The sequence below is a fragment of the Jaculus jaculus genome, chromosome 9 (assembly GCF_020740685.1).
Source record: "Jaculus jaculus isolate mJacJac1 chromosome 9, mJacJac1.mat.Y.cur, whole genome shotgun sequence".
NCBI classification, from domain to species: domain Eukaryota; kingdom Metazoa; phylum Chordata; class Mammalia; order Rodentia; family Dipodidae; genus Jaculus; species Jaculus jaculus.
Genome location: NC_059110.1, coordinates 93,604,671 through 93,748,849, shown reverse-complemented (window position 1 = coordinate 93,748,849; position 144,179 = coordinate 93,604,671). Strand labels below are relative to the sequence as shown.

At 44.2% G+C, this 144,179-nt stretch overlaps 2 protein-coding genes and 2 pseudogenes across 3 annotated transcripts; all 4 read right to left on the bottom strand.

The window, feature by feature from the left end:
• Positions 1-33,505: 33,505 nt before the first annotated feature.
• Positions 33,506-34,340, bottom strand: LOC101596546 (annotated as a pseudogene).
• Positions 34,341-62,838: 28,498 nt separating this feature from the next.
• Heatr6 (HEAT repeat containing 6) lies at positions 62,839-107,395 on the bottom strand. The gene is made up of 20 exons (XM_004664472.2): positions 107,174-107,395; positions 104,029-104,136; positions 102,347-102,487; positions 101,604-101,719; positions 101,159-101,273; positions 99,657-99,758; positions 97,158-97,292; positions 95,030-95,319; positions 92,647-92,824; positions 86,813-87,019; positions 79,635-79,734; positions 74,980-75,335; positions 74,196-74,318; positions 73,065-73,151; positions 70,627-70,761; positions 69,444-69,566; positions 68,591-68,715; positions 66,387-66,483; positions 65,350-65,554; positions 62,839-63,790 (listed from the first exon to the last, which is right to left on the bottom strand). Exons 1-20 carry the CDS (start codon positions 107,378-107,380, stop codon positions 63,219-63,221), a joined length of 3,522 nt encoding a protein of 1,173 aa, XP_004664529.2. The 5' UTR covers positions 107,381-107,395; the 3' UTR covers positions 62,839-63,218.
• A 3,355-nt stretch (positions 107,396-110,750) lies between these two features.
• Positions 110,751-120,049, bottom strand: LOC101596838 (protein Wfdc21). 2 transcript variants are annotated; one of them, XM_004664550.2, is made up of 3 exons: positions 116,664-116,760; positions 112,596-112,696; positions 110,751-110,843 (listed from the first exon to the last, which is right to left on the bottom strand). In XM_004664550.2, the coding sequence occupies exons 1-2, from the start codon at positions 116,758-116,760 to the stop codon at positions 112,602-112,604; spliced, it is 192 nt and encodes a 63-aa protein (XP_004664607.1). In that variant the 3' UTR covers positions 110,751-110,843; positions 112,596-112,601. The 2 variants fall into 2 exon arrangements, 1 of the variants encoding a protein (XP_004664607.1); XR_006638966.1 differs by lacking the exon at positions 116,664-116,760 and adding an exon at positions 120,024-120,049 and having other exon boundaries at positions 110,813-110,843.
• A 6,818-nt stretch (positions 120,050-126,867) lies between these two features.
• LOC101595362 lies at positions 126,868-136,084 on the bottom strand (annotated as a pseudogene).
• Positions 136,085-144,179: the final 8,095 nt, after the last annotated feature.

Genomic DNA, 144,179 nt, shown 5'->3' with positions numbered 1-144,179 from the left:
AACATGTAGGTGTCATTCCTCACCTGCCACCCGGTTTGAGACCAGGTCTCTTGCTGTTTTGTCACTGTGAATTCCACTGAGCCATCTCCCCAGCCCCTCTCAGTATGCAGTCTCAGTATTTTAAACATAGTCCCTTTCCAATTCTGATCATTATTTTTCCCCCTAAAATAACTGAGTTTCTACTGTTGTGACTTGGCATTCCTTATACATTCAAAAACCGTTGTATTATGGGTCAGCCATCATTCTAGGTCCTGGAGCCATAGCACTGGAGGTGAAGCAAGGCCCCGGCTGTCAAGGAGCAAGCCTCTCCTTGGGGTCACAGACAGCAGACAGTAAGACAAATTAGGGTGCTGCGGCATGACGCTGTGGAGAAAAAATCTGGGTAAGCAGGTAGGGGGTAAGGATGGAGGCTGCTTATGGATGAGCTCAGAGAGGGACTCCCTGGAAGAACCTTTCCAATCTGCTCGGTCTTTCTCACCTTCCAAACTGGTATTGCAACAAACAAACTACCCCCCCCCACACAAACTTTTAAATGAAATTGAAAAAGGAAAAAAAAAACTTATAATGAAAGTGGACATAAGGTGCTGGAGAGATGGCTTAGCAGTTAAGACACTTGCCTGCCAAGCCAAATAACCCAGGTTCAATTCCCCAGAACCCATGTAAACCAGATGGACAAGGTGGCACATACATCTGGAATTTGTTTGCAGCATCCAAAGGCCCTGGCACATCATTTATCTCTCTCTCCCCCCTTCTCTCTCTCTCTCTCAAATAAATTAGAAAAAAGTGGGCATAGGCAGTCAGGCCAAATGAGCCAACGGGTGCAATAGTAGCATGTCTGTTAAGGGGGAAACCAACCACCCTCTAATTGGACTGGAGGCCTGCTCCATGGGAGGGAATATATCCCTGATACTGAAAACTTAAAACAAAGTAAGTCATGAGTCCTAGGGGTGTAATGTCTGCTGCTGTCTGGCTAAATGTGTATACTATGCTTATCAAATTGCGCAATAAGCATTTTTCTTAATGTCCATATCCTTATATTAATGCTATTCTCACTTTTGGTAGAGAATCTTTTCTTTTCAGATGACAGTGACCTTGAGCTGACTCAGAAGGCATCATGGTGCTGGAAAGAAGAGACAGGAATGCTTAGTACTGCAATATCTCTATCACACCTTCCAAGACACAGGGTCTATTGCAGAAGAGGTTGCAGAAAGAATGTAAGAGCCAAAGGAAGGGTAGGACTCCTTACAATGTGTTCCCTCCAGACACAAAATGGCCTGGATATCCATGACCTCACAGTACCTGACACTACCTATGACCAGCATAATAGGAGGAAAAGATCATGACATCAAAATAAGAGAGAGATTGATTGAGATAGGGAGGGGATGTGATGGAGAATGAAGTTTCAAAGGGGAAAGTGGGGGGGAGGGAGGTATTACCATTGGATATTTTTTTCATAATCATGGAAGTTGTTAATAAAATTTTTTTTTGAAAAAAATATGTAACAATTATTTTAATAGAATTAAACCACATCATCCCACCCCCTCAAAAAATAGTAGGCATAGGGAGTGAAGAGATTGCTCAGTGGTTAAAGGTACTTGTCTGCAAAGCTTGGTGGCCTGGGATCAATTCCCCAGAAGCCAAATAGAGCCAGATACACAAAATGGCACATGCATCTGGAGTTCGTTTGCAGTGGCAAAAGACCCCCGTGTACCCATGCTCTCATGCACTCCCCCCACTTTCTCTCCTTGCATATACATACATACACACACGCGCACGCACACACACACACACACACACACACACACGTTGGGCATAGTGGCATGCCTTTAATCTGAGCACTCAGAGGGCTAAGGTAGGAGGAACACCATGAGTTGGAGGCCAGGCAGGACTATATAGTGAGTTCCAGGCCAGCTTGGGCAAGAGTGAGACTCTGCCTCAAAAATTGAAAACAAACAAAAAAAGCATCCCTCCAAAAAACTTTAAAAGGAAAAAAAATCTTTAAAAATAAATTTATAAGAGAAATTCAAAAAATCATAGGGACATAATATAAAAACATATACTCCACTAAGTATGAAAATCTGAAAGAAATGGATGATTTCCTTGATTTATATGACCTACCTAAATTAAATCAAGATGAGATTAATAACTTAAACAGACCTATAACAAGTATGGAGATCTGAGCAGTTATCAAAAATCTCCCAAATAAAAAAAGTCCAGGCCCAAATGGATTCACTGCTGAATTTTACCAGACCTTCAGAGAAGAACTAACACCATTGCTTCTTAAGCTTTTCCATAAAATAGAAAAAGAAGGAATCCTACCAAACTCCTATGAAGCCAGCATCACCCTGAAACCAAAACCAGGCAAAGATAGAACAAAAAAAGAAAATTACAGGCCAATCTCCCTCATGAACATAGATGCAAAAATCCTCAACAAAATATTGGCAAACAGAATACAACAGTATATCAGAAAGATCATTTACCCGGACCAAGTAGGCTTTATACCAGAGATGCAGGGACGGTTCAACATATGCAAATCAATAAATGTAATACATTATTATGTAAATGGACTGAAGGACAAAAATCATATGATCATGTCATTAGACGCAGAAAAAGCATTTGACAAAGGCCAACATCTCTTCATGATAAAAGTCCTACAGAGACTAAGAATAGAAGGATCATATCTGAATATAATAAAAGCTATTTATGACATGCCTACAGCCAACATATTACTAAATGGGGAAAAACTGGAAGCTTTTCCACTAAAATCAGGAACAAGACAAGGGTGTCCACTGTCCGCACTTTTATTTAATATAATTTTGGAAGTCTTAGCCATAGCAATAAAGCAAGAGTGCACATAAAAGGGGTACAAATTGGAAAGGAAGAGATCAAGTTATCATTATTTGCAGATGACATGATTCTATATATAAAGGACCCTAAAGACTACCAGCAAACTGTTAGAGCTGCTAAACATCTATAGCCATGTAGCAGGATACAAAATAAATACACAAAAATCAGTAGCATTCCTATATGCTAACAACAAACATACAGAGAATGAAATCAGAGAATCACTCCCATTCACAATTGCGTCAAAAAAATAATAAAGTACCTTGGAATAAACCTAACTAAGGAAGTAAAGGATCTCTACAAGGAAAACTATAAAGCACTCAAGTGAGAAATTGCAGAGGACACTAGGAAATGTAAAAACATCCCTTGTTCCTGGATCAGAAGAATCAATATTGTGAAAATAGCAATCTTACCAAAAGCAATCTACACATTTAATGCAATCCCCATCAAAATTCCAATGGCATTCTTCACAGAAATAGAAAAAACAATCCAAAAATTCATTTGGAATCACAAAAAAACTTGAATATCTAAAATAATACTGAGCAACAAAAACTAGGCTGGTGGTATCACTATACCTGATTTTAACTATACTACAGAGCCATAGTAACAAAAACAGCATGGTACTGGCACAAAAGCAGACATGTAGATCAATGGAACAGAATAGAGGACCCAGATGCAAGTCCAGGTAGCTATAGCCACCTGATATTCGATAAAAATGGCAAAAATACTCATTGGAGAAAAGACAGCCTCTTCAGCAAATGGTGCTGGGAAAACTGGATATTTATCTGTAGAAAGATGAAAATAGAGTCTTCTCTCTCTCCATGCACAAGAATTAAGACCAAATAGATTAAAGACCTTAACATCAGACCTGAAACTCTGAAACTGCTAGAGGAAAAAGTAGGGGAAACCCTTTAACATATTGGTCTTTGCAAAGACTTTCTGAATATAACTTCAATTGCTCAGGCAATAAAGCCACAGATTGACTGCTGGGACCTCATGAGATTACAAAGATTTTGTACAGCAAAGGACACTGTGAATAAAGCAAAGAGGCAACCTACAGAATGGGAAAAAAATCTTTGCCAGCTATACATCTGATAGAAGATTAATATCTAGGATATACAAAGAACTCAAAAAATTAAATAATAAGAAATCAAACAAGCCAATTAAAAATGGGCTATGGAACTAAATAGAGAGTTCTCAAAAGAAGAAATACAAATGGGGTGTAAACATCTAAAGAAAGTTCTAGCCAAGTGTGGTGGCGCACGCCTTTATTCCCAGCACTCGGGAGGCAGAGGTAGGAGGATTGCTGTGAGTTCGAGGCCACCCTGAGACTCCATAGTGAATTCCAGGTCAGCCTAGGCTAGAGTGAGACCCTACCTCAAAAAACCAAAAAAAAAAAAAAAGAAAGAAAGTTCTACATCCCTAGTCATCAGGGAAATACAGATTAAAACTATGTTGAGATTCCATCTCACTCCTATCAGATTGGCTACCATCGTGAAAACAAATGACCATAAATGCTGGCAAGGATGTAGAAAAAGAGGAACCCTTCTACACTATTGGTGGGAATGCAATCTGGTCCAGCCATTGTGGAAATCAGTGTGGAGGTTCCTAAGACAGCTAAAGATTGATCTACCATATGGCCCAGCTATAGCACTCCTAGGCATATATCCTAAGGACTCATCTCATTTCCTTAGAAGTACATGCTCTACCATGTCTATCACCACTCAATTGACAATAGCTGGGAAATGGAACCAGCCTAGATGTCCCTCAACTGATGAGTGGATAATGAAGATGTGGCACATTTATACAATGGAGTTCTACTCAGAGGTAAAGAAAAATGAAGTTATGAAATTTTCAGGAAAATGGATGGATCTGGAAAGTATTATACTAAGTCAGGTAACCCAGGCCCAGAAAGCCAAGCGCCACATGTTCTCTCTCATATGTGGATCCTAGCTACAGATGACTGGGCTTCTGCGTGAGAAGGAAAAAAACTCAGTAGCAGAGGCCAGTAAGCCAGAAAAGAGATAGAAAGGGAAGAGAAAGGAAGGGAGGGGGGTACTTAATAGGATGGTATTGTATATATGTAAGTAGAAGAATAGATTAATGGGGGTGAAAAGGCCCAAAATGAGGTCTGGGGAAGAGATTGAGTAAAGGAAAAGTGGAGGGACAGCTAATCAAAATCTAAGAGGATATAAATAAAACATATGCAATCCTACATTGTTGGACAATGGAACACTCAGGAGCTATAGATTGTTGCTAGAAATTTTTCAGTGCCAGGGATGGGATATCTTCCGGTGAGTTGTTGGCTAGGAGATTCCTGATGCCCCCAAAACATTATAGGGCATTGCCGAGGCCCTTGGTTTCCCACCAGGAATAGATGGTAAGACCCTATTGCTGAATATTCCATATACTTGGGCTGTAAGGCCACTGAGAAATCCTGCTGGATCTGAGCTGATAACCTCCCCCATGTAGACCAGCTGACAAAGCTGGAAGAAGCTATTCTACATGCAGTTCAATGGAAGAAAGAGAAATCACCAGTGAAGATACTCATCAATGGACACTGCAAGCCTTATAATTGGCCAGCCAGGCCAAATGAGCCAACGGGTGCAATAGTGGCATGTCTGTTATGGGGGAAACCAGCTGCCCTTAAATTGGACTGGAGGCCTGCTCTATGGGAAAAGAATACATTCCTGATACTGAAAAGTTAAAACAGGGGTAGTCATGAGCCCTAAGAGTGTAACGTCTGCTGTTGTCTGGCCAAATGTATATAGTATGCTTATCAAACTGCCCAGTAAGCACTTCTGTTAATGTTCACACCCTTATGTTAATGCTACTCTCACTTTTGGTAGAGAATCTTCTCTTTTCAGATGGCAGTGACTTGACCTTGAGACAACTCAGAAGATATCATGGTGATGGAAACAAATGACTGCAGCACTCAGTACTGCATTATCTGTATCACACCTTCCAAGGCTCAGGGTCTAATGCAGAAGAGGCGGCAGAAAGAATGTAAGAGCCAAAGGAAGGGCAGGACTCCATACAACATGCTCCCTCCAGACACAAAATGGCCTGGATATCCATGGCCTCCCAGTGCCTGACACTACCTACATAAGACCATCATAAGAGGAGGAAAAGATTATGATGTCAAAATTAAAAGAGAGACTGATTGAGATGGGGAGGGGGTATGATAGAGAGTGGAGTTTTAAAGGGGTAAGTGAGGGGAGGGAGGGTATTACCATGGGGTATTTTTTACAATCATGGAAGTTGTTAATAAAAAATAAAAATAAATTTACAAAGAAATAAAGTACACCTGCGATTGTATATTTGAAAGATTCCCAGTTGCCTTTCCTCCATCTCTAACTTCTCTTAGGTCATCTGTACCTATGCTCCAACTTGTGAAGATTCACAACCAAGGCTTCAGTCATGATCTCCTTGAGCATAAGGGTCCTGTCTTCCCATCTTTGCCTAGCTAAGGAAGCAGGGAAGGGAAGAAGTGTGTCTCCCGAGCTAAAACTACGAACAATGCAGCTCATGGAATCACAAAACTGCAGACTCTGCGTGAAGAAAGTCAGGCTTTTGTTTGGTCCAGAACCACACAATGCCAAGTGGTGGGATGGGGATTTGAACCTTGGCTGATGCAGCGCTGTGGCCTGTACTCTTCCCATAGAGTGAAAGTACGTTAAGGTGGTCAGTGAGTAGAGCAGAAGGAAGGGACGAGCCCCGTGTTTTGGGGGACATCCACACAGAGGGAGGGGTTATACACTCTCTCCTGGATCCCACAGGCGATCGCACACTCTTTAGGGATCCCACAGATTATACTCTCTACTGGACCCCACATTCTTTTTTGCTGTGAACTGGGTGATTGCTGGCACCTCGCCTTCCTTTTCTGGGACTCATTCGGTCTCTGAAGTGAGGGCTTCTTGCAGGTCAGATGGCCTCTCAGGTGGTTTCATCTCTTGCTAGAGCTAAGGGTGGTTGGTGAAGTGACTTCACAGAACCAAAGGTAAGTGTATCTGTCCTCTCTGCAATACCTCTGGGCTTTCCCAAGCAAGCTCAGTTCAAAGAGTTTTTTTTTTTTTAATATTTTTATTTATTTGAGAGTGACAGACACAGAGAGAAAGACAGGTAGAGGGAGAGAGAGAGAATGGGCGCGCCAGGGCTTCCAGCCTCTGCAAACGAACTCCAGACGCATGCGCCCCCTTGTGCATCTGGCTAACGTGGGACCTGGGGAACCGAGCCTCGAACCGGGGTCCTTCAGCTTCACAGGCAAGCGCTTAACCGCTAAGCCATCTCTCCAGCCCCAGTTCAAAGAGTTTTATTTTTGTTAAGATAGACTCTCTTCAAGGTAAGTGATAATATTTATATTTTCCATTCTTCTTCTTTTTTTTTTTAGAGACAGAGAGAAAGAATATGGAAGCACCAAGGCCTTTAGCTATTGCAAATGAACTCCAGACACATGTGCCACCTTGTGCATCTGGCTTACATGGGGCCTGGGGAGTCAAACCTGGGTCTTTAGGCTTCCCAAGCAAGTGCCTTAACCACTAAGCAATCTCTCCAGCCCTTTCATTCATTTTTTTATTTTTAAAAAATCTGTCAATCAATGGTCCCATTTGAGTGGGACTGGCCCCATTTTAGCACTGAGAAGCCCACATCCTGGAAACCTGTCAATCATAGACAAACTGAATGGTTAGCATCCTGAACAAACCTAGCACGGCAACTGGGTATACATGTCAGCCCCCAGAAGTGCTGCAGTGGGTACCCACGAAAGGACGTCTCCTCCCCGGAAATCAGAAAGCTTGCTGTCTGGGGTGGGGAGACAAACTGTATTTGTCTCACAGTGCTGCCTCTTTGCCAGGATCAGCCAGCCTGGCTCTAAGTACCCCTGAGGCGAGGTGTACGTGCTGGGAAGTGCCTTATTTCCTCAGTGAGGAAACAGAACAGCAGCAGGGAGAAGACTGTGCTCAGAGAGCCACCCGGCAAGCCTGCCCCGTTCTTGCTTTGGATCAGGCTCTTCAACTAACCCCAGCCGGCTGCATAGGGCAGGCTAGATCCTGATTCATCTGGTCTGCCTGCCTTCATAGAAATCTGACCTTTGTCCTTTGCAAAGACACAGCCCCTTACACAGAATGTCCCCTCTGGACACACATAGTGGCCTGCAAGCTCAGGCACTCACTTCCCACAGGGCAAGGGTCCTGCACTTTTTTTTAATTGTTCTTATTTATTTATTTACCAGCATAGAGAGATAGAAAAGAGACAGAAAGAATGGATGCACCAGGGCCTCCAGTCATAGCAAAAGATCTCCAGATATACGCACCACTTTGTGCATCTGGCTTTACATGGGTACTGGGTAATCGAACTCGAGTTGTTAGCCTTTGCACACAAGTTCCTTAACTGCGCGTTAACTGCTAAGCCATCTCTCCAGCCCAGGGTCCTATGCTTTTTTAAAAAAATATTTTAATATATTTATTTGCAAGGAGAGAGAGAGGGGGAGAGGGGGATAGAGAGAGAGAGAGAGAACAAATGGGCAACCTAGGAGCAACTCCAGACGCATGCTCTACTTTGTGCATCTGGCTTTCAATAGGTAGTAGGGAATTGAACCCAGGCTGTCAGACTTTGCAAGCAAGCACCTTTAACAGCGGAGCCATCTCTCCAGCCTGTCTTATGCTTTTGTGGAATCATCAGACTCCCAGCACTTGTGCTGCGTGCAGAAGTCTCTGGTCACAGAGAACGTGGCACAACCTGTTCTGTCTCGTGGCCACATGGGAGGCACCAGCAGGCTGTGGACAGTGAAATTTGAACCTTGCTTCCTAAGGCTGCAGGATTACCTCCCCAGGTTGGGCCTGGGCAGCCAGATGCTCTGCCTGGCTGGGATAGAGTCTCTCCAGCAACGTTTTCACCCCATCCCTGAGCCTCAACCAGTAGTGGAGAAGAAAATCCCATTTCTCCTTTCCCCAAGAAACACAACAGGATTTGTTTTTAGACCCACAGGCCAGACAAGTTTCTCTAATCCTTGAGAATTGCTTTGTTCTTTTCTTTTTTGTTTGTTTATTTTTATTTATTTATTTGAGAGTGACAGACAGAGAAAGAGGGAGAGAGAGAGAGAGAGAGAGAGAGAGAGAGAGAGAGAGAGAGAGATTGGGTGCATCAGGGCCTCCAGCCACTGCAATGAACTCCAGATGCCTGCGCCCCCTTGTGCATCTGCCTTACGTGGGTACTGGGGAATCGAGCCTTGAACCAGGGTCCTTAAGGCATCACAAGCAAGCGCTTAACTGCTAAGCCATCTCTCCAGCCCTGCTTTGTTCTTTTCATATATGCCATGGACAAGGCAAGGAATATCACTGATGAATCTGAGTATAAAATCATAAAAATTCAGGGTCCTGGTCAGTGAAGGAAGTCACTGCCACTTCCATGGTCTCACAGCAACAACCCCTGGCTGGCAGGCTTTCCTTGGGGATGGCAAGCTTTTCTTGGTATCTTGATCAGGGGTGGATGCAAGGCCCCTGCTAAGTCTAAAGCCAAAGGTGCCTTGGTACTGCCAGCCAGGGGTAGGGAAAGCTACCATCTTACCCTGCCCTAACACATTATGGGGCGCATGTCTGACCTTTTCCCTGCCTGAGGTCCCCACAGAATGAAAGAATAGCAATTTCTCCCTGCTAGTGCGATCTAATCACTCCCCTACGACAAGGGTGGTCATGGTTGGGTTGGGGAAACGGAAGCTGGGCAGGAGCCACCCGAGGTCAAGTGAGCAGGCAACTGAAAACCTGTCCTGCAGAGGTAAGGAGGCTTCAGGAGGCAGAAGTTCTGGTGAGGAGAGGTGCCAAGCCCCCACCACAAGCCCAGCTCATCTGTCCAATGCCAGGTTTCACTTACGAAACGCAAATCCAAGGAGAAAATTATTAAGCATTCAAAATGGTTACCTCTCCGCATTCAGTCTCTCAAGTGTGGGGCCCTTCTGCATTAGGGCCTTGCCCGGCTGCGCTGCCAAGACCCGGGAAGCTGGTGAGACAGTGAGAACGGAGGAATGCTCCTGTGCATGAACCTCGGAGCCAAAAGCAATGGCCTGCTTTTCCTCGCAGCAGAGGACTTGCTGTGCATAGCACGTTCCAGCTTTGCTCTAGTCTTGATCGTTGGGTCTCTCCTTATTCTGTTGCTCGTGACTGTTTCTATTCTCTCTCTCCTCTGTACATCTGTGTGTGTAAGTATGTGTGTATGTGGGTGTGTCATAGCGCCTCTGGACATTCCCTTTTACTCTGGGGCTCTTACAATCGTTCTGCTCCCTCTTTTGCAAACCTGAGCCATGGTGAGTGTGTTTTAAATCTGCTTTACTGTTGTGTCCTCAGCAGGCTCGGGATTTCTGCTTTGGCGCATTTTGAGTATCCCCAGTGTGTGTCTCCATGGCCCTGGCTGATGTGCAAGGGGCAGCTTATCTCCTCATTCTAGCTGCCTTCTGGAAAGGAAAAACAGACTCTCCAAAGGAGACTGAGGTCAGCACAGGTTCGGTGGGATAAGAATTATTGACTAAGAGAGAGTTTGGTGGGTATAGCCTCTCTTTTGGCTAAAGACTACTGGAAGCTTCTTGTTGGAGTCTATGATCTTGGTTTCCATAGGATTTTGACTCGGTTCTCAGTTCCTGCTACAGGTTCCTTTCCACTGAGCAGACCTCTTAGCCAATCAGATGAGCCATTGGTTACACACCTAGGTTGGACGCCATTATTGCACAGGTGTGTCCATCTTGTCAAGCTGGTTGCTTTTGTATAGCAGTGTCCCCTGTTGCTACACAAGGCTTTTGGCCATTTTTCCTCAGCCGCTCATGTAGTGCTTCCCAGCACTACATGGACAGACCATTTGGGAACTGGCCACCTTCCAGATTCCAGCTGGTCTCTCAGTGTTCTGTGTTGGCAGTATTTGGTGACTTCAGCAATAGAGTCTTACCTTTTACTTCAGGACGGTAGTCAAGTGCTTGGCAGAGCCTGCCTTGTTTTGGGACCTTGTAGGTCTTTTCAATCAACAGCTCAGTGTGGATTGTAACAGATTTCTGGTATAGGGAGTTATAAGCCAGAGCCAAATGTTTTAGGGTTAGGCTTCATCCCACCTTCTCCAAGACTCTTTTTGCCCAACAATCCATGCATACTCCTGTTGAGGGTTGTACCATTTAGTCTGCTACTCAGGAGAAAGGTTTTCAGTGTGCACACCTTCTGGTGCAGGGGAACAGGACCTGAGCATCTCTATGACATGCTAGCTAGCTTCCCCAGAATGAGGAATCCTAGAGAGCAAGACAGAAGCCCCAACAGGCCATGGTGCTCTTGTTTCCCTCATATTCTGTTTGTTGAAAGCAGTTAAGTCCAATCTCATGCAAGGAGAGAGGTTCAGTCTACCTTCTTGAAGAAGACTATTAAAGGGATTGTGGATACATTTTACAGTTACGGATTCCCAGCTGTGTGTAGTGGTACATGCCTGTCAGCTCAGCACTTTGGTAGAGGCAGGAGGATCAAGGTGTTCAAGGACAGTTTCAGCTACACTCTGAGCTCAAGGCCAACATGGGCTACATGAGACACTGTTTCAAAAAACAAAACCAAGGGCTGGAGAGATGCCTTAGTGGTTAAGGCGCTTGACTGAAAAGCCTAAGGACCCATGTTCAACTCTACAGATCCCATGTAAGCCAGTCACACAAAGGTGAGGCAAGCCCAAGGTTGCACATGCCCACTAGGTGGCACAAATTTCTGGAGCTCAATTGTAGTGGCTGAGGCCCTAGTGAGCCCCCTCTATCTCTATCTCCCCCCTCTCTAAAATAAAAAAATAAACAAAAAGCAAAACCAAAAAATAAATAAACAACCACAACAAACCCTATAGTTTCCCAACACATGAAAGGTCTAAACCATAGATGAATTCCAATACCGGTTTATAGTAGTGATGGCATTATAGGGTAAGCCTAGGCTTTGGGTGCGATCTGAGTTTGAAATCAGGCTTTGCTCCTCACCAGTTTATGGAGGAGGAAGGGAGATGCTCACCTCTGAACCCTATTTTCTTCATCTATAAAAGGAAGGCAATAACAGTAGTAGTTTCATAGTTATAATAATTAAATGTCATGATCTATGCAGGCATGGATGCAAATTGTATGGGGCCTGATACTTTTCTAATTTGACAACTCTTTCTTGAACAGTAAAGGGTGCTAAATCACAGTGAGTTGGTTAAAAAAACAAACATTTGCTTATGTTTAGACTTGATGGCTGGGCATGTGGTGCACACCTGTTACTCCAGCACTGAGGAGGCTGAGGTAGGAGAGCCGTTAGTTCCAGGCCAGGTGCTGGGGAGATGGCTCAGTGAATAAAGTACTTGACAGGCATGCATGAGTATCTGAGTATGAATCTTCAGATTCCATGTAAGAAGTTGAAAGCCAGGCTTCTGTAATCTCAGCACAGTGATAGTAAGATGGGAGACAGAGACAGACAGGGGAATGTTCCAGAAACTCATGGCCTAGCTAGCCTGGTGTGCACAGAAGTAAATAAAGACAAGAACCACAGAGCCTGCTTCAAATGAGATAGAAGGTGAAGACTGATGCTGGAAAGTTGTCATCTGACCTCCATGGTCACAGCCTGCATGCACTACACACCCCCCCCCAAAATAAGTTCAATAAAAGAACAAAGTAATATATTTTTATTTGTTTATTTTATTTTGTTTATTTATTTAATTGAGAGCAACACAGAGAGAGAGAGAGAGAGAGAGGGAATGGGCACGCCAGGGCCTCCAGCCACTGCAAACGAACTCCAGACACGTGTGCCCCCTTGTGCATCTGGCTAACGTGGGTCTTGGGGAACCGAGCCTCGAACCAGGGTCCTTAGGCTTCACAGGCAAGTGCTTAACTGCTAAGACATCTCTCCAGCCCCAAAGTAATATATTTTAAAAGCCAACAAATGCCACAAATATGACAAAGTCCAAAGAAATAGTAATTTGAAAAAATTGTGCTGGAAAGATGGCTCAGTAGCAAAGGCACTTGCCTGCAAAGCCTAATGACTCGGGTTCAGTTCCTCAGGACCCACACAAAGTCAGATGCACGATGGTGCCTGCATCTAGAGTTCATTTGTAGTGGCTGGAGGCCATGGCATGCCGATTCACTCTGTCTCTCCTCTCTCTATTTTATCTGCTTGCAAATAAAGAAGAATATATTTTAAAAAGCATCTCTAAAAATATTAACTACTTGGGCTGAAGAGATGGCTCAGTGGTTAAAGGGTGTTTGCTTGAAAAGCCTGGGTACCCGTGTAAAGCCAGATGCTTAAAGTGATGCGTGCATCCGGAGTTAGTTTGCAGTGATAGGCTGCTCTGGTATGCCCATTCTCTTTCATTGCAAATAAATAACTAAAATATTTTTAAAAATTAACAACTTGAACATATCACAGCTTTAAAGTTCTTTCCTATATTTTGATAGCATATTTTTTTTTTGAGTCAGTGTCTTTTATAGCCCAGGCTGGCCTCAAATTCCTATGTAGTCAAGGCTGGGTCTCAAACCCTTGGTCCTCTTGCTTCTACCTCTCAAATGCTGGAATTATAGGGATATACCACTGTTCCAAGCTTTGATGATGTGATTTTTTGATCCCTTTCAAAATAACAATGATTTAGAGAATGCTAATTTGATTGCTGTTAAAACGGTTGGGCAATATTTGATTCTTACTATTGAAAGGGCATTACTCATCACCTTGACTCGTTGTCATGCACAATTTTAGGGCTGTTGTCCACCAGGCGATGACACCCATGAACTCGACCCAAAGGAGGGGGTCTGAGTAGGCGAGGAGCTTGAAGCCCGGGTCTCCTTGGCAGTGGACACTGCAGCAGAGACAGTTGGTGATAACCCTCACCATCACCCTCATTTCCTGCTCCACTTCTCAGGAGTCAGGGATTTCCCATGGCAGCATCATCTTTCTTCTCCTCTTATAGTCCCTTGGGGTCCCTGAAAAGGCAGGAATAAAGATACATCCCTGTTACCAAGCAGCAGGAACAACCCTGAATTTATTTAGAAAAAAACAAAAAAAACCAAAAAACACCTGGGTTTGAGTCCTGTCATTGCCACTTACGAGCTGTGTGACTTTGGGCCAACCACCTCACCCCTCTGTGTTTCAGTACCCTCATCTCTGAGGTGGGCCTAGCTGTGCCAGGCTTGTGGTTTCAGAGATGAATGGCTGGGTATCAACCCAAGGGCTTTGTAGATCATCATGCGAGTGTGCTAATGTAAAGTATTTTATTTTGGTACCTGGAAGAGTTACTGGGGAATCAGATTGGACACTATCCAATGTCTGTGAGCATCTCATGCCCTTTGTTCTCTCTCTGTGGCCTGAAGGAATTGCAAGTTCAAATGTTGGACTTGAATCCAATTTGCCCTAAAGACCCAGACAGTAAAACAGTCCATAAAAATGTATCAAGTCCTAGCTGTTGGCCATGATTTGTACTTGAGATGAGGATTCAGAGATAGATAAGACACAGTCATGGTCCTTTGGAGAAGGTGGTCTTGGATAATGCCCCAGCCTGCTAAGTTTACAAGCGGGATGTGGCTGGGCTTCAGCAACTCCTGCAAAAAAGACATGGGTAACTGTGAGAAGGGTGTGGGAAAAATGGGCTACAGTCTGCAAATCTTGGACACTGCATGGACAAGACCACAAGAGGGTTGGAAGCCCCTCAACACCTGCTGAGACCAGCCCTTCTGCTTGCCGCCAGGGTAGAGTGGCTGCCCCATCTTGTAGGCGCATTTGCTTGTAATTTACTCCCCCACATGGGCTTTGGAGGCCAGGTCCATCCATACAGCCCCCACTCCTCCCTGCCCCATGTAAGGGCAAACTGACAGAGGAGGGGCCAGAGGGAAGGACTTGCTGAATTAAGAAGGTCCCTGGGAGTGGGTGACCTAATGACATGTCTCCACCTCCTGAGTTTCTCTCCTTAAAGCATAAATAGTTCCAACTAAGATCACAGACTCCCTCCCCATAAAACCAAATGAAACCACAAGGAACATGATCTACCTGCATGATTGCCCCGCAGACATCTCAAACAGAGTTCTCCACCCTCCTGCAGGAGCAACAGGGTCGGGGGCTTAGGAGGTCAAACCCAGGCACTGCTGGGGAGATTGCGAGGCTGGAGTGATATCACGTGGGCTGGTCTGTGTCTACTACTTTCTCTCACAGAGCTGATGTTCTGTGATGGATGGGTTCCCGCAGCCTCTGCTGCAATATGAGACTTTAAAAAAAAAACGTTTTATTTATTACTTTAATTAATTAATTTATTTATGAGAGAAAGATTGAATGGTGTACCAGGGCCTCCAGCCAGTGCAAATCAACTCCAGACTCAGGTGCTATCATGTGCATCTGGCTTATGTGCATTTTGGGGAATCAAACCTGGGTCCTTAGGCTTCACAGGCAAGCGCCTTAACCGCTAAGCCATCTCTCCAGCTCCAGTAACAATATTTTTTTCTGCCACCTCCTCTGCAATGTCCCTGAGTACTATGATTGTTGCATGTGTGGATGTAGTATACATGCTCGTGTGTACATGTGTTTATATGTGTGTGGGCAGGCACACCTCTGTGTGTGTGTGTGTGTGTGTGTGTGTGTGTGTGTGTGTGTGTGCGTGCGTGCGCACGTGCTCAGGTGGACACCAGAGGACAACCTTGGGTGTTGTCCTCAGGAACACCACCGACCTGTTTTTGAGACTGGATGTCTCACTGATCTGGAGCTCGTCAATTCAACTAGACTAGTTGGCCAGCAACCCTCTTGGGTCCTCCTGTGAATGCCTCCATGACACTACAGGCTTGTGCCACTGTGCCCCTGACATTGGATGTGGGTACTGAGGATTTAACTTGGGTCCTCATGCTTAGAGAGCAAGAACTTTACCCACTGAGATATCTTCCCAGTTCCCTTTTTAGTCTTTATTAAAAGATTTGAAAAAAAGGGGGGCTGGAGAAAAGGCTTAGTTAAGGTGCTTGCCTATGAAGCCTAAGGACCTATGTTCAACTCTCCAGGTCCCATGTAAGCCAGATGCACAAGATGACACAAGTGTGCAAGTTCACACATGCGCACAAGGTGGTGCACGCATCTGGAGTTTGATTGCAGTGACTGGCTCACCAATTTTCCCTCTCTCTCTCTCTTTCTCTCTTGTAGTGACATATGCCTTTAATCCTAGCACTTGGGAAGCAGAGGTGGGGGGATTGCTGTGAGTTTGAGGCCAGCCTGAGACTACATAGCGAATTCCAGGTCAGCCTGGGCTAGAGTGAGACCCTACCTCAAAAAAAAAAAAAAAAAAAAAAGGATAGATTAAAAAGTACTCATCATGCTGAAGTGTGGGTTAGAGCCCCGTATGCTATGGCAGGGATTTGAAGCCAGCTCAGCCTTCAATAACAAGGGGATATACCTGAGGAGACGAGAGGTGGGACCAACTTAGAGGAAGACGAGACTCAAGCAACGTCACCCAGGCCTTCTCCCCATCTGCCATCTGTGCTTTTAGATTTGGCTTCATTCTCGGCCTTCAGTGGGTTGTTGTGACCACAAACGCCCGCAGTGCCTGTAAGTCTCGCGTCTTCACACGATGCCACCCAGGGAAAGAGAGATGGAACACCCAGCCATTTCCTTTGAGGAGGGATGGGGAGAGAAACGAGGAAACTTTTCTTTCTCCATACTGGTTTCACACATCATTAGTTCTGTTGACATAGCTGGAAATAGGATATGCTGATTTGCTTACGAGAGTCCAAGCCCATGCCTAGAGAGCCAGATAGGGCTGGGCTGCCAGCCTGTGTGCGTGTGGAGCGGGCTGCTCCGTCAGAGGAGTGAGCTGAATGGAGGAGGACAATTACCAAAACAGCCAATGCCCAGTACAACTCCCCTCTCAGGACCCACACTCACCTACATCCTTGTACGCATCCCTGTAAAAACATTCCCCTCCTCTTTCCCCCAGAATGAAGACATGATTTCATCCATCTGAGTGTGACATGCTGTCCCCAGTAAGAGCAGTGGAGAGGACACAAGGTACTGTAGTAGAGACTCTCATTCGGGAAGTGAAGCAACCCTTAAGGCTCGCTGCTTCATAGCCTATATCACACTCTGCCAGAAATCACATAGATTTCATGTCCTGGTGGTAAGTGTATGGCTTCTTCCTCCAGTCCTGTTCTCCAGAAGGTTCCCTGGCCCCTTGTCCTCTGTGGCCCCAGCTCTTCTCTCTGGCGAATCCCCCACGTGGTTTGTCTGATGCAGCTGTACCACATGCACTCCTAGGAGAATGCCCCTTTGCCAGCTTTCTGCCTGTGAATGTGACTTTGGGCAGTTGAAATTCCTATGGCAAACCACTGTGAGCCAGTCTTGAGGATTCTCCTACAAAATGACATCCTGCGAAGTTAATGAGATTCTGGCTTTATTAGCTTCAGGACAACACCCTGGCTCATCAGAGATCTTGTCCTAACCTGGTCTTGGAAAGAACATGTTTGAGACCTGCTTTACTCTGTAGTGTTTCTGACTTTGCATCTGCTCAAAAGCATCCAAACGGGGTTGGGGAGATGACTCAGTGGTTAAGGTGCTTGCAGAGCCTAACAACTGGGATTTGACTCCTTGGCACCCATGTACAGCCAGATGCACAAAGTGGCGCATGCATCTAGAGTTTATTTGCAGTGGCTGGAGGCCCTAGTGCACCCATTCTTTCTGTCTATCTCTGTCTCTCATCATCTCTCCATCTGCAAATAAATAAAATATGTTTTAAAGAGAGAGAAAATTGTGTCTTGGAAGCAAGGGACATCTTAGTTAATGCCTTGGAGATTTAGCAGGTACTTGAGACGTTGACAGGAAGCTCGGGCTCATGGCTAGCGGCGCCTCAGCAGTGACCCCCAGGAGGCTGCACGGTCAGTGCTGGCTGGGGTGCTTCATCCGGTCTCTGCTTAATTTGCTCTTTGCTCGAGATTTCAGCCCCAGGAAAGAAGCTATAGACTGACCAGTCCCTACCCACCTGGCAGTCAGAGGTGGGTGGACCATGCCAGGTGCAGAGGAGAAAAGTCCAGCCAAGGAAGAAGGTGAGGATGTTGTCAGAGGGCAAGGGACACAGGGCAGGCTACATCCAGCGAGGTTCCTTTACACCCAGTGACACTGGTCAGCTGCTGCGGTGACTGTTTCTCCCTGTCAGTCAGGGCAGAGGATGAGTTAGATAGAGGGCATCCAATAAGGTTTGGGGTCTCATGTAGCCAGATGCACAAGGGGGCGCACGCATCTGGAGCTCATTTGCAGAGGCTGGAGGCCCTGGGTTTAAATGTAATAAAACCAAATTTTTCTTAATGTTGGTTTTATTCAAGAATTTGTATCTAAGGGAATATGAATGCAGTTAGCTTTCAGTACACCATTGTGTTTTGGGCAACTAGTGACTCACTCCCTCACTCACCAATTTAACAAGTTGTTTGAGTCTTGAGCATTTTCTAGCCCTGGCTGGGAGCTAGTTGCTAAGGAGATGAAAGTGTGCACGATACAATGTCTTCGGGAGGCAGTGGGTGGCTGGAGCACAGAAACACTTCAGTCTTCCTAGTGTGCAGGCTTTGAAGGCAGACAGAAAAGTGTGGGTAGGTGCGAATCCTGTCTTAATCTCCCCAAACCTGGGCTTACTCCTTTCCATAAAGAGGTGGTCCCAATTCAAAGCATGTTACTCTCCTCTAATTGATTCAAAGAATGAAAATTAATTCCACTCAAAATCTCAGCTGTTTTGTTGTTTTCTAGCTCTTTCTTTCTGTTGGTTTTTTTTTTTTGTTTTGTTTTGTTTTGTTTTGTTTGTTTTGTGGTAGAATCTGACTCTAGCTCAGGCTGACCCGGAATTCATTACGTAGTCTCAGGCTTGCCTCAAACTCACAGCGAGCCTCCTACCTTTGCCTCCCAAGTGTTGGGATTAAAGGTGGGCGCCGCCACACACAGTTCTGTTTCCTTTATTCTTCTCTTCCCCCTTCTCTTTTTGCGCATTTTGAGAATATTATTTATTTATTCATTTGCAAGAAGAAAGAGAGAAAAGAGAGGACTCGCCAGGACCTTCCACCACTGAAAACACTCCAGATGCATGTGCCACTTTGTGCATCTGCCTTTCCATGGGAGCTGGGAATTGGAACCCGGGCTTTCAGGCTTTGCAGGCAAGTGCCTCACTGCTGAGCCAGCTCTTCAGCCCCTTGAGAGTCTGTTTAATAAAAACATTTATTGACAATTGTCATACATGTACATAATGTATTTTGATCATAATCCCCTCTCATTATCTTCCTTTTCCCCTCCCCTTTCCACTAACCCCCCCTTTCTTTCTTTTTCTTTCCTTTTTTTTTTGTTGTTGTTTTGAGGTAGAGTCTCACTCCAGCCCAGGCTGACCTGGAATTCACTACGTAGTCTCGGGGTGGCCTCAAACTCACAGCGATCCTCCTACCTCTGCCTCCTGAGTGCTGGGATTAAAGGCATGCACCACCAAGTCCAGCTGAACCTCTTCTTTTTATTAACTAATCTTTCTATTTTAACATCTTGTTCTGCCCTCTTCCATTATCCATGATAATAGGTTGAGGGGGTCCAATATCATGTAGGTCTTGTGAAGGTGACAATAGTCACTGTGAGGTCCATGGGTGCAGCGGTCACTTCATGTCCAGACGATAGCATGCTGAGCATTCGTCCCCGTCCTTTGGCTTTTTCAGGTCTCTCCATCACCTCTTCCACGAAGTCCCCTGAGCCTTGGAGGGCATGATAGGATCTTGAGACAGTCTTGCTATGTAGTCAGGCTGATTAGAATTACAGCTAAATAAATGTCATTCTGTCTGGCCCAGTGAGCCCTCAGTTTGGTTCTTGCTTTGTTAATGGAAGCGGATAAGCAGAGGAGTCTAAATACACACCAAAACGCAAGCAGCCTTGGCAATCTTGAAGCGGAACAGAGTGGGAATATCACACCCCTGTCTGCCATACCTTAAGGTAAAACTGCGGTAATGAAGACTCGAGTGGTATTTTGGCCTAAAGTTAGAAAATAGATTGAGTGTAGAAATGGATCAATGTCTGTCTAGGTCACGTGACTTATGTCAAAGGCAATAGTGCCAATGATAGGGGAAAGTACAGTGTTTGTTCTTCGGTGTCTGACCTATTTCACATAGTACAGTGTCTCTAAGCTTCATCCAAGTGGCAGGGCCAGGGTCAGAATCACATTCCCTTTTAAGGCTCAGTGAATAGCATTCTGGTATATGAAAATACCACATTTTGTCTGTACACTTATTTGTCTTTGGACATTTGGGCTGTTGTGAGTATTTTTGTTACGAATGAGGTTTTTTGAGTATCTCTTCAAGTCACTGCTTCACATTGTTTTGGGGTGGTGTACAGACGCAGAATTGCTGCATCACACAGCTGGCCCTGCTCAGGGTTTCTGAGGAGTTGCCATGCCGTTTTCCAGAGTGGCCATGCACGCTTTTTAAATTTTTTCTTTTTTTGGTTTTTCAAGGTAGGGTTTCACTCTGGCCCAGGCTGACCTGGAATTCACTATGGGGTCTCAGGGCGGCCTTGAACTCACAGCGATCCTCCTACATCTGCCTCCCAAGCGCTGGGATTAAAGGCGTGTGCCACCATGCTTGGCTATTTTTTTTTTTTTTTTTTGAGGTAGGGTCTCATTCTAGCCCAGAATGACCTGGAATTCACTATGTAGTCGCAGGTGGCCCCGAACTCACACTGATCCTCCTACCTTTCCCCCTACCCCCTGCCAAGTGCTGGGATTAAAGGCATATGCCACCACACCTGGGCCATGCTTTAAAAATATATATACTTTTATTTATTTATTTACAAGAAGAGAGAGAGAATGGGAGCTCCAGGGCTTCCCACCATTGCAAATGAACTCTAGATGCATGCTGCTTAGTGGGAATTGAACCCAGGCTATCAGGCTTTACAAACAAGTACCTCAACTGCTGAGCCATCTCTCATCCCCTTTTTATGCCTCTTAAAGAAATATTTATTTATTTGAAAGCAGCGAGGGAGAGAAAAGAGAGAGAGACAAAGGGAATGGGTGCACCAGAGCCTCCAGCTGCTGCACACAAATTTGAAATGCATGTGCCCCTTTGTGCATCTGGCTTACACGGGTACTGGGGAATTGAACCTGGGACATTAGGCTTCACAGGCAAGTTCCTTAACCACTGAGCCATATCTACAGCCCTGTGTCTCCATATCCTTGGCAACACTTCTCATTTTCTTTTCTTTTCTTTCTTTCTTTTTTTTTTTTTTTTAAATAATGGTCTTCCTAAGTAGGTGTGATTCAGTTTTTAAAATTTTCTTTTGGGCTGGAGAGATGGCTTAGCGGTTAAGTGCTTGCCTGTGAAGCCAAAGGACCATGGTTTGAGGCTCGATTCCCCAGGACCCACGTTAGCCAGATGCACAAGGGGGCGCATGCATCTAGAGTTCGTTTGCAGGGCTGAAGCCCTGGCGTGCCCATTCTCTCTCTCTCTCTCTCTCTCTCTCTCTCTTTCTCTGTGTCTCTTTCTCACTCTGTCTGTTGCTCTCAAATAAATAAAAAAGTAACAAAAAATTTAAAAAAAATTTCTTTGGGTGCTGCTAAGTGAGTGTTTCATTTAGCTAATTATGCTCTCTGTTAACATGAAATTCAACAATTAAGATTTAATGGAGGTTATTTATTGATTGGTTCATTTTTAATTAATTATTACTCTCGTGTGTGTGTGTGTGTGTGTGTGTGTGTTGGAATACTAGAATCTCTTGCCACTGCAAATGAATTTCCTGCCCATTCAACTTTCCATGGGGGGCTGAGAAATTGAACCTGAGCTAGCAGGTTTGCAATCAAGTGCCTTTAACCACTGAACCACCTTTCTAGGTCCTAAGCCAGTTTTTAAATTTATGATCTTATTTAACTCCCATAGCAACAATCTTTTGGCTAACTTTTAATCAAAACATAATCTGCTACATGCAGAAAAGTGCACAGATCACAAGTGTGTAGATGGATGACTCCACAAAATGAATGTGCTTATGCAACCAGGAGACACATCACAAGCTAAAACATTGCGAGAACGTCAGAAATCTCTCTGGAACTCCATCAGTTCTACCCAGCCACAACACCACCCCAATATAAACCAAGCATGTCTTTGAAACACATTGCTTACATTTTTTAATTTTATGGAAATATCACAAAATATAAAAATCTTTCACGTATTATTTCTTTCATTTATTATGTTTTTGATGTTCATGTTGTTGCTTGTGACAATAATTCATTTATACTTATTGGATCATATCTCATTTTGTCACTATGCCATAATTTATTCATTCTACTATTGAGGGGTATTTCTGTAATATCCAATTTTAAGCTATTGATAATTATCCTGCTGTGTACATATCTTTTAATGAACTTACATACACTTTTCTATTGGAAATTTATCTGGGAACAGAATGGCTAAGTCACAGAATGTGCATATCTTCTCTCTTGGGCTGGCTGTACTTGGTACCATCAACTTCTTCAGCATATGTTCTACGGTCCTGGCATCTCCAGCATGCTGGGGTCTCCATTGCAATTTAGGTTTCACCCTCACAGCTGTATGTATTAGCTCCTCAGAGACTCCCTGCAGAGGATCTGACTCTGCTCCCCATGCCCTGAGGGCAGAGTCTACACTACCTACCTATTTCATACCTGTAATGCCTGGTGCTCAGGAGGTGGGGACAATAGGAATTCAAGTGTGAGGCCAGACTGGTCTATATGGGAAGACTCTATTTAAGAAAAAAAGAAAGAAAGAAAGAAAGAAAGAAAGAAAGAAAGAAAGAAAGAAAGAAAGAAGGGAGGGAGGGAGGGAGGGAGGGAGGGAGGGAGGGAGGGAGGGAGGGAGGGAGGGAGGGAAGGAAGGAAAAGAAAGGGAACAAAGAAACTTCCCTGACGGCAAAATGAAGACAGTTCAAGAGCTCGGTTCTCATACCTACAAAGCAACTTTCCCTAGCCTGTTCACACGGGAGTGAATGTACGGAAGACAAGAGTCAACACAGGGAGATAGTAAAGGGAGGTACTGCCAGGGCACAGTGCGTATTGTCTGTGCATATTGGGGAGCAATGGGTGGGGTAGATGAGCTTGAATGTTTTCAGCTTGTGCTCATGTTCCTTCCAATTCATTTTCCATGGTGTTGCTCAAATGAACTCGGTCAAGTTTTACATTGCCCTGGCCTCTTAGTTTAAACACCTTAGGCAGTATGTGCATGCGATACTTGCCGCATGCATGTGTGTGTGCAGATGTGCATGCCCCGTACACATGTCCACAAAGTCTAGAGGAGCACATTGTAGGTCCTCATGTCTCTTATCTATGTGTTTCCTTGAGGTGGAGCCTTTCCCTCAACCAGAAGCTGCTGTCCGTCAGCAAGCTCCAGTGATTCTCTGATTTCCGCTTCCTCCCCCACCAGTGGACTGTGGTTACAGACGTGCATCGCTATGCCCTGCTGTTTACCTGGGTCCTGGGGTGTTGAACTTGGCAGTCTCCAGCTTGAGAGGCCCTCGCGCTTAAGATGCAAGCACACTTAACCACTGCCCATCTCTCTGGTCCCAAATGCTTCATCTTTTATAGCTCTTGCCTCCCTCCCCGCCACACACACACACAAACTGTGCTGAGAATTAAACCCAAGGCTCGGGCATGCTAAGCAAATACTCTGTACCACTGAGCCTCATTTCCAGTCCTTACCATAACAGAAATGGTACCTTTGTTTTCTCCGTGCAAGGACGTATTTCTTCCTCTCCTTGCCCAGGGCTTGTCTTGCAAACTCATTAAGGAAACCTTCCTCACCTTAGCTGCTTCCAAGCTGTTGGTTCTATCTCCAATGGTTTCCTGCCTTACCCCTAGTGCTGCTGAACTACTGAACTACTGAACTACTGATAGACTTATCTATTCTCACTCCTTTAAAATCTCCCTGAGAACAAGAGGCTGAATTCTCATTGTCATGAAAGTTCCTCTAATGGCCAGATACCTCGATTTCTCTGCAGCCAGACTGCTGGGTTACAAATCTCTGCTGCGGAGCTGGAGAGATGGCTTAGCCCTAAGCGCTTGCCTGTGAAGCCTAAGGACCCTGGTTCAAGGCTCGATTCCCTAGGACCCATGTTAGCCAGATGCATTAGGGGGCGCACACATCTGGAGTTCATTTGCAGTGGCTGGAGGCCCTTGCACGCCCGTTCTCTCTCTCTCTCTCTCTCTGCCTCTTTCTCAGTCTGTAGCTCTCAAATAAATAAATAAAAATTAAAAAATTAAAAGAAAAATCTTGGCTGCATCTTTTGCTACGTTATCTTTGGAACTGGAGCAAACTTTCTCATTTGCAAAGTGATTTGGTATTTTTATCTGCAGCACCTGGCACACAAAAGGTGCTCAACAATGTGTGTGGAATGAGTGTGTGCAGACTGGCAGAGTTCCTGGACTGGGAAGGAACCTCTCAGAGACGAGTAAGGATGACTCACTTCAATCTGTCTTGAAATTTACCCTTTCTTCCCAAGTAGAGCTGCTCCGCGTCCTCTAGGATTATATGGGTCTTGGGGATTGCGAGGAGTGTCTGAAAAATGCAGGCTGCATTTCTACTTGGGCTTATTCATGTGCATCTGGAATTTAGGATCTCGCACAGAGCCAAAATGTCCCCTGTCCATTGTAAATAAAGTGTTTGTAAAAATGTTTCAGCCATGTCACGGTCTGACTATGTTTATCAGGCTGCCAAGCAGGGTATTCATTTGAGACTCAAATGTTTCTAGGTGTGGGTGTATTAATAAGAGTCTGTTTGGCCTGGGGAGATGGCTCAGTGGGTAAGTGTGCCTACTGCACAAGAATGAGGGCTTGAGTTTGTACCCTCAGAGCCCAGGCAAAATGCCAAGCATCATGGCACGTGCCTGCAATCCTAGCACTGGAGAGGTGGAGACAGAGAGCTCTTGGGACTCGCTGGCGAGCGAGAAGAGCTGAGTTGGTGAGCTCTACATCCAGCGAGAGAGCCTGTTTCAAAGACTAAGGTGCAGAGTGATTGAGAAAGACATTTGGTGTCTACTGGCCTTCACAGACATTCATACACACATGCATGCATATGCATACACATATGTGTGACCAGACACATACAAACATGCACACACACACACACCACATATACACACACATGCAAAAGTCAACAAGAGGAGTCCCCAAGAGCAGGTAGAGCTAAGTTGCAGAGCACATGACAAGCGTCGAGTTTTGATCCTCACCACCAGAAAATGAATAAATCACTAGGAGGAAGCAAGGGGAACCATTCTGTAACAGAAACCTCGTGGTGGGCTCTAAATTCCCCAGGGTACAAGAAAGTACACCACTTGTCCGGGTGTGCTACCAAGAGGTCCCTGGCCCCAAGTGCCCTTCCTTCCCTTGTTAAATGAATGTCATCTTTTCTTCTTTCTTTCTTTCTTTCTTTCTTTCTTTCTTTCTTTCTTTCTTTCTTTCTTTCTTTCTTTCTCTTTCTTTCTTTCTCTTTCTTTCTTTCTTTCTATCTATCTTTCTCTCTCTTTATCTCTCTCTCTCTTTCTTTCTTTCTTTTCCACTTTGTGGTAGAGGCAGCATCCCATGGGGCTACTCTACTTTTAGTTCAGGAAGAAAGCAAGACGATGCTTCTCCAGAAGATGTGGAGTGGAGTAAGGAATGAGTGTTCCCTGCAAGGCAGCAGGAATGGGGGCTGAGCCTGAGTCCTTCAGGCCTCCCCAGGCATCAGTAGAGAGTCATCTGGTACCAAACTGTCCTCTGACTGGGTGGCCTCCAAGGTGACTTTTCTAGATGGAGTTTCTCCAATTCCTTCTCCTTCTTCTTTCTTCTTCCCATTCTATCCCAGGGTCCCAGTGGCCATACAGGGAGACCCATGAAGCATAGCTTGGCTTACAAAACTGGAACAGTAGTCTGGACAGTACATTGAGTGGGACCCTGATTCAGGGTGGACGCCATGTTTCTTTCTATTGAGGATGCCATAGAGAAAGTCCCATGCTGGAGAGAGCCTGTGCTCAAGCTAGGAGAATGGCCAACGTGTATCAAGAAAGAGCCCCGTTCAGGGAACATTGCAGAAGAGACAGAGAGCATGTGAGAGCGAAAGGATGGGAAAGGAAGGCCTTGAAATGCTGCCTTCCAGACATAAAGTGACCATTGCATTTATGACCTAGCAACTGTGCAAAACCTGCACAATATTGGGCCCATCAAAATTTCCATCCTGGGCTGGAGAGACGGCTTAGCAGTTAAGGCACTTGCCTGCAGAGCTTAAGGACCCAGGTTTGATTCCCCAGTACCCATGTAAGCCAGATGTGCAAGTTGGTACATATGTCCATTCTCTCCCCGCCCCACCTCTTTTTCTTTCTCTCTCCCTCTCTCAAATAAATAAGTAAATATTTAAAAAAATTTCCATCCTTTCATGAATGATGGAGGAGGGGAAAAAGACATCAAAGTAGAAAAGGAACCAGCTGGACAAGAAGGGATTCACTGGAGGGTGGATGGGAGATGTAGGACAAAAGAAGATAATGGAAGGGGATTATAATCAAAATACATTATGTAAACATTCAATAAAAAAAGTAAAAATGGAAAGCCAAGTAGTATATAGATAAAATTTCTCTTTCACATCCTTTCTCCATGCAGTGCTCAACTTGAGGCTGTCCAGGAGATGTCAGCTATGGGCAGAGAGTGTGATATAAAACTTTACATGCTTAAATGGAATAAACATGACATTAAATTTGGACCAACATATAAGCCTTTTGTTGGGTTGTAGGCCTTAAAGTAGTGCAGGAGGCATGAGGTAAATCACATCAGGCATTGCCAAGAAAAGCAAAGGAGGGCCGGGTGTGGTGGCACACGCCTTTAATCCCGGCACTCGGGAGGCAGAGGTAGGAGGATCGCCGTGAGTTCAAGGCCACCCTGAGACTCCATAGTGAATTCCAGGTCAGCCTGGGCTAGAGTGAGACCCTACCTTGAAAAATTGAAAAACCAAAAAAAAAAAAAAAAAAAAAAGCAAGGGAGGGTTGGCTGGAGTGTTCAGAAGTTTTTGTCTTGTTGATGATACAAGTGACATGCTCAGGGCCAGAGCTCAGTGGAGTGGGGCAAGCTAGGGAGGAGAAGGCTCCCGGACAGGAAGGGTTTGAACCTTGAAGATGATGTCACACAATAGCTGTGACTGCGCTATAATAATTACGGGCTTGTGTCATGCTGCTCTGAGTTTTCCAGCATGACACCAGAAATTCTGGCACTTGCAAAAGCTAACAGCTATTTATGTCCAAAAGTCCCCAGTTTAGTACAAGTATGTTCCATGTTGTATTTTGTTTATCTGAAATTCTAATTTAACGGGGAGTCATATATTTTATTTTTTGAATTTTTTGGTGTATAATGTAGTGTGTGCACACACACATGCACGTGTGCACTATGGTGTGTATGTGTGCGTGGCATGTGCATATGGTGTATGGGGTACCCCATGAACTTGCCACAGGCTGGGGGTACTTTCCTATGGTGGCAGGAGCAGAAAGTTGTGTGTCCCGCTATATAACCCATGGCTTTCTGCCCCGTCTTTTTCTCATTCTCTTACTGATCCCAGAGTTTTGTTTTTCTTTTTTCTTTGCAAGCTCTGAGCAATTCCCTGATGCACATGGCCACTTCCCAGCTGTTTCGTGTGGGCTCTGGAGATTTGAGCTTAGTCGGCCTCAAGCCCCCTTAGTAAGGCTCACATGCTTGTGCAGGCACCAAGCTCTCTCCAGTCTGAGTTGTACGTTTCTATCTGCTGCCTCTGGCAAACCTCTTCTGATTTACTTCTAGTTATTGCGCAGTGACGAATGGAGCCCCAAGTCAGGGCTAACGTCTTGGGAGGTGCACCATCTAGTGGCTACAGGACCAAGGAGGCTGCCAGGAGACCTCCTTGGGAACACTGACTGCAACAGCACGGGTAGACAGTACATGTCAAGTGATGTGCTTTGATTAAAACTTTGCCAACAATTGGTGCTACGATGGTTAACCAAGGTCATGTATTTAAAACCTTGGTTTAAGGACTGGGGAGATGGCTCAGCAGTTAAAGACACTTACTTGCAAAGCCTACTACCACCCGGAATTAATTTCCTTGTACCCACTTAAAGCCAGATGCACAAAGTGGCACATGTATCTGGAGTTTTTTTTTTTTTTCCAGTGGCAAGAGGCCCTAGCATACCCATGTTCTCTCTTTCTTTCTCTCTGCTTGCAAATAAATAAATAAAATATTTACTAATGAGAGAAAGATAGAGAAAGGGTAAGAAGGGAGGGAAAGAGAGAGAGAGAACATACATGGGCATACCAGGGCTTTCTGCCATTTCAAACTAACTCCAGATACACGCGCCACTTTATACATCTGGCTTTACTGAGGAATCGACTGGGGTCCTTAGGCTTTGCAAGCAAGTGCCTTTAACTGCTGAGCCATCTCTCCAGCGCAATAAAAAAAATTAAAAAATTATAAAAAGAAATCCAACATTTTTCTCTTCCTTGGATGTAATGTCTGTGATCACATTAATAGCTTAGATTGACCAGTGAATACTTGAAATCCTCTGTAGGTAAAGTAAACAGCTTTACCCAGTTGGCTGAAGCCTTGGGATCCTTTATTAACACATACATGCTAATAGAGCATCTTGGCCTTGATCTACTACAGCTCACTGTGTTCTTAGTAATTATCTTATAATAAGCACACAGCATTTAGTGATGTCTACTAAATACAATAAGCAATAGGCAGGAACACTTCTATTAAAGCTGGAGGCCTGGAAAGAGACAGAAGCGGCAAGAATTTCCTATTTGCTGTCTCGCTGGGAGGGTGTAGGGTTCAGTGGTGGTTTGATTCAGGGGTCCCCCTTGAACATAGATGATCTGAATGCTAGGTTCCTAACTGATGGAGATTTGGGAATTAACGCTTCTAGGATGCAGTGAATTGTTGGGGGCAGGCTTATGGGTATTATGGCCATCTTCCCCTTGCCAGTGTTTGGCGTACTCTCCTGTTTCTATTGTCTCCCTTATGTTGGCCAGGGGGTGATGTCCACCCTCTGCTCATGCCATCATTTTCCCCTGACATCATGGAGCTTCCTCTCAAGTCTGCAAGCCAAAATAAAACCTTTTCCCCACAAGTTGCCTTTGGTTGGGTGTTTTCTGCCAACAATGTGAACCTGACTGCAACTGTGCCAAAGGGTTTATCTCTGTCAACTCCTTGGAACTCCCTGGAGTAAGTAGTAAATTGCCAGTGCCTGGCTGTTATTCCTGGAGATCATGATGGTGTTGATTTTCAGTGGTGCTGAAACTTAGTCTCTTCTCTCCCTTTCTCTTCTCTTCCCTCCTCTCCTCTCCTCTTTTCTTTCTTATTTTTAAATTTAAATTATTTATTTATTTTGAAAGAGAAAGAGAGAAGCAGATACAGAGAGAGAGAGAGAGAGAGAGAGAGAATGGATGCACCAGGGCCTCTGGCCATTACAAAAGTACTCCAGTTGCATGCACCACCATGTGCATCTGGCTTATGTGGGTCCTGGGGAATCAAACCTGGGTCCTTAGGCTTCACAGACAAATGCCATATACCACTTCCTTCCTTCCTTCCTTCCTTCCTTCCTTCCTTCCTTCCTTCCTTCCTTCCTTTCTCTCTCTCTCTTTCTCTCTCTCTCTCTCTCTCTCTCTCTCTCTCTCTCTTTCTTTCTTTCTTTCTTTCTTTCTTTCTTTCTTTCTTTCTTTCTTTCTTTCTTTCTTTCTTTTCCTCAGACTTTAAAATGAAGCCAGGATTGAATACTTTTCTTACTGAAGTGGTACAGATTGAAAAGACATGATTGACATGATCTTTGAGCAAGTTACTTAACCCTTCTGAGTCTTGTTTTTTTTCCAATAGGGACAATCTAACCAGCTGGCTAGGATGCTCAGGGCGGTTCTGTATAACACTCACTCTGCATTTAGCCTGGATTTGCACTGGGCAGGTGCTCTCCTAGACTGGAAGCTGAATGAATAGATTCCTACCATTCTGCAGGAGAGAATCCAGGCTTGCGATGAGCCCCACCATCAACACAAGTACTAGAACTTGTCATAGGAGAGGAAAGGGAAGAGTAGGTCCTGACAGCTAGGAAGGGCAGGTGTAAATGGATCTTAATAGCTTTGACCATGCAGACAGGGCTAGCCACACAGACAGGCTTGGCCATGCACACAGGGCTTAACTATGCAGACAGGGTTAGCCAAACAAACAGGGCTAGCCATGCATACAGGGCTAACCCATGCAGACAGGGTTAGCCATGCAGCCAGGGCTTTCTGCCATAATCATCTAGTATAAAAATAAAGTTCTGCCTATAAAGACAGAACCTGTAGATATTTTGGAGCTACATAAAAGGAAAACCAAAGTTACCTTCACCCCAAATAGAACTATTAATATTTCATAGCATTTAATTCTAGTCTTTTTTCTGTGGTGTCTGCTCCCCAAAATTGACATTATTTTGTATATTTTTTGAGGCAAGCCCAACAGACTGGCGTTTTTTTTTTTTTTTTTTTTGCAAGAAAGCGAGAGTGAGAGCAAAAACAGGAGAGCAAAGCAAAGGAGAGAGTGAATTGGCACGCTAGGGTCTCCAGCCACTGTAATCGAACTTCAGATGCGTGCACCACGTTGTGCGCATGTGCAACCACACACACACTTGTATCACTTTGTGTGTCTGGCTAATGTGGGACCTGGAGAGTCAAACATGGGTCCTTAGACTTTGCAGGTAAGCGCCTTAACTGCTAAGCCATCTCTTTAGCCCTTGTATATAATTTTGTAAATTGTTTTCCGCATGTTTACTATTATGCCAAGATAATTTTCCAATATCACAAAGTAGTTTTGAAATGTAAGTAGATCATTTCAGTGGCTCAGAATAGGAACTTTAGTTCCAGAATCAGCTGGTAAGTTTGTTCTAGATCACTGGGTTCACCTCCAGCATGTCCAACCCAGCAGGTATGGGATGGGCCCAAATTTTGCATCTTTGACAGTTCCTAGTGGCTGCTGCTGTAGCTGCTCCAAGGAGCACACTCTGGAAACCTCTTGTTAAATATGCACCTGCTTCCTTGTCTGCCCTCTGCTCTGGACAGAGGGGATGGGCCATGGCTCACACACCTCTGAGTGCCTTGCTTGCAATGTAGAGCCTATCATAAAGCTGCCTTTCTGGGGAGTGGGGAAATACCTGTCAGTAAAGTGCTTGCCTTCCAAGTCTGAGGACTTGAGTTTGATGCCCAGCACCCCTGTGGAAATATTGGCACACACCTGTAATCCTAGCACTGTGGAGGCAGAGGCAGGAGGATCCTTGAAGCTTGCTGAGAAGCCAGAGATCCTGTCTCGATAGACAGTATTCCTGAAGAAGATGTCCAAGGTTGTCCTCTGATTTCCACCTGCACGTGCACACACATGTATAACTATACATACACATGAACACATACATATGCACACGCATTAATAGAATGCCTTTCTGCCGGGCGTGGTGGTGCACGCCTTTAATCCCAGCTCTTGGGAAGCAGAGGTAGGAGGATCGCTGTGAGTTCAAGGCCACCCTGAGACACCATAGTGAATTCCAGGTCAGCCTGGGCTAGACTGAGACCCTACCTCGAAAAAGCAAAAAAAAAAAGAATGCCTTTCTGCATACAGGGCTTTGGGTGACTATACAAGTCAGAGGCCACAAAATAGGTTCTAAAAGGAGTTACATTGGTCTTCTTTCTTTCTGTAGCCCTAAGGCTAAACTGGGCCCTAGTACCAGAACTAGCAGGGAAACTGAGTTAGGCTACATCTCTAGCCAGTCCAGTGAATCTTCAAACACCATGCTAAGTCACCCATTCCCTGACATCAGCTTTGGCTTGGGGATTCTACAGAATGTGAGAGTGAGTTAAAAAGTAAAATATGGGCTGGAGAGATGGCTTAGTGGTTAAGATGCTTGCCTGCAAAGCTGGTAGACCTGGGTTCTATTCCCCAGGACCCACATAAGCCAGATGCACAAGGTGGCACATGCATCTGGAGTTAGTTTGCAATGGTTGAAGGCCCTGGTACACTCATTCTCTATCTGGCCCCCATAAATCAATAAATCATAAAGTTTTTAAAGTAAAATTTATATATAGTCAGTCTAGCAATGCCAAACCAAATGATGAGTGGTCTTTGCAGACTTTAAGGTTATTTTATCCTCAACAACCAGTAGGATTTAGGAGGTATGCAAGAAGACAACTTGTATCATGTTTGGCCAGTGGGATTAGGAGCTTTGCCGAGAAGCAGATACTAATACATAGAGAATTAGGTAAAAGAAACCTGGCAAACCCAGTGCCTAGAATTTCTTCAGGTGGCGCATCAACCTTGTTTTTCAAAGTAGTGGGAATTCACTATGGTCTAGATGTTCTTCTGGACCAGGGATGTTATCAACCAAGGTCAAAGGAGCAGCCAGGGCTAAATTGGTACAGAACCCTTACCCTGGCTGCTGCCCCTTCCTCCTCCTCCTCTCCCTCCTGTTTAAACGATGTATTTCTGCACCTTTAAGGTGTTGCTTTATGCGATGCCGAAGACCTAAGAAATGAGCACTGAAACCAACTTTTACTTTGAAACTTGAGATATTTGTGTGTCAAGGTCCCTCACCCTTACATCCACTGAGGCCAACAGGTTGTTTTATTTCATGTTGTTTTATGGACAAGGCTGGAGAGAGGAGCTGCTGCACTTAAAAATTAAGCTTTGGCAGTTCTGTGAGTTTATTATATAACACGCCCACTACAAAGCAGTATGGAAACTCCATTTCAACTCAGCCCAGGATAAAAGCCCAAAGCTCAATTTCGACTCTGAGTAGGTTTCAAAATAAACTGAGGAAGAATTTTGTTTTGTTTTGTTTTTTCTTGTTTTTATTTCTGGGAAGAATTTTTTATTAAAGTTTTTTTTTTTTTTTAAGAGAAGGTCTCACTCTAGCCCAGGCTGACCTGGAACTCATTCTGTAGCCTAGGTTGGCCTTGAACCCATGAATCTTCCTACCTCAGTCTCCCAAGTACTGGGGTTAGAAGCTTGAGCCACCATACCCAACTTATTACTGTTTTGAATTATCAACGTGACCCAGTGGTGTGGCGGCTGTATATCCCTGATACACATGAGGAGCCGAGGCTCCTAAGTTGACATGGCTACAAGTGACAGGGCTGTCTTTAAATCTGCCTTGTCCGTCTGCAAGCGTGCTGCTCCTCTGTGCCATGTTTCACCAAGACCGCAGTGCCTGGTTCTTTCCCCTCTAGGCTCTGGCTTGTGATGGAGAGTTCACTGCAGAGTCCTGCACATGTCAATGACATGCAGCCTCCAGCCATAGCTGCCCAGTATCTTGAGGATCTTGAGTCCAGGATAAAATATGTCTATTCACTTCCTTCTGTCTAGTTCAAGAAATCAAAAAGCAGTGTTTGGGATTGGGGCGATGGCTCAGGAGCTTGCCGCCTAGCCATGAGGGCCTCTCAGCAGGAGACTGCCAAGTTCAGCTCCCCAGAACCCACGCACAAAGCTGGGCATGGCCATGCACGTCTGGGTTGAAGGAGAGAGCCCGTCTCAAGGAAGGAAATACACAGGTGAGTGATAAGAAAAGGAGCCTCATATTCTCTGCTGGTCTCCACATACATACACATGGGGTATATGCATCTGTGCACACATGTGCGTCCACCCTACATCACACATGCCATACACATGCTGTACAATCACACACAGACACACACACACAGAGGATTTTTTCCCCACAAATAGGACCTTTTATTTGTCACTATTAAAACCAGAATTTTAAACAGACTCCTGCACTGGCGGCTCGTATCCATCAGCTCGCTCAGCCTTAGCGCCTGTCTCGTCACCGGTGGCCTTCCCAGAACTACTGCCTTCGCCATGAAGCTCCATGAGTTTTCCCAATTCAAATTTGGGCTTCTTCAGCATTTTTACTTTTCTAACAAAGACATCATGAAGAGGGTAAATAGACTGGCAAGCCTTTTCTATGTCTTTCCAAATGCTTTCTGGAATCAATTTATTAACCACTTCTCTCAAGTCATTTGTCTGCACCTCTTGGGTCATGATTTCCATCATCTTCTTCCGGATCTGGCGGACCTGTTGTTGCTGCACATAGGATGTCTTGAGGACCTGGCTGTTGTGTTTTTTAGTAAAACCAACACAGAACAGGTGAAACAAATAGCCGTCGGTTGTCTTGGCATCAACATGAGCTTCAATCATGGTCTGCCACTTTTTGACCATGGAACACATTTTGTTCCAGGTGAGATCCATGCCATGGAAGTTAGTCAGATAGTTTTGGCCCTGAACATCTTCAGTGATGAGCTTGAACTTCCTGAAGGCAACTTCATCTTCTGCAGGTCAGCAAGGCTCACTTCAAAGACGCGCCCCTTGAGGCCATCAGAGGCCATTTTGGTTCCTTGAGTCCTGGTGACTAGCGTCTTTCCAATATTTCGAATATTAAACATAGCTGGTGCCTTCACACCATACCAATCTTTCTTAGAAACTGGATCAACCACTTTCTTCTTGCTCCCTTCTTGCCACCTTTCATAAGGCGCTTATTCTTGCCAACTGCCATGATGCTGCTCGGGGAGCCGAAAGGGCAGAAGTGCGAGAATTTTTTTATATCACTTACCTTTGAGTAGCTGAATTATCTGGGGGTCTTTTGGGAGTCTTAGTAGTGACTGGTAATGACATCAAAAGCTACATCTAAGCCCAGTGTGGTGGTGCACTCCTTTAATCCCAGCACTGGGATGCCTTGAGATAGGAGGATTGCAGTGAGTTTGAGGCCACTCTGAGACTATATAGTGAATTCCAGATCAGCCTGGGCTAGAGTGAGACCTACCTTGAAAAAACAAACAAAAGAGCTACATCTAAGGATACATGGAGGAATAAAGCAATCAACCATTTAAGGAAGGAACAGTGGAGATATTCCAACCTAGACACCATATCTCAGAGTCAACCCATTCCTCAACCAAGCTTCAAGGCCCCCCATGCTGATATGTGGTTATTTCCTTTGGGAAGGAAGGCATCGGTGACCTGCCTCAGCCTGGAGCCACCCACTGCTTGTTCCTGGCTCCCACGACCTTTCACACATGCCTTTGCTCTGGTCCCCAGACCACTGTGTCTGCAAAGGCAGAGTGTGGTGGTGTGCATGTTTGTGGTGTGTGTGTGTGTGTGTGTACTCATCACTCTCTCTGGACCAAGAGCTCCCAAGACAGAGTGATGTAGGTCTAGAATTAATCAAGCTTCCTCAGTGAGTGTGAGGGACTCCAAAAGGAAGTGCCCACATCAGGAGGGCAGTGGGCTGAAAGAAAGCACCTCTGCAGGCTTTAGTTGGGGATTCAAGATTGGATAGATAGATCACTAGCTTTGGGAGAGCTTTGAAAATCTTTATGGTGTCATGATATAGTAGGTCTTGTCCATATCACGACCTGTAATTTTTCTTTTTAAAAATATTATTTATTTAGTTATTTGTGTGAGTGGGGAGGGAGAGAATGGGTGTGCCAGGGCCTCTTGCTACTGCAAATAAAGTCCAAATGCATGTGCCCACCACTTTGTGCATCTGGTTCTATGTGGGTGCTGGGGAATTGAACCTGGGCACACAGGCTTTGCAAGTTATTACCTTTAACCATTGAGCCATCTCCTCAGACCCAATCTGTGACTTTTCTAAATGATCAGAAAGTTAACTTCTCCTTGGTGACCCCATGACACTCCTACACATATCTGTCTCAGGTCCTAATGCACCTGTTCTTTCATCCAGTGAAGACTCCTGAGAAGTCGGCTAGGTGCCCAGCACTGTGCTGGGCACAGAGATGCAGTGGTGCACAAAACAGCCATGGCCCCTGTCCCTGGGCAGTGGCTTGCAACCACCTGGACTGGAATGGTCTTTACAGCACACTGTGCTCTTTGAAGGTACAGCTGTAGTTACTTTTGATTTTATAATTTATTATGTGATTCACACTGTATGGCTGAGTGGTTTTAGTATACTCACTACTGTCTAATTCCAGGACATCTTTATTGCCCTAAAAGGAAATCCGACATCCATGCCTGGTTCCTTCTCTTTCCCCCTTGCCGGCCTCCCGGGAGCCACTGGTGTGCTTTCTGTTCGGTGAATTTACCTTTGGACATTCCATATCTGCAGACGAGCATTTTGTATAACTGGCATCACACAATATTTAGTGTTTGGGCTCTGAATTCTTCTACTAGCATAAATTCTTCTTTCTGAGTTTTTCCACATTATGCATGTATTGATTTTTATGGCCAAATGGTATACCATTTGGGGATATTTATTATTTATGTATGATTTGTATTAATTTCTTTTTATGGCCCAATAATATACCATTTTATGGGCATACCACAGTTGATCTGTCAGATGGTAGATACTTACATTCACACTGGATTTTGTACTTCAGTTTCTGCTTCCTTCTCAGCTTTCTTTTCCTTCTTCCACTTTTTCTCTTCTCCCTTCTTTCTCCTCTCAAATACTTATACCCTGAAGCTCCATAGTGAATTCTAGGTCAGCCTGGGCTAGAGTGAGATCCTACCTCGAAAGACCAATAATAACAATAATAATAATAAATAAATAAATTGGTTAATTAAAAAATAAAAAATATTAGATTTACCAAAAAAAGCAACAACGTTTGTACAGAATTCTTGTATCCTATTGCTTGCTCCATTTCCTCAATTAACATCATAGATTACTGTGGCACGTTTGTTCCAAGTAAGGTACCAGCACATTACATTACAATGAGCTAACTCTGCCCTTGATTCAGACTCCACTAGTTCTTCCCTAATGGCCTCTTTTGGCCCCAGGCTGCCATCCAGGATGCCACACTGCATGAGTGACAGCTTTGAGTGGCAGACTCTTTAGTCTTCTCTGCCTGTGATGGTTCCATGGGCTTGCCTTGTTTTTGGTGACCTTGGCAGCTTTTTATTTTATTTATCTCACAGAGAGAGAGAGAGAGAATGGGCCCACTAGGGCCTCCAGCCACTGCAAAGAAACTCCAGACACATGCACCACCTTGTGCATCTGGCTTACATGGGTCCTGGGGAATTGAACCTGGGTCCCTTGGCTTTGTAGACAGATGCCTTAACCATTAAGCCATCCCTCCAGCCCAGCCTTGGCAGTTTGAGGAGCACTGGCCAAGTTCTCTGCAGCATATCCCTTAGTTGGGATTTGCATGATGTCTTTCTCCTGCTAGTCTGAATTCTGTCTCTCAGAGGCTGACCTTAGAGGACAACTAAGGCACTGTATTTAGACTTTGTAAACAAAGTTATTCAGGAAAATTAGAGCAGCTGGAGAGTAGCTCCGTGGTGGAGTATTTACCTAGCATGCACGAGCATGCATGGATTTGAATGTCTCCCTCTTTCTCTTCATCTCCTTTTCCCTCTTTCTTTCCCCTCTCCCTCTCCCTGTCTCTGTCTCTCTCTTCCAAGGAGCCAATCCTTATGACCTTCAGTTGGCAGAGTGAACTTTGGAAGGGTTTACTGGATCTTTTTTTGCCAGAAAGATGTTGCCTTTTGTCCTGGTGGTCAGGAAATGAGTCTTTCCCTGACATGTGGACATGACTTGACATTTGTTCTTGTTCTCTGCATTGTCTCTACAGGATGATGGATGTTGGGCCAGTAGAGCCCTCTTTCCTGGCCTTTACGGACTTAGAAGGGCTGAGGAGGTGACTCAGTGGGTAAGAGTGCTTGTTGGACAAACACAAAGACCTGAGTTTGATCCCCTGCGCCCACATAAAAAGCCAAATGTGGGTGTCCCTGCCTACAACTGTGCTAAGGGAGGCAGAGACAGGAAGATCGCTGGGGCTTGCTGATCAGCCAATCTAGGCTCCTTGAGAACTCTTGTCTCAAAGAAATAAGTCACATGAGGGGGCCCCAACGTTCCCCTTAGGAGTCTCCTCTTGTGTACGTGGAATACTTGCATATGCACACACAGCCACATACACAATGAAAAAATGTGTACTTTGCTCTAAGAAAAATGACACCTATTGCCCCTTGGTGTCCAGTGATTTCCACAGCATGGCTCCCTTTCCTTCCATGTCAGTCTGGGCTGCTGGATTCAGGAGACATATCCTCTACTCCAATCCCATTGCCAAACCTTCTTGGCAGACAAACTCACCAAGGGAAACAAACCCTCGACCTTTGCAGTGTGGCTTTCCACCCCCAGGGACCCAGTGAGCATTGCAGGGCGGCTGCCTCAACCCCCCCCCCCCCCGCTGACACAGCACCAGAGCCAGCGTGATCAGGGTCACAGGCAGATCCACGCACGCATCGTGCCACGCTGGAGAAGGCTCTTTCACCCCAAGGGGCTGTTTTGGTTCAGCAGCTCCTGTGGCTAAAATAAGTTAATCACTGATGACAAGAGATTAATTTATAACTGCACAGCAGACAAGATAGTTGAGGCCTCGGCGGGATGGCACTGAACTGTGGCGTGGGGCATGGCTTCGAAGACACCTGGGTGTGCAGCTTGGTGCTGAGGCTGGGAACTCCAGAGCCTCCTTGTTTCCTCAGGCCACCTGGTCCAAAGAGGGGCCGTGGGCCCATGATAGTTATTTGTCTTAGGAAACTTCTTCAGTCAACAGCCAGGCCCTCTAAGACAGCCCGGTTAGGAGAGGGCATTGGCATGCTAAGCCAGCCAAGGCCTGGTGGCCCAAGAGTGTGGAGTTAGAAGGTTGGGGTGGGGGAGTATGGGGAGAAGGGGAGGCGATCAGAGGATAGAAGTGGTGAGAGCCGGAGGGGAGAGGACATTCCTTCCTGCTGACTCAGTTGGCTCATGGGCTCACCAGGAAGGTGGGTCTTTGAGGATTTGTGCCCCCTCCCATGTGCCTCTCCTCTGTCACTTCCATCCTAGCTGCCTTATTCTGAATGCCTCCTCGATCTCTGCCACACGCACAAGTGATGGAAGCGGAGCTGGGAGCTGGCTCAGTGGATAAAGACTTCCCATGCCAACGTGGGTCCCTGAGTTTGGATCTCCAGCATCCACAGAAAGTCAGATGCTTTAGCCTGAGTATCTGTAATCCCAGTGGTGGGGGGGGGGGCAGGGGAATCTCCCAGAAGCTCACAGGCTAACCAGCCTGGCACACATGGCAGGTGAACAAGAGACCATGTTTCAAACAAAAGGAAGGCAAGGACGAACACCTGAAGTTGTCCTCTGACCTCCCTACCTACTCTGTGGCACACTTACACACCCATACTTGTACACATGAACACATACACACACACACACACACACACACACACACACACACACACAGCAAAAAAGCAAAAATAAAAACAGAAAGGAGTTAGCTGGAGAGCTTGCTTAGCGGTTAAGATGTTTGCCTGCAAAGCCAAAGGATCCTGGTTCGATTCCCAGGACCCACGTAAGCCAGATGCACAAGGAGGCTCATGCGTCTGGGGTTCATTTGCAGTGGCTGGAGGCCCTGGCACACCCCTTCTCTATCTTTCTCTTTCTCTCAAATAAATAAATATTAAAAATAAGCCAGAAGCGAGGAGTGATGTGCAGGCCCTTCTGCTGCCTGCTTTCGTCTCATTTCAAACTGACTTCCTGCCACACTGGAATTGTGTGGCTGTCGATGTCGGGGTGGCCACCACCATGCTGCCGGCTGGGGGCTTCTCAAATTTCTACCAGGATGGTTTGAAATTCTTTTTTGTAAATATTTATTTATGTGTGCATGTGTGTGTCAGGGATGCATGAAACACTGTGCTCGGCTTTACATGGGTACCGGGGAATCGAACCTGGGTTGTCAGGCTTTGCAAGCAAGTACCTTTAAACGTTGAGCCATTTTCCCAGCCCCAGGGCTTGGAATCAGGCTTAAGTTAGGCCTGAATCTGTAGTGGGAACCTCAGGTCAGGCTGGACCAGGAGGCAGCTGACAGGGAATAAAGAAAGTGGGGGGAGAAGACAGCTGTCACTAGACTTCCTGGGTGTGGAGCTGTTTGGAATCTAGCTGGGAGACATGGGGGTGGCGCATCCCCTTCCAGACACCCAGGACTCTTTCTAAGAGGAGCTTCTCTTTGGATGCCCCCTGCGTCTCGGCTTGTACTTCCACTCCACTCTCTGCTCTTGGTGCAAGCCTTTGGGAATCTGCATGTGTGCAAAAAAAAAAAAAAAAGGAAAGACCCAGTTCTCCACGCTGGGGCAGCCCGCTGGCATATTCAGCACCAATGCTGAATTCCGAAGAGGACTGCCTGCATTTGAGTGAAGCCGACACGGGGTTGGCCCCTACTCAGGTCCTCCAGCGCGCTCCGGTCAGTCACGCACTCTCGTGCTTTGCACGATTCAGACACTCTTGCTTGGCGGCTCTGCCAGTCTTATTTTGAGCAGAGGACATCTTCTTGGCTCTTCTTCACAGATGGAAGAGTCCTTCATCCCACAGAGACATAGCTATGTCTTCTACAGGCATACATCTTTTTGGCTATTTAGAGAGGAACTTTTTCTGACAAACTGGGTTGTTTTTCTTATCTAGTAGAAAAGATGATTTTTTTTTTTTTTTTGAGGTAGGGTCTGACTCTGTCCCAGGCTGATCTGGAACTCACTCCGTGATCCCAGGCTAGCCTCATATTCTCAGCTACCCTCTTACCTCCACCTCTGGGTGCTGGGATTAAAGGCATGCACCACCATGCCCAGCCTGATCATTCTTTTTATTTATTTTATTTTTTGGGTTTTTTTTTTTCAAGGTAGGGTTTCACTCTAGCCCAGGCTAATCTAGAACTCACTATATAGTCTCAGAGTGGCCTTGAACTCATAGCGATCCTCCTACCTCTGCTGGGATTAAAGGTGGGTCCCACCATGCCCAGCCTGATCATTATTTTTAAATATGGTCCAACTGAGCTCTTTCATATGGTCACACACACACACACACACACACACACACACACACACACACACACACTGGCTGATAAGCCCTAGACTTGGCATAAGTTTCAAAGCAGAAATTGAGTTCAGAGGAGGAACAGGGATGTTATTTGATCTACTTTACTTTGAGTCATTGACATGACATCCATCTGGTCTCTGTGGCAGAGAGCTTTACAAATCTGGTCCACCCAGATCTTGTCAAAGAAAGTCCCCAGTGAAAAGCAAAAGAAAGGGTAGAGGAGGGCTTGCTGTGGTTTTGAACTAGAAACAGGAATACTTTCTGAGTGAAGACACTGCCCAGCTCATGCTCACACAAGTCAGAGGCTTCTGGCGGGAGTGGCTCTGGAGAGGCCTGTCCTCTGGACCCTTTCATCTACCAGTGGGGAAATTGAGGCTCAGAGTGAGAAAGTGGATAGGCTTAGGTCACACGGTGAGTGGTGAAGCCACCCTGTCACCTCACAGGTGCCATCTTCTGAACCCGAGCCTGGAGAGATGAGAGTGGTGGGAGCTAAGAGGATATGGGGGCTCGCCAAACCCAGGGCGGAGCTAGGAGGAGTGGACACTGGAAAGAGCCCAAGGAGAAAGGTGGGGTCTAAGTTAACAAGGACAGAAGAATCTGAACCACATCGATATCACTGTTCCACCAAAGATTCCAATAGCTGGTTTTGAGTAGTGGAGGGTTGTGGGTCAAAGTAGCATCCATTCTTGGACCATACCTTTCCATATCTGGCATCTGGAGCATCTATTAAAAGTATATTTATTGGGCTGGAGAGATGGCTTAGTGGTTAAGCGCTTGCCTGTGAAGCCTAAGGACCTCGGTTTGAGGCTCAGTTCCCCAGGACCCACATTAGCCAGATGCACAAGGGGGCGCACGCGTCTGAAGTTCCTTTGCAGTGGCTGGAGGCCCTGGTGCACCCAGTCTCTCTATCTGCCTCTTTCACTCTCTGTCTATTGCTCTCAAATAAATAAAAATAAACAAAAAATTTAATACATATTTATTTATTTATTTATGAGAGAGAATGGGCATGCCAGGGCCTCTAGCCACTGCAAACAAACTCCAAATGCTTGCACCACCATGAGCATCTGGCTTACATGGATTCTGGAGAATCAAACCTGGGTCCTTAGGCTTCACAGGCAAGTGCCTTAACCACTAAGCAATCTCTCCAGCCCCTGGAACATGTTTAGAGATGAGTTCACAGTGCCTGGAGCCTAAGGGTGCTCAGGAAATGGTAGCCTCTCTATAGAGACCCTTTTAAGGATAGGGGGAGGCGAGGGGGATCTTCTCAATGATGTGTTTCCTTTGTAATGTCAAATTTCATCCTCTCAGTGGTGTTTTTATTGTATGGGTATGTGTGTATACATGTATACATGTGTGTGAGCAGGTGTGCAAGCATGCAAAGATCAGAGGTCAGCATCAGGTACTATCCTCTTCACTTTTCTTTTTGAGATAGTCTTTCACCAAACACAGAACTCACCTATTGGGCTACTCTTGCTATCCTACAAGCTCCAAAGATCCTCCTATCTCCGCATCCCTCAGCATTGGCATGACAAGTCCAGGCCATCATGCCTGAAATTTTCCATGGGTGCTGGGGATCTGAGCTCACTTCCTTATGCTGGCTTGGTAAGCACTGTATCTGCTGAGCCATCGCCCTAGCCCCTCAATGGGGCTTTAAATTTTTTTGGGGGGGTGGTTTCTTGCTAGGGTCTCACTCTAGTTCAGGCTGACCTGGAACTCACTATGTAGTCTCAGAGTGGCCTCGAACTCATGGCGATCCACCTACCTCTGCTTCCTGAGTGTTTTTAACAGGCATGAATCTCCCCATCCCATAGGTGAGCAAAGAGAATGCCTTTCCTGTCCAGTCACACAGCTGGGAAGTATGTAAACCTGGCTTTCCCTGGTGCCAGGCCCTTCCCTGGTGCCAGGCCAGCTTTTCTTAGACTCGGATTGTTTCCCTCTCCCTAGAGACCCTGTGAGTGTGAGCCATTGTGTAAACTCCGACTCTGAGAGACAGACAGATCCTCAGTAGCCCAGGTACTGGAGAATGCCCAAAACGAGAAATCTCTTTCCCAAAACTGTGATGTGAGACCTGGAGGTATTTGGGGAACACATGCAGATCTGCTTGTATTTTACTCTAAGATCATCTTGCTTTCACACGACTAAGCCCCATTGGTGGGACAGACACTGCGCTGTTTCATATTTCATAGCCAATACAGGAACTGGGCGTGCTGCTCGGCGGGACAGCTATTGGCTACAATGTGAGGGGCCCAGATTTCACCCCCAGCACCACATACCACGGCCACAGCAGCAGCCATGTCAGCACATACATTTCAGAGGCTGCTTCCTCCTGGTCAGTAGCACTGTCCCCAGCAGTCAAGGCCACTGTCTTCCCTTGCCTCCTAGCTCCTTCAAATGAAGACCATCATCATGTCTTCTGGAAGGCTGCTCTGCAGAAGAGGCAACTGTGAACTTATGCTCACTAATGCTCATTTCACTAATGAATTTGCAGCAAGATCTAACTCTAAAACATAACAAGAAAGATTTCCATTCCTGTCACCTGTGCGGGTGGAAATGGACAGACCACTGTCTAACTCTGAAGGACACAGGCAGGAGCACCCTCCAGATGGAGTGAGGAGCACCATCACTGTGTGCTGGGTTTCCTCCTTTCTGCCTCTATCTACGTCATGTTAAATTTGTCGCTTGATTTCTCTGGTCTCACATGCCTGCTAAGGGCTCTTGCAGTGCAAGTATGTTATGATTATAAACACTGACGGATTCTTTCGGTAATTTAGTTCCATGATGATGCCAAATTGCAGACATTCCCAAAGGCCAGTGGATACTTGGTGGACTCAGAATTTTCTTTGGCTTAAAACAAGGACAGATGTTTAAATTCATCACTGAGTTCTTCCAAGCCATGGCCCTGGGCCTGTGGGTTTGGTAGGTTGACCAGGCTGAAAGGTCATACACATTTTCCACTGTAAAAGGATCTCCCACTTGTTAAAAGTCAAATCCTGAAGGTGAAGACACAAAGACTGAGCTGCAGGACTGGACCATGAGGTCAGCACAGTCTCAGCTGACCAGAGTTAAGGAAGGAGGTTCCTGGGGTCCATCCAAGACAGTGTGAGACCGACCTGGCGTCAGTGCCTGCATGACCAAAAGCTACTGGGGCGGGGTGGTGGTGATAAACGTTTGTAGAAAACAGCCCATAATCCAAAGAACAACTTTAACACACATAAATAGGATTTTTCTTTAGACTTTTAGTTTAACACATATCAAAACCCTTGCACGTCTCCCAACACCACTAGAGACACTTGATTTGCATTTCCTGAGCCACTGTGAAATGAATTTTTAAAACAAGTGGTCAAGGCTGACTGCACCCAGAGACATCCATGTGCTCCCCTCAGCAGATTCAGGTATGACCCCTACAGAGCTTGGACTCTGAACGCCACTGACATTCTCTACGCTCAGTGACCATCCGGCACAATGAATTCATCTGTGCAATTGTGCTTAGCTGTCCCCAGATTAACTCTATGTTTGCCTGAAGATCAAAATGCTTACTTTGAAAAGCTTGGGTTTCTTTAATTTCTGTCTTATCTGGACAGGCATTCATGCTGGGAATTTCCTGGGCTTTTCTTTTTTAAATCTTCTTGAAGGAGCCAGAATGTGAGGATAGGAGTGTGTGTGTGGGGGGGTGCCTTCCCTCTTATTGTTCTGGGTTTCTTTTTCTTTTTCTTTTTTTCCTGAAATAACAATGGACAATTATCTTTCACTGTCTTGGTGTTCTCTTGTCAAAGGCAACGCAGACCAAGGGGATCTCAAAGTGGCAACAGCATTCTTGTTTGAGTCACCCCTCATTCATGCCCTATGAGCCAGATTCTGCCTTGTTCATCATTTCTTTTTTCTATTGACCTGTGATTTACATACATGAAGAGCATACTGCATGGCTTGATGAATGTGTTTGTGCATGTTGTACATGTTTCTGCTTCCCATGTATGTTTAGGTTCTGTTCCCTTGATCTGAGATTTTTCTCAGGACAGCCTCATGTGAGAGAGGAGAAACTGGCAGACATTCTGACCTCCAAGAGTAGTGACACGATTCAGATCAGCAGGGCTTGCTTTCTGCTGTTTAACCTCAGTGCACCCAGCCTCGGGTTCCGAGAGGAATGTTGGAAGGCACAGGGCTGAAGAAGAGAGTGAGCGGATGAATGGGGCAGAGGTTTCCACTTAATCATTACCACTGCCGACATAAATAAGAACCAAGCAATGCGTGTCGTCTGCATGGGACTTGCAGTGAGTGGAAAGAGGGCCAGATTCGGAGTAAGTGACATGGTAGGAACTGGATGGAATTCAACCACGATGGGAAACTCGGCCTGGCATGAACTTCAGCTTCAGATTGCCATTGTTTTTCATGGTGGAATCCAAATGGCCCTGGCTATTTCAAAACCCTACCAAGAGAGCAGAGGCGGGCTTCCCAGCATTTTTGCGGGCGTTCAGAACACGAGACAGCCTTGAGAACAAACACATCCTTCCTCAGAGTAGGAGGCCAACTATTTACACATGATACTAGTGTTATTAAAAAGGCTCCTGAGCTTTGGACTGCTCCTTAGAGTTGTTTCCAAGGCTCCTTCCGGAAAAAGGCAGGTCCTGGGCCTCTCAGGCTGTACAGTGACTCAGGCAGGTTCAGTTGAAGTGGTTCAGAAAATACCATGAAGAGAGCTTCCACGCACAGGTGACAAGACCACCACGTCAGCCTGGATGGCTAACACAACCTGGCTTCAGAATTCATTTGTGATATGTTAAAAGTTGGGTAAGGGGTTTAGCGGTTAAGGTGCTTGCTTGCAGAGCCAGAGGACCTCGGTTCAATTCCCCACAACCCACGTAAGCCAGATGCACAAGGTGGTACATACATCTGGAGCTCATTTGCAGTGGCTAGAAGCCCTGGCATGCCCATTCTCTCTCTCTCTCCCTCTCTCTCACACTCTGCCTCTTTCCCTCTCTCAAATAAATAAGTAAAAATTTTTATAAAGTTGGTTAAAGGAGAACCATTGCATGAATATGATAACCCTACACAAAAAGTTGTCTAGCCAGGTGTGGTGGTACACGCCTTTCATCCCAGCACTCCTGAGGTAGAGGTAGGAGGATCGATGTGAGTTCGAGGCCAGCCTGGGACTACAAAGTGAATTCCAGGTCAGTCTGGGCTAGAGCAAGATGCTGCCTCGAGAGGGAAAAAAAGTTGTCTATTCCTTCCATACATCCAACGAGTACTGAGTGGGATGTGCTAATCTGCGTTGACCAGGGTTGTGTGGTAGGATGTGTACAGACGGCAGCAGGCATTCTTCAGAGCTGCTTTGGGTCTGAGGTTGTGAAGTTCCAGTAGGAGCAGCCAGCATGGAGGCGCTGTCTTCACAAATCGTGTTGGGATACACAGGTCGCGTGCTAAGTAGAGAGTTAGCTTTTCCCAGGACTGTGGTTTTGCCCCAGCAGTGTGGTGAAGGGAGATGGGTACAGGGTGGAGGCTCTATGAGAAGTAAGAAAGAAAAGTGATCATAGGCTGGAGAGATGGCTCAGTGGTTAAGGCGCCTGCCTGCGAAGCCCAAGGACCCAGGTTCAAACCTTAGGACCCACGTAAGCCAGATGCACAAGGTGGTGTGTGTGTCTGGAGTTTGTTTACAGTGGCTAGAGGTCCTGGGGCACCAATTTTCTCTCTTCCCCCCTCAAATAAATAAAATAAAATAAAACAAAGGGGATCACGGTGTTGGGGAGACAGCTCTGTGGGTAAAGTGCTGGAGGCACAAGCATGAGGTCCTAGCTTCAATCCCCAGCAGCCACCCACATAAAAAGCTGGGAACGGTCATGCATGTCTGCAACCCCAGCTCCGAGGGGGTGGAGACAGGAGGATGATCGGGGCTCACTGGTCAGCAACTCTCACCAAACAGAGCACGAGCTCCAGGTTTCCTGAGAGATTCCAGCCCAAGGAGATAAGGGAGAAGAGCGAAAGAGGACCCCTAACGTCCTCTTCTGGTCTTGCACGTGCTGTATGTGCATTGTCACGCATGCATGCAGTACACACACACACACACACACACACACATGCTATATGTACATAAGCCTTAAAAAGACCATGGGATCATGTGTGTGTAATTTAAAAATATTTTACTTACTTATTTACTTATTTATTTAAAAAAGGGGAGAGATGGGTACACCAGGACTTTGACCGTCACCTTCTCAGTTGTGCCACAACGTACCTAACCAAAAGAAAATTATGGGAGGAAAGGGTTTTGGCTTACGGACTTGAGGGGGATCTCCATGATGGCAGGGGAAAACGTGGCATGAGCAGGAGCTGGACATCACCTTCTGGCCAACATCAGGTGGATACAGCCAGCAGCTGCAGAAGAGTGTGCCAAACACCGGCAAGGGCAAGCTGGCTACACCACCCGCAAAACTGTTCCCAACAGCACACCTCCTCCAGAAGGCCCCGATTTCCAAATTGCCACCAGCTGGGGATCTAGCATTCAGAATGCAGGAGTTTGTGGGGGACACCTAATTCAAACCACCACAAGGACCTCTTGCCACTGCAACCAAACTCCAGACATGCCACTTCGTACGTCTGGCTTTATGTGGTTACTGGAGAATTGAACCAGGCTGGTTGAGCTTTGCCAACAAGCACCTTTAAGTGCCATCTTCCCTGCCCTAACTTTTTTTTTAAACCCTTCTCACTAGATAGGTTTGTTTCTTGGTTCCTACTTAAATTTTTTTTAAACTTTGTATTGGCAACTTCCATACATGTAAACAATACACCATGATCATAATCCCTTCCCGCCCCCCCTTCCTTTTCCCCCTCCCAAGTCCCTCCTCCACTGAATCCCTTCTTTCCAACTAGTCTGTCTTCTATTTTGATGCCATCATTTTTTCCCTCCTATTATGCAGGTCTTGTGTAGTTGTTTGTTTGCTTGACACAGGGTCTCATGTATCCCAGGCTGGCCTCAAACTCACTATGTAGCCAAGGATGACCTTGAACTTCTGATCCTCCTGCCTCCAACTCCCAAGTTCTGGAGTTACAGGTGTGTGCCACAATGCTCACTGCTGGGAAGCACCAACTGAGATGCATGCCTAGCCTTTATCATAGGATTTTATTATTATTATTTTGCTTGTGTATGTATGTGTGTTCATATGTTAAGGCATGTTTGTATGTGTGTAGGCACATGTGAATGCATGGTTTGCATAGTGCCGAGGTTGACGTGGAAGGTCTTCCTTGGTTGTTCTCCACCTGATTCTTTGAAGCAGGGTCTCATTGAACATGGAGCTCACTGATTCCACTAGACTAGCTGGTCAGCCAGTTCCAGGGACCCCTGTCTCCACCTCTCAGGATACAGGCAGACGTTGTGACACCTGCCCCATGTCGTGACATGGGTGCCAGAATCTGAACTCAAGTCCTTATGCTGGATCAGCAAGCATTTTATTCACTGAGCAGCTTCAAGCCCTGATCATGAGATTTAAAAGTAAGCTTTATTATGTATTTGTTGAGCTGTGTTTGTGTATGTACGTGTGTGTGTGTGTGTGTGTAGGGTGGGTGTGTGCATGCCACGGCATGCTTGTGGAGTTCAGAGGACAACCTTGGGGCATCCATCCTTTCTCTGCTTTCCTTGAGACAGGCTGTCAGACTAATAGACCAGTGATCTTGGAATTTTCCCGAATCCATTTCAACAGGCTTTACAAACCAGCGCCTTTAACTGATGAGCCATTTCTCCTAGCCCCAAAGTAAACTTTATTTAAAAATTTTTTTCCCATTTTTTAAAAAAGATATCTATTTATTTGCAAGCAGAGAGAGAAAGAAGAGAGAAAGAGAAGAAGAGAGGATGGGCATGTTGGGGCCTTTAGCCACTGCAAAGGAGCTCCAGATGCATGCGCCACATTGTGCATCTGGCTTTACATAGGTACTGGGGAATCGAACCCGAGTCATTAGGCTTTGCAGGCAAATGCCTTAATCACCGACCATCTCTCCCGGTCACCTTTTGCATTTTAAATGAGCACGAGCCTTGGGCCCAGTAGACTTGCATTCCAATCCTAGCCCTGCCACTCCCTAAGTGGATGAGCTGAAGCAAGCCACACTTCCTCCTGGCGCTCCAACCCTGAGTAGGGAAGGCTAGAGCAGAGACAAAGGGAGGCAGAGACAGAGTCCCCATTGATCTGGCCAGATGGGTGCCACAAGGTCCCTCCTGCTGCTGAAGCTCATGGAGCAGTGATTCTTCCTGAGGCCACCATTGCAGGGTGTCAACTAGGTCACCGGTGTTTAAAGGACCTGACGAGAAACAGAGAGACACTTGCAGAAAGAGCCAGTGTCTTCTTATGCCTCTGATGGCCTTGCAGTTTGAAAAACATTCTGAAGAAACAAATTTTTAAATATTTTATTTTAATTAATTAATTTATTTGACAGAGAAAGTGACGGAGAGAGAGACAGAGAGAGAGAATGGGCACGCCAGGGCCTCCACCACTGCAAACAAACTCCAGATGTGTGTGCCCCCTTGTGCATCTGGCTAACGTGGGTCCTGGGGAATCGAACCTGGGTCCTTTGGCTTCACAGGCAAACACCTTAACTGCTAAGCCATCCCTCCAGCCCAGAAACAAATTTTGTAGCGTGCAGGGCATTCCTCGGATGAGCTGAGGAGAGAAGACAGTGTTAGGGTGGGGTTAGAGCACATGGCGTTACCGTTCTTTCCTCCTCTTGGGCCTCGCTATCCTAATGTGTATCACAGGTGAACGCACGTTGCATAAACTTTCATCTGGCTTCTACTCTTTTCCTCTTTGCTTGGCCTGTTTCAGACTCAGAGGTTTGATAAACTCCAAAATGTCCTTTGTAAGCCAGAGGCCTGTCACTAGGCTGAATATCACAGAGGTCGACCGAGTACTGGCTTTGATCACACTCCACCTTACTGACTGAGGCAGGGTCGCTCACTTGGATCTAGACCTCACCATGGGTGCCACGCCCACCCACTGGCAACATGTGGATGCTGAGGGCTTAAAGGTCCTCACCCTCTTGAGGCAAGCGCTTTCTCTGCTGAGCCAGCTCCCCAGACGTCAGGCAAGAACGTGCCAATGACTCCGCAATCCTTGTGAACCCGTCCCTTCCTCTCCCGCTGACTCTCCTCCATCCTTGCTTTCCATTAAGGATAGAAAGAAAACAGGGTCTCAAGCTCCGAAGTTTCCCATGGTTTACAATTCTACAACATTGTTTTGTGCAATTGCACTTATTTTTGTGGTTACTTCCCATTGGGGCCAAGCAATATTATTTTCTTTTCAATGTCAAATAGTTTAAAAGCCTCTTAAACGACCTACATTTCAGTTAAAATAAATGGAGTCACAATATTCATGATGTAGGTTCTGCCTAGATATGACCACCTAGGACAGATCGTCCCTGGAGTTTTAAGGACACTGGTGGGTAGCACTCCCCAACATGACCTGGCACTGTGTAAGTGGGGGATAGGGACACCAAAATGGTGTTGGCAATGCCATCTTGATATACTGGATTCTGATCCTACCACTTGGGAGGCAGAGGTAGGAGGATCGCCATGAGTTTGAGGCCACCGTGAGACTACACAGTGAATTCCAGATCAGCCTGGGCTAGAGTGAGACTCTACTTTGAAAAAAAATACAAAAATAAATAAATAAATAAAGTAGAACAACAACAACAAAAAAGACTGTGAGTTCTCAGAAATAACCTCTGCTGTCCCACCACGAAGCTTTCCCTGTGCACCAGCTGTCACTACGGAGACACTGTGGCTTTACATCCTTACACTCATCTACATTTGTACGGCTCGTTCTACCTCCTGAACCCGATAGTACAAGCCCATGCCCATTATTTTAAACTTTCCATGGACATCTTTCTAAGTGGCTATAAGATATTGAGCGTAGAGAAGCCACACAATGGATTTCACCATCCCCTGCCCATCAGACGTTTAAGTATTCCCCAGCTGCCGGGCTGCATCTAGTTCTTCCATCCTGACGTCGGGGTGAATGATGAATGTGTTGATGAATACGTCTGCCTTCTTTCAGTAATTCCAGAGAGGTAATCTGAGTGGGAAGACTCTTAAAGCTTTTGGGATACATATTGCCAAGTTTTATAGAAGGACAGGACCTGGAGTTACTCAGACCTGAAGAGCATCATGGGAGGGACCTGCTTCCAGTTGGTATGGGCAGGTAGGGCCATTAACAGGGAGAGCTCACTCTGCTGCTCTGGCAGATCAGTCTCCTTCGCCGACTCTTGCTGGTGCAGACAGGCCTGGCCAGCAACTTGCCAGGAACCTCAGAGTGAGCGTCCTCATTGCTCAAGTGCACACACCTCATGGTGCGTGCGTGCGTGCGTGCGTGTGTGTGTGTGTGTGTGTGTGTGTGTGTAATTCAGAGGACAACCTTGGGGGTTACTCCTCAGGTGCCAACAACTTTTAAAAAAAAATTTTACTTTTATTTATTTATTTGACAGAGAGAAAGAGGGAGAAAGATAGGGAGAGAGAGAGAGAATGGGTGCACCAGGGCTCTAGCCACTGCAAATGAACTCCAGATACATGCACCCCCTTGTGCAGCTGGTTCATATGGGTCCTGGGGAATTGAACCTGGGTCCTTTGGCTTTGCAGACAAATGTCTTAACTGCTAAGTCATCCCTCCAGCCCCCCCTTTTTAAAAAATAGCTAACAACATTTTTAAAAGTAAAATATTTTCATTTATTTATTTGAGAGAGAGAGAGAGGGCCCACTAGGGCCTCCTGATACTGAAAACAAACTCCAGATATATGTTCCATGTGTATCTGGCTTTACATGAGTCCTGGGGAATTAAACCCAGGCCACTGGGCTTTGCAAGCAAGCACTTTTAACCGCGGGGCCATGTCTCCAGTCCACCAACCACAGTTTTTGAGACAAGAGTCTCTCACTGGCCTGGAACTTACCAATTCAGCTAGCCTGGGTGACTAGCGAACCCCAAGGACACCTCCGTTTCCACCTCCCTAGCAATGGGGATACAAATGCATGCCACTACACTCAGCATTTTCACACCAGTTGTGAGTGTCAAAGTAGGTCAAAGTGTCAAAGAGTGTCAAAGGGCTTAGAAGGCAAGCCCTTCTCTGACTGAGCTATTGCCTCGGCCCTTCATATTCTAGCTTTTAAAGGACAGGTGCCAATAACTGTACTTTAATGTAATTTTCCCTTAAAGGGACCAATAAAACCTGTTGGAAAACCCCATGTTGCAGCAGCCTAGCATGGCTTTTTAGTGGTCTCTCGGGGCTCCTCGGGCCTTTATGCTTACACCAGCCTCATCCAAACAGCCACCTTTCCTGGTATGCCTCTCAAGCCCACTTCACCCTGTACTGCTTGTCAAAGAGAAAGTGCAAAGGCTCCTGTGCTCACTGGCGTCCACAGTTCACGGGCCAGGAGCCTTGCTCAGTATCTCAGCTTCCTCCCTCCCCACCATCCGCTGTATCAACCCAAAGCCCTGTTCAGAAGTGTGCCCACTGGTCCATCCTTTGCAAAAAGAATTCCATTGTTTGGAAAGGGTAGTGCAAATCAAAGTTAAACTGATTCTTCTACAGGTTTTGATGTTTTGTTGAAAATTTGTTTAATGTTATTTGAGAATCCCCAAGGCGGGGATGCGATATCTAGCATTTGCCAAATTCACTTCTCCTTTGATTCTTTCTCTTTTTTATTTTTTGTCCCACCACTAAAAATCACATTAGGGTGCTGCAACATGATGTTTTCCAGTTGATTTTGTTGGTCCCTTTAAGAAATATTTCTGGCCACATTCCGTTTACTCTATTTGCTTCTTGCTGATGTAGAGAGGCGATGTCTGGCTGTCTGCTCCTGCCAAGGTTTCCTCGCCATGATGAGACTTCCCCCTTGAGACTGAGCCAGAAATAAACTCTTCCCCTCCATAAGCTGCTTTCAGGCTGGTGGTTTGTCCCCACAATGAGAAAGTGACGGCTGCATCCATGCATATTGCTCGGTGAGAATCATATGGTAATACAAGTTCTGTAAATGGTCCTCAGATGATAGTGTTGTGTGGGTCACTACTGAGGATGCATTTGCTAACACGGGGTGACTCTCCTTATGAGTCCTCTGCCTGGCTTGGGAAAATACGTTTATGCCTTCCAGGCAAGATGGGAAATAGAGGCCCCAACTAATGAGCCATATATGATACCTGAGATAACTCAGGCCTTAACTCAGTCCCCCACCCCCCAAAGTCCACATTCTTATTATTTCTACTCAATAGCAAAAGAATGCAAGGCCACCCTGTCGGAGTGACTCCCTCTCAAGTGGCTTTCCTGTGCTCTGTCATGGGACAACTTCCAATAAACAAGCTCAGGGCTTTATGAAGTGACCCTGACCCAGGCCCCTGTTCCTCATTTCCCATTCAAGCCTCGTCACCAAACAGTCAGTCACCTTTCCTGGTATGTTTCCCAACCCCACTTCACCCCGTACTGCTTGTCAAAGGCTTTAAGGCTTTGTGAGTGCAAAGGAACATCTGCTAGAAGTTTCCAGAAGCCAGCATTGGACTTTGGATGAAGCAGCTGTGTTCTGTCACGGCCTGCAACGTGTTCCTCAGACCTTTTGGGGTTTGGCTTCCTAATCTGTAAGCCATGGAAAGGGAAGGGGAATATTTACTTTACCATTTTATGTTGTTTTTCAAAGATGGAATGAGATCAGGTGAGTGAAACTGCCTCACAAGTAGAAGACAGTCAAGCAATTTCCCACTAGTTGATGAGAAGTCCCTCCTGGACAAGTGGCATTAACTTTTTTTTTTTCTTTAGCCATCCCCACCTCCACCTTCCTATACTGTTGCCTTGAGTCAGAGTTTTCTGAGCTTGTGAGGTGAGGCCAGAAGCTCAAGTGACTTATCTGGTGTCTTCCCCAGGGCCCTGAGCATTATTCCTGTTCACATAATTAAACTGGACTTTTGAGAGCTGCTCCCACCTTCTTTTTGGCGCATGCCCTAAAGTGTGTGTAGTGGGGTGGTATATGCCCATGTATATGCCCGTGTGGCAGGCATCCCATTCACTTGCCTGCAGAGGTCTGAGGGAATGTTGAGTTTCCTGCCCCATTGCTCTTCTGTCTGTTCTTTTGTTGTTGTTGTTTATTTTTATTTATTTATTTGAGAGTGACAGACAGAGAGAGAAAGAGGCAGATACAGAGAGAATGGGCATGCCAGGGCTTCCAGCCCCTGCAAAGGAACTCCAGACGCATGTGCCCCCTTGTGCATCTGGCTAATGTGGGGAATCAAGGCCTGAACCGGGGTCCTCAGGCTTCACAGGCAAGCGCTTAACTGCTACGCCATCTCTCCAGCCCTTCTGTCTGTTTTTATTCGAGCTGAAGTCTCTTAGTGATCCTGGAGCTTGTCAGTTTTTTTTGAGCTCTAGTGAATCTTGGGTCTCTGCTCCCCTGCAGGACTGGGGTTACAGATACAGATGGCCATGCCCAGGTGTTTATGTGGGTGCTGGGCATTGGCCAACTCCCGCCCTTAGGCTTGCTCAGGAAGTGGTCCTCCTTTTCTATGACACTCTATGGAGCCCCATTTGACTCACTGTTCAAGACATGCCTCACCCTCCAGGCCTCAGAGGTGCAACCTGAGCCCCTGCAATCCAGAGCAGCCATTCTCCATCATGGGTATTTTAGCCCTCTGGTGGGGAGGGGGGGCGTTTGGCAGTGCACGAGGTATTTTGGGTTGTTCCAGGGAGAGTGGAGGGGTTCTTACTGGCGTCTTGTAGGTAGAGGTCAAGGGTGCTTTTAAACTGTTCGTAATTCACAAGAACAAGGAGCGGTGCTACCTCAGGGGTCAGTGGTGCCGTGGTTAAAGCCCCTGACCTAGAGGGAGCCTGACCCAGGGGTGGGGTGGCCCTGGCACCGCTCTGCTCACTGCCCGCCACAGCTCTGATCTACGTCCCTCTCCTTCGTGGTGGACAAGGCCAGCACAGGAGGGTCCGGCGCCCCAGACGCCATGCCCCTTGTCTTACGGCCTCAGGTTTGCTCTCGCTGGCCCTTCTCTCTCGCTTTGCGGGTCTGCTTTGCCTCCTGCCCTCCCCGCAGTGTACCCTACTCACCTCACATGCCATGTGCCTGCGGCACTCCTCCCTTGCACACCTCTGAGCTCACCTCACCTCCTGCCAGGTTCTGCTCAAAGGTCAACGCGGGAGAAGCAGCAGCCCTGCCCAGCTTTCGCTGCCGTCCCTCTTGGCTCTGCTTTTCCATGACAAGGGCCCCCTTGGAGCCCGACGCATTCGCTGTATCATTTATCTTCCCACTGGAGTGTAAGAGGCCCAGAGAAGCTCTTTATTTGTCCCGCTCACGGATATTTTCCATGGCCCGGTGCTCACAGTGTATTTGCTCCATGAATGAGTGAACCCAAATCATTCTATCCCAAGTTGCTTCTTTTACCCACACTGTTGATGGAACCATTTGTCTGCTACCCAAAAGTCAAAGTGCAATCCAGGGATTACGTATGAATCTTCCCCTTTCCTCTTCCTCTTTCTCTGTCTCTCTTTAAAAACTTCTTGTTCCAGGCACCTTTAATCCCAGCCCTTGGGAGGCAGAGGCAGTAGCATGATTGTGAGTTTGAGGCCAGCCTGAGACTACATGGGGAATTCCTGGTCAGCCTGGGCTTCAGGGATACCCTACCTCAAAAAACAAACAAAAAAAATATTTTCATGTGCGATGCATGTATGTCGATGGGCTTGCTGGTGTCGCTCCCCACTGCAAATGAATGCCAGCCACATGCGCCACTTTATGTGTTTGGTGTTACGTGGGTGCTGGGGAGTTGAACTTAGGCACGCTTTGCAAGCAAGCATCTTTACCCGCTGAGCCATCTCCTCAGCCCCTCCTCTTCCTCTTTCTGATGGTTTTATTAAAGGGATGTAAATTATACACCATACAATATATCTGTTGAAAGTGTGTAATTCATTGGCTTTTGGTGATTTTACAGTTATGCAGACATCATCACAATCAATTTTACAATATTCTCATTGCTTCCCAGTAAGATCCTGCCCTTCCTAGATGTCACTTCCCACCACCACCCATTTCCCCCAGGCCTGGGCAACCTTTCCCATTTCCTGACTATTTAACTTGCTTATTCTGGACATGTCATCTGAGTGGAATCCTACAAAATTTGTCACTGGCTTTTTTAAAGAAAATATTTTATTTTATTTTTTAAGCAAGTTAGTTAGCATATTTATTACTTCAAATATTTTGTGGTGAGAACATTTGAAATTTACTCTCAGGATTTTTTTTCCTGGTTTTCATTTTTCCTCAATTTTTATTAACATTTTCCATGATTATAAAAAATATCCCATGGTAATGCCCTCCCAACCCCAAGAAAATATTTTAATTATTTATTTATTTGAGAGAGGGAGAGAGAATGGGTGTGCCAGGGCTTCCTGCCACTGCAAATGAACTTCAGACACACGCACCACTTTGTGAATCTGGCTTTACATGAGTACTGGGGAATTGAACCCGGGCTACTTTAAACACTGAGCAATCTCTCCCGTCTGTGGCTGGCTGTTTTGACTCAGCACAAGGCTGATTCATGTGGACTGTACTAATATTTGTTATTTCTTTGTTGTTGTTGTTACCTTTTCTTTGTTTTTGGAGGAGCTTTTCATGCTAGACCAGGCTGACCTGGAACTCACTCTGTAGCCCAAGCTGGCCTTGAACTCATGGCAATCCTCCTACCTCAGCCTCCCAAATGCCTGGATTAAAGGAGTGTGTCACCACATCTGGCTTAGTAGTTATTTCTATAGTTAAATAATATCTTATTGACTAGATAACACTTTTTTCCTTTTTTTAAATGCCCTTTGAAAGTTATTTTATTTTTATTTTACTTATTTGAGAGCCACAGAGAGAAGAGAGAAAGAGGCAGATATATATAGAGAGAATGGGTGCGCCAGGGCCTCCAGCCATTTCAAACGAACTCCAGACATGTGCACCCCCTTGTGCATCTGGTGAATATGGTTCCTGGGGAATCGAGCCTTGAACTGAGATCCTTAGGCTTCACAGGCAAGCGCTTAACTGCTAAGCCATCTCTCCAGCCCAACACTTTTTTACCCATTCATCAGTTGATTTTTTTCCCCCTCAGGCTGTGGCTATTCCACAAGATGCCGCTATGAGCACTCTGCACATGTGTTGGTGCACCCACACTTATTTAACAGGGGTGTCACCTGGAGTGGAGTTGCTACGTCACGTGACAGCGGTGCTTGCAGCAGAAGCTTACAAGGTTCTCTCCGCTGCTCTCTCCTCTGTGCATCCACATCCAGCCAAAGGCCCTGTGCTGCCTCCAGCTCCACCTCAGCTCACCTGCAGTTCCTACTCGGGAGTCTGAGCGCCGCTAAAGGAGATTCCTCTCCAGCCAGCACCTCGGTGCCAGTGGACTACAGTGCGCAGCCTCTGGTGAGAATGCTTGCTTCCTTCCTTCCTTCCCTGCTCCACCTGCCACTGGAGGATCCACACTTGGGTAGAGATCCTCAACACAGCCCAGGCTCCCAGATGCACATACAGGTGACTTACCACCCACCCACCATGAAGAGCCACACACACCTCCAGTGAGCAAGCCTGCTGGGCCACACCTCCCTGCCTTGGGACTGCCACTTACTTCCTCCTCCCCAGAAAAAGCATTCTCAACCTTCACTTGGGAGGTTCTGGCTATCTGGACTTCACGGTCCTTCACCATGCGGCATGCTGACAGTATGTCCCCTCCATCTGAGAGCTACTGGGGGCTGGGATTGGCATACCATTCACCTTTGTATCTGTAAAATTGGCATCTGTCTGACAGTATGCAATGTTAGTCTTCTCCTGTGTTAGGGGAAAGTGACAAATCCAATAGAGGAAGAAATGAAGCTGGGGGGGGGGTGGTCAGCTGCACATACCTACTGTCTAGGCAGGAGCAGAGCCAGGCCAGCAGGGCAGTCTCACCAGCTGCCACGTACGCTCTCTGCACCCCAACCATGATCCCAGGGTGGGGAGATGCGCACCCACTCACACCCCTCATCTTGACTGCCTCCTTTCTCCATAAATCTCCAAATCTCCAGGCTTGGGCAGGACTTTGCCCTCCTCTTGCCAAAGTTTATGAAGAACATTCCATTTCACAGTAGAACAGAGCACAGACGATAGGCCACTCGCTGGGTGGTGAGAGGCCCACCTCCCTACTGAGATCTCCTCTCCTCTCTGCACTCTGTGCTGGGCTTCACAACCTCCTTGGAGCTGATAGAAACTGCAGTGCTTGGCAGCAGGTGCTGCAAACACGCCACGAACACAGGATTTCCCACTACTGCCATGAACACAGGGCTCCCACTGCTGCCCAGCCCATGATGTCACCTGGAGAGGAAACCTCATGGCTCAGGGATGGATAACTGATCCTGGGTGTCACACATGGCCAAGCCAGGGCGGCCAAACCAATCTTATCAGGAAGGTGGGAGAGGTGGGGGAAGGAATTAAGCTTATGGTTAATATTTCCTCCATCAAAATATTTCTTCTGGGGCTGGAGAGATGGCTTAGCGGTTAAGGTACTTGCCTGCGAAGCCCCAGGACCCATGTTCCACTCTCCAGATTCCACATAGGCCAGCTGCACAAAGGTGAGGCAAGCACAAGGTCGCACATGACCACTAGGTGGTGCAAGCCTCTGGAGTTCCATTGCAGTGGCTGAGACTGGCATGCTGGAGGTATTTATGTATATCTTCTGCACAATATTCTGAGAGGGTGGGGATGGAGCTCAGTAGTAGATTTGCCCAGCTTGTGTGAGGTCCTGGTTTCCATCTCCAATACTAAACACACACTCACACATTCATTTCTTTTAAACATTTGATACCTACAGTTACTATATTATATTGGAATTTTGTATGATAACATGAATTTTATATTGATCATGTTGTTAATGCAAGCTTCCATTATCCACATTTAGGAATATACTGGCTCTCAAGGGGACGAAAACTGCAGCAGCTTGGGCCACCTCCACAGCTCCCCGAGTGATTCTGCCCCACACCAGCTTGAGAACCATGGGTGCTGCATGTTGTAATGAGGCAAGTCTCAGGTTGCAGCTTTTGGACTCCTCAGAGGAAGCCCAGGACTTCTAAACTCAGACTCTTTCAGTACCTATTATAAGTTACTAAAGTTTCCCCAGGGGCTCTCAGAGAGCAGTCAGGCTTAGCCGCTGTTTCTAGTGAGAACCTCTGACACCAATCTGAATGACTTTGTGATCTCTGGCTCCATCTGCCGACCACTGCCACATACTGCTATAATTCACCTGCACTGTTTGTATACCCTCCACATGCTTTTCAAAAAGTTTGCCAAACAAGGGCTGGAGGGATGGCTTAGCAGTGAAGGCACTTGACTGCATAGACGAAGGATCCAGGTTTGATTCCCCAGGACCCATGTTAGCCAGATGCACAAGGGGGTGCATGTGTCTGGAGTTCATGTGCAATGGCTGAATGCCCTGGTGTATCCATGCTCTCTCTCTGCCCCCTCCCTCTTTCTCTGTCAAATAAATAAACAAATAAAAATAAAGTTTAAAAAAAAGTCAGGCGTGGTGCCACACGCCTTTAATCCCAGCACTTGGGAGGCAGAGGTAGGAGGATCACCATGAGTTCAAGGCTACCCTTAGACTACATAGTGAATTCCAGGTCAGCATGGACCAGAGTGAAACCCTACGTCAAAAAAAAGTTTGCCAAACAAATGAAAAAGAGACAAAAGTAGTTGAAAAATTTAAATAATAAGATACAAAACATATTGTTTATTATAACAGATTTGTCTAAGAGTTTTAAATATATTAGGATAAAGCTTCTAGAGTTGGGCATGGTGGCACACACCTTTAATCCCGGCACTCAGGAGGCAAGGAGGATCACCGTGAGTTTGAGGCCACCCTGAGAATACATAGTGAATTCTAGGTCAGCCTGGGCTAGAGTGAAACCCTACCTCTAAAAACCAAAAAAAAAGCATCTAGAAAATTTTGGTGTATAATTGGCAAATTAAAAAAAAAAAAAACCAAACAGCCAGTAAATGTTACTTATAGCCATTATAATTTTGGGTATCAGCAATTCTTTCTTTCTTTTTGAGGTTGAGTCTCTTTCTGGCCCAAGATGACCTGAAATTCACTATGGAGTCTCCAGCTTGCCTCATCATGGTCAAACCAGGGCCTCCCGAACCCCAGGTAAGCACTGCCGTTGAGATCCGCCCGAGCCTAGGATGGGCTGTGACGAATTGGAGCAGTGAACCAGCCAGGCTTTCTGCTGCTTCTGTGCCAGCCAGCTCTAGCTCTGTTGTCTGCTTGGCTTCCTTTCACAGCAGTGTTACTAAGGTGCCTCCTGCTCCCGTGCCAGGGAGTCTAGGAGGAGCTGCTCCATGCGCTACAGGACCTCCCACGGAGGCAGAAGCGAGGACCCCCAGACACCTGGAGTTTCTAGAGGTGCTTAGTCTTGCTTTTTCTCTGTAGGTGAACATTAACATCCACTCCAGGGACCTAGAAACCCTTACAGAAATTGCAAAGCCTCAACAAAGAAATGTGAAACTGTATTCAAGATAACCAACAATAGCTGGGTGTGGTGGCACACACCTTTAATCCCAGCACTCGGAGGCAGAGGTAGGAGGATCGCCAAGTTCGAGGCTACCTTGAGACTACATAGTCAGCCTGGGCTAGAGCGAGACCCTACCTCAAGAAACAAACAAAAGAAATACTCTAAGATTCTGCCCACTGGTGGAAGGTCAGAGAACCACAGCAGTCAGCTGGGGATGCCCTCTCCTCACTTTCCTACAAATGCATCAGAAAAGCTGCCACTAAGAATGGCCTGAAAAGAAGGAAGGCCCAGGAGCACAGGACAGTCTGGCAGGTGGATCCAGTCCCAAGAGCCCCCCGGAACAATCCATTTTGGAATCACCTCCAAAGAAAAGCAAGTTCATCGAATGTAAACCCGAGCGCTCTGCTCCCCAGCACTATTACAGCAGTTTCTCCATCACCACCACATTACAGGGAAAAGAGCAACGTAAGGGCCAAGGAGAAAAACTGAAGATACATTTGTGTCCTTAAGTACATATTCTAAATTAAATAACAATAATTATTATCTGCTATGCAGCTCAGGCTGGCCTCAAGGTCTCAACCCTCCTGCTTCAGCCTCCTGAGATCAAGGGTTAAAGGATGTGCCACACACCTGGTATTTGTGTGTGTGTGTATGCATGTATAGAGTATGTGTGGTATGGTACGTATAGTGCATACGTGTACAGACACGTGCACTGTGTGTGCACAGACGTGTGCGCCCAGAGGACTTCGGGTGCTTTTCTCTATTACTCAATGGTGTACTTGAAGTACAAGGTCTCTCCCTTGACCTGGAGCTGCTGTTTTCAGTTATCCAATCTCTGCCAACTGGAATTTACAGACATCAGTGACCATGACCAGCTTTATGTGTGGGTTCTGGGGGAACAGAACTTGAGCAACCTTGGGCCTTCCCAGGCCCTCATGCTTAAATGGCAAGTACTCTTGACGGAGGAGCCATCTCCTCAGCCTCTACTTTAATATCTTTGAGACCTGATCATATTATAGCCAAAGCTGGCCTAAACTTATCTTCTTGCCTCACACTCGAGTGGTGAGATTACTGGCATGGCAATTTGCCTGGCTTATATCACAACAATGAGCCCACCTGTGTATCTTATTTAACCCACAGCACATGTCAAGTACTTGAATTAATTTATACATATCCCTCAATTTCTGATCAAAATAATTCTAGTAAATCATTTGTGGCCAAGAGACAAATATAAAATCTAAAAGCAAAAAATTAGTTAGCATGAAATTTTCACAAATGCTTCAGCATTATCAAAATATAATTTAAAAACTCTTTGTAAACATCTAAATTATACAAATAACTTTTTACCTCTTTTTTCTTTCCTTTTCTTTTTCTTTTTATTTTTTTCAAGGAAGGGTCTCATCCTAGCCCAGGCTGGTCTCACCCACTGATCCTCTTCCTTTTGTCCTCCAAATGCTAGGATTAAAGACATGCGCCACCACGCCCAGCTTACACATTAAACAAATTATTTATTTTTTGAAGAGAGAGAAATAGAGAAATAGCAAGAAGGAAGCAGAAAGTGAGAGTGAGTATAAGTGAATCAAGGTCTCCTGCCATTGCAAATAAACTCCAGATGCATTCGTTACTTTGTGCATCTGGCTTTACATGGGTACTGGGGAATCGAACCTGTCATCAGACTTTGCAAGCAACTACCTCTAACTGCTGTCAGACTTTGCAAGCAAGTGCCTCTAACTGCTGAGCCACCTCTTAACCCCACAAATAACTTTTTATTTATTTATTTTTTGTTTTGTTTTTCAAGGTAGGGTCTTACTCTAGCTCAGGCTGACCTGGAATTCACTATGAAGTCTCAGGGTGGCTTTGAACTCACAATAATCCTCCTACCTCTGCCTCCCAAGTGCTGCAATTAAAGGCGTGCGCCACCACGCCCGGCCAACTTTCTTTTTTAAAAAAAAAATTTTTTTTTGTTTAATTTAATTTATTTATTTGAGAGCAACGGAGGAAAGAGAGAAAGAGGCAGATAGAGAGAGAGAGAGAGAGAATGGGCACACCAGGGCCTCCGGCCCCCGAAAACGAACTCCAGACGTGTGCGCCCCCTTCTGGCTAACGTGGTCCTGGGAAATCAAGTCTCGAACCTGGATCTTTAGACTTCACAGGCACGCGCTTAACTGCTAAGCCATCTCTCCAGCCTCAACTTTTTCTTTTTTAAGGTAGGGTCTCACTCTAGCTCCAGCTGACCGAGAATTCACTATGTACTCTCAGGGTGGCCTCAAACTCATGGTGATCCTCCTACCTCTGCCTCCCAAGTGTTGGGATTAAAGGTGTGCGCCACCACGCCCGGCCCCCACAAATAACTTTTAAAGAAGGTACACATCCAAAGATGGCCAGCCAACCATATATTTAGAGAATGGGACCACGCTTTCCTGAAGGGCACTGCAGAATTCAGACAGAAGCTGCTGCTGTGACCTGTGCGAGCAGCCCATGTACCAGGCACTCACCCTGGCTCCTGGGCCTTGGCGAGGCAGGAGGGAACCTTGGGGTTGGCACCTGGAAGCCAGGCCCAGTAGCTATGTATCACCAAGACGAACTGTTCAAGGAGTTTTGCAGCTGGTGCAGTTGTAACAATGCAAACTGGCCAAGCCTGTACTCTGCTTGTTGCTTTCTATAAATGTAACTTACACAATCAGACGGTGATTTTTAAATCGGTTTTATGAAATAAAAACATTTTTTAAAAAAGATACAATATACAACATTCTAGTTCCTAAGTCTTTCCTTTTTGTTTTCTTTCTGAGACTAAACACCCTTTAAGACCTCCAGTTGGCTAGGCCCACACCATGTCCTGACTCCTTAGCTCCTGGTTACCTGGGTTAGAGGTTCCACCAGCCCAACTATGGCCAGTGCCATGGAACCACTCTCCAGAGTGGCTGAGCCCTCTGAGAAGAATTTAAGTAGCTGCACACCCATTCTACTTATCTGGTGAGAAGCTGTTCCTGTCCTGGGCTGAACCCCATGTATCAAACGCTCACACTTGGGTCTCCTTTGACATCTAAAAGGAAGGAGGGGAAGTCACTGGTTTGATGACCTGAGGAGTGCCACTTGTGATCCCGAGGAATCACAATACACAGTCAGAATTTCTTCTAAAAAGCCCTCGATGGCCCTTTTGGCTGGGTCTCCAGCCAGTGTCTGCACACTGTGTATGTGCTTCAGGGCCACTCTGACGCTCTGCTCTCTTTCCTGTGGGCTGTGGGCTGCTCCGGCATCATCTCCTTCTGCTCCCGATTTTAAAAACTGTAGGATATAGGACTGGACCATATCTCCACTGAGCTCAAGGGTGTCTCTGATGCACGGCAGGTCTGAGGCAGTGGCCAGGCTCAAGAGGTGAGTCAGTGCCTGGCAGATGTGGGTCCGTAGGCTGGCACAGTACTTGAATTCCAGAAAGTCTGTGGTGTCTTCGCTCTTCTGCAAGGCTGTGACCAGTGAGTTCCAGATCTGAGAGTACTGCTCCAGAGCCCCGTACCGCGCTCTCTCGCCTGGGACAGAAAGGGCAGCAGCAGATCTGATGCGCACTTTGAAGTTCTTGCATGACGTCACCACTGATGTCAGGGCCTTGTAGGCCTGGGAGGTCCACGGGGCTGTCCCTAGGGAGAAGCCACAAAACCAGTAAAGCCTTAGCTCTAAGCAGGGTGCGAGGGAGAAGGGTGGAGGAAGCATGTGTGCTCCAGTGCTGTGTCCTGATCCGAATCTCACAATAACCCTGTGAGCTCAGAGCAGGAAAGCCTACTGCAGGATTCTGGGTATGTGGCCGAACACTGACCTACCTGCCACCACACCCCAACCACCCCGGCCCCGCCCGGCTCCCTTTTTCCCCAAGACCAGCCGATGGCACGCTCACAGCCTCTGCCGCCTGGAACAGCAACGATGGCAACTTGCAAAAAGGCTTTTTCTCTGGGAGGATTCTGTTCAAAGCAGAAGTGTGGGAGAAGTGCAGTCTGACCTGTACCCCAGCTTTCCCCTCAGCAGTATGCCACCTCAGAACTGTATGCAGTCCTGTTCATGTCAGCAAAAAGGCTGTACCTCATCCACATTAACATCCACACACTGTTCTGGCCACAGTGAGGCACACATTTTATTGCCAACAACATAAGAAAACTTTCCATGTCAAGGTTAAGATACTCAGATTTCTATCATTTGCCCATTCCAAGAGGCCCCAGAAAATTAGCCTGTTTCTCTCTTCCCCAGAACTGCCACTGTCCACTCAGGGTAAGGTGTTCTTACTGCTTTCAGATGAGTGACAGGGAAGAAGGCAGCTTCTAACTCTCCCAGCCCCCTGTGTTGCCCCAGACAGGTCTTTTGCATTCCATGGACACTATGGTCCCATCACTGTCTGCAGTCAGTTTTCTGGCTCCCTTCTTCCATGTCCCTCACAGTTCTGCCGCCTCAGTAGAAAACACAAGGCACCTCCTCCACTGGCTCCCAGAGGCTGCTCTGCCTGGAACTGGTGATGGGGTGACCGAGCCAGTTTCCCTTCCCATCCTGCTGGTCCAGGGATTTCCCCTCTCCAGGAACACACACTTAGCTCTCTTATCTTGTCAGAGGCAGATGCAAAAGGCCACTGCTGGCATTTCTAAGTGACTGAGATCTGGGGACTTAGGTGCCACACATCTAAGATGTCCAGGATGACGTATGGAGGCTCATGCGTTCATGACATGAGATACCCTGAGGATCCACTTCTGAACCAAGAACTCATGAGATTTTGAACTTCTACGTAACTCCCATTCTGCTTCTTTGTTTCTTACCTTTTTTTGTAATGGTTAAACTACATAGGCTCATTGTGGAAATTAAAAAACAAAACAAAACACCAAAGCAGAAACAATCCTATTCATCACTCACCACATCCAGGGGCAACCATGATGGATTAGGCCAGTTAACTTTCCATCTTTCCCCCAATAATCTATCGAGACTGCACTGTAGAAATGAGTCAGACTTGCTTTAGTTTGCTTAACGTAAGTTTTCTTAAGAGAGTATAAAAAACTTTGGAGATGTAATTTTACATGGCAACAAACGGTACCACTGAATATACATATGGTGGTTTATTTCATCACTCCACTGAACGAGTGTGAGGAAGGTCTTTCACAACAGCCCGATTGGTATTCACCTTCCAAAGTTCTCCAATGGACAGAAGAGGAAGCCATCTTACCGAGGGGAAGCGCGGGATTTTTAAATACATTTCCCATCGCATAGCAAGCATTCCATCGGACTTTCATGGCAGCCTCGTTTAGAACAGTAGAAATTAAGGCCTGGATAGACTCCTCAATGATTTCAGCAAACCTGGGTTTTCCTATGTGACAGGGTTGTAGAAAATGAAGCAAATTTCCAAGAGCCCGGACAGCATTGCTTTTAACCTAGAATAAAATGTAAAAAGCTTTAGGGATTTGTTTTGCCAGAGATGTTTCAGAAAGTATCATTTCCTGTTTAAAAAACACACTCTAGATTTCTCAAAGCAAGAGAGCTAATGAGCTAATTTATCCTGCAAGGAACCTTATAAGATCATTTCTGGCTAGCTCTGAGCTCTCAGAAAGGTAATGTTCTCTCAGGTTTTCAGTGAGAGCCTGCACCACAGAGCTTTGTCTATGCAAACGGAGCTCAGCATCCTGGAGGGCCTCAACCTACGAGGCACATGAGAATCACCAGGCAGGTTTTTTGTTAACTCCGATTCCCAGGCCCCGCCCAAGAGATTCTGATAGCATGCCTCTGCGGTGCAAGTTCTCAGTGGCCAACTACCAAGTTTTCAGAACCACTGTACTTAATTAAGCACTTGGCTTGGGCCAGGCATAGTTCTGGGTGCTTTAACGTCAGACATCTCAGTCTAGTGAAGATGTGCAAGAACTTCCAAGACACAGGTGAGCATGCTGACCTTCTGGGGAGCTAAATAATACAGCAATGCCACCTGGCCATCAACACGCAAGCAGGATTTCAGTCTGTTCCCCTGAGCCAAAGACCAGGCATAGCCTTCTAAATTTATTGAGTAATATACAAAGCCAAGGGCTCCTTATATTTCCTACTTGTCGATTTCACTTAAAAACAACAACACATTACTGTGCAGGTGTGGAATGGGCCACATTATAGCGTGAGCACTCTTTGAACACTGCATGTTATACTGCAGTATACCACCAGCTATGCTGTGACTGTGCCCACAAGTGTGCAAACAAAACACTAGGCTTTGTTGTGAGTTACCTTGTCTTTGTCCTTGGAGGCGGCTATCGCTGACTGCAACATTTTCAAGAGCAGGAGACCAGAGAACTCTTCCTGGAAACTTGGGTCTGGCGTGTCCCTGTTCCACACAAACAGGTTAAAAGGAAACCATATATATATAGATATAGATATAGATATAGATATAGATATAGATATAGATATACATATATATGCCTACAAAAATGTATTCACTAAGTATATGACTATAAAGATTTTAGAAAAGCAGTTTAACGGGGCTGGGGAGATGGCTTCAGGGTAAAGGCACTTGCTTATACAGCCTGATGGCCCGGGTTGAAGTGGCGCGTGTGTCTGCAGTTCATCTGCACTGACACTAGGCCCTGACATGCCCATGTACTCTCCCTGCCCCTCTCTCTACTTGCAACAACAAAAGAAAAAAAAAAAAAAAAAAGAAAGAAAAAGAAGAAAAGGAAGGAAAGAAAACAATTTAACAAGCCTTTTCAGATTATACCAAGAACTTACTTTTTTCCCCCCAAGTTTTAAGACAGGGTCTCACTATATAGCCTAGGCTGGCCTGGAACCTGCTATGTAGTCCAGGCTGACCTCAAACTTATGATCCTCCTGCCTCAGTCTTCTGAGTGCTGAGATTATAGGTGTGTGTCACCACAGCCAGGTTTTTTTTTTAAGCTTTTTTTCTCCTCAATTTTTTTAAAAAATTTTTTATTTATTTGAGAGTGACAGACACAGAGAGAAAGACAGATAGAGGGAGAGAGAGAGAATGGGCGCGCCAGGGCTTCCAGCCTCTGCAAACGAACTCCAGACACGTACGCCCCCTTGTGCATCTGGCTAACGTGGGACCTGGGGAACCGAGCCTTGAACCGGGGTCCTTAGGCTTCACAGGCAAGCGCTTAACCCCTAAGCCATCTCTTCAGACCTCTCCTCAATTTTTATTAACATTTTCCATGATTATAAAAAATATCCCATGGTAATACCCTTCCCCTCCCCCACTTTCCCCTTTGAAATTCCATTCTCCATCATATCCCCTCCCCATCTCAATCAGTCTCTCTCTTATTTTGATGTCATGGTCTTTCCCTCCTCTTATGATGGTCTTGTGTAGGTAGTGTCAGGCACTATGAGGTCATGGATATCCAGGCCATTTTATGTCTGGAGGGAGCATGTTGTAAGGAATCCTACCCTTCCTTTGGCTCTTACATTCTTTCCACCACACAGCCAGGTTTTGATCCAGTAGTTCCACATTTAGGAATTAAGCCAAAAGAGTAATCTCAAAATGGACATGTCATGCACAAAAACATTCACTACACACAGAAGCCTACAAGACTGAATGAAGTGCTTAGGAATAGAGGAATGGTTAAGAACTCATCACATGTAGTACATGCAGACCATGTACTGCAAGGATTTATTACAAGATGTGATAGGAACTGAGGAGACAGCTCAGTGACTGAAGTGACTGTACAGCCTGCCAGCCCAGGCTCGTTACCAGTACCCACGTAAGGGCACTCATAGTGGTGCGGGTGTCAAGCTTGTCTGTCCCAGCACATCCATGATTTGTCTCTCTCAAGTAAAATAAAAGTTATTTTAAAAAATTCAGCAATAGAGAATGCTTACATACGTTACTGATACATGTCTCCTATACAGAACTAACAAAGGCAAGACACTAGTGCAGAAGTAACAAGTCACCTCTGGGGATGTGAGTGGGGTGGTAGGGGTGGGGGAGGGGACAATGTATACTGAATACTCCTTGTACTGCTTGAATTTTTCTAACCTACGAAAATATTACTTGAAAAACATACAAATACTACTTTTTTCTTTTGAGGCAGGGTCTCACTGTAGCCCAGGCTGATCTGGAATTCACTACGTAGTCTCAGGGTGGCCTCAAACTCACAGCGATCCTCCTGCCTCTGTCTTCCGAGTTCTGGGATTAAAGGTGTGTGCCACCACACTTGGCAAACACTACATTTGAAAAGCAGGTAAGCTATCACTAAGGGCTTGTATTTCTATCTTTTATTTTCTATAATATAGATATATTATTCAACATAGGTATTTTAAAAATATGTATCTTAACATATTTCCAAGATATATTAAGAACTTACTAACTTTATTAAATAAAACAAAGCAGTAGGATTGTATAATATAGGTGTAATTCTGTCATAACAAGGTGAAACCTTCCATTTCAGGAGTCACCCTGGGAAACAAACTGAGTTGCGTACATGTTGACAATCAGAGTGTCTGTCAGGTTGCCCAGGGACCAAGCTGCTTTGGCGCGAACATTCAGAGAGTTATCTTGAAGTGACATCAAGATGGCATTGGCTGTATCCGCAACAAATATGACATCCTGTAAGGTAAACCCAACACTACATTACATTAGGAGTTCACACTGCTGCTTTTGAACTCAAATTTATTTTCACATAAAGCTATAAGACTATACTGGAAATTTTAATTTGGAAATTGACATTCATTTACTTAATCAATGTAGTATTCTTGAATACAACAATTTGGGTACTCAATGCATCCCCAATGGAGCCCTGTTATCATTGGGGTATATGCCATGGACAGCCAAGGAGCCTTTAGATTGTGAACACCTTAAAACCTGGTCCATGTCAGTTCTCTCTGAATTCTGTGCATGGGTTGATTTCCTCTCCTGCACACAATGTTCTGATAATAAAAGCATTTCCAAAACACGTTTCACTCCCTACACACTTCTCTGTAAGGTAACTTGCACAGATCATGAAGGATAACTTTTCTGCTTTCTTAGTAAAGCCTGTATGGGCTTTCTAAATTAGTGCTATCACATGGTCATGGCCCTATTTCATTTTTATTCAATTGTTCATTAATTTTAACATTTACTGTACACTACAGTCCCAGGCAACGTGTTAAAGTGTGGCCATAATTTAACAGCAATTAAGGAAATCAGATTACAAAGCAGAACAATTTGCTTTACTGTCCAAATGAGAAACGCACGCGCACACACACACACACACACACACACACACACACACAGCAGCGCAGCACCAACAGTACAGGCTCTACAGTGTCACGGAGGGCCCTTAGGCTCCCTCTGACCTGCCTAAGACAGGGGAAAAGCACGTAGACGCCAAGGGCCCGCGAGGTTGCAGCTTTCACTAAGTGGTTCTTGCTGTCATTCAGGCCGAGCAGCATCGTGATGCACAACATCTGCTTGTCATTCTGCAAGGAAGGGGTTCACAAAGGAGAAATGAGGCTGACAGACTGAGAGGCCAAGTCCTCCGCAGAAGACTGTGAAAGAAGTATCCGTGTTTAAAGCCGTACTGAGGAGCTGAACTTCACTGTGACCTCGTGGCTACTCCAGCAAAGGAAGGTGCCTGGACACTTGGGCAGGCAACTGCGCACCCACTCTGATAAGGCACACATAGCAAGTGTCACACTTAATCTTGCAGCCATGTGACTCAGGTTATTTTTATCCTCTTCTTCATTAAAGCTGCCTCCATTACAAAAGCTGATTTATATAGTATGCACAGATGCAAATGTTACTAAGGACCAAAGAAAAAGAGCAGTTTGAAGACTGGCTAATGTTTGTGCCAATCCCAAATTCATATTTAAAACTTGTACCCAAAAGGAGGTGGTATGAGGAGATAGGGACTTCGGGATGATTAGTAGCATTGGTGTGCTTATAAATGAGGCCCCAGAGATCTACCTTTCTCCTGCCACCCTATGACCTGGAAGGGACTGTCCCCTCACCAGACACCAAATCTGTGGGTTCCTTAATCTTAGAACCTTCCAGCCTCCAGAATTGTTAGAAACACACTGAAGTTGTTTAGAAGCACCTAGCTTGTAGTAGTATATTATACAGGCATCTAGATTGGCGAAGGCAAAAATATGCTACGTGTTGAGCCCTACGGATGTTCACGTACTTTTCTCATGTGACTCCTACCTGGAGGCTGACACTATGTTTTAGAGAAGTTAAGACAGTCAAAGACCGAGACAGTGGAATGGTGAGGATTTGGACCCAAGTCTTTTTAACTAGATAGGAAACCTGTCTTCAAAGCTGTGTTGCTCACTCCCCGACCTGTCTTCTCCAGCACACAGAACACAGCTTTCCCGGCAGATCAAGGCTGTACTTCATGTTGTCCCATCTGCCACCCCACTGCCCTCAGTCCAAACTCGTTTCTTTTCTTTAGAGAAATGTTTCAAAAGAAAACAAAAAGCATCAACTGAAGCCCTGCTGCTCAAGACAGGGTTTGAAGGGAAGGAAACATGGCTGAGTTACCGTCAGACTGCTGAAAGCCTCTGGCAGGATGGAAGACAGGGCATCGCAGGCGCTTGCCTGGAGCGTCGGGTGCTCTGAGCTCTGGAGGGCTCGAGGCAAGGGCCCATTCAGCATCACAGTCCAGAACATCACCACCTGGAACCAAAGCACAGTGAAAATGCAGCACAAGACTCATGGAACCAATGAAGCCAAGACAACCAAATACGGCCTTGGTAATGGAACGTGTTTCCTTAAAGTAGTAGCTATTTATAAGTGCTTTCATTGGTCTTCTACAGGGATGAAAAGAACTTCAGAAATAACCGGTCAAACATTTACATTTTATTGATTAGGAGACTATCGTGCAATAGAAGCGCAGAAATGTAATGAGGAAGATGAAGATGGCAGCAACAAAACAGCAGAAGCAGCTGTTCATCATAGCTCAGCACAGGCCAGGCACTGTCCTAAGTGTTTATCCTCATTTTAACCTCCAGCACAACTAAAGGAATATTGTATCACCACCTCTAGTTTCACCAAGAAAACAGAGGCACACAGACATAATGAAACTGGTAGCCAGCAGCAGGGGTCAATGAGACCCCACATCAACTGGGATGTAGCCAGTGCTCTTTCAGCTTGATCTCATGTGGGCCTAGGGCCCCTGACCAACCAAGAGGCTATGTGCTCTAGTCAAAGAATCAGGGGCAGAAGTGGAACTGAATCCCTCTGCCACTTCCTCTCTCTTCCTGTCGGCAACCTTGGGTGGATGACTTCATTGACTAAGCTTTGGCTCCTCCTCAACTGCACAGGACAAAGACAGTCTATGATAATACAGTTCAACACTGTGTACAAAGTTCCTAGCCCTAACTACGTGCTGGACGTCCTTACCTTGGGCAGCAGGCTCTATTTCCAGCCCTTGGAAGAATTACCTTCCTTTAAAGCCACTCAGGTAGGCATATGAAGCTCCCTTCCAATGCTCTCTAAAACCCTGGAATTTCACATGCATTTTAATTCTGGTGTCTCCATGTTTTTGTTCCATGGACTTGGTCTTGGATTCATGCACTGGTTCTGTCTTCCACTTAACGCAGGTCCTGGAAACTTAGTCTAGGCCCTGCCTACTCCAGTCCACAAGAATGGATGGCCAGGATGGCTGCCACCTCCAGAGTACACCACCTTTATTCTCACTTTCTCATTCTTATCCCTCCGTGTAGTCCCCTCCCATACTGAATAGAGCTGACCTGGGATGATATGGAAAAGACAGCGTGAAACTCCAGAGCCAGGCCACAGAACGCACTACAGCTTTTGCCTTCTCTCTTTTGGACCTTGCTATGGGGAAGCTGGTTGCCATGTCAACAGGATATCAGAACCATCCTGAGGAGAGGTCCTCAGGTAGAGGAGAACTGAGTAAGTCATCTGCCAACCGCCATCACAACTTCCTGGTTCCATGAGTGGACCACCCTGGGAGATCCTCCAAGGCTTAGCAAGTCTGCAGTTGACTGCAGGCCTGAGTGACACATCCTGACCACTCAGGAGACCTCCACCAAAGCTACATGGCTCAGCAGCTCCAATCCTGACCCAGAGACCAATGAGACAATAAATGTATGTGGTTTTAAGCTGCTATGTGCTTAGGGTTAATTTATTAGTTGGCTACAGACAGGTAATGCTTAAAGTCTGCATCTTCTCTAGAGGTGTAGACAGTTATGAGGTTTGTCCACAGTCACTGGCAAGAAGAGAAGTTTGGATTCCAACTATGTTCTATCTAGTAGTAAAACTCGGCTCATCTCCCTGCAAGGGTCGATGAGGAGGAGTGAAGGAGAAAACATCATGAACACAGGCAGGTTCTGCTTTTGGCACTAAGTAGACATCTCTTACGATGGGATTACACGTCTCATCCAAAGAACTGGCACAGTGGGTGGGCAATTATGACAGCCTGAGATCACAGATATTTACTAGGAGCCATGTGGGGAAGGACTTAGATCACAAGGAATTAACACTCACTAAACATCTATCAGGGGCCAGCCCCTTTACATTTTATTCTATTTTTTTTTTTTTTTTTGCATTTTTCGTGATTTAAGGATTTTATTCCTGTTTACAAAGAGGAAGCTATACATATAATCATATACATATACTCATATACCTATTAAGCCATGTTCCCCAAACCTGATTCCATACTTTTGACTCAAACTCTTTGGCCCTTCCCACCACTCTAGTTTGTCTCTTGGGCAGACTGAGCAACCAAATTAGGTTATAATAAACAAATACTGCTTATTATCATGAGCTGTGTGTTACATACAATCCCGCCACATGTCAAATTACAGATAAAACCTATCCAGGTTTGTTTCATGTCATGCTAGATTATACACTAGTTTTTGATACTGGAAGAAACATTATCTACTCTGCTTTACCATGGAGCCTCAAAATAAACCCACACTGTTACACTAAGGAAAGTTAAGACACATGCTCACCAGGTGGATGGGTATCCTCTGATCAGGGGCTGTGCCCGAATCTGGTTTATACTGCTGAATCAAGCCTGTACCCAATTCTTCCAGCAGCTGCCAAGAGAAGAAATGCTGTCAAAGCAGGGCACGAGACTATGGAAATCACAAACAATTTCACTTCAGTTTTTTGATCACCATAAATCAATAGGAAAAGGACTTTCTTTTTTTAAAAAAAAAACAAAAAACTTTTTTTTAAACAACCTCCAAACATATACACAGTCTACCATGAGGAAAACTAATTTCTAATTGATCTTTCTTCTTTCTCATGAACTTCCATCACAGGCATTCTTTCAGGGAATAAAATCAATAGCTATGTGTTTTTTATTTGTTACTAAATCAATCTGGAGGCTTATATGGAAGAACTGAAGAAAGGGATATGTCTTTCCTACCTGAAACTACTTTAAGAAATGTCAGAAGTGGGTTGGAGAGATGGCTTAGTGGTTAAGGCATTTGCCAAAGGACCTCAGTTTGACTCCCCAGGACCCATGTAAGCCAGATGCACAAGGGAGCACAAGTGTCTGGAATTTGTTTGCAGTGGCTGGAGGCCCTGGAGTGCCCATTCTCTCTCTCCTTCTCCCTGCAGCTTTCTCTCTCTTTCAAATAAATAGATAAATAAAGTAAGGAAAAAAAAAAAAAAAGAAATGTCAGAAGAAACCTACGTAGCTTTTTTTTGGGGGGTGTTTCAAGGTAGGGTCTCACTCTAGCCCAGGCTGACCTGGAATTCACTATGTAGTGTCAGGGTGGCCTTGACCTCATGGTGATCCTCCTACCTCTCTGCCATCTTAGTGCTGGGATTAAAGGCATGCACCACCACACCCAGCTGGAAACCTATGTAGCTTTTTTAAAAAAAAATTATTTATTTATTTATTTGAGAGCAACAGACACAGAGAGAAAGACAGATAGAGGGAGAGAGAGAATGGGTGTGCCAGGGCTTCCAGGCTCTGCAAACGAACTCCAGATGCGTGCGCCCCCTTGTGCATCTGGCTAATGTGGGACCTGGGGAACCGACCCTCGAACCGGGGTCCTTAGGCTTCACAGGCAAGAACTTAACCACTAAGCCATCTCTCCAGCCCCCTATGTAGCTCTTAATAAAATTACCTTCATGCCATGAAGCTGAATAGATGGGTTTACTTCACCCATGCATGTGCAAATCACCTCACCAAGCTCCATCAAGTACAGCTGAGCCACTGAGAAGTAGCCCCTTGCCAGGTGAGCCAAAACCTACAAAGAGAATGAGTAATTAACTCTGCCATCTGAAGCAAAGAAAAGGGTTTGATATTTCAGAAGTCGCTCATTGAGCAGGGTCCTTAGTCTGGGGCTAAATGAAACAAAATCAATTATAACCTATCTTAGGACTAACATCATCTTTATGACACTTCACTCATTTATGATTGTGTTTCAGTAATATCATATCAATCCAGTCTCAGAATTTTATTTGATGCAGGCATTAACTGAATTTACAGCTGAAGGAAGCAAGGCTGAAAGGTTAAAGGATGTGTTCAGTGTTATACAGACATTTAGCAGTAGCCTCCACAGATCAGCTCTGAGCACAGAAGAAAGAAGCAACACTTATCTAGGTGTGTGTTCCTTTGAAGGAACAATTACTTTGTTTCACTAAGCATATGCAAGATGAGAAAGAATTTAAATAAAATCAGCTTCAAGTTGCAGAAGTCACAACCTAACAGTGCAATCTGTTCAGAATTACCATTATACGTGGCTGTCATGCAATACTTGAGTGAGTGTAAGAGTTGACAACAGAAGAACAGGAGTGACTCTGACATTTTACTACCAAGAATGTCCCCTAAACCATCCATCTGCCCCTAAAGTGTTATATTATCTCTGAAGAAGAAATGATTACTTCCTCCGAGACAGGAGAAAATACCTGTAGGGCCTCCAGTCGCATGGGAGATGGTTCATAGGTGCTTCCTGTTGCAGAGCCAGCATCGCTACCTGAGCAGGAATCTTCCCTGGGCAGCACCACAGTGGAAATGCACAGTCGGATGAGCCAGCAGGGCTCGAAAGAGCCTTTAGGCGAGCCAAGTGATGCTTCTTCCAAAGAGGGGCCTGCAGGGACTTTCTTCCACAAGTCAGGAGTGCTGAGGTGAGGAGTTGCTGAGTCGCTATTGCCGAGCCCAGATGAGCAGGGCTGTCGCAGAAGTAGCTGCACTTCAGGCAGGGGGGCGTGAGTGGATACCACTGCTCCCAATAGCGTGAGACTAGACACACGAACATTAACATCTGTCAACAGAAAGTCAGAGCCTATCATCACAGGAGCCACTATTATAAAAATTGTAGTCGGGTTAGAGAGATGGCTTAGTGGTTAAAACACTTGCCTGTGAAGCCTAAGAACTCATGTTAGAATCTCCAGGTCCTGTGTAACCAGATACACAGTGACACAAACATGTAATGTCGCACATGTGCCACAAAGGAGCACATGACACTAGACTGTTTCCAGCAGCTGAAGGCCCTGGCGTGCCCATTCGATCTCTCTCTCTCTTTGCCTCTTTCTCTGTCTCTCAAAAAAACAGTAAAATTGGAATTATCCCTGCCAGCAATTAAAAATTGCTAGGGCTAGAGATGGCTCAGCAGTTAAAGATACTTGCTTGCAAAGCCTGATGGCCTGTGTTCAATTCCCCAGATGCACAGCATGGCACATGCTTCTGGAATTCATTTGCAGTGGCAGAAGGGCTTGGTGTGCCCATTCTCTCTCTCAAATAAATCAATGAAATTTTATAAAATTGCTAGATCACATGGTCTATGAGTCTAGATAGGGACCACACAAGTAGAACACAGGTGCTGAGAAGGGGGGGGGGGTCAAGCCAAGAGAAAGCATGCATTGTGAAAGCAAAAAGGAGCTAAAAGGGGGGGGGGTATGGTGGTACACACTTTTAATCCCAGCACCCAGGAAGCACAGGTAGGACCACCATGAGCTCAAGGCCACCCTGAGACTACAGGGTGAATTCCAGGTCAGCTTGCGCTACAGTGAAACCCTATCTCAAAAAAACAGAAAAAAGGGCTGGAGAGATGGCTTAGTGGTTAAGGTGATTGCTTACAAAGCCAAAGGATCCAGGTTCAGCTCTCCAGGACCCACATAAGCCAGATGCACAAGGGGACACATGCATGTGGAGTTCATTTGCAGTGGCTGGAGACCCTGGTGCACCCATCCTCTCTCTCAAATAAATAAATAAAATATGTTTAAAAAAATAAAGAATGGAGGCTAAGTTGTTGTGAAGGCATCAGTGGGGATGGGAAAAGAGGAGGGAAGAGAACCAAAATTTGCATGAAAATACCACAATGAAACTTAATTCTTTGTAAGCTACTAAAAATTTTAATACAAATTACTAGATCTGCAGGTGTGGTGGCGCACGCCTTTAATCCCAGCAGTTGGGAGGCAGAGGTAGGAGGATCACCATGAGTTTGAGGCCAGCCTGAGACTCCATAGTGAATTCCAGGTCAGCCTGGCTCTAGTGAGATCCTTCCTCTAAAAAAATAAAACAAAACAAAACAATAAATAAATAAATAATAAATTACTAGATCTTTCAACATTAGGTTTAATTAAACTTCTAATTCCAGTTCATAGGAAATATGGGACAGTATCCTAAAGAAACAAGCTGACATTAGACATTCTTTAAGACAACTGACTAGGAGTATCTGAACATCAGTATTATGGAAAACAAAAACAAAAGCAAGAAAAGGTGTGGGCTTCCAGATTTAAGAAGACTGAAGAAGCCAGGTGTTGAAGAACCATGGTGTTATACACCAAAAAGCTCAGCCAGTGGGAGGCTGAGGCAGGATGATTATAAATTTGTGTGCAACTTGGGCTACACATAGAGACCCTATCTCAAAACCAACCAACCCCAAAACACTAAAGTGACATAATAACAAAATACAATTAATGCAGAAACATGAACGAACCCAGGACTTAGAAAAGGCTGAAGTCTGTGTCCAGATTTAGTTCGGTGCATGTGGATGCCTCACTCTCAGCCTCATCTGTTGAAGAGTTAGCTTCCTTCTTTTGTGATAGCTGATTTTAAAAATGTGGGTATACCCATTTCTCTCTCTCTCTCTCTCTCTCTCTCTCTCTCTCTCTCTATATATATATATATATATAATATATAAATATATATATATTATATATATAAATATATATATTTATTTCAATTCTATACTGTCTTGATTATTGCAGTTTTACAGTAGGTCTTTGGTCTTTATTTCACTCTCTCCTGTTTTGCCCCACAGTGCTGCTGATAACACTCTCTAGGCAAATGCTCTACTACTGAGCTAGACCCCTACCCAGCACTGTTGTTCTTTATCCTTACTCTGTTACTCATTCCAGACCTTTTGCCTTATATGCTTTAGAATCCGTTGATACTCTACAGAATAACTTTCTGGGATAACTGGGACTGCTCTGAGTCTATAGGTCAAGCTGGGATGAACTGACATCTTGATGATACTGAGTCTTCCAATCCATGAACATGGAATATCTACTTAATCAGTTCTTTGACTCTGAAAGGTGAAAGTCAGTTTTAGAAGTCTTCATATAAACCTTGTAGATATTTTGTTAGATTTCACCTAAGCACTTCAGAGTCTGAACACTTTATTAATGAAATGTTATGAGAGTACAAAGTCCAACACTCAAAAGGGACTCTTCAGATAGGGCCCATCCCCCTTGGCTGATGACAGAAATAAAGAAACACAGGTACAGTTGAATGAGCAGAGAGTGAGCCAGGAGACTTGAGTTCTTGATTTTATTTTTATCATTCATGTGGTATCTTAGGGCAGGACTTTCTAAGGATTGTATAGAACGTGGTTCACCCACCAGTCTCTCATTTATAACTATGAGGATGGCAGAAATAAGAGTGGGGCTATTGATACCAGGGTCAGCATCCTTCCACAACCTCACAGTAAACATTTAAACTACCTTCTTAGTCTGCAATTTTAAATGAAAAATCTCATCAGAGTGAGTCTGATCTGAAATCCTGCAAATAAAGAAAAAAACACCCTAAAGGCAGGTGTTCATAACACACACACACACACACAGTGTCTGAATCAGTCAGGACCCACATAAAGCCAAATGCACAAGGTGGCATATGCACCTTCATTTGCAGTGGCTAGAGGCCCTGTGTGTCCATTGTCTCTCTCTCTCTCTTTCTCCATCTCTCTCTACCTCCTCTCTTTCAAATAAATAAATACAATATTAAAAAAAAAAAAAAAAGAAATACAAGAACATTGTGGTTAGTAGAGACTTGACATTCTAGGATTTTATCCAAACTTCAGAGATAATGTTAAAGTCAGGCTTTTGAAATTCAGCTTTTTATCCATAGAGGTTATCTTCCCTCCCTCTTGCCAGACTATACCTATCCCTAAATAATTACACACTTTAATTCATTACTGCACACTTGATAATGATTAAGGACCACCTGTACTGGCTTACTCTTAATCTGAAGGTTCACTTTGTTCACTGTCCTGAAACACTGAAGAGATAAGCACCAAACTTTAGTTAATTCTCCATTCATTTCATTCTGTTGAAGCTTAAGAAGTTAAAAATGGGATTCTAGGGGCTGGAGAGATGGTGTAGTGGTTAAGATGCTTGCCTGCAAAGCCTAAAGACCTGGACTAGATTTCTCACTACCCATATAAAGCCATATGCACAAGGTGGCACACACATCTGGTATTCATTTGCAGTGGCTAGAGGCCCTGGCATACCCGTCCTCTTTCTCTCTAATAAATATTTTTAAAAAATGGGATTCTAAGCGGGTGGCACACCCCTTTAATCCCAGCACTCAGGAGGGAGAGGTAGGAGGATCACCATGAGTTTGAGGCCACCATGAGACTACACAGTTAATTCCAGGTCAGGTTAGCCTGGGCTAGAGTGAAACCCTACCTCAAAAAAACAACAAAAAAGGGGAGGGGTTGGGGGATGCTAGTGCTAGAGAGATGGCTTAGCAGTTAAGGCCCTTGCCTGCAAAGCCTACGGAGCCATGTTTGACTCTTCAGAGCCCATGTGAGCCGGATGCACAATGTGGCGCAAGCACGCAAGGTCGCACATGAGCACAAGGTGGCACACACGTCTGGAGTTCAATTACAGTGGCTGGAGGACCTGGCACACCATTTCTTTCTCTCTCTCTCATTAAAAAAAAAAAGGCCAGTCTGTTGGGCTTGCCTCAAAAAAAGGGATTCTAGGGCTGGACAGATGGCTCAGGAGTTAAGGTGTTTGCCTGTGAGGCCTAAGGACCTAGATTTGTCTCCCCAGTACCCATGTAAGTCAGATGCACAAGGTGGTGCTGCATCTGGAGTTTGACTGCACTGGCTAGAGGCCCTTGCATACCCATTCTCTCTCTCTATCTGCCTCTCTCTCTCTAATAAATAAAATAAAATATTTTTTTTTAAATTGGGATTTAAGCAATAGCTGATACCTTGAAAAGCTGAGAATAAGCAGATTTCTAAGAGCTGTAGAAATGCTCTGAATGCTTACTTTTTTTTACTAGTAATTTGCATTTCATATAAAGAGGCAATTAGTTTAAAAATATTACTAACCTTTGTGACGGATATAAGGCTTTATATGGTCCCAGACTTTGGTCAGCAGGCTGAGTTTCAGGCGGTTGTAAGGAGCATTTGATACAAGATTTGCAAGGCACTAAGAAATATAACAAATAGCTCATCAAGAGGCCTGGCTAGGCCACACACACAAACATACTTTCACAGCATTTAGCTTACAACATCTTTGTGCTTAATGAAAATCAGTCTTTTAAAAAATACTTGTTTGAGGACTTCTGGTTAAGATGGCGATGTAGGAACCACGCCAAAGCAGCCTAGGGGAGGAAAAGAAACACAACAACAACAACCAGCAAAATGCACTTTTCTACTAATAAGTGAAGTGTATAAGAAATTACCAACAACAGCAGAGCAGGAGAGATCCACAGTGTCTAGAGCCCATGGAAGCAGGCAGAAGCGGCTCCAGCAGCGGCGGCAGCAGGTCTGTGGGACCACAGCTGCAAGCTTGGCCTAAGCCGCAGGAAAAGCCAGGTGAGGGGATTTTCCACTCACACGGGCCTCCGTACAAACTCAAGAAATGTGAAGGGAGGACCACAGCGACCAACAGAGGAACAGCTCATGAGGCAGAGAATCACATGGACCAGCGTGAGAACTAGAGCCAGCATCCCAAAAGGTAACTGGGATTATACCAGGTCAGGACCTGCCAAATAAGCCTGGCATATAGGCCTGAGCCAGAAGTGCTAAATGCACCTTCCATATCAGGATAAATTACATGTTAAGTTGGATGGATGGTCAGATTTGCCATTCTTAAATAAGCTATATTTTGGGCTTGTCATTTGTTGCTTCCTGATTTATAGTGCCTTTGTTTCCTCTTCTATGGTTCATTAAGGAAGGGTTTCACTTGGTCACAAGCTGGCTTGGAACCACCAACAGACCAGAAATATTAGCCTTCTAGTTAACAGGATTAAGGGTGTGGAGCCACATACATCCTACGGGACTGTGACTTTGTTAAAGGACCTGGTTGTCATAATATCTACTCTTGCATAAATACTCTGTGCTGGTTTTCATTGAATGTGTACACTATTTAGTTAAAATTTAGAATCTGCCTGTATTTTGTTCCACTAAGCCTACATGAATACTCTCATAGCAGGCAAACCCAACATCTAGGGTCACTTTTGTAGTTACTCTGAGAGTCTTAAGAGCCACACCTAGCACCTTAACCTCCCACCCTGAAGACATATAACATCAGATTGATTGATATATCTAACAATACTGCAGCTAATTAGATAAGCTAAGCGATTAAATTAATCCAAGATGCAAAAATATGTACATTATTACACAAGAAACACCAAAAATCAAGACAATATAAATCCTCCAAAAAGTATTAATGCATCAGAAATGACCTCCAATGAGAATGATTTAGAGAAAGTGCCTGAGAAAGATTTCAAAAGAATGATTATAAATATGTTCAAAGAAGTTAAAGAGGAAAATAAAGGAATGAAAGATGAACTCAAAGGAATCAAAGAAGACACAGAAAACCAAATACAGTCCAACAAAGAGAAAGACAAACTAATAGGAAAGAATGAATGGGAGTTTGAAGATATTCGGAACACTATGAAAAGATCAAACATAAGAATTCAGGGTATAGTAGAAGGAGCAGAATTTCACTCCAAAGGCATAGTAGGTGTTTTCAACAAAATCATAGACGAAAACTTCCCCCAAATTGGGAAAGAGGTGCCAATGTACATATAGGAAGCCTTTAGAACACCAGACAAAACCTGGAAAGAACCTCTCCTCACCAAATTATAATTAAACTACCAAACTTACAAAACAAAGAAAATATATTGAAAGCAGTCAGACAGAAAAATCAAGTTACCTACAAAGGCAAGCCCATCAGGATCACAGCAGATTACTCAACACAAACTTTAAAAGCCAGAAAGGCTTGGAGTGATGTATTCCAAGTTCTGAAAGATAACAACTGTCAACCAAGGTTACTTTATTCTGCAAATCTATCTATTCAAATAGATGGAGAAATAAGGACATTCCACAGCAGAAGCAGGTTAAAGGAATATTTGAAGACAAAACCAGCTCTACAGAAAATACTTGAAAGAATCCTCCATGCTGAAGAGAAAAAAAAAAAAAAGCACAAATACAAGGAACCTGGAAAAAACAAATCATACTCAAATACTATTTAATACAAAAGAGCAAAGGTAAAACTGGAAGAACTACAAAAAATGGTAAAAATATACACCTTTCAATAATATCTCTTAATATCAATGGTCTCAATGCCCCAACCAAAAGACATAGGTTTGTCTAGGTTAAAAAGCAGGATCCTTCAATTTTTTGCCTCCAAGAAACTCACCTTTCTACAAAGGATGAACACTATCTTAGGGTAAAGGTGGGAAAACAGTGTTTCAAGCAAATGGGCCTAGAAAACAAGCAGGGTTGCTATCCTAATATCTGACAAAGTAGACTTCAGTCCAACATTAGTTAAGAAACATAAGGAAGGTCACTTTATATTGATTAGAGGCATACTCCCACAGGAGGACATTACAATCCTAAACATATATGCACCTAACATGGGGGCCCCCAAGTTCATCAAACAAATGCTATTAGAACTAAGGTCACAGATAACCCCAAACACAGTTGTAGTGGGTGACTTCAACACCCCACTCTCATCAATTGACAGGCCATCCTGGCAAAAAATAAACAGAGAGGCATCTGGATTAAATGAGGTCATAGAACAAAGGGACCTAATGGATACCTATAGGACATTTCATCCAAATGCTGCAGAATTCACATTCTTTTCAGCAGCACATGGAACAGTCTCTAAAATAGACCATATATTAGGACACAAAGCTAATCTTAATACTGGAAAACTGAAATAATTCCTTGCATTCTATCTGATCACAATGGAATCAAATAAATCAATAGCAAGAAAAGCTATAGAGGGAGCATACACAAAATCATGGAAACTAAACAATACACTAGTAAATGATGAATGGGTCAATGAAGAAATCACAAAGGAAATCAAAAAATTCATAAAGTCAAATGATAATGAGAACACAACATACCAAAACCTTTGGGACACAATGAAGGCAGTCCTAAGAGGGAAATTTATAGCTTTAAGCCTATATTAAGAAATTAGAAAGGTCTCAAGTAAGCAACCTAATGCTTCACCTTAAAGCCTTGGAAGAACAAGGCAAACCGAAAATAAGTAGAAGGGAAGAAATAATAAAGATTAGGACCGAAATTAATGAAATAGAAACCAAAGAGAAAAAAACAAAAATCCAAAGAATCAATGAAACAAAGAGTTGGATCTTTGAAAGGCTAAACAAGATTGATAAACCCTTAGCAAATCTGACCAAAAGAAAGAACAAAGAGACACAAATTAAAATTAGAGATGAAAAATGCAGCATCACAACAGGTACCAGGGAAATAAAAAAAAAAAAAATCACAGGGATATACTGTATGATTTCCTTGGTTTATATGACCTACCTAAATTAAATCAAGATGAGATTAACCACTTAAATAGACTTATAACAAGTGTGGAGATCCAAGCAGTTATCAAAAATCTCCCAACTAAAAAGTCCAGGCCTAAATGTCCATTGTCCCCACTTTTATTTAATATAGTACTGGAAGTCTTAGCCATAGCAAAAAGGCAAGAAACACACATAAAAGGGATACAAATTGGAAAGGAGGAGATCAACTTATCATTATTTGCAGATGACAGGATTCTATACATAGACCCTAAAGACTCTACCAGCAAATTGGTAGAGCTAATAAACACCTACAGCCATGTAGCAGGATATAAAATAAACACACAGAAATCAGTAGTCTTCCTATATGCTAACAATACACACACAGAGGAGGAGATCAGAGAATCACTCCCATTCACAATTACATCAAAAAAAAAAAAAACAAACTTTGGAATAAACATAACTAAGGAAGTAAAGGACCTCTACAATGAAAACTTTAAAACTCTCAAGCGACAAATTTCAGAAGACACTAGGAAATGGAAAAGAATCCCTTGTTCCTGGATGGGAAGAATCAATATTGTGAAAATGGAAATCGTACCAAAAGCAATCTATACATTTAATGCAATCCCCATCAAAATTCCAATGGCATTCTATACAGAAGTGAAACAGCAATCAATCCAAAAATTCATTTGGAATCACAAAAAAATCTCGAATATCTAAAATAATACTGAACAACAAAAATAAAGCTGGTGGTATCACCATACCTGATTTTTAAAAATTGTTTATTTATTTATTTATTAGAGAGGAAGAGAAAGAGGCAGATAGAGGAAGAGAAAATGGATGTTCCAGGGCCTCTAGCCACTACAAATGAACTCCAGAGACATATGCCACCTTGCGCATCTGGCTTTATGTGGGTACTGGAGAACTGAATCCAGGTCCTTAGGCTTTGCAGGCAAGCACTTTAACTACTGAGCCATCTCTCCAGCCCCCCATAACTGATTTTAACCTATACTACAGAGCCATAGTAACAAAAACAGCATGGTACTGGCACGAAAGCAGATGTGTAGATCAATGGAACAGGACCCTAATGTAAGTCCAGGTAGCTATAGCCACCTGATATTCAACAAAAATGCCAAAAATACTCATTTGAGAAAAGACAACCTCTTCAGCAAATGGTGGTGGGAAAACTGGATATTTATCGGTAGAAGGATTAAGTCCAAATGGATTAAAGACCTTAACATCAGACCTGAAACTCTGAAACTGCTAGCGGAAAACGTAGGGGAAACCCTTCAACATACTGGTCTTGGCAAAGACTTTCTGAATATAACCCTAAGTGCTCAGGCAATAAAACCACAGATTAACTGCTGGGACCTCATGAAATTAAAAAGATTTTATACGGCAAAGGACACTGTGAATAAAGCAGAGGCAACCTACAGAATGGGAAAAAATCTTTGCCAGCTATACATCTGATAAAGGATTCATATCTAGAATATATAAATAACTCAAAAATTAAATAATAAGAAATCAAACAAACCAATTAAAATGGACTATGGAACTAAATAGAGAGTTCTCAAAACAAGAAATACAGATGGCATATAAACATCTAAAAAAATGTTCTACATCCCTAGTCATCAGGGAAATGCAGATTAAAACTACAATGAGATTCCATCTCACTCCTGTCAGATTGGCTACCGTCATGAAAACAAATGACCATAAATGCTGGCGAGGATGTGGAAAAACAGGAACCCTTCTACACTGTTGGTAGGAATGCAACCTGGTCCAGCCGTTGTGGAAATCAGTGTGGAGGTTCCTAAAACAGCTAAAAATAGATCTACCATATGAACCAGCTATAGCATTCCTAGGCATATATCCTAAGGACTCATCTCATTTCCTTAGAAGTACGTGCTCAACCATGTTTATTGCCACTCAATTTATAATATCTGGGAAATGGAACCAGCCTAGATGTCCCTCAACTGATGAGTGGATAACAAAGATATGGCACATTTACACAACGGAGTTCTACTCAGCGGTAAAGAAAAATGAAGTTATAAAATTTGCAGGAAAATGGATGGATCGGGAAAAGATTATACTAAGTGAGGTAACCCAGGCCCAGAAAGTCAAACGTCACATGTTCTCTCTCATATGTGGATCCTAGCTATAGATGATTGTACTTCTCTGTGAGTAGGAAGAAATCTCAGTACCAGAGGCCAGTAATCTAGAAAGGAGACATAAAAGGAAGAGAAAGGAAGGGAGGAGCGTTCTTAATAGGATGGTATTGTATATATGTAAGTAGAAGACTAGATTAATGGGAGTGAAAAGGCCTAAGTGAGGTCAAGGGAAGAGAATGAGTGAAGGAAAGGTGGAGGGAGGGCTAATCAAAATCTAAGAGGATATAAGTAAATCATATGGAAATCTACTTTTTTGGACAATGGGACACTAGGGAGTCATAGATTGTTACTATAAAATTTTCAGTGCTGGGGACAGGATACCTTCCAGTGAGTTTTTGGCCAGGGAGGTCCCTGATGCCACCAAAACATTATAGGCCATTGCCAAAGCCCGTGGTTTCCCACCAGGAATCGATGATAAGACCCTATTGCTGAAGACTCCACATACTTGGGCTGCAAGGCCACTGAGAAATCCTGCTGGAACTGAGCTGATAACCTCCTCCATGTAGACCAGCTGACAGAAGCTGGAAGAAGCCATTCTGCATGCAATTCAATGGGAGAGAGAGAAATCACCAGTGAAGATACTCAACAGTGGACACTGCAAGCCTTCTATTTGGCCAGCCAGGCCAAATAAGCCAACGGGTGCGATAGTGGCACGTCTGTCATGGTTGAAACCAACTGCCCTCTAACTGGACTGGAGGCCTGCTCCATGGGAGAGAATACATTCCTGATACTGAAAACCTAAAACAGGGGTAGTCATGAGCCCTAGGGGTGTAATGGCTGCTGCTGGCTGGCTAAATGTATATACTATGCTCATCAAACTGCCAGGTAAGCACTTCTCTTAATGCTCATACCATATATTAAAGCTACTCTCACTTTTGGTAGACAGCCTTCTCTTTTCAGATGGCAGTGACCTTGGTATGACTCAGAAGGCATCATGGTGCTGGGACAAAGTGACAGGAGTGCTCAGCACTGCAATTATCTCTATCACACCTTCCAAGGTTCAGGGTCCATTGTGAAAGAGGTGGTGGAAAGAATGTAAGAGCCAAAGGAAGGGTAGGATTCCTTACAACATGCTCCTCCAGACACAAAATGGCCTGGATATCTGTGACCTCACAGTGTCTGACACTACCTACACAAGACCATCATAATAGGAGGAAAAGATCATAACATCAAAATAAAAGAGAGAGTGATTGAGATGGGGAGGGGATATGATGGAGAACGGAGTTTCAAAGGGGAAAGTGGGGGGAGGGAGGGCATTGCCATGGGATATTGTTTACAATCACGGAAGTTGTTAATAAAAAATAAATAAATTATTAAAAAAAAACTTGTTTCAAACAATACTTTAGCAGTTTAAGACCAAAGTTGAAGTAGTACTTTTAGTTAATCACTGATTCGGATATACAGAGATTTGAGGTTAGGTTGGAAAAGCAGGCAGACTTCCAATCAGGGCATCTTGATTGAAATTATTACTTATATTTTTAGTTCAAGTAACTTTTAGACTACATAAAATGTTATACAAAACCAAAACCCAGAAGGCCTGTTTGGAGCCTTCAGGTGACTTCAGGTAACTTACCTTAATAATCTGGGTAAGGGTCTGAGAAGACGACTCTGCCACCAAAGCCAACAAAAGGCACCTGTGCAGCTCCCTAATGCTCGAAGCAATTGTCACCGAGAAGGGAGTGAAAGCCCTTTTATGGTCATTGGTGTCTTCAGCAACGGAAAGAAATTGCTTTGAGCCTTCTAAGATGGCAGACAAAACTTGGAGAGCGCAGGCACGTGTCTGAAAATACAGCATGATTCACACGATCAGTGAACAATCAGGAACCAATTTCCCTTCTTCCTTTATATATTTAATTTTCAAAATATCTAGCACCATCTTAATCAGGAGAATAAAGGCAGTAGAGTATCTATCAGGTCCTGAAGGCAGCAATGAATTAGGCCATTTTCAACCCACAGCTACAAACAAATTCTGAAATCAGACTGCCATTAGGTTTTCTTATAGCAAGTCTTCCAACACCATAGCACAAAAGTGTGGAATCTTCAGTATGAGAATCATTTGAAGGTTAGAGGCCCAGACAGCCAAGCATGAGATCAACTAAAAAGACAGAACTATATATATCATCTGTAGGGAGAAAAAGTACGCACACCTAGAGTTTGCTTTATGTTAAAATCCTGGGCATAATCCACTCAGTCTGCTGTGAAGATCTGAGAGCTCAGTGTTAGGAAGGACATTAGGACCTTTGAGTGTATTCACCACTGACAACCCAACATTTAGATATACTTTTAGGTATAGGAGATACCATTGCTTGCAGTGAGCATATTGGATAAAGGAAGGAACACTATTAAGTATAATATCATGAATGGAAAAGGAAGCAAGTACACCTTTGTCATGAAATGCTGTATGTCAGGAAAAGGGTCACTGCATTCAGAATTTCTTTATAAGGTTAAAGAGTTACTTGCAATTGGTATTCTGATGATTCTGTGGAACAAAAAAATAAGGAATGAGGAGTCAGGAGATAGTTCAGTTGGCTAAGTGTTAGGCCATGTAAGCACAGGGACCTCAGTTTGATCCTAGCGTCCATGTAAAAACTGCAATAGTGTCCTTGCCATCCCAGCGCAGGGCAGGAAGAGGCAGGTGAATGGACCTGCAGGTCACTGACCAGCCAGTCTAGCCTACATTACAAGTCCTAGGCCAATGAGTGATCCTGTCTCAAAAACAGCAGACAGGGGACTTGAGGAATGACACCTGAGGTTGTCATCTGGACTTTATATGCATGTACACACATAATTACAAAAGGAAATAAATGAAAGCCACTTTAGGCAAAATGGAATCTAAGAAATAACTGCAGATCTACTTATCTACTAATACTGAATAATACTGTGCCCTTTTTGGCCAACTCACCTAGCAATACCAACGAAACCCTTTCAGGTCATATTTCTTGTAAGCAGGGAATCCACGTTGCTTTTCTAGTATGTAACTAAATCTTTACACACTACAAAGCAAATCTGACTTTAACATGAAGAAGGTTATTCAAAACGCTTTCAACCTACCCAAGTATCAAATAGCTTCTGCTGGCCTTTTGAAAAGTGGAACAGTAACATGGCAAAGATGTACTGCTGTGGAAATCAGGTCGAGTGGGCAGCATGAGCTTTCAGAATTAAGCTAAACACTGACAATGTATGGGGAATTACATGTGTGAAGCATGGGACCACAAAGAATGGTCACCAGGAGCTGGTGAACTTTCTCTTTGAGGGGCCAGCAGTATGTAGTTTGCATTTTAGACTTTTCAGGCCAGAGTTTCTGTCAGGACATACAAGGCAGCTTTGGTAGCACAACACTCCATGAAAGAACACATGTGGCCACTCTGTCCCAAACCTTACTTATGGCCCATGCATCCCAACTTCCATGTAATTTCACAATGCATGACATTTTATTCTTCTTTTGATCATTGAAAAAAAATGTCAGACATGGTGGCTCACGCCTTTAGTCTCAGCACTCTGGAGGCAGAAGAAGAAGGTTCACTGTGAGTGTGAGGTCAGCATGAGACTACATAGTGAATTCCAGGTCAGTCTGGACTAGAGCAAGACCCTAACTCAAAAACCTAAAAAAACTAAGTCAGCCGTGGTGGCGCACACCTTTAATCTCAGCACTCAAGAGGCAGAGGTAGGAGGACAGCCAAGAGTTTGAGGACACCCTGAGACTACATAGTGAATTATAGGTCAGTCTGAGCTAGAGTGAAACTCTACCTCAACCACCAAAAACAACAAACAATAAAGCATTTAAAAGTGAAGGTCTTATTTGAAGGTCATAAAAAACAGTCGGTACATGGGCTAGGTTTGGTCTACAGGCTGTAGTTTGCCAATTGCTGACTAGATGGCTGGTCTGAGTGGAAAAAGACAGGTGTTATGCTAAACCGTCATTTCTTTAAAAGGCAATTCAAAATCCCAATTCCAGCAACTCACAAACCCTCCAAAATGAAAAATCAAGTTGGAGAAAGAAATAAACTAATGTTCAGAAAGACAAAAAAAACTTGCTCAATTAACTATGGTACCCTAAGAGGGAAAATACCCATAATCACAGATGGGAACAAAAGAAATGTCATTTAAATTATATTCTTCCCACCAAGGTATAAAAATATATATAGCAAAATCATTTTTGTCACAGTAACGTTAATTCCTGTTAAATCCTGTTTATCCTATCTTTGTTGTGATCAAGTACTTACTTATGACACTGAATCTGCCATAAATTTGGTGTCAGCTGTTCACGTATCCGTGTTTATCATCCTGCCTGCTAGTTCTAACTGACACTTTCCACACCCCGCCCCGAAGTGCAAGCACACTATAAGGGTGCAGTGTTCCGGAAGCGTCCTTTGTTGTTTCACTGTCTACTTACTATGATAAATGTCAGACTTTTCAATCTCCACCTGCACCATGTGTGCTTAGCTTCTATACTGTGTTGTTTCACCCCTTGGACATAGTTTTGGCAGTTTTATTAACAAAATAGACTGTTTATTTAAAAAATATATTTTTATTTATTTATTTGAGAGAGAGAGAGAATTGGGTGCACCATAGCCTCCAGCCACTGCAAACAAACTCTGGACACATGCACCATGCACCATCTTGTGCATCAGGCTTATGTAGGTCCTGGACCTTTGGCTTTGCAGGCAAGGGTCTTAACTGCTGAGCAATCTCTTTAGCTCTAGACCTGTCTTTACTTAAGAATGTAAGAGAAATGTTTGTTGAAGCCAGGAATACACTTTTAATCCCGGAAGTCAGGAGGCAGAGGTAGGAGGATCACTGTGAGTTAGAAGCTAGTCTGAGACTACATAGTAAATTCCAGGTCAGTCTGGACTACAGTGAGACCCTACCTCAAAAACAAACAAACAAACAAACAAACAAAAACAGGTTGGATAGATGGCTTAGTGGTTAAGGTGTCTACCTGCAAAACCTAAGGACCCAGGTTCAATTCCCCAGGACACATGTAAGCCAAATGCACAAGGGGTCGCATGTGTCTAAAGTTCATTTGCGGGAGGCCCTGGTATGCCCACTCTCTCTCTCTATCTGCTTCTTTCTCTCTCAAATAAACAAAAGGAAAAAAAAAAAAGAGAAAACAACAACAAAAAAGAAATGTTTGTTGAAGCCAGGCATAGTGGCACGTGCCTTTAATCCCAGCACCCGGGAGGCAGAGGTAGGATTGCTGTAAGTTCGAGGCCATCCTGAGACTTCATAGTGAATTCCAGGCGAGCCTGGGCTAGAGTGAGACCCTATCTTGAAAAATCACAAAAAAAAAAAAAGAAATGCTTATTGAGATAGCCCACTCTTAAGTTGTTCCTCTGTTTTATGTGTACGGCCCCAAAATAATTGTGGAAGGGTGATCAAGTTGGCTGGGGTGGCACTATTGAGAGTCCATGTATTTTAGGGTATTGAGTTTTCTTCTTTGGTTTTGTGCAAGTACTGAGTGTTGGGGATCAAACCCACCAGACGTTTGCTCTAAGTCTCACTGTGGGTAATTCCAAGCTAATATTTAGTAAACATCCCTTGAATACAGTAATTTTATTTGTTATTATATTCAACTCATTTTAATCATTTCTCTCATCTTTTTTTTTTTTCTCTTTAAGAAGCATGACTCATTTCTCTGTCTGTATCAGACTTTCAAAGGCTTTTGCACTATATCCAGGAAATCTGCCAAAGGAAGTTCCACAGCTTTTCCTCACTGTATCTTAAAACCAGCATATTTACTTAAATAGCAGTAATGAACCAATGGGGTGGGTAAGACTGCTACATATCATTTTCTTGGCACTTTAAGTCAAACATAAATATTTTAAAACTAAAAATGTGAAAATTATTTCAATTCATTTTCATCAGATATGACCTCACAGCTTCTGTTTTCCCAAACTCACATGTCCCACATCCCCTTGGGGGACAGCTGCAGTAGGTGATTAACTCAGGCTGCTACTTGCCCCATAGCACCATCTCCTTGGACACTGATGGCAGTTCTCTCTAGCTGGAGAATCTTCAGCTATATATTTTAAAATCATTACAGTAGTTTTCCTTTCAATTACTTCAATGGCTTCATTGCCACGACTCATTTTCCATTTTCTCCCATGTTCTCATTCATTATTGATTCAGTCAAGTTGCAAATTTCTGTTGGCTTTACTACTTAGGATACTGAGTATCTGAAATACACCACAAGAATTTTTTGTGTATGATTAAGGCTAACATAAGCATCTTCTAGAAGTTTTCTTATATAATATTAGGCTATTAAAGAAAATGACCACAGTGTATTCTAATCTCTTGTGGATTATTACCTCTCTCCTTTTAAGGAGGAACCTTAAAAGTGGGAAAAATGTACTAAAGGCTTAATTAAAACTATTCACTTTTAGTGGGTAGTTGGGTTCCTGAGAAACCCAGATGCTATTTAGCATGACTTTTAAATGTTCATTAATGTTACAGAACTCCAACAGTAGACTACCTTCCTTCCTTGGCTAAGAGTTAACTTCTAGAGACACAGATACTTGATCAGCCATGGGATACCTTGCAAGGAAAATCAAAGAAAACAATAGGATCCCATTGTTAGAAATATGTGTGTATGTATATGTATGTATGCATGTGTGTGTGTGTGTGTGTGTGTGTGTGTGTGTGTGTGTGTGTGTATGGCTGGAGAGATGGCTTAGCGATTAAGCACTTGCCTGTGAAGACTAAGGACCCTGGTTCAAGGTTCGATTCCCCAGGACCCATGTTAGCCAGATGTACAAGGGGGCGCACGCATCTGGAGTTCGTTTGCAGTGGCTGGAAGCCCTGGTGCGCCCATTCCCTCTCTGTCTCTTTCTCTCCCTCTCTCTCTGTCACTTTCAAATAATAAAAAAATAAAATAAAAATGAACAAAAAATATTAAAAAAAGAAATGTGTGTGTGTGTATGTATGTATGTGTGTGTGTATATGTGTGTGTGTGTGTGTGTGTGTGTGTGTATGTATGTATGTATATATAATTTTGTGCTTTTGTAAAACACTATGGGGACTTTTCTAAGCCTTGTATGTCCTTTATAATCATGCACCATGTTCTACTGAGTTAATCCATTTTCTATTTTTTTTATTATGAATAACACAGCAATCAACATTTTCAAAATAACAGGGGAGGCATAGTCTTAGTGGAGCTCACAAGATACACAGCAGTTAGAGTTCAGTGTGCTTAGACTTTAAGAAAGTCCTGGGGAAGGATGCAATCTTAAGGTGTTATCCATAGATGACTGAACCCTACTCTCTTCCTGCCCATTAAGGGATCTCAAGTCAGAACCTGGGACAGTACTAAGAGAAGCAGTATTCAGAGATTATCAAAGAGGGCAGAGAAAGAAAAAGACATTTAAATTTCTCTTCCTATTATAAAGCTTAGACTTTAAATGCTCTTACCTTTGGAGACGGATCTTTTAATGTGAGTGTCATTAAGGACACAGACTGTGGGCTTCCAAGCTCAGGCGTATCAGGAACAAAGGCTGACCAGTAGCCATACAGAACTTTTTTTTCTATTGATTTTATAGTAGAAAGAAAGCAAGCTAGTGCTCCTTGGCGAACTTTGGCTTGGTATGACCTTTCACAGGAAGGGAAATAAAAGATTTTAAAAGTTTTTTTTTTTTAATATAAATATGGGGCTGGAGAAATGGCTAGCAGTTAAGGTGCTGGCCTGCAAAGCCTAACAGCCCAGGTTTGATTCCCCAGTGCCCACGTAAAGCCAGATGCACAAAGTAGCACATGTATGTGGAGCTCATTTGCAGTGGCTAGAGGACACTGGTGTATCCATTCTCTCTCTATTTTCAGATAAATAAAATATATATTTTTTAAATGCTAACATAGCTGGGCATGGTGGCACACACCTTTAATTCAAACACTTGAGAGGCAGAGGTAGCAGGATCACCATGAGTTCGAGGCCAGTCTGAGACTACATAGTGAATCAAAATAATTTTTTTAATTAAAAATGCAAACATAACACTTGGGAGGCCAAAGTAGGAAGACTGCTATGAATTCAATGCCAGCCAGGAGCCAGAGTGAATTCCAGGTCAGACTGGGCAAAAGTAAGGTCCTTGTTCAAAAAAAAAAAGCAAACATGAAATATTACTTATTTTACCCAATTAAATGATATATTGAGAAATAAAGTATTCTGAATATTATCTAAAGAACTTACCATGATATTCAAGATTTTTTTCAAAATATGATCAAAACACATTAAAGCAATTTACTTATAACAAGGTTTAAGGCTGACAAAAACACAGAGAGTAAGAGTGTAATACTTTGATTAGTAAACCAGTGTTAGATATGAAACACTGCAGGGCATCCACAATCCATTCAATAAACATCCCCTGAATGACTTTATGTAGGTCACAGGGCTGAGGTGTCACACACACACAAAGCCCCTGCTGGACAAGCTTATCAATGATAACAACAGATCCAAATATAAGCTACAGGTGACAGGTCACAGGTGAGAGGAAACCTAAGCCAGAGTCGGGGGAGCTGGAGAGTTTTCCAGAGAACTTGCTTTCTGAGCTCATTCTGAAGATGAGTAGTGACTAACAAGATTTAAAGGCAAGAAAAAAGCATCTGTGAGGGAAAGAAACAAAAGCAGATCAAGATTGCAAGCAGCAGGCTGTAGAGAGAGCCCAGTAATAAAGCGCTTGTCTTGCAAGCATGAGAATCTGAGTTTGATCCCCAGTATACACATAGAATGCTGAATGTGATGGTGCTTGCCTGTCATCCCAGCTCTGGGGTGGGGGTGGAGGGTGGAAATAGATAGACCCCAAGAGCTCTCTGGCCAGCTAGTCTAGCCTGATTGGTGAGCTCCAGGACAATGAGGGACCCTGACTCAAAAAAAGGTGGACATGGGGGCTGGAGAGATGGCTTAGTAGTTAAGGCACTTGCCTGCAAAGCCAAAGGACCCAGGTTCAATTCCCCAGGACCTACATAAGCCAGATGCACAAGATGGTACATGCATCTGGAGTTCATTTGCAGGGGCTAGAGGCCCCGGCATGCACGCGCCCTCGCGAGCTTTCTCTCTCAAATAAATAAAATTAAATTTAAAAAAAAATGTGGACATGGGCTGGAGAGATAGCTTAGCTTTGCCTTCGAAGCCTAAAGACCCATGTTCAACTCTCCAGATCCCATGTAAGCGAGATGCACAAAGTAACGCAATTGCACGAGGTCGCACATGCACACCAGACGGTGCACGCATCTGGCGTCTGACTGCAGTGGCTGGAGGCCCTGATGCGCCCTAAAAAAAAAAAAGGATCAACAGGGGCTGGAGAGATGGCTAAGTGGTTAAGGCACTTGCCCACAAAGTCTAATGACCTAGGTTCAATTCCCCAGTACCCACATAAAGCCAGATGCACAAAGAGGCTCACACATCTAGAATTCATTTGCAGTGGCAAGAGGCCCTAGCATGTCCATTCTTTCTCTCTACTTGCAACTAAATAAAAATATTTTTCAAAAAATGGTGGACAGCATACCTGAAGAATAACACCTGAGGTTATCCCCTGGCCTCCACAAGACACACATACACGTGCACCTACACACACATACGTATGGGTACAAATGCACACACACTCTTACGCGTGCATGCGCGAGCACATACACACACACACACACACACACACACACACACAGCAAGCATGGTCAAAGTAATGCAAAGCCCCACATGAGTAAATCTTCAAGTTCAATTACACACAGCTGTCAGGTTTCTAAGCAAAGTTACAAGGCTGCATGCAACGTGGGGTAGAAGGCAGAATAATGTAACACATACAACTACCTCATTTTACTCTGCATGCCTCCTTCTGCATCAGAATAGTCGGACTCGCTGCTGCTGACCCTCTTCCAACTCGAAGAAGCCGATGGCAAGGAGCCTTGCTCTCTAGCCACGGCTCTACTTGGGTCCACGGGCAGACTCCCGATGCCCCGGGAGCAGGAAGGCCTGCTCTCCTCACACACCCGGACTCTGCCCCGGGCTGTGGCTGCTTCCACCTCACTACTGGATTCCTCCTCCTTGTCTTCTTCTTGCTGGGCTTTCTTTGCTTTTACTTTGTGTTTTTTCTTTTTGCTCTGATTTTAGGGACAAACAAGGACATATTTCAAAATAATGTTTCACTGAAATCATGGTACTTTCTCATTTGAAAGTGACTCAGTATGTTTCCAACATCATTGGAAGAAAAAAGAAAAGAAAAACGTGCCATGAAGCAGGCATGATGCTCAGTGTATGCAACTTCCTATACTGTTAGAAATAAGGCAGGAGGCCAGGGACAGAACAAAAAACATGGCCTGGGTTTAAACGCTAGCTCAGTGACTCTGGGCAAATCATTTGGCATCTCTGAGCTTGACCCTCCTCATCTGTAAGAATGAGTTAAGCTCACCAACCTAGCACTGGTGTAGTGAGAGCAACAAGCCTTCTAAGTAAAAGCCAGCATCTTTCTGTTCTCTGTATCCTTCTTTCACGTCATTCTGCTAGCTAAGAAATTTCCATTGTCTATGAGATAAAAACCCTGAACTCCTTAGCATACCATACAGGACCCCTCCACACATCTGGAACAAGTCCTGCTAGGTAACATGAGTGACATACACTACTATTCTAGGTGTTTATGCAATTTCTTTTTTTTAAATTCTTTGTTTTATGTTTACTTATTTTTTTGAAAGTGACAGAGAAAGAGGCAGAGAGAGAGAGAGAGAGAATGGGCACACCAGGGCCTCCAGACACTGCAAATAAACTCCAGACGCATGTGCCCCCTTGTGCATCTGGCTAATGTGGGTCCTGGGGAATTGAGCCTCGAACTGGGGTCCTTAGGCTTCACAGGCAAGCACTTAACCTCTAAGCCATCTCTTATGCAATTTCTACTCCCCTGTAATAAATGCTCTTCTCCTTTTCTCTGTACTATTGAGTCTCAGTTTAGTTGCCATATCTTTCAAGAGTCCCTCTCTTCCTTCTCATCTGTATTGTACCCACACATGTGTAAACCCCAGGTTCTCTAATGGAAACCTGAGGGAGGAGACAGTTGTCTAGAAAGGCTCGGAACCTTGCTGGCTGCAAAAGTGTGAAGACAATGAGCTGACAGGCAGGTGGGCTTCTATGGATCTAGATAAAAGCTGCCAAATTATGGCTCAAAGACCATATGCAGCCCAGTCCAAAGCCTGTTTCTATAATGAAAACGTTACTGGAACACAGCCATGTGTACCAACCTCCCCATGAAACCTGGCAGCTTTTGCCCTAGGATGACAGAGGTAGAAAATATTTACCAGGGCTGAAGAGATGGCTTAGCAGTTAAGGTGCTTGCCTACAAAGATAAAGGACCCAGGTTCGATTCCCTAGGACCCACATAAACTAGATGCAAAGGTGGCACATGCATCTGGAGCTTGTTTGCAGCGGCTGGAGGCCCTGGCATGCCCATTCTCTTTCTCTTTGTCTCACTCTCTTTCTCTCTCAAAAAAGTAAATAAAAATAAAATATTTAAAAAAGAGAGCCAGGCGTGGTGGCACATGCCTTTAATCCCAATCCCAGCACTTGGGAGGCAGAGGTAGGAGGATTGTCATAAATTCGAGGCCACCCTGAAACAAAAAAAAAAAAAGAAAAAGAAAGTATTTGTGAGCTAGCTAGCCCTTTACAGAAAAAGTTCCTTGATCTTTCTTGGATTTGAGAAGTATAGGGATGGGGAAGCATGGCTTCAGACATAATGTGAACGCTCACTCTTATAGCTGTCATACTGCCTAGACCTCAGAAGCACAAGGTACTTTAATTGCTATTGTTAGCATGTGATAAATTTAAAGTTCTTATATTAACTAAATTGAAATCAAATTCAAGGTGGACTTGTGGGCAGTAGTGATAGCAATCATAGAAACCCTATGTAGCAAACTAGTCAAGCAATCCACAGCTTAAACAGACACAAGTATACCTCAGTGGGTCGAGCAGCACTGGACTCCATCTGCGGCTTGACAGGGGTTCGCCCATCATACTGTGGAAGTGGAGTTGGGTATAGCACCATGGGCATCTCTATGTTTAGTCCAGGGAGTCCATGGAACATGGCTTTCTGAGAGCGACAAGGAAGGACAAACACACACATCACATAAGTCATAAAACAGTAAGCATGCTCTGGATTAGAACACAAACAGATTCATGTTTAAAACCTATCACGGGGAGCAGGGAAGATTCCCAGTGGTTAAAGGTGCTTGTCAAGTAAGCCTGCCGTCTGGAGTACAGATCCCCGGCACCCACATAAAGTCAACACAAACTGGCACACGCATCTGTAATCCCAACAGGCCCATGGAATTGGGAGGTGGAGTCAGGAGACTCCCATAGCTCAAAGGCCAGCTAGTCTGGCCTTCCCAGAAGCAAACAAGAGACTCTGGAGAGATGGCTCAGGGGTAAAGGTGCTTGCTTGCTATAAAGCTGATGGCCTGAGTTTGATCTGTAGCAGCAGGTGATTCTGACATGCCCAAATTCTTCCTGTCTTTCTCTTTTTTTTTTTCTCTCTCTCTCTCTCAAATATATGTGTGTATTTGAATATATCTCGATATATGCACGTATATATTTGTATGCCAGAGAAAGACCCTATCTCAAACAAGATCGAAAGAGAGGACCAACACTCAGGGGTTGTCCTCTGAGCTGCACATGCACACCCGCCCCCGACACATCCACTCACATATTGCAGAATAAAAACGAGACAGAAAATAGATACCTTAAGGTTTAGGGTTTAAAGAAGAGTTTAAACTTGTCTATGGCCATTCCATCCTGAACATGCCCATCCTTGATTGGGTTGGGCCTGTTTAGTAGTGGGAGGGGAAAAGAGCTTAATTTTTTCTAGTCTTCAGGTGGACTTCAGTTGGCCACAACAGATTAGGTTTGGTTTTTGTAGATCTATTTATTGCCTTTATTTATTTTATCCAATCATTGTTATCCAGTTATTTTACCTATTTCTAATTGTTTATCATTTTTATTTAATATCTACTCCTATATATAGTTATCTGTCTCTACTTAATTAGGGATTTAAAAAATGGCAAGGGTATATGAGTTGAACTTTTAGTCAAAGGTTGAAAAGATAGCTCAGTGGTTAAAAACTGCTTGTTCTATAAGCCTGTAGACCCAAGTACTATCCCTAACATGCATGTAAAGTATACGGCAACAGGAGGCAGAGACAGGAGATCCCAAAGCTCACAGGCCAAAAAACAAGGTGCAAGGAGAGAACCAAAACTCCAAGGTTGTTCTCTGACCTACATACGCACACCATGGCACATATACATCCATATAGACACACACATATGCACACACATGCACACATGTATACTAAGGTAGAAAAATAAAATTTTGTCCATGAAAAATACTAAACTATTACACATGACACTGGCTTAAGGTGAGCCTTTTACAAAGCCTTTTACTCTCTTCTAGATGAACTGAAAAGGGCCAAGTCTCAAAAAGGTGACCAAATTTTCCCACTCCCTGGCCAGCTCAGAAGCTAATGATGGCACACTGCTGACATACAACTTATTGGTTTACCTACTATTCCTTCAAGTACAATCAGGAGAAGGCAGTAGAAGATAATCCATAAATAAACTGTCTTCAGATCATATCTCACAATCTATTCCTTCCTGAGATTAAAAGATCATTTGTAAAATTTTGAAATATTTATTTAATCTAAATTATTCGGTTCTAAATTTTTTAAAAATATTTTATTTATTTATTTGAGAGCAAAAAAGAGACAGATAGGGAGAATGGGTGCACCAGGGCCACCAGCCACTACAAATGAACTCCAGACACATGTGGCCCCTTATGCATCTATCTGGCTTACAAGGGTCCTGGGGAATCAAACCTGGGTTTTGCAGGCAAGCGCCTTAACCACTAAGCCATCTCTCTAGTCCATCTGTTCTTATTTATTTATTATTATTTGGGAGGGGGGGTTGAGGTAAGGTTTTGCTCTATCCCAGGCTGATGTGGAATTCACTATGTAGTCTCAAGGCAGCCTTGAACTCACAGTGACCTTCCTACCTCTGCCTCCCGAGGGCTGGGATTAAAGGCGTGTGCCAGCATAAACAGCCTTAAATTTTCTTTTTAATTTTAATTTTTTTTAGAGAGAGCATTGGCTTGCCAGGACCTCAGACAGAGCAATAAGAACTCCAGACGCTTATGCCACCTTGTGGGCATGTGCAGCCTTGTGCTTGCCTCACCTTTGTGTGTGTGGCTTACATGGGATCTGGAGATAGGCTTTGCAGGCAAGTACCTTAACAGCTAAGCCACCTTTCCAGCCCCTACCTGTCCTTAAATTTAAGTATACTTGACTATTAATACTTTATTCCATGCTTAAAATTTACATAAGACTTAAAGTTAGCCACAGACAGCTGCTGGTCCTTACATGCATGGTTTAAAAAGGAACAAGGAGCAGAATGCAGACTTGCCTCACCTTTAGCACAGCTAGAAGAGCTCCAAGTTGATCAGTCTGTGTCAGTTTCATCTTCCCACCATTTAGAAGTGACTGGATACCTTTCAATGCATTCTGCAATAACTAGAGATGGTTGAGAAGAGGTTGAGTTAGAAGGCACAATAAAACTTGGTTGGATCAACTTTTGTTTGTTTGTTTTGTGTTTTGAGGTCGGGTTTGCCTAGGCTGACCTGGAACTCACTTTGTAGCTAAGGACTGGCCTTGAACTCAGCCTCCCAAGTGCTGAGATTAAAAGTGTGTGCCACCATGCCCAACAAGGACCAACTTTTTAGCAGCACTTAGGGTGGAAGAAAGTCCTTCAGATGATGAAGCCCTTTTTGAAACACAAAACAGAATTGCAGATGCAGAGAACAGACGTGATGAACTGTGAGATGCTCTGTAGAGTGGTTGGATGTAATGCTCACAAACCAGAAAGAACTGAGGGTGAGGGGGAAAAGACAGAGACTGTGATCAGAACGTTCTAAGCAAAGGTCAGAAGTAGGAAAGCTCTATAATAAAGCATGCTCAGCAGCTCTTAGGCAAAGGCAAGGTGGGGGCAGAAGTTTAATGGTAAAATGTGGTTGATGGAAGGCAAGTCTGATCAAGACTGATTTCTGGTTTTTTTTTTTAAATTTTTTTGTTTATATTTACTTATTTATTTGAAAGTGACAGAGAGAGAAACAGGCAGACAGAGAGAGGGAGAGAGAGAGAGAATGGGCGCAACAGGGCCTCCAGCCACTGCAAACGAACTCCAGATGTGTGCGCCCTCTTACGCATCTGGTTAATGTGGGTCCTGTAGAATGGAGCCTTGAACCAAAGTCCTTAGGCTACACAGGCAAGCATTTAACGGCTAAGCCATCTCTCCAGCCCTCAAGACTTATTTCTTAACTCAGTGATCTCATGTTAGAGAGTCTGTCCTCCAGAAATATTCTGCACAGGGGATGATGTGAACTGTGACTTTATATGAAATAGTGAAAAAAATTTTCATTACTTACAATTACAATTAAGAAATGATTAAGTAAGAATATCCTGCTGAATGTCAAACTCAACAATAGTAAGATATACTCTGTCAAGCATTTTAAAATACTTGATTTCATATACTTCTCTTAAGAACTCTCCAATATAGTCTTTTGTTTATTTGTCTTTTTGAGGTAGGGTCTCACTCTAGCATAGGCTGACCTGGAACTCACTCACCTTGAATTCATAGTGACTCTCCTAACTCTGCCTCTCATGTGCTGGGATTAAAGGCATGTGCTACCATTTACTATATTATTAAAAGTTATTTTCTTCATTCCAAAGTCAGTCAAATAAAACAGGCTTCTTATAATTTGAATCCAAAGGTGATTTCAGTGCTGTTGGCTTATAACCATTCTATTTGTGCCTAAATATCTGTCAACAAAGTAACACAGCAGCCAAATTAAATCTCTTTTCTACTAGTGTCTATGCCACTCTTCAATGTTCAGATAAGCGACAGTGCCACCTACCATGCAAAATGTTATGTCATCCATATCAGACGATTTTGGAGATTGTAAGATGGTCAAGAATGCTTGGAAGCAGATATTCTGGTAGGACTCTTCCAAGTATGGCTGTCCGGGCACACTAAAGCACACGTAGGGAAAACAATTCAGACTCCTTTGAAATGGTATTTACAAAAGAATAAGCATGAAAAATAGCAACACAGACTGAGAGATCTGGAATACAACCTTGAACATGGTACTATGCAAATGGCGCTTCGGCTAATTAACTAGTGCTGTAAGACAGGCACAGTCTCAAGCCAATATGAAGAAGGAAGATTGGCATTTATAGGGAAACATCACAGAAGTTCAGGTCAGCCTGAGCTACAGTAAGACCCTACCTCAAAAATAAATAAGTAAATAAATAAAAAAAAAAGAAAAAAGGAAAAAAAAAAAAAGAATTGGACCTACATACCTGAGACATAAGTTTGCCATACAATGCACTGCGACTCTTCTGACTTCAGGATCAGAATGAGCCAAGTCGCTCAACTTCATCAAGAGGCCACTCTTGCCTAGCAAGTCAGGGAGATACTAAAACAAAATAACAGCAATGAGTGTCTAAGACAAGCTTCTAGGGGAATATCACTTATTAGACAGACTTAATGTTTTCTCAACTAAAGATTAGTTAGGTATCAGAAGATCAGTTAAGTAAATCCCTCAGATGGGTACACAAACATGTGACAAACATCAGCAGTAAAGATCTTTACTCAGTAGCTGCTGATGCTCTTTAGTCTTAGCTGCATGGATGAAGGGTGAAAATAATAATGGCTAATAGTTACAGCGTGCCAAGAATGTTACAAACACTGTCTCACCTCATCCTCAGAGCAACTATTTTATACACGAAGAAGCAAGGCTCAAAAGGGTTTAGTAAGGAGCTGGGTGTGGTGGCACATGCCTTTAATCCCAGAACTCATAGGAGGATCGCTATGAGTTCCAGGCCACCCTGAGACTACAGAGTGAATTCCAGGTCAGGCCAGGCTAGAGTGAGACCCTACCTCGAAAAACAAAAACAATAACAACAACAACAAAAAGGGTTTAGTAAGGACTGTTCTAGTTTACATATCTGATAAGTGGCAGGACAGATACCTGAACACAAGTATGTTGCCTCTGGAGTCTGGGCTCCTAGTCTTTCAAAGGAAAGAGAACGGTTTAAACTACCTTTTGACATTTTGAGCCATTGCAGTAAACCAGAGCTGCTAGGGCTTGAAGAATTTCCATGTGTGTCCAAGAACTACACTGCTGAATAGCTGAAATAGTGTACGCCAACAGGAAATCCAGGTTCTGCTCATCAACAACCACCTACCAATAGGGGAAAAAAATATGATCTCTTGAAGTTCACCAGAATCAAACTATGTAAAAGACAGTATACATACACCTTTTTGTACCAAAAGAATCAGCTATGGAAAGGTCTGCAAGTTTGATCAAGATAGAAGCTTCTCCCTACCCCTAGGACTCCCTCAATTCTTTCCTTATAACTCTTTCACTCAAAGTAGAACCTGATAAAGTCCTTGTAATGTTTCCTGTAACTAGCAAGAAACTGGCAGCTGTAAATACATAGACAGAAGGCTCAATCTACTGAAATATCTTAATGGAATTATCTGACTTATACAAGATAATTACTCAACTAAGGCACAGTGAATAACTGTATGTGCTACTTAGCTATTATGTCTCTACATGATGTGGGGAACATAACAGAAGTGAAGACATGTCTCTGTCACCATATATATAACCTTCTTGGGACAGATTAGGCTAATCCAAGTATCAATTGTGGACAATGGAGACAGTATCATCAAATGCTAGAAAGATAGCTATGAGCTGTAGGCACTACAGGGAATGGGGAAGTTTTCCTACTGCTAGTGATACAAATATGACACACACAGGAATAGTAAACTTTCGGACGTTACCACACATCATTTTAAACTTGAAAACAGCCTAATCTCATGTAGCAGACATAGTAGGTTACACAGCAACAGCCACCTTCTCCATCCCTGATGGCAGAGTCCTGGTTTTACTGGATGCCTGCCTCTCTTGCAGAGTAGAGGGTCCTAGTAGACTTAATGCTAACTGGTGTTTTCCCACCTTAACTGCATTCATGTTCTTGTGGGTTCACCTGGTAAGTTGGGAAAGGATGGAGAGCTGCAAAACAGACTTTAATAAAAATAAACGGGACTTTTTAATCCCTGGGGTCCCCTGGGCCCCAGGTTACTTCTTTATATACATCAAGGTAGATAACAAAGTTTAGCCCCAGGAAAAGGGGACAATATTGGTGGGAAAGAAATAGGGGAACACTTACATTTATTCTGATATAAATGCTGAGTAACCCCGTCTTCAATGGAAATAAAATCTAACACTTGGAGGTTGGAATGATATTGGTGTACTGAACTAAACAAAAAGAAAAACTTCTCATAGCCACGATTCTAGAACTATGCAGAACATTGGCCAGAGTTATATATTTGGTTTAATGACGCGTTCACATTAAGCTTTTTTTTTCTTTTTTGGGGGGTGGTGGTGGTGCTGGGGAATGAACCCAGTGCCTAATGGCTTCATGTGTGCTAGACAAGGACACTGCCACTAAGCTGTATCTCAGCCCAAGACATGTGCTTTCCCATGTCTCAGCGGATTAACCTACTGAGATGGGCTTGGAGGACGCGCCTAGAATCCCAGCACTTAGAAGTTAGAGGTAGGAGGATCAAAAGTTCTAGGCCAGATTAGGCTACATAAGACCCAGTCTCAAAACAAACCAACAAAGCAAGAAAAAGATCAGCCCACCTTAAGTACTACAGATGTAGTATTTCAAAGGCATTTACTCATCTGAATCCTAAAGTTACATACATGATTACCTGCAATCTGTTAAGTAAATGGTGAATCAGCTGACACACTTTGCTGACGAGATGATTCTGATTAAGAGGCACTAGCTGGCAAGCTTGGACAAGAAGAGCACTGACATCCTATTAAAGCAAAACAAAAGGACAAAACAAGGGTAAATGTACTTATTAGCCAAGTGAAGACCCCAAAAACAAAGCCAAGTGGGAAAACTATAGTGAACATCCACACCCAAGAATGGGAAAAGACATCTGAATAAAAGCTGATGCAGGAAAGACAGGTTGGGGGGTGAGATACTAACTCAAAAACAGGAGGTACTAAAAAGAGTGAAAAGAGGCTGGGGGAGATGGCTCAGAGGTTAAAGATGCTTGCTTGCAAAGCCTGACAGCCTGAGTGCAATCCTCCAGCCCCCACATAAAGCCAGACACACAAAGTGACACAAGCATCTGGCATTCGTTTACAGTGGCAAGAGACTGTGGTGCACATGTATACATGCACATATGCGTAAATAAATTTAAAAGAATCAATATAATTTTTTTTAGGCTGAGGACTCTAGCATTTTTACCACACAACAGAGTATATTAAATAATCAAAGAAAAGCTTCCAGTATATGCTGAAATTGAAATACCAAAAAGTAAAGTAGATTTTCAATGCCATTGGGAAAGTCAGAAATGATACTTATTCAAACCCTATGTAAAGCAAGGCATGGTAGCACAAGCCTTTAATCCCACCACTCAAGAGGCAGAGGTAGGAGGACCACTGTGAGTTTGAGGCCAGCCTGAGACTACCCAGTGAATTGTAGGTTAGCCTGGGCTAGAGTGAGACTCTACATGGGGGAGGGGACGATATACAATTAGGAAATTATTTAAAAAAAAAAAAACAGGCATGGTGGCACATGCCTTTAATCCCAGCACTTGGAGACAAAAGTAGGAGGACTGCTGTGAGTTCAGGAGCAGCCTGGGACTAGGGAATGAGTCAGCGAGGGTTAGAGTGAGACCCTCCCTCAAAAAATACAACAAAAAAAAGAGACAGAAAGGAAGGAAGGAAGAAGAAAAGGAGGGAGAAGGAAGGAAATCTTATCTGCAACTCGCATTACCCATTGTTGGTTTCTGAATTAAAAAAACTCTGAGCACCTATAATATGCCAGGTAGTAGCCTTGGTATCCAAAGATGAAACAAAACTTATTCTCCAACCTCAAAGAACAAACAATTTACTGAGACAGAAATGCACACAAAAAAGTTAAAATACTGAAAAGAAGGTGATTTTTAAACAGAATCTGGAATGACCTAAAGGATAGACAGAACTTTGTTAGACAGACAAAGGCATCAAAAGACGTTGCAAGGGCTGGAGGGGTGGCTTAGCAGTCAAAGCCCTTGCCTGCAAAGCCAAAGGGCCCAAGTTCAATTCCCCAGGACCCATGTAAGCCAGATGTGGCACATGGGCCTAGGGTTCATTTGCAAAGGCTAGAGGCCCTGGCACACCTGTTCTCTCTCTCAAAGAAATAATTTTTTAAAAAACTGCAAGTGATAGGAATGAACTGTGCAAAGACTTGGAGATGTGACACCCTCAGCTCAGTGGCTTGAACAGCAGCAAACTGCGAATGACTGCAGCAAGGACACAAAAGGAGGGACAGGAGAAAGAACTGGAAAGGTACACCATTTTTGTTACAAAACTTACCAAAATATACAAGTAAGTCAAAAGTCCCTTTAACTTCTCAATCATATTCTGCTCCCTTGTGAAGCAACAGATTATTTATTTGCTGAACTCTTCTGGGTCTTTTTTCATATATGAACATACACTTAATAAACACATCCTTGAGCTCTCATATCGGTTTCATAGTGTCGGCAAGGTTCTACAATTTACTTCAGCCATTTACCAATATGTATTAGAGCTCAACTGTGATCAGATTTTTTACTTTTGTGGTTAATTTTTAAAACATATTATTTATTTATTTTATTTGCAAGCAGAGAGAAAGAATATAAATGAACGAACAAATGAATGGAAATAGGCACACCAGGGCATCTAGCCACTATAAACAAACTCCACATGCACATGCTACTTTGCATGTGGCTTTACATGGATACTGGGGAATTGAACTCAGGTTGTTAGGCTTAGCAGACAAGTACCTTAACCACTGAGCCATCTCTCCAGCCAGATTTAAAAACAAACAAACAAACAAACAAACAAATAAAGGATAAGTCATCCTGACAGCAGGACAAAGAATGGTGTGGAGAAGAGCCGAACTGGAGAAAGGAGGTGAGTTAGAGAAGGGCAAAACAGTCCAGGCAAGAGTTACCTTGTCTAAAGCACTGGAAATGGGCGCAGGAAGGGTCTGGATTGAGAAATATGCCCAAGTCAGACTCAAGAATTTGGATCTGACAGGCTCCAGAATAAAGATAGGAACCACTATTTGTGCCTAGCGGGTGCTGAGGTGGGTGGGGTAGAGTGGAATGGATTAGGGATGGGAGTGTGGGAGAAAGTACAATCAGCTTTAGGAACTGTCATGTTTGAGGTGCATATAAGCACCCGAAAGCTATGATAAGATTGGCTCAAGAGTTCAGGGAATGAATGATATCCAAGACCTGATGTGCAGGAGGAAGATTACTCTGACAGTAGAAATAACATTTAAAGTTGAAGCAAATAGGGAGGAGGTAGCCTGAAAAACAGACACACAAAATACGGAGACTTCGTGGCAAAGTAGCTCTGCTATTTGCCAAAAATGTGGCACTGGATTTTCAGGAGCTTCAGTGTTTACATCAGCCTAAACAAATAAATAAATACGGCCGAGTAATGATATCCACGTTCTAAGAGTCCCAGGACCCTTCGTGGTACAGCGCTCAGAATACTGTAATAACGCACTTCATCTGCAAGATGTTTGGGATGCACAGGAGGAAGGAGGTATGGAGTGGCGACGGGAAGGCGGAGCCAGAGGCGGCAGACGGAGGTGTTACAGCCGAAGCCATCACGCGGGCTTTTGAAAGGTGCGAGGTGGCCCCGCACCGCGTGCATCGCTCGGGTAGACGGAGGAGGGCAGAGAAGAACGTAGCGCTGCCCGAGGGCGCAAGCCCGCGTGGCACTCAGCCGGCGGGGGCGGAGCCCGGCGACGCCGGCGCCAAGACCCGGCCGCGCTGCGGCAGGATGGGGCCCGGGGCCGCCGCCTACCTCCGGGGCCACGCCGCCGCCCTCGCTGTAGTTCTCGGAGATGAGCTGGTCGAAGAGCAGGTGGATCTCGGTGCGGGAGGAGCTGCTGTCATCGGGGCGCAGGGCGCGGAGCCTGGCGGACAAGCGGCGGAAGCCGTGGTGCCGCGCAGGGGGCGGCTCCCGCGGCGGCCCGCAGGGAAGCGAGCCGGCCACCTGCACCGCCGCCATGTTTCCGAGGGAGAGCCGCGGGGAAGTACTTCCGGGGCAGCGGGGGCGGGGGCGGGGCCTCGCGCCGCGCTCTCGTTCCGGAAACGCCTAATTTGGACCCGAGGGCCTGGCAAGGTGGTGTCCGTGGCTATGGTACCCCTTCGGCCTGGTTACCCCGTAAATGCTGCTGGAAAGGATCTTGGAAAGTTTTCCGCGCTCACCTCTTCTGAACACTGACTCTATCCTCTAGGAAAACGTGGTACCAGCCCTGGCTGAGATGGTTCAGTTTCAGATTGCGGACAGAATTGGAAAGGGTTTTTGTAGATGACAGTGGCAGAAACGGTTTAGTCTTCCTATGTCCTACTGGAGTTCCTGACTTTCCCCGGGCACAGAGTCACCCTCAGATAGAGCATGTGGTTCTTACATGTGTCCCCTGTGCATAAATAATCAAAGAAGCCACAAGGCAAAAGAGAGGTGCGTGGGATCCAGAAGTACAGGTACAAAGCAAAGCTTTGTAACTTGCATTTGTACTGAGCTAATAGATGCTTGAGATATACTGGTTGCTATAGCAATGGTTCTAATCGCTTAAGACCAAGAGTAATTAAAGCAGTGTTTAAGAAATATTCAACATCCTAAACTAGAATGTGAGGCTGAGTCATTCCAACAATAGAAGTGGTGGTGCACGCCTTTAATCCCAGCACTCAGGAGGCTGAGGTTGGAGAATCTCTGTGAGTTCAAGGCCAGCCTGAGACTACATAGTATATTCCAGGTAAGCAGGGGCTAGAGCGAGACCCTACCTCAAAAAAGCAAAAAACCAAAAACAAACAAACAAACAAAAAAAAAAAACACTGAAGCATCTAGTCCAGGGTCCAGGTTTAGTATGGATAAGTTTTGGGAGTGACCAACACCACACAAACCACTCTGAGGCAAAGATGAAAGCTTTTATTCAGGAAAAGCACAAGCTTCCAGGACTGACTCATTAGAGAAGAGCAACCTGAGTTTTCAAGCAGTGGGCTTTGTAGGGCTTTTTCAGTTGGGAGAAGGTGAGGAAGGAAAAAGAACTCATTTGTTAAATTGAATAGAAAAATCCCTTCATGGGAAATTGCTACATGAACCATTTGAAATAGCTAGGGTGTGACACCAGAACAGTGACCGTGTAACTTATGAGATAAGGGGGCAGGAAATCATGACTTGGGGCATTGTTAGGCAAGGAGAGGATAATGACGGGGTTTTTTTTGTTTTTTTTTTTTTTTAGGAATGTGGATAATCTACTTTCTTATGCCTCTGTCACCTTTCTGCTGACCATGGTGACTCCATTTTGGGAGCCTATCCAGACATAAAAGTGTGCTTCATTGTAGATAACAGCCTGAATGAATCCACATGTAGTGTTACTCAAGACTGAGTGACTGACATGTTGTAAAGTATACTGATGCCAATCTGGTCAGTTCTGATAGTATAGGCCCTTGTGGATGACAGTGTGGTTCCTCCAAGGAAATGAACAACCATATAGATTCCATAGTGATCACCAACTGAGGAGCAAAACACATGAAGCTACCCATAAAGCCTCTAAAGACCTTGTGCATTGGCTTCAGTTAGATGGTAGCACACCCCACATCCACCTCATACCCTTGAAAACTCATAGTGTGGGAACTCATGGTTTGACAAAAGCTCTCCCAGAAAATTTCACACAGCCTCAATCCTCCTCACTTTCAATATTTTAATGATCTTGTAGTGACTGAAGGCCTTTAGAGTGCTAGAAAATTCATAGCCATTTCCTTTTTAAATTCTGCATAACGGGACCTGACATCTTATTCTAGAATTTTACTTCTTTCATATTTATAGATCTTGGAAGACTATAATTTTTTAAATATTTTATTATTATTTATTTTTGACAGAAAAAGAGGGAGAGAGAGAGAGAGCATGGGTGCACCAAGGCCTCCAGCCACTGCAAATGAACTCCAGATGCGTGCGCCCCCTTGTGCTAATGTGAAACCTGGAGAATTGAACCTGGGTCCTTTGGCTTTGCAGGCAAATGCCTCAACCGCTAAGCCATCCCTCTAGCCCACAAGACTATATTTTTAGTACTTTATTAGAATCTGGATCATCCTGACTAAAATAGGCTTACATACCCCACACTTTTATTTCAAATCCTTGTGTACTTCTTTTCAGAAAATTTATTATAATCTATAGTTATCTTTCATTTGTTTACTTGTATGTTACCTGTTACATCCTCTAGAATGTGAGTTTCATGAAGGAACAGATATTATCTGTCTCATTCATTGTTGTGTTAACAGTGAAAGAAATGATGGCAGAGTTTAAATAGTTTTCCAAGTGCCATATAGGCAATAAATTGGTCAAAATGAAACAACAATCCAGAATAGATGTATCTTAAGCCTATGATTATGGACACATAAATAATGGAACGTTTTTTACCTTCCTTGTTCTGTAATAGGAAAAATCAGCATAGAGGGACTGACTTTTAGAATCCAGATTAAACCTTGAACTGGGAGAAGGTAGGAAGAAGGGTTGGCCTTGAGTTCTGGTGTAATCTTATAAAAGAAAACACTGAGGGTCATAGTCCATCTGTTTGGTAGTGTTAATAGTAATATGCATTTAACTGAATACAGTTGTCCCTTGGTTTCCATGAAGGATTGGTTCCAGGACTCCAGAGAATATACAAATGCTTGAGTCACTTTATATAAATAGCCTAGTATTTGCAACTCCTACACAAATCTCCCTGTGTCCTTTTAATTATCCCTAGGTGTTTTCTAATGCCTACTATAATGTAAATGCTATGTAAATATTTGTTGTATTGTATTTTTGAGAGAATAATTTTTTTGTTGTTGTTTTGTTTTTCAAGGTAGGGTCTCACTGTAGCCCAGGCTGACCTGGAATTCACTCTGTAGTCTCAGGGTGGCCTCAAACTCAGCGATCCTCCTACCTCTGCCTCCCAAGTGCTGGGATTAAAGGTGTGCGCCATCACTCTCGGCAAGAGAATGATTTTTAAAAGACACATTTTAAAATCTTCAGTCTGTTGTTGTTTGATCCAAATCTGTTACTTTGGTCTACTTACCAGAAACTCATGGTAGCAGGAGTATGTGGTAGAGGCTGCTCATCTCATAGTAGCCAGGAAGCAGAAAACAAAAGACGATGGGGCCCTTGAACAAGTAACCCTTCAAAGGCATGCTTCTACTTACCTACAACCTCCAGCAAGTCCCTACCACCACTTCCTGACATACTGTAACCACTGCGGACCAAGCCTTCAGTAGAGGAGTCTGTGGGGGGTCATGTCATATTCCAACTGCAATAATCTCTAACCAAATAAATCAAGTACTATGGAAAGTTTTACAGCGATGGTTTATTAAAAGAAACACCTCTTCTTCCCTTCCCCCCCATGTTCCTTGTAGCCTTCACTCATGGCCCCCATTTTCATCTGCCTTCTTGGGCAAAAAGGTCCAAACAGCCACATCTTTCCAGGTAGAAGCTATAGGAAGAGATGAGCACTTATTAGAAAGGACGGCTCTTCCGATAACTCTTTGATGAAGAAATGGATTAAAAATTATACATAAGAACTGCTGTTTGGAGCACCTAACTCCACTGAATATGATTGGAAAGCAACAGTTTCTAGTTCTGGAAATCTATACCACATGCAGGGGAGCTAGAAAGATCCCAAGCATCAAGGATTATAAAGGATTAGACAAATAGTATGTTCTGAATGCAAAATTTTAATTTTAATTTTTATTTGAGAGAGAGAGAAAGAGGGAGGGAAGGAGAAAGTATGGGCTTGCCAGGCAGGGCCTCCTGCCACTGCAAATGAACTTCAGACACTTGCACCACTTTGTGTATCTGGCTTTACATGGGGACTAGGGAATTGAACTTGGGCCATCAGGCTTTGCAAGCAAATGTCTTTAACTACTAAACCACCTCTCCAGCCCCTCAAACTTCTTTTTTAAAGCATATGCTGATTCTGTTGTGTATAATAAAACTTAATTGCATGAATGCAACTTTACTTACAATCAAAGCTGAATCATAGTGGCTTTTTATTGCCCTGTTTTTTAGTTAATGGGTACATAAATAAACTCATATAATAATGAGTCCCATGAAATGCTTTTACAGGAAATGGATCTGCTTAGGTTAATATGCCAATAGGCATCAAAGGCTAAAAATGAGCATGCTTTTTGGTCATCAGTTATTCTTGCTATGATATATCCCAAGAGAATTAATAAGAATATGCTCAGTTTGGGGCTGGAGAGATGGCTTAGCGGTTAAGCGCTTGTCTGTGAAGCCTAAGGACCCCGGTTCGAGGCTCGGTTCCCCAGGTCCCACGTTAGCCAGATGCACAAGGGGGCGCACACGTCTGGAGTTCGTTTGCAGAGGCTGGAAGCCCTGGCGCGCCCATTCTCTCTCTCCCTCCCTCTATCTGTCTTTCTCTCTGTGTCTGTCGCTCTCAAATAAATAAATAAATAAAATTTAAAAAAAATAATTTAAGAATATGCTCAATTTATATTCATCACTGTTATGTTAATGCTATAAGAACTATCTTAAATGTATATTAATAGAGATTGCTAAGTATATAAGCCTGTGTTGATGGACTATAGAGGCAGTAAAGATAATAGGATGAGATTGAGAGGCATGATTACTGGTATTAGAATTGTTCATGGGGAGCTAGAGATATTGCTTAGTGGTTAAGGCACTTGCCTCAAAGCCTAAGGACCTAGGTTCAATTCCCGATACTCACATAAGCCAGATGCATATGGTGGCACATGTGTCTGGAATTTGTTTGCAGTGGTAGGAGGTCCTGGCATGCTCATTCTCTCTCTCTCTCTTATATAAATGAAAATATTTAAAAAAATTGTACACTAGCTACTTTTAAGTGAAATGGCTAAGAAATAAAGTTAGGCACAGGTTCTTATTTTTAAATGCATATTATATCTGAGTGTGATTAAATTATGCATCACAGTGTTAAATAGACATTATTTTGGGGTGAAGGATATGGGTGATTTGTTTTTTTATCTTCTTGCTCAAATATAGTCTGATTTGCCTCCAGGATATACTGGGTTGGACAATTATTCTAAAGACTTGGAAACCACCATCCTGTGGTGAATACATCTTTTCCTTGAGACAAAGAGGGAGAGGCTATAGGGAGGCAGGTAGACATCAAGGTATCCCATGGTAGTGTACAGCCTGCCTGGGATGGGCAGAATTTGGGGAACCAGGCCGGGCCAGGTGATCTTACCTGTTGTTAGTTGGTAGCACAGACGTGGCTACACCCGATGCTGACACACTGCTCCTCTGGCCTGCAGTCCCAGTCACCTCTGCAGAGCTCGGTGCAGGTGCCTAAATCAGAACAGATCAGTGAAAGCCAAGTGTGGCGCCAGGTCTGCAATCCCAGAACTTGGGAAGCTGAGGCAGGAGGTTCACCAGTTCAAGGCTAGGCCGGGCTATAAAATGAGCTAACCCCGTAACAAACAAATGAGTGAAAACCACTGTGCTTGAAACTCAACAGCCCTTTCTCAAGAAGTCAATTCCACTTTTTTCTAAAAATATTTTCTTTATTATTTTCAAGCTGAGAGAGAGTAAGGGAATAAAAATGAGAAAGAAGGACTGGGTGCACCAGGGCCTGTAGCCACTGTCAATAAACTCCAGATGCATGTTCCACTTTGTGCATCTAACTTTACGTGGATGCTGGAGAATCAAATCCAGGCCATCAGGCTTTGTTAAAAAAAAAAAAAAAAAAGCCTTGAACTGCTGAGCCATCTCTCTAGCCTCACTCTTTTCTTTTACTTCAGTAGATAATTTGCAAACCATTACTGGTAGGATGCTATGGATTAACATCTTTCTGTGAAAAGCAATTCATTCACATAATGTCAATAAAGTAAAGCCTACTGTAGAGGTGGAGGTAAAGTGATTGTGTCTGTGGAAGGAAATAAAAACACCACCTAAATGTACTCACTTCAGACTTATTAAATGCCAATAAAAGAGACCTTCCAGATGCCCTGTTTAGTTACCCCTGATGTATAGAGTATGATTCCCATATGTTTCTAGTAGCTACTGTTGCTCTGTGGTGAGAAAGTTGAAGCTTGCTTATGCCTACTCACAGCACTTTGTACAAATTGATTTTGTTATTATATATATCAAGGAAGTTATTCAAGAAGCTACTTAGCTGTGGCTCACAGATGTGACTTACCTTCCAGTAGGTAGAGAAGTGGATTCAACCCAGACTTGGCCTCTAGGCCCAAGTTCCTGGAGTCTCACATGGTGAAACTGACCCTGACATGAAGAGTACATCTCTATATTTCAAGGAGTATCTCTTAACTCAAGTGGAGGTTCCTTCAGTTTCCAGAGTGGCCTTTCAAGTCACTGTGTGGACTACCTGCTTGGAATGCCTCCCCGCTGGGAGGTTTTCTGCTTTATTTTCCTAAAATAGACTTTTCATAGCTTTCCCATCAAAAGAAGCAGATGATGATGAAGAGTAAGGAAGAGGAGGAGGAAGAAGAATTGCCTTCCAGACCAATGGAGTAGGTTCAAAGAGCTGATGAAGACATCACAAAGGCCTCTAGAAAAACACTACCCAGTTCTCTGAATGAATGTATGGTACACTTAGATTGTTCCTCAGCTATGGCCAGGGATTTCTCTTTCTGATCCTATCTCTGGGCTTCTCTGGGCCTTTGTTTCCTCACCAGTGAAATGGGATCCTTGGATCCAGCAGAAGAAATAAGGACTATTCTCAGCGGTAACTCTCATGCTGAGTGTATCCGCTGAGAATGGTGTCTTCTCCAGGCATTGAGAAAGAGTGCCATGTCCATCAGTATCTGAGGCATCTGGAAAGTCTGTGATACACTTCATAGACCTCAGAGAAAATCAGTGTGATCTCTACATGTTTCTAGTGGCCATTATTGAGAAGACCGAAGACCCATTGTCCCTACTTATAGCCATTTGATCACTCATGAAGTATTTATCTGTTGATTTTTTTTTTTTTTTTTTTTTTTTAGGTAGTCTTGCTCTAACCCAGGCTGACCTGGAATTCACTATGTAGTTTCAGGGTGGCCTTGAACTCACAGCAATCTTCCTACCTCTGCCTTCCAAGTACTGGGATTAAAGGTATATGCCACCGCACCCAGCTCTTTTTTTTTTTTACTATATATAAAGCATAAAGAAACTTATTCAGGAGACACAAAGATGTAAGACAACCCACTCAGAGACCACCAATGGAGATAACACATATATTTAAAGTACTAAAAACAAGTGTTTCACAAGTGTCCTGTGAGAGGTAGATTCATAGGAGACTCAAAGGGCTAAGAGAAGGTAAAACATCATTTACAATTATATAATCAGAAAAGATGGGTTTTGAAGTGCAGAAATCTTCTTGAAGTAGAATGGAAGGGGCAAATGGAATATGGTGAGAAAAGAATTGCTATCATGGGGGGAAATGTAACAGGGCTTGGTTTGGGAGAGCCTGGTGAGTTACTTAGGCATAAAATTTAGAGATACTTGCAAACCTCAAGACAGAGGGCTTCTTAAGTCTTTCACCTTAGGCACAACACCTACCTTATTTCTGACCCTGAAATAAAGAGCAAATGGGACTGTAGAGATGGGTTAGGGGTTAAGGCACTTGCCTGCAAAGCCTAATGACTTTGATTTGATTCCTCATTACCCATATAAGCCAGATGCACAAAGTGACGCATGCATCTGAAAGTTGTTTGCAGTGGCTAGAGGCGCTGGTGCACCCATTCTCATTCTTTCTCTCTGTCTTTCTCTCAGATAAATAAAAATATTATTTCAAAAAGAAGCAGGGAGCCAGGCGTGGTGGTGCACGCCTTTAATCCCAGCACTTGGGAGGCAGAGGTAGGAGGATTGTCATGTGTTTGAAGCCACTTTGAGACTCCATAGTGAATTCCAGGTCAGCCTGGGCTAGAGTGAGACCCTACCTCGAAAAACTAAAATAAATAAAAAAATAAAAAGAAGCAGGGGGCTGGAGGGATAGCTTAGTGGTTAAGGAATTTGCCTACAAAGCGAAAGGACCCAGGTTTGATTCCCCAGGACCCACGTTAGCTAGATACACAAGGTGGTGCATGTGTTTAGAGTTCGCTTGCAGTGGCTGGAGGCCCTGGTGCACTCATTTGCTCGCTCGTTCCCCCCCCCTCTCTCTCTGTCAAATAAATAACTAAAATAAAAAGAAGCAGAGGGATGGAGGGATTTCTTAGTGGTTAGCACTGCCTGCAAAGTCAAAGGACCCAGGTTCAGTTCACCAGGCCCCACGTAAGCCACATGCACAGGGTGGCACATGCATTTGGTGTTCATTTGCAGAGTCTGGAGGCCCTGGAGTGCCCATTCTCTCCCTCCCTCTCTCTCTCTCTCTCTCTCTCTCTCTCTCTGTGCCTCTTTCTCTCTCAAATAAAAAAAAATTTAAAAAGGAGCAGAACTGTGAGGAAAGTTTCAGGAGAACAATGGAGCAGAAATTAAGACTGGGAACCCAACAGGTTATGGAGCAAGTTATAGGACTGTAAGGTCAGCCAATTAAGCTCACGCCTATAATCCCAGCACTCAGGAAGCTGACATTATAGGAGGATTGCTTGCCTGGGCTACTATCGCTGTGTGATATGAGACCCTGTCTCAAAAAAAAAAAAAAAAAAAAAAAGATTCTGCCACTGATGCAGTGTGCTCCAGAGACGCAGCTCCCGTGAGTTGGCACCTATGCTGAGGTGGCTTTCTGGTGACGCAGCTGCCTGAGTCCAAGCAGCATGGGTGGTTGTCATCCAGGATGGGATGAGACTTCTCCTGGTACAGCTGCGGTTTGACACATCTATTGCTCCTGTAAGCAACCCCTCACCCTGTTCTGTAAGTAACCCCAATAAACTCATGGGTTCAACCACCTCCCAAAAGATTAATTAATAATCTTAATTATTAATAATTAATAATTAAGAATATTGTTGGTAAACAGAGGTTGAAGCAATTCATGTTTAACACAATTAAGTAAATATTTTCTTCAGGCAGTTCAAGAAAGAATCTAATGGAAAGGGAGATGCTGGGAGATGGGGCGGGGGGTTGTCCAGTGAGGGGACAGGAGAGGAGTGGAGTATCCAGCTGGTGGGGTGACCCAGGGAAAATAGGAGGAGAAAGTGGAATGTGGAGCCTGCTCTGGGGACTGAGTGAAGATCATCAAGGAGGGTCCTTACAGTGGGCCCCCAAGGAGATCTTTCCCTCCTTTCTTCTTCTTCTTCTGGACACACCTGTACCTGATGTCTCATTGCTTCTGGCTTCCCTCGTTAAAGGAATAATGGTGCTGCCTTCAGCCTGGACTCACCTAAAAGCTGCATTGGTCTCACGGCACCCTGAATCTCCTGGACCTCCAGGCCGAAGGTGATGAGAGACACCAACAAAAAAAAGGCTCCCAGCTTCATGCTGCTGCTGGAAGTCCTTGGTGAACATGGACAAGGCTGAGAGCTGCTCACCTTTATAGTTTTTACTCACTGAGCTGGAATGCCAGGCCAGGGGTGGGCCTGTGGACTGTGGTAGCCCAAGCCTCACCTAGAAACTGGTGTTGCTGGATGCACACATCATGTGCACCCTGGGTGATGCTAAGTTACTTAAACCAGGCTCTGTGCCAAGGAACACCCTGCCTCTGACCCATAAATAAGATTCCTAAAGCTAGAAATCTGGGATTGGCAGGGGGCACTAACTTCCATTACATACTTTTATTCACTCATGCACTTTTGGCAGAAGTAGTAAACATCTGGTATGGCTGGATATGTGCTGAGCATCAGATGAGGAATATGTCACCGAAGAATTATAGTCCAGGAGCTGGATGTTAGGTAGTAAGGATGCAATTGGCTGTTTGACTTCTCCCCTCTCTGCTCTGGGATGGTCATCCCTGTCATTGAGGGTAGGAGGAGGCAGGGGGAGAGCAAGTGGGGTGTGATGAGGAAGTAGACTACAATGGTCTCCCTTTGCTTTGGTCTGATTTCCTCTGGGGTGGGACTCTTGCACAGAGGTGGTGATCTTTGCCTGTATGATATCTGTAATTTTATTGGGTAGATTTCCACTTTACCTTGTCCAGCCTCATTGCTGAGAACCCCCAACTCCCAGGATACATGTTGAACTTTCTTAAGTCGCCCCTCATGCTGCAGCAGTGCTGTGGGACTAGGGATGCAGCTGTAATGACCGTCCAGCCGGGGGTCAGCTTTTACTTCGTCCTTCTTATAGACACTTCTAACCTAGATGAGTGATTTTCTACAATACACACACCCTTGGCTTGGGGTTTATGTGAGGGGAAGGCCCTGTTCCTTCTTCAGTGGTAGAAGTAGCATGCATAATGCTTGGCCATGAACACTGTGTCTCACAAGATATCTTAAAAATATTTTTATTTATTTGAGAGAATGGGCACACCAGGACCTTCAGCCACTGAAAACAAACTGCAGACACATGCGCCACTTTGCGCATCTGGCTTATGTGGGTCCTGGGGAATTGAACCTGGATCCTTTGGCTTTATAGGCAAGCACCTTAACCACTAAGCAATCTCTCCAGCCCTCACAAGATAACATCACATGAGTTAAAGAGGATGCATAGGTTGGTGAGGGGCAGTAGAATCAGTTTGTTGTGCCTTTGGAGGCTCCTATGGAGGTGGCTGATTTCACTTAAAGAAGTAGAGTACTTGATATTTGACAGAGGACCTGGTTCCTAATTCTGGGATTACAGAAGGAGACCTTCCCTTTTATACTTCATTTGTCACAGTTCCTGGAGGTATTTTAGACCTACAACTGATCTCATATATTGGTAGTACTCCCATAGAATTAAGGCATATGGGCTAGGCATAAAGCAATTTTGCAAACTGCCTTAACTCCATTCTGTTTAGCCCAAGGGTGATTGATGCAGCAAATATAAAGCCTGGTATTAGCTACTTTTCTTGTCACTATGACAAAATACCTGGCTAATGGTAAAAGAAGGAAAGAGGAATTTTAGTTCACTCTGTCATGGTGGGGAAGGTATGGCAGAATTCATGATGCAAAGAGTATATAGATCAAAATCCGTGGGTCTCCTTTATACCTGTCTTGGTGATCCACTTCTTCCAACTAGACCTTGGCTCCTAAAGGGTCCACAGTTTCTCAAAATAGCACCACACTAGGGACCAAGTGTTCAAACTCCCAAGTCTGTGGGGGACATTTCACACTTAAACTACAAATCCCAGACTTTTAGAGATCTTAAACACTGAAAAGGTTATAGTAATAGTCTCCATTTCAAATTTTGATTGTGCCAAGGCCTGAAATTTAAAAAATCATTTTCTGAAGTTGTACCAAAGTCAAAGGTATAGTGAATTCAGACTCATTTCTATTTAGATATCCTCATTTTTAATTTTTTTAATTGAGATATGAAGACCCTCTGCTTTTTAAATTTTATTTACTTATTTATTTGAGAGAACAAGAGAGAGAGGGAGAGAGAGAGAGAGAAAGAGTGCATGCCAGGGCCTCCAGCTACTGCAAATGACCTCCAGACACATGCACCACCTGTGCATCTGGCTTATGTGGGTCCTGGAGAATCTAACTGAGGTCCTTTGGCTTTGCAGGCAAACACCTTAACTGCTAAGCCATCTCTACAGCCCAGACCCTCTATTTTTGAAATTTATTTATTTATTTGAGAGAGGGAGAGCGAGAGTGCACAATAAGGTCTCTTACCACTGCAAATGAGCTCCAGATGCATGTGCCATTTTGTGTCTCTGGCTTTCCATTTGTGCTGGGGAATCAAACTCAGGCCATCAGACTTTGCAAGCAAGTGTCTTTAGCCACTGAGCCATTCCTCCAGTCCCTCATTTCTGGTTTTATTTTGGGGTCTAATAAATACTTGCTTACTGAGCTGAGTGGGGCTTTCACAGCCTTGGTAAGTCATCCCAGCCTACTTCCCTCCTCCTCTCTTGCTCTCCACACATCCCCACTATCCAGGCACACAGGGCTGCTCTGGTGTCTAGTACAGAGTGCTCTCCTAACCCAGCTCAGGCTACACCTCCAATGTAGATGTCAGAATCCATGCCTATCAAATCTTGAATCCTCATCTATGACCCAGCCTAAATGTCGCCTCTGAAACTTTCCCCAACCCTTTGGGAGAGTGACTTTCTCTTAGTATTTGTCATAGTTTTTTTTTTTTTTTACCAGAATCTGTTGTACTTAATTACTACCATTACTACTTTACATTTTCCCTCTGAGAGTATCTTTTATTTATTTATCTAATTTATTTATGTTTTGGCAATTTCATACATGTATACAATACATTTTAAAAGTATTTTTATTTATTTATTTGTAAGCAGAGAAAGATAGAAGAAAAAGATAGACAGTGAGAGAGAGAAAATAGGCACACCAGGGTCTCTAGCTGTTGTAAACAAACTCCAGATGCATGCACCACCTTGTGCATCTGGCTTTATGTGGGTACTGGGGAATTGAACCTGGGTCATTAGCTTTTGCAGGCAAGCATCTTAGTAGCTGAGCCATCTCTTCAGCCCTACAGTGCATTTTGCTCCCACTACCCCCATTTATCCTCTTTCTTTCCTTTTTATCCTCCCATTAAACCCCTTCTTCTTCCCACTAGATCCTTATCCTACTTCTATGTCTTATTTTATTTTTGACCTACTGATTTAAATTAGGGTTACTTGCAGAATCATGGGTGGCATGTTATTTACCTGCGAATGGGCAATCCTCCAGTAGCTACACCCCGAAAAGACATAACTTCCCCTCCCTTGGGAGTATCTTGGTGGCTAAGATGGGGGTTTGTCTTTAGTGTTCAAAGGTGAGTGTCCTTGGTGATTATTAACATACACAGAGACAGAGAGATACAGAAATAGACAGACAGTGACAATGAGACAGAGAAATAGAGATTTTAACTAACCAGTGGAGGTAGAGAGAAAATGAGAGAGTTGGAGAGATTTGGGCCTGCACAGGACTCATAATGGGGGTCTTTAAACTGACAGATTAGATGTTACATAGAGCAGCCAGGTGTGGTGGTACACACCTTTAATCCCAGCACTCAAGAGACAGAGGTAGGAGGATCGCTGTGAGTTCAAGGCCAGCCTGAGACTACATAGAGAATTCCAGGTCAGCCTGGGCTACAGCAAGACCTGTAAAAAAAGACCTGCCTGGGAAAAAAATTCACCCAGAGATTGCATAGAGGTGAAAGGACACAGTTTTGGAGCTGAATAACCCTGTGTTTGAATCCCACCATATCACCACTAAGACCAGAATTAATGTTAGTGCATGAAGATCTGTGTTCGTGTTTTAAGCACCATTAGTGAGCTGCTGCTGTGTGCCACAACTTGTGCTAAGTGCTCGGGGGGGCTATGATGGGAAGAAGGTAGGCCTGGGGGACTTCCATTCTAGAGAAGGGAAAGAGACAAACCATCTTTGGAAGTCATACTGTTTGAAAACAAAGACAGCTTTTTTCATACAAGTAAGTAGAAACCAAGTCACCTGCGAAGGGTGACCCCATTTACTTCCACCTATGAAAGACCCAAGAACGCCTCAGAGCTCTTGGGGCACGAATGTCCCTGCAGCACATCTAATTCATGCTGGTAATTATATAGACATTTAAGCCTTGTTGGCCTATGGTGCCCCTGGCAAACTTCATTTTCTCTTGTATAGACTAAGAAGCTCAACAAATTCGTGTCTGGATAAATGAGTTTGCCGAGCACTTGCTGAATTCCAGGCTAAGCCCTCGCCCCACAGTCCTGTGTTTCATATTCCAGTGAGGTGGTTTGCCACTCAGACTGGCGTTTGCCCACAGGGACAATTGAGTGTGGAGATGCCAGAAGGTCATCTCTACTACGCTTCCTCACCAACTTTATCTTTCACTCGTTGCTCACCAACCCCCTCTTCCTCTGCTCCTCAAGCCACGTGAAGAAAGGAAAGCGATCTGCAAAATGCTGAGGGAGAGAACTGGATTGATCACGTTTCAGCCGTGCTCCAGCTGCTGGCCCATAGTTGCTAAGGCCCTCTGTGTGGTTTCAGGATGGGGAGCATTCAGAGACATTGTACTGAGGAGGCTGCATGAGGCTTCCAGTATAGACCAGCGCTGCAATTGCCAATTTTAGATGAGGAATTGAGCCACAGAGAGCTTTTGTAAGAAGTTCAAAGTAGTAGATAAATGGCAGAAGCAAGGTAAAACCCTAAGGACATTTTCTTCAAAATTAAATTAAGGCCAGGTGTGGTGGCGCACACCTTTAATCCCAGCACTTGGGAGGCAGAGGTAGGAGGATCACTGTGAGTTCAGGGCCAACTGAGACTATGTAGTGAATTTTAGTCAGCCTGAGCTACAGCAAAACCCTACCTCAAAAAAAAATGGGGGATGGAGAAATGGCTTAGTGATTAAAGTACTTGCCTGCAAAGCCAAAGGACCCAGGTTCGATTCCCTAACACCCACGTAAGTCAATTGCACAAAGTGGTGCATGTGTCTGAAGTTCATTTGTAATGGCTGAAGGCCCTGGTGCACCCATTCTCTATCTTCTTTTATCTATCTCTCGCTCCTCTCTTTCAAATAAATAAAGTAAATAAAAAAATTATTTAGGCCAGGAATGGTGATGTACGCCTTTAATCCCAGCCTTGGAGGCAGAAGTAGGAGGATCACTGTGAGTTCAGGGCCAGCTGAGATTACATAGTGAATTCCAGGTCAGCCTGGGCTAGTGAGACCCTACCTTGAAAAACTAAAAGAAAAAAAAATTAATTAATTTATGTATTTGTAAGAGAGATAGAGAGAGAATGAATGGGTGCACCAGGGCCTCTTGCCACTGCAATCAAACTTCAGATGCATGTGCCACTCTGTACATCTGGTTTTACCTAGGTACTAGGGGCTCAGACCTGGGTTGGCAGGTTTTGCAAGAAAGTGCCTTTAACTGCTGAGCCATCTCCCCAGGCCAATGTTGATTTTAATTTTGTATTTTATTTTATTTATTTGAGAGAGGGAAAGAGAGGGAGAGAGGAAGAGGCAGATAGAGAATGGGCACTCCAGGACCTCTAGCCACTGCAAACAAACTCCAGATGCATGCACCACCTTGTGCATCTGGCTTTATGTAGGTACTGGGGAAATGAACCTGGGTTCTTAAGCTTTGCAGGCAAGCACCTTAATCGCTAAAGGTGATTTTTAAATATTTACTTATTTGTTTATTTATATATGTGTGTGTGTGTGTGTGTGTGTGTGTGTGTGCATGTTTGTGTGTACAGCAGGGTCTCTTGCCACTGCAAATGAACACTAGGCATCTGGCCACTTTTTGCATCTGGCTTTACGTGGGAGCTAGGGAATCAAACCTGGGTCAGCAGGGTTTAACAGCAAATGCCTTTAACCACTGAGCTATCACCGCAGCCCAATAGTGTATTTTTGGAGTTTGTTTTCAATATTTTTATTTATTTCTTTGCAAGAGAGAGACAACAAAAGTGTATGGGTACACCGTAATTTTTGGGCACTGCAAATGAACTTGACACGTGCTACATTGTACACCTGGTTTTATGTGGGTACTGGGGAGTCTGACCCTGGCCAGCAGGCTTTGCCAACAAGTACCTTTAGCCGCTGAATCGTCTCCCCAGTTCCCTTCATAGCGTTTTTTTAAAACAACTTTTATTGACAATTTTGACTTGTATGTAATTTACTTTGATCATGATCCCTACCATTACCTTCGCTTGTCCTCTTCCCACCCCCTTCCCCTGAACCTCCTCTTCTTCCCAACTAGTCCCTCTTCGCTGATTGCTTTTCTTCTTGGGTGTTGGTGTAACTACTGTATTTAATTAGGATCGCCTGGGAGAAGGGTTATTTACCTGAGCACATTACCTGTGGCTGCCCCCCTGAAGACTCTCTAGAACCACGTAAGTCAGATGTGCAAAGAAACACATGCACACAAGGTGTTGCATGTGTCTGGAGTTTGATTGCGGTGGCCAATGGCCTGGCATGCCCATTAGCTCCTTTCTCTCTGATAAAAAATATTTTTATTTTATTTGCACGGAGAGTGAGAGAGACAGAGAGATAATGGGCATGCCAGGGACTCCAGCCACTGTGAATGTGCTACTTTGTGCATCTGGCTTCACTGGGGAATTGAACTCCGGTTGTTAGGTTTTGGAGGCAAGTGCCTTCACTGCTGAGCCATCTCTCCAGCCCTTAAAAACTTTATTTTTCTTTTCAAGTTTTCAAGGTAGGATCTTGCTGTAGCTCAGGCTGACCTGGAATTCACTATGTAGTCTCAGGGTGACCTCAAACTCACAGCGACCCTCCTACCTCTGGCTCCCGAGTGCTTGGATTAAAGGCATGTGCCAGTATGCCCAGCTTTAAAAGCTTTTTAAAAGTTTTGAGGCAGGGTCTTATGAAGTTGTCCAGGCTGGCCTTGAATTCATTCTGGAGCCCAGGTTTAGCATCCAAAGAGCCTCAAGATTCTGGTAGTTGGGATTATTGGCCTCCCCCCAGTTAATGAGTTTTCCAAGAATCAGAATTCTGCTCCATCTGGTGTGGCATTGGTGATCAAGGTTTCTTTAGTCTAGAATACTTTTAACTGAGGAGAGGGTTCCAAGTGCTTAAGCAGATCCAAGAGAAATGTCATGTGCTGAAACTTGGAACTTTGGTTTTAGGAGAATGCAGGACCAGCATGTGTCTCTTGTTTCTGACAGTGTGCTGAGGCCCTAGGACTGAGAAGACTAATGTAAGCATAGATTAGTGGACAGGAGAGAGGACTCTGGAGAGTTATGGGTGTGGTTTAATTGATTTTCCTCTCTGAGCCTCACTTTCTTCATCTGGAGAGTTAGAATGAAGCACGATAGAACATCAGGGAATATTCAGGTGATATCTGAAGAAATGAAGACCCTAACACTGGGATCTAGTTTGTGCTTCCTGTTGGCTGAGAGAAAGTTCAAGTCAACAGATAAAATCAAACTTTCCCACAGAGATGACACTTGCTTTTCTAGAGACATCCCCAACAAGGATGTCAATAAAACCAAAACACTTCAGGGTGGAAAGTTTGCAGACTTGAATTCAATATATTAGCACTCCTCTCTCACCCCGAAACTAAACAACACACCTCATAAAACAACATAATAAGGTGGAAGAACAAGTGAGGATGTCCTCCTTTGGCCTCTGCATGAGTGCATACAGGGTGCGTGCATCTGTACACACTTGCATATATATGCACACACACACACACACACACACACACACACCATAATTGTTAAATACATTCTTTGAACAATGTAACTTAGAAACCCACAAAATCATTTCTGTAGACACCTAGCTGGCACTTCCATGACAAGCTGGCACCGTGTCTTCAGTGTGTCCTTTTCCTTTCTCTCTGCCGCTAAATACCTACTCACTGCCTTTGCTTCACTCTGGCTCATCCTGAAATTCTTTTCTGTGACATGGCCAGGTCCCTAGTGGGAAGGGAACTCCTCAGGCTGCCAGTGGCACTGTTGTGCTATGTCTCTCTGCTGCCACTTACAGGGATTCCCCCACCCCCACCTTGTTGGGCAGGCTAGATGAAAACATATTTACATTCACACTCTTGGCAGTGTCTTTGAAACAAGCAGATCATGTTATAAATTTCTATAAAAGGGAATGTATGTCTTTCCAGTCCCTGGAACAGGTCATTTATGGATGACTGGTACAAAATTGTACCAGCCACTGAGGAACTGTGACAAACAAACAGAGAGGGGTCAGAACCTGTACATACTTAACTCTGCTGGATATTATACAGCAAGCCACACAGAGGCTTCAGGGCTTAATCTAGCACGCTCAGTGACCACAGGTGAACTCGTGATTCCCAAGCAGAGGTCAAGATCTGTGATGGGTTTTTTTTTTTATTTTTTATTTATTTATTTGAGAGTGACAGACACAGAGAGAAAGACAGATAGAGGGAGAGAGAGAGAATGGGCGCGCCAGGGCTTCCAGCCTCTGCAAACGAACTCCGGACGCGTGTGCCCCCTGTGCATCTGGCTAACGTGGGAACTGGGGAACTGAGCCTCGAACCAGGGTCCTTAGGCTTCACAGGCAAGCACTTAACCGCTAAGCCATCTCTCCAGCCCTGTGATGGTTATTAATCTCTAGCTGTCAGCTTGACAGGATTTAGAATCACCATGGAAATAAATCTCCTGGTAGGTCTGTTAGGGACTTTCTAGATTAGATGGAGATAGGAAGACTCACTGTAACTGTGGGGGGCAATAGTCCATGGGCTGGGATCCTGGGATGTCTAAAAAGGAGAGAGCTGGCTGAGCCCCAGCCTTCATCACTCTATTTCCCTGCTGATAGGATGATATGACGCCAGCTTTCTGCTCCTGCTGTGCTTTCCCTACCGTGATGGACCCTGTGGAGCTATAAGCTAAGTTAAACCCTTTTCCTTCCATCAGCTGCTTCTGGTTGGATATTTTGCCCCAGCCATGAGTAAGGAACTGCCACAGTGTATGACCAACTTCTGCTGAAGATTCATTAGCTAGGGAAGGATCAGCAGTGTTATAAGCACTCTTACATTCCCCCACAGAACTGTCTCGAGGGTACTGTCCCAGCCCAGAGAGCTCCTCCTCCTCTTGATGAGAACCTTGGCAAGGTAAGGCATTGTAACCAATCATTAGTGAGTACCCAACTGCTCCACATACCAGCTCCCCAGCTCCCTACGCACTGAAACTAGAGCCTGAGACCTGGCAAGTGGGCCACAGGATAAGATAAACATGTGTCCTCCCAACTATACCCTTCACCAGATCTAGGTGCACTGTGACTCTGACTGTAGCCTAGTATATTACTGTGTGACTGAGGACAATTTATTTAACCCCAGAATCATGTTGCTTAGCAGAATCTTCTCTGATAACAATAGAGATGGGCCGAGACAGTGAGATGATACACTCCCACTGAGCTAGGCCAGCATGTGCAAGCTGGGCCAAGACACAGGTATCTGGAAGCCCAACCCTGATAGGTATCTGACCTTTCTGGATAATAAAGACCCTTGCTTAGCATTGAGTAACGACATTTTTACACAAGCTCTGTGAGCTGAGGGACACAGCTTCTATGTCATACTCAAAACAACTAAGGAATGGAGCCACTTTGTATGACAGAAATTGGGTGAGGAGAAAGGGAACTGGCACACATAGGGCACTTCTGTGGCTACATTGTTGAAAAAAATTAACAAAGCCAACTTTATTTTTATGCATAAAGGCTAGTGAAAACCCACTGAGTTCTATTGAAGAAAATTTAGCTGGGTGTGGTGGCACATGCCTGTAATCCCAGCACTTGGGAGGCAGAGGTAGGAGGATTGTTGTGAGTTCGAGGCCACCCTGAGAGTACATAGTGAATTCCAGGTCAGTCTGGGCTAGAAAGTGAGACCCTACCTTGAAAAACCAAAGAAAGAAAGAAAGGAAGAAGGAAGGAAAGGAAGGAAGGAAGGAAGGAAAGAAAATTGAACATTTCCATTGAAAAAGCACAGTAATTATATTTACTAATTAAATATCATTCAAGCATGCTTGTTTTAGTACAACAGATTGAGGAAAAGTATCCATGTTATATGTATCACATCTACATTACAAATTATCATAGTCATCATCATTGTCACTATCATCATCATCTTCACATTTTCTTTTCAGTGCATCTGATGATTCACTGGCAGTGTTTTGCGATACCATACTAGTAGTAATGTTTTTGGACCCAAGTAATAATGGATTAATCAGAACATTATGAACTGCAGATGTTTCTGGAGTTGATGCTTTTACAGCTTGGGACTAGGAAGCAGACACTTGGACTGTCAACCTTTGGCCTGTAAGGGACATCGAAGTCCCTGCTTTATTTGAAGCAGACATGGTTTGTGGGGTTAGTGTGCCTCGTGTGGGAATTCTTTGTCTGCTACTAATTGAACCAACGCTTAACCATGGAACTGTTATTCTTCCTATGGACTTAGATGAGTTTTTTTTCTTTTTTCTTTTCTTTTTTTCGAGGTAGGGTCTCGCTGTAGCCCAGGCTAACCTGGAATTCTGTGGAGACTCAGGGTGGCCTCGAACTCACAGCAATCCTCCTACCTCTGCCTTCCAAGTGCTGGGATTAAAGGCATGCGCCATCACTCCCAGCTGAATTGTTCTTTTAAATATTATATTTCTTTATTTAAGAGAGAGAGAGAGGAAGAGGCTGAGAGAGAGAATGGGCATGCCAGGGCCTCCAACCACTGCAAACGAACTCCAGACATATGCGCCCCCTGTGCATCTGGCTTACGTGGGTCCTGGGAAATTGAACTGGGGTCCTTAGGCTTCGCAGGCAAATGCCTTAATCACTAAGCCATTTCCCCAGTCCCCCTCTTTTTGATTTCTCGAGTTAGGGTCTCACTCTACCTCAGGATAACCTGGAATTCAGTATGTAGTCTCAGGATGGCCTTGAACTCACAGTGATCCTCCTACCTCTGCCTCCTGAGTGCTGGGAGTAAAGGCATGCACCACCATGCCCACCTTCCCCCTGCCTTATTTTTAAAGACATAAGCATATGCTTTGGAGCTGTTAAGCAGTATCTATCAGGTGACACTCTAGGACCTGAATATGGCTGGATCACTGGCCAAGGGATTTGTTTTCTTTGCCTTGCAATACCTAATAAAAGAAATCTCTCAGGGGAGGAGACATGAAAGACTTGTTAGCATGACACTGGATTGCCAATTACACATCATCTGCACCAACAATAGCTTTCTTAGCATGGCTTGAATAAACTTAAGCATCATCTAGAATTGTGGTCACATATCAGAAGACAGATTCCAGCATTTGACTTATAACTCTGCTCCGCTCATGTTCTGCAATCCCCATATCCTTCAGGATTTGTGTATAAGCCACATTTTGCACAAATATGCATATGAATATATCTCCTATCTCCACCCCTTTTATAAAAATAAACCTCAAGGGCTATCTCCACTCCATATACAAGGAGATAGTAACCAGCCCAGATTTGGGGGAGTGTGTGTGTGTGTGTGTGTGATGTATGTGATCACAGATGTGTATGTGTGAATGTGTGTGTGATGTGCGTGACCACAGATGTGTGTGTGCCATGGTGCATGAGACCAAGCCTTTAACACCCAAGCCTTTGAGAGACACATCCAAACTTCTTACATGCCAGAGAGACCTGAAGACTTTGAGGTTATGTCATTATGCATTGGTTGGCAGAGGAGAGGGAACCTGTGTGATCTCCATGGTTTTAGCATGGGACTGAGAAAGCGAAACTCGGGCTGGAAAGATGGCTTAGAGGCTAAGGTGCTTGCCTGTGAAGCCCAAGGACCTAGATTCAACTCCCCAGAACCCATACAAGCCAGATACACATGGTGGCACATATGTCTAGAGTTTGTCTGCAGTGGCTAGAGGCCCTCGTGTGCCCATTTTCTCTCTCTCTCTCTTCCCCTTCTTCCTTCCCTCCTTCTTCCACTCATAAGTAAATAAAGTACAAAAAAGGAAGTTGCAACTCAATAAAAATGAAAAAGATGAAGTTGGCAAAGGTTTTGCAGTTGGATCAGCCTGACATGAGTACAGATTCACGGGCCACCAATGTCTGTCCATTGCATGAAGATTCTTGGGTTCTGCGCCAGGTCTCCTGAAACAGAAACCTCCAAGCTGGGCTCAGCAGTCTAGGGTTTAATGAGACCCTAAGTGATTGCTGTGCTTCTTTTAGTTTTCTGTCTGTCACCCCAAAATATCTTGCCCTATCAAGGTAGGGGCTTGGGAGATGCATGCTGGGTATCATACCCACGAGTCAAATGGAGCAGCCCTGGTCGATGAAAGCTCTTTGTACGGGAAGAGTATCTTCCATCCACAGGAGTCTCCTACACACTCTCTCCTACGACCAAAATACCTAAGCTGGCCGTTAAGCCTATGGTCCTGTAAAGGCATGTGAGCAGGCTGCTCCTTGGATGACATGCTTACTCTTTATTCCTCTGGCTTCAGTTCTTAGGCTGCTTTGTCACATCTATAGTGGCAGTAATTGATCAGTTAAGAAAGTCAAGTATGCAGTACCAGAAAAGCTCATGCTTTTAAGGATGTAAAAATTAAAATCAGCCCTGATTGTAGTTGAAAAAAAAAAAGAAAGTCAAGTATGTAAATGTCCCATAGCAAATGAGCACCTGCCAGGTAATGGAGTGAGGGATGTAATGTTGGCGGAATGAATGAAAGGGATTGTACACTTCAAACTAGTGTGAACACGTGTGTGGGTGTGAGGTGTGGGCTACTTTGCTTATACCATGTTCTTTTCAGTTCTTGCTGAGGACTAATTTGATATCTTAGTGACATTTAAACATTTTTATATTTTTATTATTTTGTGTGTGTATGTGTGCAGGCACATAGAGGCCAGAAGACAACCTGAGAATGCCATTCACCTTTTTTTTTTTTTTTGAGACAATCACTCATTGGTTTAGAACTTGCCAATTTGGCTAAATTGGCTGGCTGTCCAAAGAGCCCTGGAGAGATCTTTCTATCTCCTCCTCCCCGTGCTGGGATCATAGGCACGTAATGCCACTGTGCCTGGCATTTTTACATGGATGGGCACTGGAGGTCAAACTCAAATCCTCATGTTTATAAGATAAACACGTTACTGACTGAGCTATTTCCCTAGCCCTAATATTTATTTATATTATATCCCTTTTCATATCCCATTACACTATGTAATATATACCATCTAGTAGTGGAGCTATTGTCTTGTTGAAGGAGAATAGAAGAAAGTTAGCATCCTTTAGGCTGTTTCAGTTAGAAATTGAGGTCCAGGGCTGGAGAGTTGGCTTGGCAGTTAAGCGCTTGCCTAAGAAGCCTAAGGACCCCAGTTCGAGGCTCGATTCCCCAGGACCCACGTTAACCAGATGCACAAGGGGGCGCACGTGTCTGGAGTTCGTTTGCAGTGGCTGGAGGCGCTGGCATGCCCATTCTCTTTCTCTCTATCTGCCTCTTTCTCTGTCTGTCACTCTCAAATAAATAAATAAAAATAAAGAAAAAAAATTTTTTAAAGGAAATTGAGGTCCAGAGAGAAATAGGAGATGCCACCCCACATACCACCTCACCCTGGTACAAGAACAGAACTCTCTTTCCTCAAGATTTCTCATCTGGATTTCTTGGTCTCTGCTTTATATTTTTTTCTCTGCTATTCTTCCTTAAGTCATCATTTGCTTTTTTAGCTTTCTTCCATGGAGAAACTTGGGTGAATGCTACATTGTGTTCCTTCTAAATCTCCCTGCACAAGCTCCTAAATCCTCTCCTCCACATGCTTGTGGCTCTACTCCAGCCTTTCCTTAAAAACCTCAATTTCTCTTAAGTGAACCTTATGAACTATCCAGTGTTTTCCACCTAAGTGTTTCCTGCTCCCACATGTTTATAACTCCGCTCTACCCTTCCGTCCTAGATCCCAGTCTCCCTTAACATCTCACACTTTGTGATTTCTACCTAAGTAAACTTAATAATTCATAATTTATCCTTCTTGAGATTGTCTTCATCAACTCTTTGTTAAAGGTAGGACATAACCCAAACTTGGGGTTCATAAATTTTGGGGACCCCTCCTGAACCTCCAAATCCTGCACCATAATTACTACCAATCCCCAAGGCTTATCCATGCTTACGGAGTCTTTTCTACTGTGAAGAATCTGTGTAGGCTGCTGCCAAGGAAGCTGGGACTGCAGAATGAGAAAAGGATCTATCAGGAAGGGGCATGCTCACATCGACTCTCCCAGGCTAGGAAGCAGGTAAAAGCACCAAGCCCTGGACTGGTTCCCAAGCCCCATGTGACCTAGGGAGACTGTGTCTACTAGCTCTGCCCAGATTTTTCTTGATTAAGCAATTAATGCCCATAGTCTCATCTCTCAGGTTTGTCCATCTGGAGGAGAGAGAATATCACAGTGTTGTTTCCCAGCCTTTTCAAACACAGAACTTTCTTCTATGATTTTGCTATATAAGCCATGCATGCTCATCGTCGAACATTCAGAAATGCCACTAATAAACAGGCAGCTTATCTCTCAAATAGCCTTATTAGCACCCTGTCAGTAGTGACCAATGCAGTTCTACCTGCTCACCAGCCCAAGACCAAAGTCAGAGCAGATGCTTTCTGTATCCTTGGCCAGCTGAGAACTTAGTCAGAGCTGTGGGCAGGAAGAGAGAGAATGCAGCCATAATTTCTGGTAATTAGAAAATACATCATTCCTCCAGCCAGACCACGAAGATACAGATTAATAATGCCTTGCTTGGAGGTATTTGTAAACTTGAAAAAACTTGGAAATATTATTTTTAAAAGAAATATATTTTATTTATTTGACAGAGAAAGAGGGAGAGAGTGAGAGAAAGAGAGGGAGGGAGTGAATGGGCATGCCATGGCCTCTCCAGCCGCTGCAAACAAACTTTAGATGCATGCGCCCCCTTGTGCATCTGGCTTATGTGGGTCCTGGAGAATTGAACCAGGATCCTTTAGCTTTGCAGGCAAACACCTTAACTGATAAACCATCTCTCCAGCCCAACTTGGAAATATTCTTAATGAAAAATAAAAGTTTGTGTTACAGAAATATCTTGGTGGGTAAACTGCTTGCCTCACACGAGGATGTGTGAATTAGATCCCCAGAGCCCACTTAAAAATGCCCCATTTGGTAGCATGTGGCTGTAAGTCCGGCCCTGTGGAGGCAGAGACAAATGACTCCCTCCCCAGGGCTCTTCCCATCAGCCACTCTAGTCTGTTTGCTAAGTTCCAGGCCAATGAACCCTTGTCTCAACATTCCTGAGGATGACACTCCAAGTTATCCTCGGGCCTCCAAGTGCATGCACACTTGCACATACACACACACACACACACACACACTTGTATTTTAGAAAGTACATACTGGTATCTTTCTATGATATTTTACTTTGGCAACAAATGTACAACTTTTAAACATTTTTAGATTAACACATGCATATATGTAAGCACTTTTATGGAGTACAGTATTCTATATGTATAGTATACAATAATTTAATACATGTAAAGAATGTGTAATGATCAAATCAGGTTCATTATCACTTCCATTTCCTCAAACATTTATTATTTTTTAAAATTATTTATTTATTTATTTGAGAGTGACAGACACAGAGAGAAAGACAGATAGAGGGAGAGAGAGAGAATGGGCGCGCCAGGGCTTCCAGCCACTGCAAACGAACTCCAGATGTGTGCGCCCCCTTGTGCATCTGGCTAACGTGGGACCTGGGGAACTGAGCCTCGAACCAGGGTCCTTAGGCTTCACAGGCAAGCACTTAACCGCTAAGCCATCTCTCCAGCCCACATTTATCATTTTTATGGTCCAAGACTTTCAATCTCTTCTAGTTATTTTTTAACAGATAATAAGTTGATAATAATAATAAGACTTTGCTATGAAACACTAATAATAATTCCTCCATGTAAGTGTAGTAGCCATTATCCAAACTGTATGTATGTCCTTCCTGTATCAGACATATTCTGAAAACTACTATTCTACTCTGTGTCTATGAGATCAACATTTTAGCTTCTACAGATCAGTGAGAACATGCATTAAAAATATTTTTTTTTATTTGAAAGAGAGAGAATTGGAATGCCAAGGCCTCCAGTCATTGCAATCAAACTCCAGATGCATATACCACCTTGTACACATGTGCAACCTTGTGCACTGTGTCACCTTGTGCAACTGGCTTATGTGGGACCTGGAGAGTTGAACATGGATCCTTAGGCTTCACAGGCAAGCACCTTAACTGCAAAGCCATCTACCTAGCCCACAATATTTGTTTTTCTAAGTCTGAATGACTTCACTTAACATAGTTCTTCATGTTCATCCCTTCTTTTCCTGATTGAATGTTTCACTACAAATCTACATACATGTCATGTTTTATGTATCCACTCATCCATCAATGGACACCTTAGTTGAGTGTATATCTTGGCTAATGTGAATGATGCAGGATTTGGGAGTTCAGGAGAGGTTCCCCAGAATTTATGAACTCAAAGTTTGGGTTCTATCCTACCTTTAATGAATTAATAAAGATGGACTCAAGAAGGATGAATTATGAAATTTTAAGTTTATTTAGGGGGAAATAAAAAAGTGTGGGGTTTATTTAAGGGAGGTTAGGATGGCACATGGAGGAGAGTTCATAAAGCTCCTTTAAGAGAAACCAAAGCTTTTAAAGAGAGGCCAGAGGAAAGCTGCAGACACATGGAAGGTAGGATCCTGGAGCTTGTGTAGAGAGACCTCAGAGGAACCCGCAGGGCATCTGCCATGTGCTTTTCCAGGTAGGGAAGTTAAGAGGGCAAATGGTGAGGCTGAAGGAAAAATGAGAGGGAAGATATCAAAGCAGAGACCAGGTGATTCAGAAGAGAAATGAGTAATGAAGAGGGCTATACTCATGGTTACCTCAAGTTGAAAGAAATCACATCAGTAGCAAATCTTGAGTTGGTGAGAGCCACCTACGTGGTAGATCTGGAGTGTAAGGGAAGTATGCACATGGTGGACTCAGAGACAAGAGGAAAATCATACAAGTGATCAAAGGGGTAAATTATTCCAAACTATAAAACAGAGGCAAGCAGGAGAGTTCAGATCAAGAAACAATGCTGTGCTCTTCCACCCCTCCCATCCAGGCTAGGTGGGTAGAGGCCAGATTCATGTGTGTCTAAGCAGCACAGGGTAAAAACCCAGGAGATGTACACGAACCAAGGGTGATGCCAAGAGAGAGAGAGAAGGACAGGGAAGCTACAGCCTTTATCGTGTCAGATTCAGGCATGTAAGGGGTCGATCCCATTGGTTTGTAGATTTGAAAGGTGGACCCCAGGGCCAACCCACCTAGGCCATTGATTTAGGTAGCACGTTAGAGTGTGGGCAGCAGAGGGCAGGGCAGAACAGTCCCTATCACACACAGCTTAATTTCTATCCTTGTGCCAGGGTCAGGTGGCATCTCCTGGTTCTCTCTGGGCCTCAATCTCTAACTGAAACTGCTTAAGAGAAGCTGGCCTTCTCCTATCTTCCTTCATGGGCAGTGCTGAAGTAGATGTGGTAACGCACTTATCTCTCCAATGGAATTGTCGCCACCATTCAGCAGTGCCTGGGAGGAGTCGAAGTGAACACGCAACACCCACAGAATGGTTTAAAGGGGGATCAGTGCTCCCGGAACTGACTGTACTTGCAGCCGTTATCCACTTTCAGGCAGTCAGAGCTATGGTGAATCTGAGCGTAAGACAGGTCATGAGTTTGCATCAGATCAGATCACGAATTGTTTCTGTTTATTAGGAAATCTTTGGAGAAGCTGTAAATTCCTTGTCTTCCGGGAGCTCCACCCAACGTGCATCATATCCTATGTCCTCAGGTTTAGCCTATGCAAAGATTAACCTTTTGCCAAGTAGCTTGATATCCACATGTAATGACTCCATTTCCTTTGGATGTATGCCCAGTAGGGGGATCGCAGAGTCATATAGCAAGCAGTGTGTGTTAGAAGTTTGAGGAACTGATACTGTTTTCCATAACAGCTGTACTAACTTACATTCCCACTAATAGCTCCCTGCGGGAGTTCCCCTTCTTTCACAATCTCATTAGCATTAGCTATTTGTTGTCCTTTGTACAGTAATGATTCTAACAGGGGTGAGAATCATTTCCATAATGATTCCTGACTTTTTATTTCCTTTTTATTTATTTATTGGGTTTTTTTGGAAGTAGGGTCTTGCTCTAGCTCAGGCTGACCTGGAATTCACTATGTATTCTCAGGGTGGCCTTGAACTCTTAGCCATCTGCCTACCTCTGCCTCTTGAGTGCTGGGATTAAAGGCATGTGCCACCACACCAGGCCATGACATTGTTTTTTAAATGCGCTTGTGGGCTCTATGGAAATGCATGGATTGATTGAAGGTTACTTCGAGCAGAAGACACCTTGTGTCACTGCAGCTGTAAAGCTGAGGCACATCAAGAAACCCGAGTCTAAAGAGCAAGGACTTGGTCCCTGTGTCATCTCAAAGCCTGGGGCTTCTTGGCAGTACCCAGAGTGTGCTTGAGAAGCTGAGTGGCGAGAAGTGGCCTTGTAACCTACATGTCTCTTGTTCCAGAAGTAGGATTCCCCTTGTTTTAAGTGACTGGGCTGAGTTTGTTACTGACAAATAACAGAAGGAAGCTTTTAACTACCTTACATGCTAAAGAGCATGAGGCCTGCGCTTTGTTCCTCAGCACTGCAAGGAAAAAAATCTTAACAAAGACTTTGCGGGTACTAGGAGAGGTGGAGGCAACCAACAGATGGCGTTCCTCCTGAGAGGTTGAGTCTTCACTTTGCTGATTTATTATGAGTGTAATGAATTAATTTACAAAATGCCAACTATTGCAAAGAAAAAGTTCACAGTCTGTGTAGAACTTTACTTCGTGCAAGGCTGGAGAGATGGCTTGGTGGCTCAGGCACTTGCCTGGGAAGCCTAAGGACCCAGGTTCAATTCTCCAGTACCTATGTAAGCCAGATGCACAAGGGGCACATGCATCTGGAGTTGGTTTGCAATGGCTGGAGGCCCTGGCATGTCCATTCTCATTCTCTCTGTCTGTCTCTCTTCTCTCTATCTCTCTCTGATTGCAACTAACTAAATAAATATATCTTTTAAGTGCATGCAAAACTGAAGGAAAACTTGACTAAACCCTATTGACTTTACCCTCTTTGCCTGCACTTAATTCCTGGACAAACTCTCTCAGCTCTTGGTCACTTACTGTACTTTCACTTCGTCTTTCATTCTTCTTTTTTAATTTAAAGGTAGCCAGTTTTAAAAGTGTAGAGAACACTTCTGCTGTGTGGGTCATGATGGTAACTTGGTGATGTGATTACATCTGTCCCTGCTCCTAAGCCCACAAACATCCCAGTGTGTACGAAAGTGAGATCTGCTTTCCACACTTCATTGCTTGTCATTTCAGTGTTGGGCACATGATGGCAAGCAAAGCCGACCTGGTTTGGTAACATGTTCGTGATGCACATGACGTCATGGAGATAAGATTCTGGGATGTCATCCTTCCCTGATTCTAGCTAGCTAGTGGCTTCCCCACTTGTTCAATCCTTGGCAGCCCCTGCTTCATGGACCAAGACTCTGTAGTGAGTTTCACATCCAATTTAGTTGAATTAGATAGCAGTAACCTTTGTTAAGGAAAAAAAAAGAGTTTTCAAAACATTAGGAGAACAAGATTTCGCTGAGTCTTGAGAGGATGCAGGATGATTGAGCTGCCTTTGCATGGAAAGGGAGAAGCCATTCTAGTTAACAAGGAGGAGGGAAGAGTTTATGGGAACACTGGCCTCATGTCATTCATTTATGAATCAGCTATGCCCCTCTCTCCTCAGCCCTCATCCCCAAGAGCGGTTGTCAAAAACCTTATGGCCTACACAGCTTGATAACCTTACTTCCTCCATTGATTGAAAAAGTTCACTGACTCCTGGTGTAAATAATAATAAGAAGTTTGAAAAACTTAAATAGTCAGTAGTGAAAACTTAGGGAGTAAAACAGATTGAAAATAAGTGTGCATGTGTGCACATAGGTGCATGCATTTGTTTATAATTATAATGTCAACTTATTTTGAAGGTCTGAGAAAACTAGTCAATGAAGACTTGTCCTACCAGCAAAACAAAATGACAAGCTGTGGCTTAGCTGTTAAGGCGCTTGCCTGTGAAGCTCAAGGACCTACATTCAATTCCCCAGAACCCATGTATGCCAGATGCACATGGTGGTGCATGCATTTGGAGTTTGTTTGCCATGGCTAGAGGCCCTGATGCACCCAATTTTTTTCTCTCTCTAATAAACAAATAAATAAATCAAAATAAAATGTTTTTTAAAAGTAACAAGTTATTATACCAAATGTGATTCTTTGATGAATATATCTGGGACTCCATTTGATATTGATCACACTCTTTTTAAGTTTTTGATTTTATTTCTTTATTAGAGACACACAGAGATAGAGATAATGGGTGCACCAGGGCCTCCAACCACTGCAGACAAACTCCAGACGCATGTGCCACCTTGTGTATCTGGTTTATGTGGAGAATGTGACGCTCTCTCTCTTGATGGGAGGGTGCAGAGACAAGGTAGCTCTAGCTCCACCCTCCCACATATTTCCTACCAGTTTCCAGGAACTTCTTATTGTCCCATTTCTAGGTAAATATTTCACATCTATGATCTCATCTAGCTGTCACGAGATCCTGTCAAATAGGTACTCTTTTGTTAAAAATTTTTTTCTTTTGAGGTAGGATCTTGCTGTAGCCCTAACTGACCTGAAATTCACTATGTTGTCTCAGGGTGGCCTCAAACTCTCTGTGATTCTCCTACCTGTGAAGATTAAATACAAAACAGTGAGAGTTACAGCTATTCCCACTGGATCTGCTCTGGCCATTACCTCTAATCATAAGTGGAAAAGATCTGCAGGAAGCAGCCGTAGTAGCCAGCAGAGGGCGCAAGGGGGCCTACCACCATGCCTACCTTGGCACCTATCTAAGCACCAGGCTCCACTTCCTTTGAAGGAGTTAAGACCAATTTCCTGGGCAAATTGGAAGACTTGGTTGTGTGCTGCTAAGTAAAATTTGGGAAAAGCCATTGATTTGGACCAAGCTCCTGCCCTCTGCCTGCTGTTAATAGGTGTTTGCCAATGTGTAGTTTAACGTGAACACTTGAGATTTAGTTCATTTCAGGAGGCTCTATAAACAATTAACTAAGTAGTTGTGACCAGTTTCCACCTGGCACTGCCACTATAAATTTCAGATCATGCTATTGGTTGGAATTTTCTGAGCTTGTGTTGGTTTTATAGATTTATGAATCTTTGTTTTGTTTTGCCCTGCTTTGCTATTTTTAAAATAGTTTTTTTTTAATTTTATTATTTATTTGAGAGAAAAAGGCAGAGTGAGAGACACAAAGAGAGAGAATGGGCATGCCAGGGCCTCTAGCCACTGCTAACAAATCTAGATGCAAGCCCACCTTACAGCTGGCTTACACGGGTACTGTGGAATCAAACCTGGGTCTTTTGGCTTTGCTGGCAAGTCCCTTAATCGCTGTATTAGTCAGGATGCTCTAGGGGAACAGAACCAATAAAATGAATTGTGTTAAAAGGGAATTCATTGGATTAGTTTATGACAGTCCAACAACAGCAGATTACAAGCCTGAGAGTCAAGGAACCCCAGTAGCTGTTCAGTCCCCAAGGCTGGATGCCTCAGCGGTCCCATCCCGGCACTGAAGGCCTGGAGGTGTCCTGGAGAGCTGCTGCTCTTCAGCCCACGCTGCTCTTCAGTCCACGCTGCTCTTCAGTCCACGCTGCTCTTCAGTCCACGCTGCTCTTCAGTCCACCCTGGTCTTCAGTCCACGCTGGTCTTCAGTCCACGCTGGTCTTCAGTCCACGCTGCTCTTCAGTCCACCCTGGTCTTCAGTCCACGCTGGTCTTCAGTCCACGCTGCTCTTCAGTCCACGCTGCTCTTCAGTCCACGCTGGTCTTCAGTCCACGCTGCTCTTCAGTCCACGCTGCTCTTCAGCCCACACTGGTCTTCAGCCCACCCTGGTCTTCAGCCCACGCTGCTCTTCAGTCCACGCTGCTCTTCAGTCCATGCTGGAAAGCAGTGAGTAGCCAGGTGGGAGGAGGGAATATTTTCCCTCCCTGAGAGCTTCCTTAGATAAAACCCCCCACCTCCAAGAGGGGCTGCCCACTCTGGGGGAAGGGCTCAACCTGGGGGAAGGATTCCCCCTTTAGTTAATCCTCACTGGAAGCAACCTCAAACATGCAGTTATGGGTAATGTCTGTGGATTCCTAAACCAAACAAGTTGGCACAAAACTTAACCATCACAACCGCTAAGTCATCTCGCCACCCCTAAAATAATTTTAAAAATAAGCTCTAGGAGCTGGAGAGATGGCTTAGTGGTGAAGGTTCTTGCCTGCAAACCTAATGACCCAGGTTTGATTTCCTAGTACCCATGTAAAGCCAGATGCCAAAGCATGCATCTGGAGTTCGTTTGGAGTGGCTAGAGAGCCTGGTGTGCCCATTCTCTATCTGCTCCTCTCTCTTTCTATTGCATAAATAAATAACCTTAAATTTAATTAGTTCAACATTTTCTTCTTTTGAGCTGACATTTACTGCCAATGTCCTCCTATTGTCCACATTTGCTATGTATATTAAGAGACCTCAAGAAGTGGGTAGAGAGGCTTCACAGCAAAGTATACAACAGAAAAAGCATTTGGTTCATTTCTGTTTCCCCATCTATGAATTGAATAGCTGCATCATAAACACCGTCTTCAAGTTGAAATAATGTATTCAAAAAGACCTAGGACACACACACTCCCTGTCTCTCTCTCTCTCACAAACAACAATAATAATAAATTTAAAATAAATTGCATTCTTACAGGTTAAATTTCACCCTCAGAGCATCTTACTTATAGCATTTTTTCCCCTTTCCTTTCCTTTCCTTTTCTTTCTTTCTTTTTTTTTTTTTTTTTTTTTTGTTTGTTTTTCAAGGTAGGGTCTCACTCCAGCCCAGACTGACCTGGAACTCACTATGTAGTCTCAAGATGGCCTCCAACTCAGCAATCCTCCTACCTCTGCCTCCTGAGTGCCGTCACTAAAAGCATGTACCACTATGCCCGGCTCACCATCTTATCTCCTAACGGTGGTAATCTCCTTAGCAATTGCAGTTTAAGTGGCCTGACATCAGTGTCTATGCCTGTAACTTTAAAGTTGCTCACATTGTGTTCTGTGTCAACTTTGTATTTTTCATATTTTTCTGTTCACACGTCTGCTAACCACACCAGCCCATTACTTTTTTAATTTAATTTTTTTACTGGCAACTTCTATACTTACAGAAGACAAACCATTATGTTTCCCTCTCCTCCCTCATTTTCCCCTTCACAACTCTGCTCTCCACCCTATCCCCTCCCCCTTCTCTCCATTAGTCTGTCTTTTACTTTGATGTTATCATATTTTTCTCCTATGAGGGTCTTGTGAAGATATTACTAGGAACTGCAAAATCATGGATATTGAGCCAATTTCCATCTGGACAGTTGCATTGTGAGGAGGGATACCCTTCCTTTGGCTCTTACATTCTTTCCACCTCCTCTTCTGCAATGGACCCTGAGCCATTACTTTTAAATTTAAGTCTGCTCAAATTCTCAGGGCATGGGCAAAACACAGTCAGCCTTTCCACCAGTAGGCCTCTGAAACCTCGTTAAGCCAACCTTTCACTGCCCACAGTTCTCTTTGCATTTAGGATTTTCAAACTCTCACCAGAAGTGCCCATCAAGCTCTGCTTCCCACGCTGCATGGATTCTCCAGTGCAAAGTTCCAAACCCTCATATATTCCTCTGGCAAACACAGTCCAAAAGACGAAAAACCTATGGTCAGAGTTAGGGCAACAACGACCCCACTTCTCACTACAATTTTTTCTGTTGTTATATTTACCTTCTCATTGTTGGGACAACACGACTGGCCAGCTTATAGGAGGAAAGGGTTTATTCCAAGCTTACAGTTTTAAAGGGGAACTTCATCATAATGGAGACAGCAAGTGCTCAAGCTGCCTCATATACAGGCTAGGGGCAAGTCAGCTTGTTGTGTGATAGCTAGTTAGCTAGGGACTGGCCCTGGGAAACAAAGATGCAACGTGGTCTGGTCTGACACCTGAGCCTGCCTCATCCAAGAAGGCCATGAGTATCAAGTACAGCAGGGGCTGGCAGCTTCTTTCTCAACATTTCTGGGGCTTACTAACTGTGGGCTCGCCCTTCCTGAGTCAGCCCACCAACCACTCAGGCCCCTTTCTTACACCTGAGCCAGAGGATGAGGCTCAACCTAACTGAATGTTTGATCCATGTAAGTGGGCCCAAGCCTCGTGTGTGAGCCCTCTTGGCCCCCTAACCCCTCTCTGTGGGAGTGGCATCTTCTCAGACTCTCCTTCTCCTCCCAGCATGGCTGGGACAAGGCAGGGTTTCTTCTCACCTAGTTGCTTTATGATTTGTTTTGGGTGTTGTGGTGGTTTCCATGGTTGGCCCCAATATATTCAGGATTTTATTAAAATTTGCAATTTAGCTCTGCAGCCACCTGGCTGGAGGAGGTGTCACTGTGGGTGGATCCTAGGTTCCAGCCTTAGGTGTGGAGGTGGACTTGGAATTCCAGTCTAAGGATATATAAAGTGCCTGAGCTTTGCTTAGAGTTATGTGTGCTGTGTGGTGTGGTTTTGGGGTGTCGGCTTGTGGCTCTTCTTTCTCTCTGCTTGGACTTACAAAAGTAGGCCAGCTTCTCCTGCCATTATGAAGCTTCCCTGGATCTATAAGCTTCAATAAACATCCCTTCCTCCATAACCATGGCTGGTTTAGAAGTTCATTCCAGCAATGTGAGGCTGTCTGCTACAGATGCTTTTCTGTTTGTTTCTCACATGCACAAGCCCCTCTCCAGAGTCTTCTTGCCCAGAGAGAGATCTTACTCTATGTGGGAGAGAACTTTTTTTCTGTTTCCCCTCAAGACCTGCCTCTCAACATTCTGCCATGGGTGGTAAAGGAAAGCATAGAGCTTCTATCCCTCTCCGACAGACGATGGTTGATAGAAGTGAGGGGCATTTTTCCCTCTGTTGTATATACTGGTAAGTTGCGCATGCTCTGGTGAATGGCCCTCACATGTGCTTATGTGAGAAGCCTTTTTAAAACTCAGTGGGTCACTCACACACACAAAGAAGAAGTCCTCAAAGTAGATGAGGGACATTTCAGGAGGAGGAAAAGATTCAGTGAGAAGGAAGATGAGGAGGGGGAGAGGAGAAGGCTGTAGTGGGGGTTGTTGTCAAAATGCATTCCAGGGCTGGAGAGATGGCTTAGCGGTTAAGCGCTTGCCTGTGAAGCCTAAGGACCCCGGTTCGAGGCTCAACTCCCCAGGACCCACGTTAGCCAGATGCACGAGGGGGCGCACGTGTCTGGAGTTCATTTGCAGTGGCTGGAAGCCCTGGCACGCCCATTCTGTCTCTCTCCCTCTATCTGTCTTTCTCCCTGTGTCTGTCACTCTCAAATAAATAAATAAAAAATGAACAAAAAAAAATTTTAAAAAATGCATTCCATACATATATAAAAGCTGTCAATAAATAAAATTTAGCCATACAACCTTATAAATGTGCTTGTCAAACTATTTTGGGCTTTAAAAACCTACACATTGGGCTGGAGAGATTGCTCCATGGTTAAGGCACTTGCCTGCAAAGCCTAACCACCCACCTGGGTTCAATTCCTATGTCCCTATGTTAGCCAGATGAACAAAGTGGTGCATTGCATCTGAGGTTCACTTGCTGTGGCTAGAGGCCTGGCACACCCATTCTCTCTTTCTCTCCCCTTGCAAATAAATAAATTACATATATTGTTTTTTTTGATCTAGGTTCCCACTCTTGCCCAGGCTGACCTGGAATTCACTGTGTAGGTTCAGGGTGACCTCAAACTCACTGTGATCTTCTTACTTCTGCCTCCGTAGTGCTGGGATTAAAGGCATGTGCCACCATGCCTGGCTAATAAAAATATTTTCAGAAAATAAGAAACCTACACATTCTATGAGGCACAAACACTCCAAGTAATATTTCCTGAGGAAGCAATAAAGAGTGCATAGAAGCATTTAGTTTATGGAAATCTTTTGGTAGCGGAATGCTAGAGAAAGCACTGATCAAACACTAACAGGTATAGTGTGGGATGGCTGTGGATGAGAGATGCTGACCAGGGGAACAGATTGGCCCCAGTCTTCCTTGTGTTCCATTTCCTCTCTCTCCAGTGTTCTCCACATTGGTGTATCAGGTGCCTGGCAAGCAGAAAGAGACTCAGCTAAAAGCTTTTGTGTCTTATTAGAAAGTATGGTTTAGGGCTGGAGAGATGGTTTAGTGGTTAAGGCATTTGCCTGGGAAGCCAAGAGACCCAGGTTCAATTCCCTGGGACCAACATAAACCAGATGTACAAGTTGGTACATGCATCTGAAGTTTGTTTGCAGCAGCTGAAGACCTTGGTGCACCTATTCTTTCCCTCTTTCTTTATGTCTCTATTGGCTTCTTAATCTCTTGTTCTCAAATAAATTTTTCAAAAAGTTATTTTAAGAAGAGGACAAGAGCTCAAAATGCTTTGCTGTGTTGTTTGGCTTGGAAGAAAGCATGGTTTATACTATCATTGAAACTCACAAATTATCTAGGAACAAATCAAGCAAATTATGCATAGGCAATTGTATAAAATTACTAAGAAAGGGCTGGAGAGATGGCTTAGTGGTTAAGGCATTTGCCTGCAAAGCCAAGGAACCCTGGTTTGACTCTCCAGGACCCACATAAGCCAGATGCACAAAAGGGCACATGCATGTGGAGTTCATTTGCAGTGGCTGGAGGCCCTGGAGTGTTCATTTTCTCTCTCTCTCTCTCTCTCAAATAAATAAATGTATTTTTAAAAAATTACTAAGAAAAAAATCAAAATAGCTTGAAAAGAATGGAAGGATATACCATGCTCATGGATTAGAAGATTAATTAGTATAAAGATATTATTTTACCCTAAATCAAATGACAAAATTTAATGTGATGTTACTCAAAGATTTTTAATAAAAATTGATAAGCAGATTCTGAAACTTACACAAATATTTCAACAGGCAATAATAGTCAAGACAAACCTAGACCAAGTTATGGGATTTAAGCTTCCCTCTTAAAGGCTAATAGTGTCACAGTCAAGAGGTGCAAGGTAGCAAATTGGCCAGTGTGGATAAAACAAAGTCTCCTAATTTATGACAAAGGAGCAAAAGCAGCTCAAACAAATGAGGAAAGAATGGTCTTTTCCATAAAGTTAGCTTGGTTAATTGAAGCATTCACACAAACAAAAAGGAAACTTGACTCCTACCTCATATCAGCCAAAAAACATCTGTTCTAAGTAGATGATGGATCTAAGTGTGAAGGATAAA

Excerpts from the sequence above, each read along its gene's own strand:
- LOC101596838 (XM_004664550.2), bottom strand. The coding sequence starts at position 116,760 with ATGAAGCTGGGAGCCTTTTTTTTGTTGGTGTCTCTCATCACCTTCGGC. Across the intron at positions 112,697-116,663 it reads GAGACCAATGCAGCTTTTAG|GCACCTGCACCGAGCTCTGC; the intron begins GTGAGTCCAGGC and ends GTTCTGATTTAG.
- Heatr6 (XM_004664472.2), bottom strand. The coding sequence starts at position 107,380 with ATGGCGGCGGTGCAGGTGGCCGGCTCGCTTCCCTGCGGGCCGCCGCGG. Across the intron at positions 104,137-107,173 it reads GCGGCGGCGTGGCCCCGGAG|GATGTCAGTGCTCTTCTTGT; the intron begins GTAGGCGGCGGC and ends TTGCTTTAATAG. Across the intron at positions 73,152-74,195 it reads TTCAGCTTCATGGCATGAAG|CTGCTGGAAGAATTGGGTAC; the intron begins GTAATTTTATTA and ends TTCTCTTGGCAG.